The sequence below is a fragment of the Myripristis murdjan genome, chromosome 11, assembly GCF_902150065.1.
Source record: "Myripristis murdjan chromosome 11, fMyrMur1.1, whole genome shotgun sequence".
NCBI lineage: Eukaryota > Metazoa > Chordata > Actinopteri > Holocentriformes > Holocentridae > Myripristis > Myripristis murdjan.
The window spans coordinates 29,494,699-29,602,143 of record NC_043990.1 but is presented as its reverse complement, the minus strand read 5'-3'; the positions used below and the strand labels follow the sequence as shown (position 1 = coordinate 29,602,143).

At 40.4% G+C, this 107,445-nt stretch overlaps 7 protein-coding genes across 11 annotated transcripts; 3 read left to right on the top strand and 4 right to left on the bottom strand.

Moving 5' to 3' along the window:
* Window positions 1-998: 998 nt before the first annotated feature.
* Window positions 999-12,599, bottom strand: c11h6orf136 (chromosome 11 C6orf136 homolog). 3 transcript variants are annotated; one of them, XM_030063029.1, is made up of 7 exons: window positions 12,519-12,599; window positions 9,639-9,881; window positions 8,317-9,009; window positions 3,743-3,831; window positions 2,643-2,843; window positions 1,923-1,992; window positions 999-1,487 (listed from the first exon to the last, which is right to left on the bottom strand). In XM_030063029.1, exons 2-7 carry the CDS (start codon window positions 9,732-9,734, stop codon window positions 1,344-1,346), a joined length of 1,293 nt encoding a protein of 430 aa, XP_029918889.1. In that variant the 5' UTR covers window positions 9,735-9,881; window positions 12,519-12,599; the 3' UTR covers window positions 999-1,343. The 3 variants fall into 3 exon arrangements, with proteins under 3 accessions (XP_029918889.1, XP_029918888.1, XP_029918890.1); XM_030063028.1 differs by having other exon boundaries at window positions 12,394-12,560; XM_030063030.1 differs by having other exon boundaries at window positions 9,639-9,768; window positions 12,519-12,543.
* Window positions 12,600-18,284: 5,685 nt separating this feature from the next.
* On the top strand, window positions 18,285-35,127 carry abcf1 (ATP-binding cassette, sub-family F (GCN20), member 1). Of its 2 annotated transcripts, XM_030064393.1 has the most exons (27): window positions 18,285-18,480; window positions 19,477-19,523; window positions 19,665-19,742; window positions 20,223-20,355; window positions 20,458-20,492; window positions 20,593-20,673; window positions 22,330-22,389; window positions 23,237-23,332; window positions 23,583-23,627; window positions 23,741-23,818; window positions 23,905-24,000; window positions 24,176-24,298; window positions 24,450-24,550; window positions 24,764-24,849; window positions 24,951-25,090; window positions 27,316-27,464; window positions 28,329-28,412; window positions 29,401-29,525; window positions 29,925-30,037; window positions 30,775-30,949; window positions 31,147-31,221; window positions 31,331-31,401; window positions 31,490-31,522; window positions 32,654-32,822; window positions 32,923-32,987; window positions 33,078-33,150; window positions 34,646-35,127. In XM_030064393.1, the coding sequence occupies exons 1-27, from the start codon at window positions 18,420-18,422 to the stop codon at window positions 34,810-34,812; spliced, it is 2,559 nt and encodes an 852-aa protein (XP_029920253.1). In that variant the 5' UTR covers window positions 18,285-18,419; the 3' UTR covers window positions 34,813-35,127. The 2 variants fall into 2 exon arrangements, with proteins under 2 accessions (XP_029920253.1, XP_029920254.1); XM_030064394.1 differs by lacking the exon at window positions 22,330-22,389.
* mrps18b (mitochondrial ribosomal protein S18B) lies at window positions 35,122-39,792 on the bottom strand. The gene is made up of 7 exons (XM_030064397.1): window positions 39,635-39,792; window positions 38,427-38,592; window positions 38,244-38,341; window positions 37,596-37,664; window positions 36,954-37,020; window positions 36,663-36,722; window positions 35,122-35,506 (listed from the first exon to the last, which is right to left on the bottom strand). Exons 1-7 carry the CDS (start codon window positions 39,713-39,715, stop codon window positions 35,310-35,312), a joined length of 738 nt encoding a protein of 245 aa, XP_029920257.1. The 5' UTR covers window positions 39,716-39,792; the 3' UTR covers window positions 35,122-35,309.
* Window positions 39,793-40,123: 331 nt separating this feature from the next.
* On the top strand, window positions 40,124-52,313 carry ppp1r10 (protein phosphatase 1, regulatory subunit 10). Of its 2 annotated transcripts, none has more exons than XM_030064396.1 (19): window positions 40,124-40,270; window positions 40,442-40,727; window positions 44,234-44,342; window positions 44,450-44,536; window positions 45,493-45,628; window positions 45,714-45,765; window positions 45,880-45,969; window positions 46,071-46,199; window positions 46,306-46,411; window positions 46,558-46,661; window positions 46,834-46,961; window positions 47,230-47,389; window positions 47,726-47,869; window positions 48,234-48,480; window positions 48,617-48,692; window positions 48,805-49,023; window positions 49,457-49,574; window positions 49,709-50,098; window positions 50,579-52,313. In XM_030064396.1, the coding sequence occupies exons 3-19, from the start codon at window positions 44,236-44,238 to the stop codon at window positions 50,746-50,748; spliced, it is 2,463 nt and encodes an 820-aa protein (XP_029920256.1). In that variant the 5' UTR covers window positions 40,124-40,270; window positions 40,442-40,727; window positions 44,234-44,235; the 3' UTR covers window positions 50,749-52,313. The 2 variants fall into 2 exon arrangements, with proteins under 2 accessions (XP_029920256.1, XP_029920255.1); XM_030064395.1 differs by having other exon boundaries at window positions 46,555-46,661.
* An 8,563-nt stretch (window positions 52,314-60,876) lies between these two features.
* Window positions 60,877-64,454, top strand: agr2 (anterior gradient 2). The gene is made up of 8 exons (XM_030063886.1): window positions 60,877-60,931; window positions 61,462-61,591; window positions 61,685-61,748; window positions 62,113-62,165; window positions 62,571-62,647; window positions 62,769-62,832; window positions 63,954-64,037; window positions 64,177-64,454. Exons 2-8 carry the CDS (start codon window positions 61,474-61,476, stop codon window positions 64,224-64,226), a joined length of 510 nt encoding a protein of 169 aa, XP_029919746.1. The 5' UTR covers window positions 60,877-60,931; window positions 61,462-61,473; the 3' UTR covers window positions 64,227-64,454.
* Window positions 64,455-68,423: 3,969 nt separating this feature from the next.
* On the bottom strand, window positions 68,424-79,057 carry tspan13b (tetraspanin 13b). Its single transcript, XM_030063222.1, has 6 exons — window positions 78,851-79,057; window positions 76,602-76,769; window positions 73,683-73,763; window positions 71,442-71,555; window positions 70,026-70,136; window positions 68,424-68,673 (listed from the first exon to the last, which is right to left on the bottom strand). Exons 1-6 carry the CDS (start codon window positions 78,911-78,913, stop codon window positions 68,599-68,601), a joined length of 612 nt encoding a protein of 203 aa, XP_029919082.1. The 5' UTR covers window positions 78,914-79,057; the 3' UTR covers window positions 68,424-68,598.
* Window positions 79,058-83,347: 4,290 nt separating this feature from the next.
* Window positions 83,348-107,227, bottom strand: bzw2 (basic leucine zipper and W2 domains 2). The gene is made up of 12 exons (XM_030063221.1): window positions 107,090-107,227; window positions 97,241-97,311; window positions 93,639-93,815; window positions 90,590-90,693; window positions 90,414-90,479; window positions 89,231-89,366; window positions 87,937-88,046; window positions 85,856-86,026; window positions 85,224-85,370; window positions 84,847-84,985; window positions 84,147-84,269; window positions 83,348-83,746 (listed from the first exon to the last, which is right to left on the bottom strand). Exons 2-12 carry the CDS (start codon window positions 97,302-97,304, stop codon window positions 83,718-83,720), a joined length of 1,266 nt encoding a protein of 421 aa, XP_029919081.1. The 5' UTR covers window positions 97,305-97,311; window positions 107,090-107,227; the 3' UTR covers window positions 83,348-83,717.
* Window positions 107,228-107,445: the final 218 nt, after the last annotated feature.

Genomic DNA, 107,445 nt, shown 5'->3' with positions numbered 1-107,445 from the left:
AAGGGATATTAGCATGTCGTCCTGATGGCTGCATGGCCTACGTTAGCAGCTGCTCTGCTTCTGAGTCACCAGTTTGCACTCCTAACAAGCAGTTTTGATCATTTGTTAGTAGTTGTTGGGCTCCCTGCAGTTTCGTACCTTTGGAAACCCTATTTATTTTCAAAGCAGGTATGTTGGAGAGTATGACGAGGATGCTTCAAGTGACGAGGGATTAAAGTGAATGCAGCTCTTCGGTGCTGATCTCATCAGGTGTTTCTGGCACAGTGCCTCTGGGCAATCCCTCTTTATCTTCCTGGGATTTTCTCTTTAATGCTCTTCACATAGGATCTTCTGATTCTGATCAGTCTGTGTAATGTTTATCAGTTTAATTATTTGAATGAAAGATCAAAAGCGGAAAATGGTTTTCAGTATCCTAAAAAGTTTGCTGCCCCTCAGTTAGATGCACAAGTGCAATTTTAGGCTTTTTTGTTCTTGACTACATTTCTTTTTAATTTTTCCCGTGTCACATGCTGACTGGCCAGGCAAGACCCATGTGATGGCTAGACTCAAAGGACCATACCAGTGATTTTCAATGTTTGGCCTATTTACTACAATTTATCTACATTTAACATTGCAACAAACCATTTTGCAAACCACATGGGGATACTAAAGATTTGACAACATAAAATCAAAATTCATTTCCAGATTTGTATATTTGGTTGAAACAGTCACCTTAATGTTCTGCTTCTGTGTCTAATAAAGTTGTCAATATTCATAAACCACAGAACTGATAATTGGCTGAGGAAAGCAAATGTTTCCCTCGGGACTATTTTCTGTGGTGGATGGACTGTGTCACTCCGCCCAGTTTCATGTCATCAAAACACAACAGTGATGCTGCTTTCAGGAAAACTAATGTGGACAACTTTACTAAGGTGATGGAACACTGGTGTGAAGAAAGTTTGAAGTCTCTGAAAGTTCATTTTCATATCGTAGTGGAATGAATGAAAACCAATGGCTGGAGAAAAGAGAGGAAAAATGATATTGCAACTGCTTGCTTTGGGGAAAGATTAGCAGAAATGTGAAGTTTATACATTTTGTAGATCTATCCATAAACATGCAAAATCACTGGTGTGGTCCTGTAATACCCTAGTTATGCATTCAAGACTACTATTCCAATTGCAATTTTTTTCAAATAATAAAACAAATTTAAAAAATGAAAGAGCAAGCAAAAAGTTCAGCTTTGGGAATACTGCACGACATTTTCCATTTTTTTCTGTTTTCCTATTTAGGGTTAGAAATTTAAACTGGTAAGCACTGCATAGACGTCCATCCCACCAGGCTGTATTCCTGTCAACCCCCTTCCCTCAGTTTCTGCCCTGTCGGAGGGAGGACAGGAGGAGGGGCAGCAGATTCAGAGCAGGTCGGTGTTCCTGCACCCCCAGCGCCACCAGAGCCCCCGCTAGCAGTGAGGTTACCCTGGGCAGGACGGGGGGCTGAGCCTGCATCACCTGCAAGACAGCAAGAGCAGGCAGCATGCAGGCTGCATCATGAAGGCTGTCATGACACACAGTCATAAATCCAATACAGGAACCAGCTAACTGTGATGCGTTGCTAGGGATGCAGGGATGACTATAAGGACATTCATGAGCTAGTTACACATAAGATTTTTGCTAAACAGTCATTAGTAATGTGGATATGATAAACAAGCAGGTAGAGATGAACAATAGAGCAACTGCAACAGTCTAAGAAGTTCAGAAAATTGCATCCCTTTACTGTGATGCAGCTTTTAAAACCAGGAAGAGACATCACTTATGCTATATCATGAAATTATGATAAACAAAAATCCCAGATAGTGTCTTGCCTCATATCATAAGGTTGATATAATACCGATATATCGCCCAGCCCTACTTTTGTGAATACAAAAAATGCAGCTGGCAGCTTACCTTTTCAACTTTATGACAGTGAATAAGTCCATCATGGCCGATGTAAAAAGTAGAGAATGCATCATATGACCTGTGACAATGGTTTGATTCAAATAAAAAAAAAATCTGTTAAAAATATTTCATACCATACACTGCGTATTTAATATATAGGAGTATAGTACATCAAGGGCTAGACACTAGCTTTATACAAGGACTGTGTGTGTGGTGGTGGATGTCCTAATCTAATGAAATAATTGAAAAAATTATTTAACCAAACAAAATGTGCTCTTTCAAAAGCATTCAGTGGCGTTATTTTGTTGAGCCACATTATTTGACATACTGATCCTGCATAATCTTGCACCTTTACTCACTGTAAATGCAATGGGCAGTTAGGACATACTGTACGTGGTAAACATGCGGGCTATGTTGGAGGAAACTGTTGCAGGATTGATTGTATAGGGTTGTCCTTGCATAAAAAGACATAGATGCACAAGGCCTGTATGTGTGCATCAAGGTGTTTACACCATCCACATTAACCATTTCACAGTGAACTCTGTAGGACTGCCTCCCAGATTTCCCATCTGGTCTGGGAATATGTATAAGAACCACTTAATTTGCAAGATCACAGCAGAGTTGTCAAATAATTCGGCATGGACTGTAATTAGCAGGTTCAGTCTAACAAACAACATAATGCTGGTAATAATGCCATCAGTATACCAGCCCAGTGTGTGTGAGTGTTACCTGTAGAGGTGAGATTTGTCCTTGCGGTAAAAGCGCAGCAGCAGAGTGTGGAAGGGAAGGCCCCTGATCCTCCAGCGAGCCTTAATGGTCCCGTCCTCCATGTGCTTGGTCAGCTTCAGAACCTCCAGGCGAGCCTCCACGTAGTAACAGAAGCACAGCAGCCGCCACAGGGACAGGGTCAGCTGGTATACTAGACGGCCCCTACAGCCAACACAGCACAGCAAAACAGTTGCAATTAGTCAAAAGAATTAAAGGGTGGAAACACTGTTTGTTGGTGCACTCCTAATACATTTGAGGGATTAATTCACCCAAAAATGATGACACTAAATTCCATGAAGAGCCTTTACAGGACCTATTCAAAAAGCCTGGAGGACTGGGCCTCACGCCAGAAGCACTCCTGCAAATGAATCAGGTCCTACATGGAACACAAGTGCTGTTTAAGGACCACAGCCGGGGCACTGGATTAGGACTGACATATAGGCCTACCTTATAATCTGAAATTTGTCCTGTGTGTTGTAGCAGCTGGACTTTGATGTCAGGTTTTCTGGTTCTTAAAGACCAAATTGGACACTTTGAAACCCAGGAGCCTGTGGGTGGGTCTTTATTTTTTATTAAACACTGAGTAAAAATTTAATTCATTTCTTCTTATTTTATAATTTTGAGATGCATTTTGGGTACATTTTCAGTTTATTTTCCCACTAAATTTGAATTCTCTTGGAATTTCTTTTAAAATTTTTGTGGTAATTTTGTGGTAGGTAGCCTAGATAGATTTTCTTTTTTTCTTTCTTTCTTTCTTTCTCTTTTGCTGATTTTCCAGACATTGCTTGCTAATTTCTTTCTAATTTCTTGTCATTTTTGGACAGTTTGTGTAATATCTCACAAATTTTCCAGCAGTTTTTTGCTAATCACCTTTTCCCATGTTTTGGGGGGAAAAAGAGTGAATTTGCTATGGTTTTAAAGGATTAACAAGTAAAGGTTTTGAGCATGGGGGGGATAAGTGGTCCTTGGTCTGAAAAAGTTTGAGAAACACTGCTCTAGGGATTTGAATGATCTGCCTTTGGCTAGTCATGATGCAGATTATAAAGAAAAAAGAGATTCACCTGGTCTTGGTGTTTATAAGCCCGTTGACGAATTCTACATCATTGGAGTACATGGTGTAATCATGGCTCTTCAAGAAGAAGCTGGGAAGCTGCAACACAGTCAAGATTTATTCACTGGTAATGAGAGACAGCCTCAGTACACAACACACAGTACATGAAGTTGATGTCATGTGCTTTCACCTTTATGGTCTTAAACCTGCACCAGGCAACATTTTTTAAAATAAAAATACATATGTCTTTTCTGCCAAAGTCATAAAATGAGGCTGCAACAGAGAAGAGACCTGAGACTGGAGGAAATCTCTGCCAACAAGAAAAAACAAACTTAATATGACCACCTTAATCCACTCAAACTGTTAAACAGTAAACTCAAACATTATTATTTCAAAAAATAATTAGTAACAGTAGAACTCTTTTCTTGTGTGGTCTCTGCTCTCTGTGCTGGTCCTCACTTACTATGGTGGCTGGCAGGAGCCTGAAAGGCTTGTGAAACATGTGATAGAGGGGAGTGGAGGAAAAGAAGAAGCTAGCCACAACATTACATGCCTGCCATCTTTTAGTGCTCTGGACAAAGCTGTTACTTTGTCCTCCAATATGTGTACATGTGTTCAATGCAGAAAAAAAACAATAGCAAACTCAAGCAATGTACTTGTGTCTTCATTGTGGCTGCTGCTGCTCTGGTGTGGGGTGGTACATGAGGAGCACAAGTTAGCAGATGTTTGTGGACGCTGATAACAGCAGCAGAACTAGGTCAAATCCTGCTATATGGCTGGACTGCGGCTTCATTTAGAAAGCAGCTGTTTTGACCTCTAACCCTAACCCAGCAGCTGTACTCAACAGCAAATTTCAAACCTGCTTATTTATGCAGTTAAACAGGGCTGCTGTGTGTTCACATCACAACAGAATCCAACACTGTTTTGATCATACAGTTCTGCTGCTTCAGCAGTTTGCCTACTTTCTTGTTCTGACGGTAAGATTTTTGTTGAACATCTGTAGAGCCATTTATGTTTACTGTTGGCATGTAATATTATTTAATTTAGATATACCTTAGGATTATTCTTTTGAACACTTGGGGGCAGTCACTAGTAGGGCTGTAGTCTGTTAGTCGACTGGTCGATTTATTGGTCGATACGTTCTTGGTCGACCAAAATCTGATTGGTCGATTATTTGCCATGTTAATTTTATCAGGAGTAAAGCACTAAGTGTTTTCAGAACAAACGGTTTCACAGGTAACAGTCTGTCTTCGGAACACCCCCCTTGTTTTCACAATTTTGGATTAGCCCAACCCACTGGCGGAGACAGATAGGTTGGCCCATAGATTTCTATATCTATGGGTTGGCCCATAGACATAATATACGTATATTATGTCTATGGGTTGGCCGGTATGTTCTGAAATGAAGAAAAAATTAGGTCTGGTTTTCCGACTATTTGCTTAATTAAGAACGTTTAATGAACATTTAGTCCTCTACCATGTCAAAGACGTCATCAGTCTGGCAGCATTTTACCCATATAGATGGAAAAAAAAGTCGAATGCAAACTTTGCAAACAACAGTTTGCGTATCACAGCTCAACAACCAACATGGCATATCACCTAAAAACGGTAAGCTAACATGTCTGCTTTAGGTTGCTGCATCAGTTTTGAGTATAAACATATTAGAATTGGCATATTTCAAAGTTTTAGTCTAATCGTTTTATAACTGCAGGCGCACACACCCGCGACGACGGCAACTTGACATAAACGGAAATCATAGGCTATGATATATATTGAGTACGTGATGCAACGCTGTCAGAGCCGACCGACTCCAGTGTGTCATTCACATACCTGCCAACATTTGAGTAGTAAAATCCGGGAGATTTTTGTGGTGTGGAGCAGCAAAAGATATGCGGGGATGTTAGTGCCTGCCGAGCCGGTTAAGATTTAGAACACATCCAGGTTTTTAATAATTAGTCAGTAAACTCGGCATTGTATGACAGGCTGGAAAATGCGCACTTTTATTTACAGTTAAATATTTCGCCGTGTGTTACAGCTTCTGTTAAACTAACGGAGCTGCAGCGGCTTTCGGTCTCAGCTTTCAAAATAAAACCTTTGTTATTGCGCGTTTCTCATTATTATTAGCAAACAAAGTTGTGGCTTGTAAATTACGGGAGATTCCCGGGAGAAAAGACAAAACGGGAGGGCGGCAGGAGATGAGAAATTACTGACCGGGAGCATTGCAGGAGATAGGGTTAAAAATCGGGAGTCTCCCGCGTGAATCGGGAGAGTTGGCAAGTATGATCATTCAGTGCAAAAATAATTAGGTCAAAAACGATTTAATATACTGCAAATACTTGTTGTTTATGTTTATTTATAATTCATTTAGGCGGAGAAGGCTAACAGGCAGGCTACTGTCCAGTTAATTGATCTAAAAATAGTATATATATATATATTTTTTTGTATTCCCGCTGCCCCCCGATTAGTCGACTTTTGGTCGAAATTTCAGGACTTTAGTCGACCAAGATTTTCTCTGGTTGACTACAGCCCTAGTCACTAGAGGCACATAGTATTGTAGGCACAGGTGACAGGAACTGAGGGCACAGGTGTGAGGGCACAGGTGTGGGGAGCACACAGCTCTCACCAGACCAGCAACAGATCAACACACTACCACAGCAGTGGAAACAAACGGGTATGTTCATCCTTTTACATCTGCCTTCTAACTCAATAAATCATAAACTAAAAGACAAGTCATGACCGGAAATTCAATTATTTTGGGTCTGTGTGGAATTCATTCCCCATCTGTGACGTAACAACAAAAATGGAAATGATTTGAAATTGCCGTTACAACATCTTTACCTCGTCTTGCCCCCTTGGTCCACTGATGAATGTGTACCATGTGTTACTGAATGTGTAACATTATTAACTGTCATGTAGCTCTGATGTTATTGTTGATTTAGAGCAAAATTAAATTGCTGCTCTTTATGCTGCTGCCTTTTATGAACCGTTACATAAAATGTTTATTAATGAGAAGTAGTTTAAATGCTTTTGAACATTTTTAATATACTTTATTTACCCTTATCTCTGGAGCCAGATGTTCTCTGGGTAGACATTCTGACTACATGCACACGCACACCATGCCATGGTCACCACTGAAAAGATGTTAAAACAGGTTCAAAAGTGAATGTTTTTGACCTACTACTTGTATATGTTGATTGAACATTCACATTTAGACTATTTTTCAGTGGGATTTCATTTTTCAGTTGTTCATAAACACAATGAGTATTTAAAAGCTGTATACATTCAATGAGTCGAGAAAAACAAAAACAGAATGTTCCAGATTTTGCCATGGATTTTACTCGCCTGAGGGGGGAATCGAAAGTGGTCGTCTTTTGGACTAAAGTGCTCAAGAAAAACTGCTACGCTACTGTTACAACTACATACTGATCACATTTCATCTGGTTGAGAAGAGGGCAAAAAGAAGTCTTACATGTTCAGATGTTCATCATACCATTTTCAACTATAAATTAATGCTGAAATTCATGAGGATGCTCATAAGGATGATTTATGAATTAGAAGTAGCACCTTATTGCTTATTATCCTGCAACAGGTTGTGTCATCGTGTTTCATCTATTGTCTTCATCATCACCAACTCTTAAAAAATTCTGTTATTGTTATGTTATTGCCACATTCACAAAGTTTAAAACAGCCATTTGATTTGTATCACTCGAAATCAGGAGATTTGAATTGAACTGAACTGAATTGAATTGAAATATGAAAATTATTTTTTACCAGCGAATCTGTAAGTTACATTAATATTGTTCATAGTTGGTCAAGTTGGTCTTGTAGCAGATGCGTCGCCAAGTGTAAAATCATGGACATGCGGGAGTTTGGCTGTTCACATCGGAGGCATATATCTCAGTCACTCGGCTTTCTCACTCTCTTACACACTCACTCACTGACAGACACAATGGTCTGTTATGCTGTGCCGATTATCAGCCCAGCCAAAAATACAGTTGTAAACAGTAATTCCAGCAAAACTAGCAACTTGCAAAACTTGCACTTGTCTGCCATATGTGCATTTCAGTTTAGGAAAGTGACACTGGTAAAGTGATGTCAAACCTTCTTTGAGTGGATTAAGGAGATTATTTTTCAGAATGTTAGCTGGGTGGAAGTCCAGCTCAGTGGCAGGAGGCTAACAGTTAGCATTTGGAGCATCCAGCCAGTATCCAGCACTCAGTAACAATGAGAGGAGGATAGAGCCACTACTGCCCTACACAACAGCTGGGGAGGAAGTAACATCATATATTTTTTTCCAAATGGGTGAACTATCCCTTTTAAAAAATGACTTTCCTGATAAAAATGACGCCTAATAAACATGCTGAATGCATCTCCCAGCTCAAAACACATTTGCGATATCTTATTTTGGACTGTTTGGAAAGTTGCATTGTTTTCATTGTTGTGTGTAATATGCCGATCCCATGCTCAACAACATGATGCACATGTAATGGAAACAAATCAGGGACCTGGTCTTCCTAGTGTGTAGTGCCACTAGTGCTCACAAACTACACTGGATAAAGAAGTCAGACAAACTCTCCATTCTTACCTCTATCCTTAGCCTTTCATATATCAAGGCCAGTTTCTCCTCTCCTTCGCTTTCCCCTCCATTATGATCCCCCTCTGCTCTCTCTGCAGGGCTGCACAGAGAGACGGGCAGCAGAAGAGACATCTCCAACGGCTTGTTCTCAAGTCCAATACCATGCCTATCTTTAACTCCAAAACCAGACACGGGCTCTGTACCCGGGCAGTGAAAACAATAAAAACGAGATCCGTACATGAACGGTGCCGGACATCCTTCTGCCTCGAATAGGCTTCGGAAACACCCATGTTCTCTCTTTCCAGCATCAGCACTGTTTCCCTTCAAACTGTGGGGTTTCATCTCAACGCTAATGTCGTCCTCTCTGCTGCCATCTACTGTAGTCAAGGGGAAGAGAAACTCCATGGACTTGTTGACCCCTGGAGCAAGGTGCTCTCCTGTTTTAGTCTGGCCAAACAGAGGGATCTCCACCAGGGTATGCTGGCCACAGGACTCCCCCGGTCGCACCAGCACACACACAGAGACCGAGTCCTCCCATTCCTCTTCAAAGCAACCAGCTCTTTGCGGCTGACTGGCATGGTGAAATGGGTGAGAGAGCACTGGCTGTTTCACATTTTGATATCTCAGGCTGTTGGGAGGTGCGAGGGCCCACGATGCACTGCTAAGAGGTCGAGTGTGACCAATGCACTGCCAGTCAGCTGTCTGAAGGAGCAAGAAGGACAGGGTAGGATTATTTTTAAATATACAATACGGTTTAACCACCATGTTGTTTTGCTGGACCATACTGGACCAATATTAGCCTTTTATTAAAACTTAGATCTGTTCAGTCAGTGTCATCCACTGCTGATATGATGGATATGATACAATTTGACTGACTACATATTTTCCGCAGAACTTATCAAAACTACACTGGTTATCTAGGGGAAGCCCTTAAAATTTTGAAATGTGAGCAAATTCACTTGATTTCTTTCAAGAATACAGGGAACAAGGGGATTAGGAAAGAAGCAAAGAACTATAGAAAAAAAAACAGGTTAAAAAAATACCAGAACATATGTGCGTTTAACTGCATTTGTTAACTGCATGTGCGTTATAACTATGGCTGGATAACAACCACAGAAACTGTCAAGTTTGACGATCTCACAATCCTCCACAATTCAAATTAACCACCTGTTTTCTACCTGGAAGTGATTGTCATTTTCACAACGTCATAGCGATTCAAACTATTGGCACCCTCCAAAAATATTGGCATTTTTCTTCAAAAACCCAGACTGATAGAACCCTTACAAGTAACACTGAAATGGGACCCCAGTCCTGTGAGCGAGCAGCCTCACCTGGCTGACAGTCCAGTGTTGTTTGATGGGTTGCCTTCTGCCATGGCTCCTGACACATCCCACCCAGAAGGCAATGCCCCCTCTGCTCACAGCCATTCACCACAGGGGCAGGGGCAACCCCAGTCACCGGCTAACCATCACCCACAGCTGAGGAGGAGACGACAAACCCAGAGAAGCCGCCTGCTTCTGATTGTAGAACTCCAGAAAATTTCCACGTATAATGCTGGACTCTACTCCGAAAACCTGGGAGAAGGCAGAGCAAAATATATTGAGTGCACAGACAACACTGGACTGGAGAAACAAAATTTAAATTGAAAAATAAAATCAAGCAGGTCAGGGTTTACAACTGCAAAGCAAGTGTGACACATTTCAAAATAATATATCTTGTGCACATATTTATCTCTCAATGAATTTAGTTTTTATCTTCATAATGGAGAGTGAAGTGCTGATTATCTGATGAGCTTGTTGAAAAATCTGTCACAGTGGTAAAACAATATCTGTCAGCCAATGTGCCTCATAATTGGTCACATAAACAGTCATTCACTAATCTGAATGTCCCGAAAAATGTTGCTGCCAAAAGTGAAAGTAATTACATTTACTATAACTGAGTAGCTTTTTGTGCACTTGAGTATTTTTATAAGTAATTTTACATTTACTTAAGTGCATTTCTACTTAAAGGACCATACCATACCAGTGAATTTGAATGTTTAACTTTTAAATTTACAATTTAGTAAATTTTACACTGTAACAAACCATTCTGCATATTATGTGGGGTTACTAAAGACTTCACACCATATAATCAAAATGTATCAATTTTCAAAACAAATTTTCAAAACAAAAAAACCCACCTTGTAATGTTCTGCTTCTGCAACTAATTTCCCATTCATAAACCACAGAACTGATAATTGGCTGTATAAATTGGCCAAGGACTATTTTCCCTGGCCGTTTCACAGAAGATTAGCAGAAAATTGAAGTATACAGTTTGTAGATATTATACTAAACATGCAAAATCATGGTATGTCATGGTGATCATGGTGAATCCATGGTATCTATGTCTATTGTCTATTGTACTAAACCACATTTTAAATCACAAATGTTGTACACTCCATAAGCATCAAAAACAGGACCATCACAGACTGACAAACTGGGGAAGCTTTCACAACCATCAACCAGTCAACTAAGATGAGAGGAGGAATCCAGTTTTACTTTGCGTGTGCACTTTTATCCATATCCAAATTTCACAATAAAAGCTGCAAGATGAAAAACTGCAGGGGGCCCATGGAAACGAGGACCATTTAGACTCAACTGACAAAAAAAAAAGTGAGTCAGCCCAATGATGAGCCATGCAGACTCAACCATCATATTTTGTGCGCATTACACTTTTTTGGGCTAGTTGAATCTACAGGGTCCTCACTTCAATCAACCTTTAGCAATATTGCACAACACATCTTTAAAAATAATGTTTGAGCCTTGTATCTAATCATTTTATAACTGCATGGGCAAGATCAAAATTAATTAAGTTATTGTTTTGAAAATGTATCTTTTACTCCAAGTATATTTTAAAAGAGCTTCTTTTTTTACTTTTACTTAAATGGATTTTTTTGCACCAGTATTTCTACTTCCACTTAATTAAAACATCAGCAAAGTAACAGCACTTCTTGAGTAGCAATTTCTAGAACACTTTCCACTACTGGTAGCGGATACAAGCAATTAGTTGTGGATTTTGTCACAATTTGCGATTTTTATTACTTTCCTTTTTCTACATGCTTACAGTAAGCACATTTTGAACCACCAAGTTCCTCTCTCTTGGGCCTTGCAATGAACTTGCATTCAATTTTTTAGAGTAGCAGAGAGGATGCCAGCGGCACATGACATGCGGCAGACCTCAGGCTCACAATCAAAGGCTAAGACATTTGAGAGATCACATCGAGCAGACATTAACCTAGCAAAGATCTGCTGCAACATAAAAGCATGCTTTATACTCTCCAAATTGTTAAAAGTAATGTCCAAAGTGATCATATTAAAAAAAAAAAATAAAAAAAAAAAAAACTTCACTCTCCTCAGTTGTTGTATTGGATTTCTTTTTCTTGCACTTTGCTCTTACATGGTCGTTCTGCGGTCATTGTAAGGCTTGTAAATGTCAGTGATCTGAGGACTGAAGCTTCTTCATACCAACGGAGAAAAATGCACCATCCAAATGGCTTCAATGTAATGTAGCTGGAACCACACTGACAGGCGACACTTCACATAACCGTTGTTAATATAGTAGTCCTAGTGCAGGCTATGTCCAGCCAGGTTCATGCTACATTACATGCTTATAGTGGGATCAATGCTTTGGTGACAAGGAAGACAGATGTTCCGTGACTCATACTGCCATTATTGTATTTTTACATAGCTGCCATGCCCTAACGTTACGTTAGTTATTATACATGCAAAGATTCCCACTACTAACTCTTCATCATGTTAGCTTATTAAGAATAAGTACTCCTCGTCAATTGAAAACTCGTCGCTTCACTTTAGCAGTTACTGCCGAGACTCTTTGTAAATAGAAGTCGTTTCTTGACGAGTGACAGCTGACTTTCCACAAATAGCTAAACGGCTGGGCAACAGCCCTTCATTTACATTAGCTTACACGACGAGTCGCTAATTGACTTCTGTGCCAGCTAACGCTAGCTGCTAGCTTGTAAGGATAACTACCAGTTAGTATGAACCTCACAGTTAGCCACCGGCTTAGCAAACATGCCTGTTACGTTACCTTTCAGAAACGGAAACCATCGAAGTCGATGGAGATGTAATGATTCTACCGGCCAGGTGTTATAGAGAAATTACAGCATTGTCCACGGTTGTAACAACCTAGCAAGCATTAGTTAGCTAACTTACACAAATGTCATTCCAGCCCACTGTGTCCTTGTCAGGCCAGCACGCTTCAGGCAGGGAGAACGTAATGCTGCCTTCCGGTGCTGTCGGAAATATTCCCGCAAACAGAAATGCCCAAAGAACGCGCTGCATAAGATTGATCTGCGAGAGTCGGGAAAATGTACTTGTCTTTGTATTGAACGTGACATTTAAGAATAACAAGTAGGAATCAGTGGTTGAATACACTGACGCCACACGAAAGAAGCAACACACTAACTACACAAAAGGTCGTACGAGTGGTATTTGAAGGCAGCACTAGAATGTTTCCAGAGAAAAGAGAAACTCCCAGCTACATCCCGCCATGTTTAAAAATGAATTATTTCAGCAGTTTTTCGAAAACGCAAAAACACTCATGATTCTGACTCTATAAATGACTTTTTAATTCGTATATAAACTTCGGTCACGCATTAGAGAATACAACTGTTTAACTGTAAGCTATGCTCATTAAAGGGCAGTTCACCGATTTTCAACCTTATCTCTGTTTGTGCACCATAAATGGGTATAGAAGGTGTACCATGCTGTTGCCTCGGTCTCTGGGAACCCACCTCCTGGGTTGGAAAGTGATGCCAAGGCAGATGTGCCTTCAACCTGCCTTCTTTCTAATGGCCAGCAGGTGTCAAACCTGTGTATCTGTGAAGGTTTCAGAAACGAGCCTAAATGAATGCAAGTCTACAGGAATACAGCCTACTTCTGTCTTGATGCATTAGCTCAGGAAATATCTACTCAACACGTTTATGTTAGCAGTTGCTAGTTTAAGGTGATCTTACATGTAGCATAATGTTCATTTAGGAAATTATGATCCCCTTTAAATTTATTTGTTTCTCTCTTAGTTAGCGCTTCACTTGGTGTGTGTGATTTTGAACCATGGGCAGTGGAGCATCTTGGGCTGCACTTGGAAGGTTTTGAACATGGAAAGAAGACTTCAAGAAAAAAAATGCATTCACAGGGTTCATGATCAATTTAAGCCTAGCCTTTTATTTACAATCATTTAGGCACCATTCATACAGCTTCATTCTATCAGCTACTCAAACTGCCAGTAGTTTGCAGAGCGTAACAGTCCCAGTCTCCAGTAGTGCCACCTAGTGGACAAACACAGACCTAGAGTTCATGATGCAGCATTATAAATAACAGGTCCAGATGACAGTGCAGCTGAAGGGCTGCCCTCTGTGTGATTCCTTTAATGAAGCTCACAACGCTCAAATTGTTCTCACAACTTTTCAGCTGTTGTTTAATGAGAATGTTTCATATAATGACAACTAGTATGTGAGTTTAAGCAGATAATAATGTCTTTGCTGGCCTGGTCTGAGGGTGTGAACCCCCGTGTGTATCATTCACTAGAGAAAACAAAATACTGAAAATAATATATGTCTATATTTTATAGAAAAGGGTACAAAACACAAGGAGAGAACTAGAACTACAGATTGTAGTCATTTTATTTTTTGACAAAACGTTATCATTTCACCTCTCCCTGGTTGATCAGCGACTGAAAAAATGATGGCCAGTGAAAATGTGGACTGATATTGGGCCATCTTTCAGAGTAAAACAACATGTTTGATCACCCATTGTGAGAGTAATGTTTGACACACATTGAACACTCTGAGACCTGAGCAAATTCACCTGATGTCTCTCAAAAACATGGGAAAAAGGAACTTTGCAAATTGGCAAAAACAATTGCTGGGAGCATTATTAGAAAAAAGGAATTAGGGAAAAAAAAGACAAAAAAAAAAAAAAAAAAACCTCATGGGGGGTTAAAATTAGGTTTTTATCAAAAGAAAACTGTTCAAATAATTATTAAAATGATATAAAGTCAGGTCTGTGGATCAATGTCAGATTTTTATTTTATTCGTCTCAACTTTAACAGGCATTGAAATTGTTTGGAGGTGATGTTTGAACACTGACAGTGAAAGGTATTGTCTGCTTTGCAAAACACTCAGAAGATGTGTTAAGAATATGTTCAAAGGAAAACATGGGCTAAAACATAGAAGTGGAGGTGTTCTTGACAGTTGACGCCTGTGACATGAAGAATATTTCTATCTCCTGCTTTATTTCATAAACATCCTCTGTATCATAAGTTCAAACTAAGAGTTTGACACCAAGACAAAGCCATATTTTTATATTAATTGTTAGTCAAAAATTAAGAGTCAAGTATAATGGCAAAATTGAAAGTAAACAATTAATTTGTTTTAACAAATTTTATTTGGATTTAGTGGCACGTTGGACTTGAAAGTTGCTTGCAGGACATTTCCTGGTCCTCCTCTTCCTTGCTGGAGAAACAGCAGCAGAGAGACTTCACGATCCCCTCTCAAGAAGCTCTGGTCTGTCTTCCTCTTTGCTGTGACCTCTGAAAAGAACAGTCATTTGTTTTCACACTTCAGTTCAAAGCTACAAACACAAAGAAGCTGTAAGCCTTTAGACGAGTGGCTGACCAGGCTGGATGTCTGCTGCTGCGGTGACCTGATCCTCTTCTGCTGGGCAGCAGCCATTTCTACAGCAGGGGTTGTGTTTGGGGAAGTAGCTCTGCAAAGTCCAAAGCTCAAATAATGGCTTCAAACAGTTTTGGCCAATTTTGGTGAGATATAGGCGAAATTTGCTCTTGACAGATGTAAGTGAGCATACCTGATTCTCCTCTTCTTACACTTTGGGCTCTGGACATCTGAGCTCCTGCTGACATCAAAAGTTATTTGAATATCCTGCCTTTCCAGTAGAGTGAAATGATACAGCACAATACATCACCTACAGCATCGACAAACAGTCTCTTCCTTGTCTGGGCCTGCTGATTCAGTGAAGGCTCCATGAAGAGAAATGGATGCTGCAGCATCTCAGCTGGTGTCATATGCTGGTCAGTGTCCAGCGGCAGAATTTTTTTCACGAGCTCCACAAAGCGATGGCGCTCTTCTACATTGGCCATATTGTCTGTTGTCTTCAGATGACAGGATATGTTCAACCACAAGCAGAACAACTAAACATCGCACAAAAAGTAAGGAAATTTGTGTTTGGTAGATTATTTCTTTGTTGTCCCTTTGTTGGGACATACTGAGGATACAAAATCAGTTGAGTTTTTTTCTCTTGCAATTTGTCCTAGGTTTTTTCATAAAATGACTGGACTACCAGTCAACATTCACACACTAGCATCAAACATTACAGAAACAAGGCGTGGACACTGGTTGGCCAAGTCCAACCTCTGTACGGGGCAGGCCCAGCCCAAGAAGATAAATGTGCATCATTTCCTAATGTCGGTGCTCATTTTCTGACAGAGATCCTGCGACAGCTCTGTCACCCTGAGCCCAGCGCTGCCTTACTTTATATGTGACCATAATAAATATTTCATCTGAAAATTGAAGACTGACTCTAGCTTGGTCTTCTTTCAACAAAAGAATCGGGTGCTAACAGAACCTTCCTCCTACTCGGCCCTCTCAGTGGAGACACGGCAGTTGAGAGGGCCGAGTGGGAGGACGTTCCTGTAGTAGTTCCTGCCCCCCAAATACTACCAGGAACCTTTTGGTGGAAATGGGCCTCATGTGCACAAGGTACCTTCCTTCCTTCCTTTGGAAAACTAGACTGCACAATGTAAGCCTGGCACCCTCCAGAAAGATCTTTATTGGCTCTTTGGGGTGCATCATTTCATCAGTTGATTTCTCTAATTTCCCACAAAAATGAAGTTCCACGACAATGCATTTCTTGAATGGAGACCCTGAAGATTAAAAAACAAACAAAAAAAAAAAAAACATAGTTGTGTTTTGCTTTAACTTTGATGCAAATCTGAGTGAGCATTATGAAATAATGGTCTTTTTTGTCACCCCTATGTGGACTGGCCTACTTTGACTCTTTTTCAGATATTACGGTAGGTTTAAAGAATAGCCCAAAAAACTGATTTCCCACAAAAATAAAGTTCCACAACTTTAGTTTTGACAATCTAATCATTTACTCACACATTCACCTGGTCCATAAAATAATCCATAATGCTGCCCCCTCTCTGTTGAAAAATTATGTGGTAACCTGTTCTGAGCAGAGAACAAGGGCCTTAAGATCGGTAACGAACGGGGACTGCAAAGTTCCACAAAGGAGCTCTGCTTTTAGCCAATCCGCCTTTTCCATCAAGGCTATCAGAGAATGGAACAGGCTCCCTAGTGACATGAAAACTAACACAGATTATAATAACTTCTGCCACACCACCAAAAAATGGCTCCTGAACAATCAGAGTTGCCAACACTAGGTGCTACCTGACTTCCTGCCAGTGTTTTTTTTGTTTGTTTGTTTGTTTGTTTTTCTAACTGTTATATGTGTTGCTTTACAAGAACCATCTTGTATTTGTCAATTACCATTGTTGGTATTTCCTCATTGTAACTGTAGTTCTGAACTACCATGGTTGGTATTTAAAATATCTGCAATCATATCTGATGATATCAATAACTTATGACTTTAATATTCTGCAACGGCACTTTACATTATAATGCTAATAGGTTTACAAGCATTCTACATTGACACTTTAAGTATGCAATAATAATTTCTACTACCTAACTGGCATTTTTACATCGCACTTTACATTAGGAATGTTTAGGTTGTTTATTTATGTATGTATGGCATCGTGTGGTTTGTGATATAGGCCATATGGCATGCAGAACACACACGTGCCTGCTTGTAGTGTTTATACTGTATGTACTGGTATCTAATAGGTGCAGGTCTGTTTGTTTTAATGTTTGTTTTACTGTGTTGATTGTTTTAAGGACTGCACATGGAAATTAGCTTCCTTGCTAAATCTGGTGCACTCATCTTTTTATTCTTGTGAATAGCTTATGAAAGTGCACACTGTCCTTTATAAATTGAATAAATAAACAAACCATCCATTTCATTAATGGGGCACATATGGGATATGAAAAAACATGGTTGTGTTTTGTTATAACTCGGTATAGGGGCAGCTCAAAATCTGAAGGCCCCTCCATGTATTATCATGGTCTTAATTTCCTGTAAACAGGTTGGATGTATTGGTGTATAAACATGACACATCTCAAGTGACCACACCAACTGGGATTTTTTAATAATGATACAAATAAATAAAACGTAATGCGCTAATGACATGTGGCATAAAGTGACAATGGTGATTTATCAGCAGTAAGCCACCCGCACAGGCTACATTATAGATTTTGCGAGTGCATCTGAAGGTGGACAGTGGAGTGCAAATGTGTTGTTTATTCTATTTGGAGAATTTCTCTAAATTCAGTCTGTTTACATTTTCATTTAGAGAGGAAAGCTACAAGACACGAAAATGGATTGTTCTCTCTCTCTCTCTCTCTCTCTCTCTCTCTCTCTCTCTGTCGCTCTTTCTTTCTTTCAGTTCAAATCAATGAATCAATGAGGTTTTCTGAGGCTGATGTTTCTTGTCAAATTGGGTAAAACTGATCTCATTTAAACACCTATGGGTACCAAATGTGAACAGGACGTTGAAAACATATTAGCATTTCAATTTCATGTTTACTCGCTTGTCCCCATTAATGTAGAAAATGCATGATACATACATACATACATACATACATACAGAGAGAGAGAGAGAGAGAGAGAGAGAGAGAGAGAGAGAGAGAGAGAGAGAGAGAGAGAGAGAGAGAGAGAGAGAGAGAGAGCGAGAGGTGAAACACTGAAAGGGGTCTAACTTGAATGTATGCATACATCGGGACGTGTCCAATGTGAGTGACAGGTGGGCTGGTCTCTCCCTGACAGGCTGACTAAGCGACCAATGAAACTCGGTGCTGCCGCATCGTCATCATCAAAGTGGGAAACAGGCCGCATGACATGTGTACTGCTGATACCCGTCTAAGAACAGTAATAGTTTAAAGTTGTTTTAATAAAGTCACAGCTCGTCAAAGTAAGAAAATGCCCAAGAAACTGAAAGAAGAAGAAGAGTGGGAGGGCGATGAAGTCGACCCTGTGGCGGGTAAGCTAATGCTATCAATACAACAGAAGGCTGCTGTTTAGCTTAGCAGCCGGTAAGCTAGCTAGCTAGCTATTTTGGCCGTAGCCCCGCTGCGACGGCTTGCCGCATTTTAAAAATGAATCACTGTCAGGCCTCGTCGCTTATTGTTGAGTATAAATACCTCATAGAAAGCGTAGTAAGGTCTTCTGAATCGTTAGCCTCTTCTTGTCGCTTCGGTGTATCGATGATCCAGTTGTCAGCGCTTAATTTTATTAAAATGCCAGGTTTCAGAATTGCTTCACATTGCTCGCCACCGCCGTTCATGGTGCGTTTTTGTGGAAGAATGAACGTAGAAATGAGACGCAAAACCTAGTAAAATATGAAATTCTGGCGGAACAAGGTGTGCTTGCAGTATTGGATATCTGCCGAAACGAAGTGTGGATCCTACAATTAGAGTGGCGGTTTTAATTCCTGTTGTAACATGCACATACTTTTGAACAACACATACGGTTACATTTAGTTGGCCGATTTTTGAATGGCGTTTGGCCGTCATGTCGAGAGCTGCGCGTACTGCGGCCGGTCAAGTGCTGCTCACGTTAGCTGTCATTGCGTGTGTTAGCTAGATAAGCTTAACGACTCATATGGTATGACATTAAAGTCAGCCTTCTTCAATACACAGACAAGCTAGCGACATTACGCTTAGACTGTGTCATTATTGTCAAAGTTGATTTCAGCTAGCCTTGACGCATCTGTCCATACATGCGAGAGTGATGCAATACCAGTGTATTCATTGAAATTACTGCCTGGCAGTTACATCTGAACATGATGGTGAAAAATGTTAAAAACTCATTTATCCACCTATAGGCTCTGTTAGCAATAGCCATGCTATTTAGTTTTGCTTAAGTTTCTGTTCATGGTGGTTGCGTCCTAGTGGTTTTAGACCTGAGCTAACCAATACTGACAGCTAACACTGAAATGTTTTTCTGCTCAGACTAACAGTATCTTCTCCTCCAACAGAAAAAACAGTGAAGAAAGGAAAGAAAGATAAAAAGGGGAAGAAGAGTGTAAGTTTATTCTGCTAAGCTGTATGGTACTCAAATTATAAATGTCAATCTGGTTGATGTGGAGCTCACTCCTTGTCTTCTGAGTTGGATCCCAGACATGCCTCTCATCTGTAATCCTGCTTGTGTGAATGTTTCCTCCAGTTCTTCGAGGAACTTGCCACAGAGAGCAAAGCAGAAAAGATAGATGAGGCGACTGTGAAGGACACAAAGGCAAAGCAGGTACACTTCTTCACTCTGAGAGTGGGCTTATAACATGTTATATTATTGACTAGTGATGGACCGCTGTATTAATGTGCCAGGGGTCAGCCTGATGTACCACTTTGCTGTTACATTAGATATGCAGCTGATTTTGGCTCTATATTAAGAATAAGACAAAGTCTAGTCAGGGTTGTCAAACTGTGACCTGATGTCATTTGGTTGCTTTCATATTTATTGTATGATTTATCAATATAACAGTGGTTGTCTATGGGAAGCCCTTAACCGAAAAACATTTTTGGAGGACATGTTTTTAATACATTCGTTATTTTAACGATTATTATTGGTGTTGTTTATTAGTGGAGAGTTTTAGTGTCCCCCTGATGGTTTATGTGCTGTTACAGAGTTGCTTTCACCTGATGTAAATAAAATCTTTGGATAATCATTACAGATTCTCTAATTTAAGTAAATTTAGACATAGACATTTAAATTGTCCTTGCACAGCCTCAGAAAAAGAAGAAAGATCGCCGAAAAGGAAGAGGTGCAGATGGAAATGAGGATGATGAAGATGAGGAGGTCATGCAGAGGCTGAAAAAGCTGTCAGTGCAGCCCAGTGATGAAGAGGAAGAAGAGCCTGGTGAGTCGACTACCTCGGACTCTTTTCCTCCATTTCCTCTAAGACTGCTGTTACTCGTGTGTTTTGCACAGTCTTCATCAAGTTGTTTTTTTTTCTCCACAGTCATCGTCCCCAGTAAAGGAGGCAAGAAGGGCAAGGTCAGTCATTTATTTTCCTTGTTAAGGTTTGGCAAGTTGTGCTTTGTGTCCCGCTATCCTCACTGTGTTTTGCACTTTAAATACCTTTGGTTTGTCTTAGGGTGGAAACATCTTTGCTGCTCTCAGCCAGGGCCAGAGTAATGATGATGAGGATGAGGATGAGGACGAGCCCTCAAACAAGGTACTTTGTCATTTTTCTGCATAACAAATCGAATTAATCAACACATGCCTTTTTTTTTTTTTAAGCTGCACTCGGTAAGCTTTTTAATGTAAAATCCAGCTGTCTCATCAGTCTAGATCAAACCATGGAGCTTAGACAGGGCGGCAACCCAACCCTGCTAATTATGTGTCTCCACAACAGCAGTGTGTGAGCTCTCTGTCCACACAGTGTTAGATATTTGACCTCTTTTGTCCTTTTGGTATAAAGCATCACAGACTGCTCAGGTTGGCAACACGATGGTGTGTTCAGGTTGTCCAGTCACCTCTTGCTGCTAGTTGGAGTGGCCAGCGCGCAAAGTTGCCTTTTTTTTTTTTTTTAGCTTTAAAGAGATAGTCCACTCAATCTGAAAAATGTATTATTCCCCCTCCCCCTCCTATCTTGCTCTCATTGTTACTGAGTGCTGGATACTGGCTGGATACTCTAAATGCTACCTGCTAGCCTCCTGACATTCAGGTGGACTTCCCCCCTAGCTAACAAAGGAGTCATATTTAACAGCAGATATTTCAGGCATGGTAGTGGAAACACTGAGGCACAACATAATGTGTTGTCTGGCTATTGTCTGACTACAGCTGTGGTACTAGTGCAGAATGAGCAGTTTTCAGTTTTGGCTGTTGGTGTGTTAGCATTTTTGTTGTTCTCTGAACTGTCTAATGTACACACTGTTCACAGTTTGTCTGAAGATATTTTCTGTTTTTCATATGTAACAAATACACTGCATTGCTTTCCACTGCACTGACATGTTCCCTTTGTGAACCCTGCTCCCTCTGCCTTTCAGCCCTCTTCTTGGTATTTTCTGGTCTCTGCAGCTATACTTACTACATGTGTTATGCCATGTGCATGTCATATTGGGAAAAGAAAAATTGTACACTCTAGGGTTGTCAGAGGTATTGATACCTAAGTAAATATCAATACCACAATCTGAAATGGTACCAGTACTGCTTTCCAACAGTACTTATATCAGCATCGTTTCAGTTAAACAACATTTAACATTTAATAATGTTTTTAAGCCCAGTTTAACCAGATAATAAATATGTTTGAGCCTGAAAAGTGTTTTATTTCTCCTCCAGTTCCAGATGAAATCCATTTTTATGCCCCCCCTTTTTTTTCTATGTGGTATTGAAAATGGTAGAGAATATCGATATTTTCCTGGATATTGTATCAAAGTTAGAAATTCTAGTATTGTCACAACCCACACTACTAGTATCTCCCACTTGGAGCCACAAATTGAAGAAGCAGATCTTTAATAGTGCACTTCCATGAAGTCTTTCAAAAGAAAATCTTGGTTGATTGTAATATATTTTATATGCTGGAACAGTTGACTTAAAAGAGGATGTTCCAACAACATTGATGTGAATGTTTCTAAGTTTTAGAGATTTCATACCATCCCTCTGCTTTTTCAATATGACATGAACACAGCATTACACAAAATATTTCTGGTATTTGGGACTTGTAAAGACTAAAGAATATGGCGCAATAAATTGGTGGGGGAAGCAGCTCAGGTTGTTGTCCTTTCAATGTGGTGCTTGAAGCGTTTCTCCTCTTTAAAGGCCGCATGATTATTTTTCTTCTAAAAGTGCTGGGTGTATCTCTGTACATGTCTGTGCGTCTTTGATACAGGAGGTTGAGAAGCTTTCTAAAAGCAAGAAAAAAGATAAATCTAAGCTCAAGAAGGTGAAGGTGGGTGCTGGAATGTCCCTCTCTCTAAATGATCTATACCGTGCCATCTTTCTTGGTTCCTTATTTACCTGCTGCAATCTCCTCCATCCGCTCATTTGTCCATGGAACATGTTTTGATTATGGAGTGCAATTTGGTCTTTCACAAAGCATTTTCTTGTCCATCTGTTTTCTGTTCACCTCTTCAGGGTGTTGGCAAAGATATGGAGTAGCCAGTCAATGGGAAGATGTTTCTTGGTCTCACTTTATGCATTTTAGTTTATTGCAATCCCAAAGTCTTATGACTTTCAACATGTTTTCTCAGCCATGTTTCAAAAAGAGCACAAATAATAGAATAAAAATTCAGAGTGCCCACAAAAGGCCTCTCTCCCTCATGCACACACACACACACACACACACACACTAAAGACTTGTGAAGATAAGGCAAATAGTCTGCGGAGACATTTTACGGTAATGTCTGTTTTACTCATCACTTTTTACAGTCCTGAAGCATCAGGCTATGTAACTCATTTTAACCCCTGTGCTTACACTTTTGAGAGAGTTTTTGTCCCAGTGTGTCTGTTCATTGTTCTGTTGACTTCCTCGTCAGCATTGTGTAAACTCACCCAAAAAATGCAATGCACGTCTGGGATTTTTTCACTCGCGACCACAGAGAACATGGCCACAGTAGGATGAAAAAAACAAGCAAGCGTGACAATCATTGTAGAGACAGAGTGGTATATTATAATGATATTTTGCAAAGGTTTTGAGTCACCACAACCCGAGAGTTTACAGCTCATTTGTGGCTTTAGCCTAAGTCTCATAGTAACAGCCTCTGCTTACACTGACCTTTATGTGTGGAAAATGTCAGGCTGCATCTGATGAAGAGGATGAGGAAGAGAAGATGGATGAGGATGAAAAGAAACCTGCAAAGAAGACCAAGAAGGCAGATGCCAAAGACTCCAAAGTGAGAGCAGTGTCTGTATTGTGTTTTGGGACAAAATGTTGTCTCTGCGTAGCACTGTTGACTTCCCAGACTGTAAGACTGACATTATACTCAAGTTTGGTCACTTGACTTTATGTTAGCAGTCAGAGTTGTAACAGTGGCATGCAGGCAGGAGTCATGCCAGCACCTGAAACAACAAAAAAAAAAACATTTTGCTTGGTCTGAGTGCAGTGTCAGATATTGTTGTTTTTGTCTCCTGTCGGCCTCACAGGAGGATGAGGAGAAACCGAAGAAAGGCAAGAAAGAGCAGCCAAAGGCAAGTAAACCACTCTGATGTAGGCAGCATAAACTGGAGCTCTATGCACTCACATACACTGTTACTTCTTGTTGAAGCATCCTAAAGGTGATTTTATTTTTTCTTTGTAAAAGGGAAAACCTACTGAGCGGTCACACAGTGATGATGAAGATGAAGAGGAAGATGATAGCGATGGAGCCGACACAATGATGGTACGTCTGTCTTTTGCAAAGCTGGGACTTTGTTTTTGATTTCAAGCCGTGTGCTCACGTTGTCACTTTGCTTTCACTTTCAACAGTGTGCTGAGGATGTTATTGCAGCGCAGGACAAGCAGCAGGATGATGACCCATTTGCTAATCTTTCCAAAAAAGAGAAGAAGAAAAAAAAGAAACAGGTAATTATTTTATATGCTTTACTATGGGGTTGCCCTCTGAAAGTTGACTGAGGTTCTTTGAGACAAGCAGTCACCTTGTCATTTATTGATGTATGTAATGAAGACAGTAAACTGTAATATCACAGTAGACAATGACTAGCTGCTGAGACACACCTTTTATGGTTTATAATTGCAGATGGAGTATGAACGTCAGGTCGCCAGTGTTCGGGCTCAGAACGCCATAGAGGGAGATTTCTCGGTTTCTCAAGCTGAGTTGTCTTCTAGACAGGCCATGCTGGAGAACGCCTCAGACATCAAGGTGAGCTGCTGTCTTCAGTCAATAGTCAAACTGCATTTTACAGTTGGACAGTATTATTTATGAAAAACTTCATGTGAAACCTGATTGGACTCTGGTGAGAACATCAGGTTCATGTTGTAGTTTTTAAGGATGTGTAATGTCTTTCCTGCAGCTGGAGAGGTTTAGCATATCTGCTCATGGAAAGGAACTCTTTGTCAACGCTGACCTTCTGATTGTGGCAGGAAGAAGATATGGTTTGGTCGGACCAAATGGGTAAATCTTTTTTTTTTTTGTCTGGACCTCTTATCATGAGCTACATTTCCATGCATGTAGACCTTAGTTCTCAATTTGATTACTCGGGTAAGAGGGTTTTAAGTTAAAGTGTTCAACAGTTAACTCATAATCATGTATGTAAACATAGATGCTCATATTGACAACTGTAAGAAATGACCTAATCCTCCTCCTTTTCTCTTTCTCCTCTGTCAGCAAAGGAAAGACCACTTTACTAAAACATATTGCCAACAGAGCCCTCAGTATTCCCCCCAACATTGACGTGTTGCTCTGTGAGCAAGGTAAGGGAACTCTCAAACTGAGCTCAGTTGTTTGATGTACTGCATGTTTCTCTTCATTTTTGTCATCCTTCATCATCTCTGCTGTGTTTGTGGCTGCTCAGAGGTGGTAGCAGACGACACACCAGCGGTGCAGGCGGTGCTGAAGGCGGACACCCGGCGTCTGAAGCTTCTTGACGAGGAGAAACGGCTCCAGGCTCTCCTGGAGAAAGGAGAGGACAGTGTAGCGGAGAGGTTGGAGAAGGTAAACTGTGGACGGTGGTGTTTACCATGGTGCGTCTATATTCAAAAGGCCAAATTCCTTCAAGTCAGGTGGCAGGCTGAAAAACAAAAGGCTTCCCAAGAAAATTGTTTGACTATATGACTCTGTGAAAACCTGAACTGTCACTTTAAAATTAGTTTATGTGCTTCATTTTTGGATGGAGTGCACGGGTCCTGTAGAAGAGTCATGGAATTTAAAAAAATTGCCTTAAATCAGTTGTAATAATGTTAAAAAATCTTCAGTTTGAAGAGTTCTTCAGTTCAATTCAAAAACCCCAGTGAGTGGAGCTTGAACCATCCCACTAAACCAGTTAGCAGTGTGTTTTAGGGCTGTGACAACGAACTTCGAAATTCGATATTAATTCGAACTGGAGGGAGGGATATAACGTTCGATTGCTGAAATTCACGTTCGAATGTGTGTGTGTGTGTGTGTGTGTGTGTGTGTGTGTGTGTGTGTGTGTGTGTCTTTGTTTACGTTGCGTAACGACGCAAATCAACGTTACGCGTGATCGTGCGCGGGATAAAAAAGTGTGGGCATGCATCAGTGCAGCGCGCACCTGTAGGAAGTTTACAGCATGGCTGAAAACAATGCAGCAGCAGAACCGAGGGCTGTACTACGAAGGAGGCTCAATATAGCCAGGCTTTGTGTTCACTATCAGGCTGAACAAAACCTAAAGCTCCAGTCAAAGTTAAGTGGTATCACGACGGCGGTTCTCATCAAGGTTTGTTAAGTCCGGCTGTCAGCTTTGTGCTCTGTGCGCGTTCACAGAAAAGGGGGCGTTTTGGCGTCATATGATTCTACTTCCGCGAAAAACGGACCGTTCACGGGCTGCAGATTTCACGCAAGAGGAGCAGCTTGTCCTCATGGAAAGCTATGAAAATTTCAAAAATAAAATTAATGCTAAGAGCAACACTGTGGCCGCAAATAAGACGAGAGAGGAGAGCTGGCGATTAATTTCAAAGGAAGCACAAAGGGGGATTCTGTCACTGTTATAGCCATTTTAAATAATTGCTGCAATATTCATTCAGTATTATGAATTTTAGTTTAGAAATATGTAACTTCAGTAGCTTTATGGGAGTGTTGCCTAGGAATTGGAGGTAAAGCCTGAGGTTAAGTCAGGTGACTGAAGGTGTGTGTGGGTGAGTCTAGCAGTGTCGGACGGAGCAGGCGGTGGTTACCATGGTTACATGACAATTTTGACCACTATTTACGCTGCTTAGAGCCACTTGTCAGTAGTTTCAGATAATTGTTCGTTACATTTGAAGTTTAACTTGAATTATGGAGCCATTTCAGTTGATGTTTGTTGGCTCCTTTTTTGTTAAATCTTTTTTTCTAAATAGGAATAAGTGGCGTTTGGAGTGCGTTTGAATCACCACGGGCTGCTCCCGTCCAATCATCATGCCGTGACAGTCACCGTTATAATATAAGGGGTTTCCTTTAAAAAAAAAAAAAAAGTAGCCTACTATAACAAAGTCTGTGATACAACGGACTATTTCTAACAAACGTGAAGTCTGTGCACCACTAATAGTATACCTGCATTGTGCATATGTGTTACCAAACACCGGACAAAAATTACTTTTCGTGATTTCACCTGGGTGAGATAGCGCCGCTTTTATATCCGGGGTTAAACTTAACTCATAACCTGGTCGGGACCAGGTTATGAGTTAAGCATAAGTTACCATGGTGATCTAGCCGGGTTAAAAGAGAGCCACCTTCGTGATACAGGAAAGCCTGGCTTTAGACTCAACATACCTCGCTAACCCACTGAACCTGCTTCGTAGTACACCCCTCCGGTCCCGGAGACTGAAATCACAGCTAAGTAACACAGCTAACCCTAACCCTATTCTAGACATTCCTAAGAAATTTCATATTGAGTGAGAGTTGAAGTGCATTAGTTATCTTGCGTGCTTATTAAAATACGATCGTAAATACATCCAGATTATCATTATTAATGTTGTGCCTTTCAGAAGGAAAGCGCTTGTTAATATGGTTGAAACGCCCTCTGGCGGACAGACCGTAAATGACACCCATATTGTACATATCAATAGGCTAAACAATAGACTAAAATTGACCCTAAAAATTCGAACATAATTCGATATTTGACATTATAGGGCAATCGAAATTCGAAATTTATTTTGGAGGAAAGTCACAGCCCTAGTGTGTTTGTACTTCTAATGCAGTGTTACAGCTGATGGTTGTCTCTCCAGATCTATGAAGAGCTCAGGGTGATCGGAGCTGCAGCTGCTGAGGCTAAAGCCCGAAGGATCCTGGCTGGTCTGTCTTTCACCCCTGAGATGCAGAACAGACCCACCAAGAAGTTTTCAGGAGGCTGGAGAATGAGAGTCTCTCTGGCCAGGTACACCATCACACATATAGACCCTGTTATAGTTTGTATACAAGGATGATGAAGCAAGTCGTGTGTGTGTGTTTTGGAAATGGAAATAGCAGAAATCACACAGTGACTACGCATAACAGACAGTTTTCTTTTGCTTCTGTGACAAAGACGAGATCCTGATGGAATCCATTAGAATTTCACTTACCGTATTTCACCAATTAATCGCCCGGCCGCAAATAGCCGCCTGGTTCTTATAAACCCCTGGGGTCTGCACCCATTTTGTGTATTAAACGCTCACCCGAATAACCGCCGGGGCGATTATTTGCATTATATTGAGGTAAACCCAAGATAAGGCTATTCACCTTATTTTTGCAGAAGTAAACAGTTAGCTGCACAATAACTGTGCAGCACTTCTGTTTCTGTCAAAATAAGAGAGCTAGCTAACGTTAGAAAAAAGGGTGCACCGTAATCTTAAATTGACCGACTGAAAATATGTTGGACAGTAACTGTCATCACGATAATGGCCTGGTGCAGGTCTGTGTAAAAATAAATAAAGGCCTGCAGCGAATAGCCGCCTGGTTCTTTTTCGCCTGGGATCCAAGTTGATTTTGCGTATTAAATGCCCGGGTTATTAATTGGGGAAATACGGTATTTATGGATTCAATACCGATTCTGGTATACACTCAACAACCAGACATTTTATCTAAAAGTTTGATGTAATAACACAACCAGAATTCCATTGCCAATAAGCACATAGATTTTTATAAAGACACTGGCCTTGATTTCATTTATTGCATTGTACAGAAAGGTTGTGTGCAAATATGTGTTTACAGAGTTTACTAAGTCAAAGTCTTGTTCCCGGTCACCTGTACCTTTGCTTTGCAGAGCTCTCTTCATGGAGCCCACTCTGCTGATGCTGGACGAGCCCACCAACCATCTGGACCTGAACGCTGTCATCTGGCTCAACAAGTATGATGTGGCTTTTTAATCTGGACTCTTCCCTATGACACAGATCAAACATCATCAATTCATCTGTTTCTCTGTAATGTTTAAAAGTTCATTAATGGTGTTTCTTAAATCTACATGAGGGATATATTTAATTTCACTGATTTGCATAGTTTCAGTGAGAAATATGCTGTGTTCATACGGCTTTTTTGATTTACATCATACTTGAGAGTGGGAAACCCTAGCTTACGAGATGGTGAGGGTGGTGTGCCACCACAGCTAGGACTATTACCATCACTGCAAGAGAAAATGTGAAATCAAAATAAACATTGTAATTTAGCCTAAATGTTATCTAAAACTTAATCATAGTCCACGTGCTTTAGGCGTAATGATTAAATTATAAAAAAAATATTTTTATCACTAGAACAACAACTTTAAACATAACAGATATGGGAGAACAACTTGAATTATTGCCAAACGCACCACACACACACACACACACACACACACACACACACTCTTTCATTAAGCCCGTTTTCTCAGGACCCCCTTGATGCCATTAAAGGTCCTCTGGGGGCCTCTGGACCCCACTTTGAAAACCATTGGCTTTGATTACTTTAACTCACATAGTTCAGTGTAACTGGTTTGGTGAAACACATTAACAATATGAAGTAGTCAAATAATGCTATTGTCATGGACCATGCTGATTTGAAGAGGAGTATGTTTGTTAGCTGACTACTAACATTAGCTAATGCCAAAAAAACATCAGTTACTGAAGTCTCTGATTTAGACCATCTCCAGTTCTGCTCATCTTTCCATGGTATCCAAGGATAATTTGGTGTTTATTGCAAAAACAAAACAAAAAAAGTGTACAGACCTGTGATTTGCTTAGTTGTCACCTGAGTATGGTTTCCCACTCTGAATCTAATTCATCAGAGAGCTGACAGTTAAAGAGCTTGTGTGTTCTAAGTCTGTGTGTTAGAAATCAGTTGTTCCTCTCTTCTGCTCAAAGCTACCTTCAAGGCTGGAAGAAGACTCTCCTCATAGTTTCCCACGACCAGAGTTTCCTTGATGACGTTTGCACGGATATCATCCATCTGGATAACCAGAAACTCTACTATTACAGGGGCAATTACCGTATGTATCTACTTAGAACAGCAACATCTGCACGTTGTGTGTGTGAGTGTATGGTACCTCTATGTAAGGACCTCATCGCTACCAGTTATATACGTTAGGGTAGACAATGGTTGCAACAATACAATATTTTTTTTTTTTCAGCCTGAGCATCAGGAGCTAAGTGTCCTGAGAGGTTATGCTGTCATTGAGATGGACAATTCAAAGCTCCTCATGTTGAAATGTGCAAAAGAGCATGTATTTGGCTGGAGATTCCAAGGACTGTAATTAACTGAATATTTTGTCCACTCTGTGAAATGGTGAATAAATAGGAGGACTGAGTTCACAGGAGTTAGCGATGGCAGCACTGCAAAAGATGTCACTTCTACAATCCATGACATTTCTTCTTTGCTTTTCTCAAAGTGACCTTCAAGAAGATGTATGTGCAGAAGCAGAAGGAGCTCCAGAAACAGTATGATAAGCAGGAGAAGAAACTCAAAGACTTAAAGGCTGGTGGCAAGTCGACCAAGCAGGCTGTGAGTATTGTTGCATTTCACTCAACTTTAAGTGTTTGGTCCCAGCAGGATTGGTCAAGCAAAATCTACTCGCAGGCTAAAACCAGACATGAGGCAGTGTATTGTATAATGCGTGTGTTTAACTATGGAAGAAGGATTGGCTTTCATTCTTTGCTAACTAGCCATGTTGAACTTAAGACATGGTAAGAAAGTTATGGCAGTCAGATGCTGACAAAAACTGTGGTAACCCAGCAGTGCTACAGTGAGAACCTCCACTCTGTTGTCAGAAGGTGTCAGTCCCACCCAGTCTGTTTTTTTTTATTGATGCAGTGTCAGTGAAACAAATTTAGTTGAACAAATTGGAACTCTTTGAGATGTGAAAAGGAACGAAGAAGGAAAGTATCTTCGGAGCTGGAAGCCAACTGGAATTGCACATTGTTTCTTTTGAATTACACCTTTAGGAAACTTTGTGATGGTGTTACCAGTCCAGTAGCTACAGTAAAGTCCTGCATCTACTGTCATTTGTAATTAATACTCACAAGCCCACTTCAATTTCTGGGGACAAAGTTAAGAAATGACAGATAAGAGCTCATGATTTTGTCAGTGTGATGAATGAATGAATAGATAGATTTTTACCGACTTAGAGTGAACATCGGTCTTGAGTGTTCCTACACACTATACCTTTAATGCCTTCCCATAGCCATCTCCTATGTGTCTTGGTCTTGCTGCTCACACTGTTGTGTTGATTTTCCCTGCAGGAGAAGCAGACTAAGGAAGCCCTGACCAGAAAGCAACAGAAAGGCAAGAAGAAGGGAGGTATGGAGGAAGAGAGCCAGGAGACCCCAGAGCTGCTGAAGCGACCTAAAGAATACACCGTCAAGTTCACATTCCCCAACCCACCTCCACTCTCTCCACCCATCTTGGGATTACACAGTAAGACATTTTTTTGGAATCTTTAGCTTTTTGTAGCATCTTATGTTTAGTTTAAAGTAGTCCCAGGCAACACAGATGCACAGACCTGCTCTGCCCCGCCTATGTGATGTGTCATGTCCGTGCCTGGTGTATTTTAAGTGTTACATATGATTCAGTAGCTTTCTAAACCAGCTCTGCTCTGCTTAACCCTGAAACAGGTGTTGACTTTGGGTATGAGGGTCAGAAACCCCTGTTCAAGAATGTGGACTTTGGAATTGACATGGAGTCGAGGAGTAAGTAGCCTGCTTTAATTACTAAGGCATTTATTGCATGGCACCTTTTGGCATGCACTGGCGTCTTTTGCCCTCCAAGTGTTTTTGACATGCATGTTTCCTTCCTTAGTTTGCATAGTTGGACCCAACGGTGTGGGAAAGAGTACTCTGCTGCTGCTCCTCACTGGCAAATTAAACCCAGTAAGTGTGTATGCTGCATAATTGCCACAGGCTTTGGTTTGTTGATGTTGATGGACCTGTGGGAACTGAAATTATTTTCATCTTTCAGACCAAAGGAGAGATGAGGAAGAATCATCGGCTGGTGAGTAACTGTCCCTCACATTTGATGTTTCATTCCCAAATAGACGGCATGTGTTCACACTGTCAGCAACTTGATGCAGACTAATTGTACGCAGTGAAAGAGGCTCTGATTGCATCTATTTCATGATCTTATGCACATGCAGTTTTGAAATGGCAAAAATAGCAGTTTTCATGAGTGATCATAGCTGGCTACTAAACGCTAATTGCATGGAATTAATAAAAAATCAACTCAAAATAACTTCAGAGCTTTTGAACATCATTTTTGAGACATTAATTCTTGTAGTCTTTTTAACATAACTTATAAAGAACTGGAATGCCTTAAGTAGCTGTAGTACACTTCTCATAAATTTTGCACTTGACAGACTGAACTATTGGTCATGAAAAAACCTTACCACATTGGAGGGGAAAGAAGGAATCATGGAAATGTCTTTAGCTTTTGAAAGCCAATGACAAAACATTTCAACACTATTTTGGTTGATCAAATTATTTATTATGTGCATAAATATTGCCTCCAGAGAAATTCTTTCCTGTCTTTCAATACGGCATAACATTGGTCAGTTTTTGTCAAGTCCAGTTAGTAGGGGGATGGAGGTTGATTCAGCATAAGAGCAGTTATTTTTCTCACAACATTTATCAGTTTGCTGGTGTCAAAAATAAATCTTTTATTTACATTTTTGTCACTTCAATGACACAGCCATGCCACAACTTTATGCAGAAGTAAAAGTCAGAGTCTTGCAATCAATGAGCAGTCAGCAGAATTGCACATAGTGTATTGGGGGAAAAAAGGCTTATTCTATTTGCAGTGAACTGAGATACAAGCTATTGATGAGATTGTACTGCTGAAGAAACCACTTCAATTTGTCACTAAGTTTTCTTTTCAGTTAGGCTTAACACTACCTCAAAATGAAGTGTACAAGTAAAAAGAAGTGTACCTGAACTCATATGTTTCAGAACTTTTTGAATTATGGCTGGTGTTCTTGAAATTTTGGACTTTGACTGCAAACACAAGCATTACAAATTTCACTAAATATGGAATGCTAATTAATGAATGAATTGTGATTTAATTGAATCATGAGATCACTGGTGATTCCCCCTGCCCCTCTAACAGTGTTAATATGTTCTGACTCTGCAGAAAGTGGGCTTCTTCAATCAGCAGTATGCTGACCAGTTGAACATGGAGGAGGCAGCCACAGAGTACCTGATGAGGAACTTCAACCTCCCCTACCAGGACAGCAGGAAGTGCCTGGGACGTTTTGGCCTGGAGAGTCACGCACACACCATTCAGATAGCCAAACTATCAGGTACAGACTGTAAGAAGATGCACAACAATAGTGAGGCATTCAAACAAATCATGTGAGGGACATGTGTTTTCTAACATGCCACCAATTGCTCCTTCAACAGGAGGTCAGAAGGCCAGAGTAGTGTTTGCTGAACTTGCCTGCAGGCAACCTGATGTACTTATATTGGTAAGTACCAGAAGGCCTTTTGTCCATACTGTAAATGTGATACACAGATGAATTGTGTGATTCACTTAGTTTCTCTCTCTCCTCTATCAGGATGAACCCACTAACAATCTGGATATTGAGTCGATTGATGCCTTATCAGAGGCCATCAATGAGTACAAAGGAGGTAAGCCTATTTCTACAATAAGACTGCTCTTTAAATGGTGGTGGGAAGACAGCTTCTTTTAAAGACCCTGTCAAATTGTCCCTTTGCTGTCTCGATTTCATGCACTTCCTGTTTAAACAGGATGTTGGGGCAGGACATAATGTAAGGAGGAGTTGTTTAAAGTATAAACCACCAGGTTATCAATTAACGAGAGACTCAGTTTTATTTAATAGGATGAAAGATGGGGCATGATTGTTGAAAAATGTGTGACGTTGTATTTGTTGACACCTTTATTTATGCTTATTATTGCAACATGATGTCACCATAAAAGATGCACTATTTTTCAGGAAGTAAAAGTAATGGGAGTTAATTTCATCAGGACTTGAACTAGCATGATTGTTTTTGATACCCAATGACAGTGAATCGATTCACAAGCAGTTCATTTGATTCAGCTTTGAAAAGATACTTGCAATGTGACCTTTGACCAAAAGGTGGCAGTGCTGCTGCATTTTATGGCTGGCAACAGCTTGATGTCACCATGCAGTTGTACAACTTTGTGCATTGTTCAGCAACATAGTTCATTTCCCTTTGAAACCCAAGAGCCTGAGGGCTGGCTTTTATTTTGAGGGGCTTTATTTCACCTTCTCAACTACATTCACCTTTTTTTTTTTTTTTAAAGAAAGTGATAATTTCATGGTAAATTGTCAAATCTATTTTTTTTTTGCAATTACAAATTTTCTGGTAACATTTAATTTCTTGATTATTTGCTCATTGCCTTTGAAACCTGGGCAGAGTAATGTGATTGCTGTCAAAAACATGAAGTAAAAAGTGAACAGGCAAATAGCAAAAAAAAAAGAAAAAAGAAAATTTTAATTAGCAAAAAATTGCCTGAAAATTTGCGTAGTTTTGAAGCAAGACAGTTATATTATTAAAATTATATACTCAAACATCTGAGTGGTGATGATGGATTGATGTCAAAATTCTTTAATGTTTGTGAAAAGCTCAAAGGTTCATTATGTCTACTTTTTCACGAGAACTATTATGTGGAAGTTTTGGTGTCAAAGCCCTCCGCCGGCTAGAGAGACTCGAAAAAAAATAAGAGCAGGCTACAAGAACCATCTAAGGTTTAGTCTCTTTGTGAAAAGCATCTGAATGCAATCTGTACTAACAGCTGAGTGCAACTGGTGGATTAGACTATTTTTTTGGGAGTAGTCAGTGTGCAGGCAGGTCACATGTTCAGTGTTCTCCTGCATGCATTCCCCTATAGCAAGAGTCAGTTAAGTTTTGTGTTCAACGATCAGTCTGATCAGGTGGAACTATAAAGTGCTGTCTACAATCACCAGTTCCGTTAGAATACAGATTCACTGTGCCCATTTTCACAATACTTGAATCAACCCACCATGTGGAACATTTCTACATCATGTTGAGTATGAGTCAGTAGGCAAACACTCTAATGAAGACCAGTGGTTCTGTCTTAGCATGGTGACAGACTGTTTTTCTCTGTGCTCCTCTCCAGCGGTGATCATTGTGAGTCACGATGCCAGACTCATCACGGAGACTCAGTGCCAGCTCTGGGTGGTGGAGGACAGTACAGTCAACCAGATCGATGGAGACTTTGACGACTACAAACGGGAGGTGCTCGAGGCCCTGGGAGAGACCCTGGTTCACAAGTCCAAGGAGTGACAGCACAGCCAGCCACAGCAACATTAACAGCTCCAGCTCTAGCAGGGCTACACGATCCTCTGGGGTCATGTGCTACCTACACTTCTGTGGATGGGTTGCCATGTTTCACCAAGGTGTCATGGAGAATGGAATAGAACTGGGGAAGATACTGGAGTGTTACTCCCGCTATTGAAGACATGGCAATGCATCAACACTGAATTCATATATATATGTATAAATAAAGCTCTCTAACATGGACTACCCAACAATATCTTGAATAATGGTCTTTGTTAAACATCTGCAATAGCCAAACCAATAAAGCAATTTGTCTTCTTACAGTGACTTTATTACACAGCATTGTTTTAAAATGCAATTAAGGTATGCAAAATGATTCAGGGGAATTCACATGGTACAATGGACATCATTTATAACGTTAAACTGAAGTGGTAATGATACAGTATTGCTTTATAACTAACATATCACACTCCATATCATTTGTTGCTAAGCAAATATCCACATTATTTAAGATAAGCCTTGTATGTCTTCTTCACTTTAGCCACTTCTTTCTCGTCAGGCACCATGTTGCCATACCATTTATACCAGGGGTCACCGGAGGTCAGGGATGAGGGAGGTGGTGTGGACCCTACTGCATCATGGGAGTTTGAGTATTCTTCCCCTGAGAAGTCCACATAAGGAATCTGGAAGGGTAGTAAGCCTAAGAGAGACAACATGAAGTAGCAGGGTTCTAGTTATTCTGATCATATCAGACATAGTTCAGCCAGTGTGCACATGTGACAAAAGGTTCTTCACTGACTACAGGCGCTGACTTTGATTTCACATGTCTAACCAGAGGAGTCACTCCAGCTTGATGGAGGATTTTACTAAGTCTGTCTTTGGGAGCTGCTTGCTCACCTAAAAGAATTTAATCCTTGATGTTTTGAAGAAAGAAAATAGATCTGAAGATCTATTTTCTAAAATAGAAAATAGATCTGAAGATCTATTTTCTAGGGGTAAAAAAAAAAAAAAAAAATTGTTAGACCCCTCATTTGGCATGAGTGTCAGTGACAAACATCATACTTGGTTATCTTGCATGCTTGTGAAAGACAACACATTGGCAGAAATGTTGTATAGACCTAAAACACCAACAGTTTCGGTGTGTGTGTGTGTGTGGAGAAAAGTTCAACTTGTGTAATAAAAAGAAACACAAATTGTTTTTGGCTGTAGTGGAAAACCCGAAAAATTGGCCGTTGCCCCCAGAGACTGGGGACAGAGTGTCATCAGATGATAACCAATGGGTTCTGAGATTTGTCACTGTAAAATAAAGCAGAAATGCAAAAAACAACTCCTGAAATTGCCCACTTCAAAAAAAAAAAAAAAAAAAAAAAAGGGTTGCAGACTGAACTTTCTAACAAGTTCTGTTTTGCATTAATAATAATACATTCTTGTCTATCTTGTACATTTCTGATGTGCAACAACATGACACTTTATCAACTTCGGGTAAATGAAGGCTCGCTAGAACCTCTACATTTCCCCCACTGGAAATACATTTTCAAAAATAACATTACTGATTTTTTTTTTTTTTAATTCTGAAACGAGTGCCCTGCTGGATTGTAATGAAGGGTATCAACATTTTAATACCAAACCCATCCTTTAAAAAATCAGTCCTACATGAATGTGCAGCAAATAGTTTGGGTGACCTTGGCTTGGGGTGAATAAGCTTAACACACTCACAGCACATACTGCCACATTCTGCAAAGACAACAGGTCTTTACACAGCAGGTCATACTGGGGACAGATGACTATACTCTTACTATACTCTGTATTAATACACATTCAACTTGACTGCACATTTAGCATTTGATGCAACTTACCATGGTCTCGTGCTGTACTGATTGCCTCATTGAGCTGCTTCTGCTGTTTCATACACACACCTGCAGAGAAAAAAATGGACCTGTCTAACTATAATTTCAGAATTTGAGTTTTTTATCTCAATTCTTTCCTCATAAATTTACCACTTTAATCTCAGACTATCAGTTTTTTCTTTTTTTTTGCCCCCTACAATGGCACTAATATGCTGTCACAGAAGTTATGATGAATTGGAAGATAGTTTTGAATTCACCTGTGTGTTGACTTTACTCATATCGGAAACAGTGACAACCTACCTGTTCGAGTAGGATCATACACTATCCCAGTGTAGGGACTTATAAACTGCTGCAGCAATTTAACGTTCTGCAAGAGAAGTTACATTAGATAATGGTTAGCATCATATCTGAATGCAAAAAAAAAAAAAAAAAAAGAGGGAAAACAAAAGTCACTTGAGCTGCCTCATGTCTTGTCATAATAACCATGGTATAGTAAACATGATATCTGATGCTAATGACATCAGTCATTCATTAAGCTAATCAATGCATTAGGGCTCAAATCATTTGTCCTCATATGACATATATGTATTGAAAAAAATTAATTGATCTCTAACTTTAATTGAACCAGTTAATTGAGACCCTGATTGGTGCTAATGAGAGTAAAAACTAGCAAAATCTATCTTTAACTGTTTTTGCAAAAGTTAGGACGGTTTCGTGAGAATCACCCAAATGGGAATTATTAATATAAACTATCTTAAAGCACAAGAACAAAGTCAGTATTCAGTATATCCTTGTTAATATGCAAATGTATGCAGCAGAATACTTAAAAAAAACCAGTCTATTCTTTAGGGCAAACCTGTGGTAAAGTTTCATTTTATTAGTAATCAACCAATCACAGTGACACAACCATGTGATGAAGTCATCACAGTGATGTTAACTGACCTGGTAATGGATGATGACGTTTGGATCCCGACAAATTGGACAGGGGTTTCCAGAGATCTTGTCTCCCCTCTGAAATAACAAGACCAGCGTTTAAAGTGGTGACAGGACAATTCTGTTATTTTTCAACTTGGGCTCTATTTTAACACATTTTGGATTCCAAGTGACTGATAGTGAAAAAATCATTTTAAACCCGGTCCATGGCAAACGGCTTCTGTACACAGACCATGAGGTTTGTAAATGACTCTCACACACTGCCTACTCACTCACGTCACTCGAAATGTCAGAGCGAGACTTCCCCTCGTCTTAGAATTTTGTTCATGTGGTACACGTCTGTCTCTATGGGGATCCACTCCATAATGCTGTCAGACACTTAGAATAACAATCTGAAGCTGTCAGTGGCAAAACAAATACTTTTAGAGGACATAATTGGACAGGTGAACATGCCCTGTGCAATTACATGGCAGCCTGTTCTGAAGTGGCCTCGCTCAATACTTGACCAGTCCCAATATTTTTTTGTCTCCATCAGTCATAAACAGTGGAAAATAGGACCCATGTTGAAAAATGCCAGAATTATCCTTAAAATGACAAATGTATGCAAGGATGCACATTAATATGACATTATAGGTGTATCCACAATAGACACTTTACAATGCAAGTCTTGCGTGTCTTCTGCGGGGGTATTCCTCCCTTATGGTTCCTCCTGTAGCCTGCCCACACCGTGTTGGTCCCATAGCGCTCCATGTACTCTGGCGGAGGTACAAATCCAGATGAAACCCAGCAGCACATCTAGAAGCTGTGAATCAGGTTCAGTTTGCATTTTCATTTGCATACCTTCACTCTCCAAGTAGTCCCAAGGTCTGTCCTTGTAGCGGGCCAGAGCCTCAGCAGCATCTCCATCATGGTGCGGTGCTGCTGTGCAGAATGAGGAGCTCTGCAGCACAGCTGGAGAGCCGCACTGAGCCAGGCATGCTGTCACGGGTAGCCTCTGAAGACATGACTAGAAATGAAGTGTCAGTATCACCATGTTAGCATACCAACCAAAATAACCAAATAAGTCTCTGAAATATATTGCGGTCATTCCTGTAAGGATAGCTTCAGCAAAAAGAACTGGAATCAGAATCAGAAAAACTAAATTGACCACTGAGGGGAAATAAGATAAAGATAATGTCTTAGAAATTTGTGAAAACACTACACATTATAGATAAATGTGCATTAATTCTACTTGTGCATTAACTGTAGTTGTAAAAAGTATGTACATTATATCTAAAAATGTGCATTAATCCTACAAAAGATTACAACAATAAATTGAGCGTATGCAAAATGTCCATCTATGTTTACACAGAGATATGGCACTGCTGAATTGCTGTCAAGCCATACAGGTATAAACTACTGCAATTAAATGGTTAAACTGAGCATTATTACACTAGAGGGTGTGCTTGACCAAGCGCCTCTTTCCTGGCCGCATCACTGTCATGACAATAATGACGGTCAAGCACACCCTCTAGTGTAATAACGCTTAATTAAATAGTGTACAGTTAAAGAAGAAAGATACGAGAATATAGTCGTGTACAAAGTCATAAGACACGGCATTTGTATCCTGAGCTCCTGTTTTCAGACAGTGTTTTCCTCACCACAACAATTCTTTAGGTGTACTTCATCCATTTTGGAAAAATATGTTATAGTACTTTATCTCCTAGCTGTTATGTAGGTCGGTAGAGATGCTACAAGGTTAAATTTACAGGGAAATAAAGTTATTTAGTGCATGTAACACATGCCGAATTCAAAAGAACACCATAACCTCCCATAAACAGTCTTTAACCATGTTCTGTGGAGTCTGGTAGGTCCCCGGCAAGTAAAATAACCCAGAATACTGAACAATCTCTCGCACACTGTCTCACAAGATCATGTGATTCAGCTACACAGAATAGGTTGCGGCGCCCAGTATTTCCAGTATCTAATCCAACAATAACATGTTACATGTAAATAACGCACACAGATGCGCAGTATACGGTTCTGTGTATTGCATATAAACGTGATACCTTGTTATATCGTAGTGTCTGTAATATCGAAGGCGATACACGGCACAACACCTTTCCTAAGCCGTTCATGGGTGCCGCCATTTTGGCTGTCAGTGGTATGGGTTGAAGGTGAAAGGTGGAAGTTCAAATTAAATAGCTGTGTTGGTATGTATAATTTTTTAAACGTTAATTGAAATAATTGCGCGTGAATATAGCTACACATTATGCTGTTTTCGCTTTTATTAGATGGATTGGGGTGTTTTTTCAAATGTTGCGCATGTAGTTCCTGTCGCCCCCACACACACCGTCCAGTCGCCATTTTGTGTAATTTGTAACAACTAAATTTATAGATCAAATAATGCCTACAATCAAGTTAAAGCAGTATAATTCGCTGACATTCTTATGTATGCGTCTGGTTGTGAAAATATATGTGACTTTTCAGTTGAAATTTGGAGACATTATCCGACTGATGTTCAGAGGGTTTGATGTACGCCATTATGCCCTTGACAGGGCAAGGGGGGGATGGGTATGGTCACCGAGACGCCATTTTGTTTCAATGAAAATCAGCACGCCAACGCTGCCTATGACGCGAAAAACGTCACATCGTATAAAAACGGAGTCCCTCCTCCCCGCGGTCATTCCTGGATTCGGTAAGAGGTAAGTGAAGTCAGAGAAACAAGAAGTGGATGTTTACAATATTTTTTGCGTATATATCATGAAACTCTTATTAACATAAATCAAAACTGGATCAAGAACCTGAAATGGACGAAGGACGACGAATTTCGTGAGGGAATCGAAATTAAATGTGTTTTATTGTCTGTTTTTCAGGTCTGAATTTGCCTTGCTGAAGACTGAGCCGTCGAGGACTTCGAACAACACCTACTCAAATTCATATTTTTTTCTTCAAGTAATGGACATTTGATTACTATTTTTGCCTCCAGTTTGTTCCTGAAGGAAAAGCTAGCCTAAGCTACCACAACCCCGCCCATAAGCAGTTTTTCAATTGCTATAAAACCATCAAGGTTTACGATGTAAACTGATGAAATAAGAGATATAAGTGCATTCAAAGCACGTTATAATATACCAGAGACGCTGAGGATCTAAAATACCAATAGTAAGTTGATTTTGAAGTGACATTGAACCAAAATTCATCAAATGAAATTAGCCGTAAATGGTAGGCTAGCTAGCGCTAGCTGATTAGCAATCTACGTATTTAGCTTGACTAACTTAAATTTGGACTGTAGACAAATGCTAGATTATGAGCTCACACAGGAAAGTGGACGGAGGCACGAGGCTCCGTTTCTTCGTGTGTGAGACGGGCTTTACGAATGAAGTACAGAATTAAAGTAAATACATTTAATGAATTTGCAAAATAACCATAAGCAATCTGCTCATAAAGATTGCCGTAGGCATAGACAGGACCTATCTTCTTATGAAATCGGATTTTTGCCTGCCAAATTTTGCTCTGTATGGGCTGCTCTTTGGAACGACCACCCCACCGCAATCTATACATAAAGATTGCGTTAGTTTGAGGATTGTGGAGTAATTTTCTTTTAAAATGTGTTGAAATGTCGATAATGATAGGGGCATTCTGAAAATGTTCGCATCATGCACTCGGCAATCTGTGGATAAAGATTGCAGGATGACTCCAGAAGTGGTCTTTCGAAGCACAAACAGTCGGGATTGTCAAATATGGTGGACTGGTTGTGGTTTGCTTTTGTCCTTCTGACAACTCCGGGGGCAGCCGTGCTCTTGGAGCGACAGTCGGGAGTTTACAACCTTGAAACGCATAACAAGTATAGGCCGATACTCCTCGCAGTGTCTGGCTACCAGCTGTGTATGCTTTGCTAGTTATCTGATGCTGGGTGCCGTGTTTTGTATCGGCAGGTCTAGCGTACTGTTATGAGAGCCATTGTTCTTGTGTTGAGTGGTTTAGCGTCGTCGAAGAGGTTAACAGAGGGAGGGCTCAGATATTTGCAGCCATCCTCCTACTCCCTCCCCCTGTCAGGCAGCCTAGTTGTCGAGCAGGCCTAGTCACAGCGGTGACAGATGTCAAGTTCCCCGCAGACCTTTTATAGCCTGCGTGGATTACCCTTATATAACTCTTAATAACAACAACGAGGAATGTCACTTGATTCATTCACTGTTTCTCCTCTTTGATAAATGTTATATTGTATTACTCAAAGTCGGGAGTAGTTGAGAAATTTTAATTGTGTCTGTGAGACAATATAGGCCTAGCAAATTAACAGTAGAACAGATGATTGGCTATTGCAGAGTGTAATTATTGTCATTTTATGTTTAACCGGTTGTATATGTAATAACTTTAACGTTTGCCTCACTGTTGGCACTCATTTTTTTTCCTTAATGAAATAGCAGCCTGGGTCATGTTTAACATTGACTTTGTGTACATGTGTAACAATTGTGATATTTACAGGATTTGAGTTATTTGCAGTGTTGTGGAGGTCTGAGACTATATAAAACATCTACTACAACAGTTACACGGGTAAGACCAAACTGATTCCTCACATCATGACACTTCAATTAATTCATAGCCGCCAACGTCGCAGTTCCTCTCAATAAATTGATAAATTTGGTAGCAAAAAGAAGGCCAAATGGATATATAAAATGCATAGACATGCAGTAGTAGTGAGCACTACAAATAAATGCATGCAATTAAGACTCAGCCCAAGCATTTTTTTTTTTATTTGAGTGAGAAACATGAACCATATGGAGATAATTTATATACAAGACCTTGAGACATAATTGTAAGCTTATCAGAGTGGTAAAGGCATTTAGTCCATTGAGGTGAATGTACATAGTGTTGGCTTTGTTTGTTTGGATATTGTCAAACATCCAACATATTTCAGTCACTGACCTGCTTTACAGTAAGGGTTTTTAATATTTGAAAATTCAGGTCATTGTTATTGTGCACTAACAAATGAATGTATTCAATGAATGTATTCATTTGTAGCTCACTGCCCTATTGTGTAAATGCACAGATATGGAGGACACATTGTTTTGTGTAAACACCAACTAACCTGCAGGTGGCAGTAAATGTCCTGAGTTGTTTCTTAGACTGTGGCAGAACAGTTGTTACTGTTACCATAAACAACAGTAGATTCAGAAGAACTGGCATCTTGAGTCTCAAAATGGAAACAACTGGGAATTAATCATACTTTAAGATGTAATTTATCAAAATAGACTTGTAGTTGAACATTACATGCTATTGGTTTTCATGCATTTCACAGTAACCTGCAATCACATTTTAATTATTTGCATTTGGTGCATACAGTCTGAACTTTTAACATGAATATTTTCACCTGAAACTATATTGATCAGTGACAAAGCTACGGTTTTCACCAGGCATTAGGGGTTTTTGTCCATCAGTTTTCCATCTTCTTCTTCAGAACTATATTTTTCACAGCCTTACTTCATTTCTGTAGACGTCTGTTACTATATTAAAAGTCTGTCATAATTAATAAGCTTTCTTGAAAATATCACAGTCTTTGTTTATTTTTACTGACACATCTTTTGAGTTTGCTCTTCCTTTTGTGTGTGATATTTATATAATAGTAAAAGATAAATACCTGAGCAAAAAGAGCTCTGCTTGTATACTTTTTTAAAATATGTTTTACTTTTTGAATAAAATGTAGACATTTGATAATGGATGCATTATTTTTGGCACGTTAGTTTTCTAAGCAGAAGACTGGATGTCTTGCTCACTACATCTGCTGCCTCATTGATCAAGGCGTAAACTACAATAGATCATAATATCTCCCACACACAAATGAACATGATATGAGATTATATTGTTAAGCCTAGCAGAGGAAGAACGCTAGCAGTGAGAAAGAAGTTTCAGTGTTCTGCCCTTATCCCTGATAAGACAGGACAAATATTTTAAATACAAGGCGGAACACTGGAGTGATGCCACACCGTCAGTGTTTGTCGCCTATCCCCTCAGTCATTTCTTAATGTGACCTTGTTAGCAAGATCATTGTGCAGTTCTCTGGGATTTAAGTGTTATTGATCTGTTCTTGACCCTCATCTTCATGGGAGCGAAAATGGGCTGGATTTGTGACTCATATTTCATCAAGACGGTTAAAGTAGAATCTGGGTGGTGACAGTTGGATGCTGTTGTTCAAATCCCCAGTGATTTTTTTTTTTTTTTTTGTGTGTGTGTGTGTGACCCTGTTGGCCGAAGTATGATGTTGATGAAACTTACTTTATGGAAAAGGTTGGTGTGGTTGGCTCCTGACTGAGTTCCTGGTAAAAGTGGAATGTGGGAGGTAGTTTGTGGTGGGGTGAACATGCTGCTGCTCATAACCACACTTGGTGGTTTTGATGTGATTTTGTTGGTCAGATCGTGATACAGATCTCCCTCATGTTCATGGGATTTCCTCAATAAAATGGATTGCGGTGGTGGACGTGTCAGATATTAGCAAGATAGTGTAAAGTAAAATTTGGCAGGCAAATAATATTTTCCAGTGCGAGCACCACACATGAACACTTACTCCTTCAGATAAAAGGGCCTGTAAACACCAGAATGTACCCTGTATTCATCCTGTTGGAGTGTTTTAGTATTAAATGTCTAAGGTGTGTGTGTGTGTGTGTGTATTTCAGATATGGCAGGGGGGCCAGTAGACCCCAGAGAGATTTTGAAGGGAGTGGAGACGCTGCTGGGGAAAGATGGAGAGCTCCGCAGCCTGGAAGGAGTCCCTAAGGTGTTCAGGTGAGGGAAAAAGAGGATTATACATATACTGTACCACCAACTGATCTATATTTTCATTTATCTTAAAATTGGCAACTGTTTTATACCCTTTATTTGTTCCTGTCCAGCTTGATGAAAGCGTCTACCAAGATGGTCAGTAGATGCATGTACCTCAACATTCTACTGCAGACGAAATCCCATGACATTCTTAACAGGTACGCCCAACTATTGCTTTGTCTATACTAAAGTTCATGGTTGATAGTAATTAAAACACAGCAGTGGAAAAAGTACCAAAACATGTCTGCGTTAATAAATTCTGACTGAAGTAATTAAGCGAAAGGAGAAAGTCGAATCCCCTTTGCATTGAAATGCTGTTAAAGAGCTATTTGTTTTTTTATTAAAAGTAAATAAAACTTCACACAAAAAGTATAAAGTCAGTTTACTCCACTCCGGACTGACTGTTGGCCACTCATTATGATTGGCAGGTTTCTAATGCAAGGCCTAAAAAGTTCTGGGAAACCTACATGTGCACTCTGTAATGAATGCTAACTCATTGAAACTAAATTGCATTTATTTTAATGTCAGATAAACAAATCGCTTGATTTCTTTCAAAAACATAGCAAAAGTGTGATGAGCAAAATTATAAAACATGACTAGAAAATTAGAAAGAAATCAGAATGAGTTAAAAGTTAGAAGAAAATGACTTGAAAAATACTAGTTGAGTTTTTTGTTTACAAAAAGAAAATAGAGCTGACAAGAAACCTATCAGTAGTTACGAGTAATATCTACTTCTGTTTCTATCTACTATCTACTATTTCACCAGCAAACTACAAAAACAATTCCACCAAAAATTTAAAAATAAATAAATAAAGACAGAAACACAGTGAATTTTGTTCAGGGGGTGAAATAACACCTTTCAAAATAAAAGCCTACCCACAGGCTCCCGGGTTCAAAGGGTTAATATGTATCACAGTAGAAAAAAAATTCAAGTGAAAGTAAAATTGTTAACTTAAACAAACACAAAAGCACAGTTACATAAAAAACAACTGCTCAAATGTAATGTGTTAGTTCCACCCTTGATTTTATGTGATGTCTGTGGATGTACAAGTGCAATCCTTAAGTGCTCATTGCTGGCTTGCTTTGCGATAGAATATGTCCTTTCCCCAACCAGGTTTATCCGAGTCGGTGGCTACAAGCTGCTCAACTCTTGGCTGACCTACGCCAAAACCACCAACAACACGCCTCTGCTGCAGCTCATCCTGCTAACGCTGCAGAAGCTGCCTCTCAAAGTCGACCACCTCAAACAGGTACTGTCTCACTATATTCAGCATGACACACCTCTAGTACGTTACACACAGTATTTCACTTGTTTTTGTCTTTATCTAATCACAGAACAACACAGCCAAGCTGGTGAAGCAGCTGAGCAAGAGTGGAGAGACTGAGGGTGAGTTTACTCCCACATCAATAATAGAAACACTTTCACATATTTTTTACAGCCTTTGAATGTGGCATGTCTCCAATTGCAGCATTTCTCACTATTTCTGTCGTCTGGTTTCAGAACTGAGGAAGTTGGCAGCAGTGCTGGTAGATGGCTGGATGGCTATAATCCGCTCCCAGAGTGTCTCAAGCAGTGGAAACTCTCCTGCCGGTACTAACTCATCAATTCACTTCACTCAGCTGTCTGTCTTTAAAGATAACTCCTTGGATGCAACAGTTTAACCACAGCGTGTCACATTCTGTATCTTCTAGATAAGAAAAGGAAGAAAGAAGAGAGCAAAGTGCCGGTGCGAGATGTGAAGCAAAAGAGTGGCGATGATGAGAAGAAGAAGGAGAAACCCAAAGCTCATGCACCCAGCCATGCTAAGATCCGCTCCATAGGTAAACTCACCTTCCAAAAATAAAGTTCTAAGTAGGTCCTAAAGGTTAGATGTTGAAGTGTGTGGAAAGTCCATACCTAATGTTCCAAATGTGTTGTTTTCTGAAGGACTGGAGATGGACACGCCCAGTCCTGTCCCTGTTAAGAAGACCGCCAGTGCCCCACAGCTGGGTGACAAGTACAACATCAAGCCTGCTGTCCTCAAGAGGCCTAGGTACACTCCAAGTTCTCTCATGTATTCTGAGAGTGCAGTGCAGCTGTGTGGCTACATTGTGCATGCCACACTGTCTCATATGCCGCCCTCAGGTGGTGAAAGAGAGTACTGACATGTTCTCCTTTTGTGCTTATTTGCCCCAGCAGCTCTGGCCCATCAGACGCTCTGCCAGTTGAGAAAAAATACAAACCTTTAAATACCCCCTCCAACTCTGCCAAAGAGATCAAAGTGAAGATCATCCCAGCACAACGTAAGCCTTAAACACATACGTGCACATATTTGAAGATTTGAATTTTTTTTCATTTTTTGGCAGGCCATCTTATATTGTGTCTTCAGCCCTCTGGCCTCCACAGGTTAAGGCTGTTTAACAGTGGTAATTTAGTAGCCGTGGTGCTCACTCATCTCTTGTGTCCTCACTGCAGCAATGGAGTGCACAGGATTCTTAGATGCTCTGAACTCAGCCCCAGTGCCTGGAATCAAGATCAAGAAGAAGAAACCTGGTGCCACTGCCACTACAAACACTAAGGTTGTCTCCCCCACATCCAACAAGGTACTGACCACATTCCAGTCAGTCCTTCTAGCTTGAACTCAGCATGAAAGATTTTGATTTTGCTGATTTTTTTTTTGCTAATTTTTGAAAATTAGGCTATAATTTGCAATATATTTGGATGAAAACCCGACTGCTGTTTGCAATAAATTCCATTTTCTGTTGCTCATTCCAGTTAGGAAAAATAGTCTTATCCTTCACTAAGACTGAACCTTTACATGTGTTTGGGTGCCAAACCAGCTCTCTTTAAAAATATTTTTTTCCCCCCCAGCCAAGTCCATTTGACAGTAAGCCATCTGCTTACCCATCGTCATCCACCAAGCCATCATCTCCAGAACCCGCAGCTTCCACAACACCCCCCCACGAAACCCCGGAGCCAGAGCAGCCGGGAACTCCTGTTCCCTCTGAAGACCCCGAGGCCTCTGACAATGGTAGGCTCCTTATCAATCCTTAAAAAACACCTACAGGGTTCCGACTGTTTGTGGAGTATCTGTGGAGTGTCATGAAATTTGTGTGAGGTATACTGCAGAAAAGCAAAAGCAAATGAATTTTAAACAAGGAAGTCAGAGAATGTGAGGTAATTTGACAAATGAACCATGTATGGAAGATCTGAGTCATACAAAAAATGTAGGCTTATACATTAGGACCATTGGTGGCACCCCCTGCACCAAATCTGTTCAAGAGGAAATGATGATGATATACTTCTTGTGTGCTTTTCTTATCCTCTAAACCCCCACGTTTCTTGTTGTGTGTTGCTGTTTTTTCAGGTGAGAAGCCTAACGCCCTGTCAGAGCCACGTGGGGATGAGGAGAGCTTGACCAAGAAGGGCAAGAAGAAGAAGAGTGTTCGCTGGGCTGAGGAGGAGCAGCTCAAAGAATACTTCTACTTTGACCTGGATGAGACAGAGAGAGGTGAGGCATGAGTTTGAAATGTTAGTTGTGACAGGTTTCATTTTTTACATGTGGATTACTGTAGGACAGGGCTCATAGTACACTATGCTTAAGTAAACACAGTTCAACTTCAGAGCTCTCAGCAGTTAATTTCCTTTTCTTAACCTGTCCATTTATACATTTAGAATTTTGCTTAGTCATGTTTAATCAGATGTAGACTGGATGTGCTTTATTTTGGTTGTTAAAGTAGTCATAAAATTCAATTTCAGGTTGCACTGACAGGTCTTAAATGGGTTTGTCTGAAACCTGCACCACATTGTCTTATGTTTTTATTTTTTAATGATTTTTATGTTTGTTTGTTTTTTTTTGCTCCTTTTCTCAACAGTAAATGTCAACAAGATCAAAGACTTTGGTGAGGCTGCCAAACGAGAGCTGATGATGGACAGGCAGACATTTGAGATGGCCCGTCGGCTCTCCCATGACACCATGGAAGAGAGGGTCCCCTGGACACCCCCAAGGCCCTTGACACTGCCTGGCAGCCTAGTCAACCCCGGGGCCAACAGCACTGAGAAGCTCACCCAGAGGGACCGGGAGATGGGCATCCTGCAGGAGATATTCCTTAGCAAAGAGAGGTAACAAGGGCTAACTCAACAGATTTTATTGATCTGTTTTATTTAATGTCGTTTTGTTATTAGTGTTTTTTAAATTGCAGTTTGGTGCAATGTTGAGACAAAGATGAATTATTTTCCTACTCTGTCTGTCCTTCAGTGTGCCTGACAGTCCACATGAGCCAGACCCAGAGCCTTATGAACCAATGCCTCCACGTCTCATCCCTCTTGATGAAGTGAGTACAGCCGCCCACATACAAAACACCTCTGTTCGTGTCTGTGTGGACACATATGTATATGCCTCCATCACCCACTAACCTTAACCTTGTCCTATGGCCCTCTTTGCAGGACTCCACCATGCTGGATGAAGGCTATGTGGAGCCCATGGACACCACACCACAGCAAAGCTCCACCATGATGCAGAACGAGGGCTCCAAGTTGCCACCTGTCTTGGCCAACCTTATGGTCAACCTGGGCAACAGTGGCCGCAGCCCCCAAGCCACCAACACCGCCACAAACCCTGTGGCCCCCACTGTGAATGTACAAGAGCTGCTGTCATCTATCATGGTACAAGATCACTCTTTTAAATTTATTTAACCATCTGAAGAAAATACCCTTAAGTCAGTTTTTACCTTTTTTCCCCTAATTTTCATTTTTTTAAAAAATGAGTTTCTTGCTTATTATCAGGTCATTTCTTTGTCATTTTCTCATTGCCTTTTTCCCCATCTTTTTGAAAGAAATCAAGTGAATTTGCTTAGGTTACAACAGGTTAAATGCTTGTGAACAAACATTTTAACCCAAGGAAGCTGATGTCGATCCAGCGTCACTGATTTGACATGTAACACCTCCTACCAAAATGCCTGTGTATTTAAGTGGCAGAAAAGTTTTTATTGTTAGTTAGTTTTAACTGTGCTGAGGTGAAATAACATTTGCATAAAGTTTGTTTGGCACTTGCTCCTCTTTTGTACTGTGCAGTTAACAGTAGCTGTTTGTCCTTTAGGGTGCTCAGGGTAACCAGTCTACTGAAGAACTGATTAAGCAGCCCGACTTCTCAGACAAGATTAAACAGCTACTGGGTTCCCTGCAGCAGACTCAGAACCAGAATGGGCCTCCTCCAGGTGAGCTCAGCCCTTCATTAGCATATCAGTGTTTGTTTGTTTGTTTGTTTTTTATTATTAGGGCTTTGTCTACCTGCTTCAGTCTGTTTACACTTGAATGTGCGTAACATTATTGCGATGTTCTGTGTTTTTAGTCAACCAGGGTTTGCTGGGCCATGGACCAGGGATGAACAGCATGAACAGCATGAACAACATGAACAACATGAACAATATGAACATGAGTATGCAGATGCCCATGAACGGCTATCCACCCAACAACCTGCCAGGCGGCCCCCGCTTCAACCACCCACCACCACCCCACAACCACGGGCCACCTTTCAATGCCGGCGGAGGTCCTCGTATGATGGGCCCTCCTCCTGGCCAGGGCCGTGGAGACAATGGCAGTTACTGGGGAGACGAATCCATGAGAGGAGGACCCCACCGGGGAGGCCACTTCCACCGAGGAGGTCGGGGCCGAGGAGGAGACCAGGGCTTCAGAGGAAGAGGCCGAGGAGGTCCAAGAGGAGGACACAACAACATGAATGGTGTGTATTCTTCATGTCAGAAGTTGCTGTGGATATAGGAGAATGCACAGCAAGAGGGTTTTAGTCAGTTTGTGTAATCCCCCTGTAGTGATTTACAAAACAGTTTTACCATTTCAGAAGCCAGTGACTGCAAAATAGTCTACAGCCATTAAAATGACTTTTAAAAAATCCTTATCTGACTTATTACATGGCCGGTTTTAACATGAAATATTCATTTAAATTATTTTATTACAAGCTAAAGTCTGTCCTAGGGTTTCACGAGTAGAACTGCTAGCAGTAACCAAGCAGTGATTTCCACAGTGTTGCCAGTTAATTTGATCAGAAACCAGTCGTTTGAACTGGATTTCCTGACAGCTGACTGTGAAATTATGTCGAGCAGTAGTCTGCTAGCCTCTCGCTCTGTTGTTCTTGTAGCTGTTTTGACAGCAGGTGTGTTGTTATCTTTAGTAAATGTAATGCTTTTTTGTGCTTGTCTATCAGACATGTCCAAGAGGCCCGTGTGTCGGCACTTCATGATGAAGGGAAACTGCCGATACGAGAGCAACTGCGCGTTCTACCATCCTGGAGTAAACGGACCACCGCTGCCACCCAACCACCCTGCAAACAACCAACACAACCAGCACCCACAGCACCCTCAACATGGACACTAGGCACCTGCCAGTTTGGGAAAGACTACTTGAACTGTTCCCCTTGGCTGAGCCATTTTCTAATCGGAGACAACCACTTTTGTTCACCCGCAGGGTATTGGGACTTCTTTTTGGGACACAAGCGTAGGAAGAGTAGGATGTAGGCCTTCTTTTAGGTTCCTCCCTGTACAATCTGAAGCATTAAGCTCGCTGTATCTCCTTTGTTTAAGATAGAGGATCTTGCTTGCTAACACAGCTGTAAATGCTTAAATGCCGTAAGATGATCACTCATAGGTATTTTTATTGTGATCATTTTTAACAGTGCATTCATAAGACTGAAAACAACACAACACTTGACCACTATGTGTCTGTTGCTGCAACTTGATAATTGTCCTACATTTTGTCTTACTGATTGAGCCCAACACTCCCACACCATAATAGTAGACCAAATGAAGTAAATATATATGGTGCGATATGCCAGGAGCAGACTCAGCACTGAAACAGGGTAATGTTTCATGTCCCCTGTCCAAGCAGAATGCCTGTCAGATGACTCGAAATAACCACTAAATAACCCTAAGATTAAAAAAAAAATGTTCTTTACCTGGCTACATTCAGGATATTGCTTGCAAGTTTTCTGGCAGTTTTGCTTATACCCTAAACTTTCAGAGTGGATTTTTTTAGTGTTATGTTTTCCCTACTTCAATGATTTTTTTTTCCTTCTAAGGTGAGACAAATAATTAGGTAGCACTTTAGAAACATAAGGGTCAAATTGAAGCCACCTCCAGCCAGCCCTACAGAATGCAGCCACTTGCTGCTTTGGTGATAAAAGACTGGGCATCAGATTTTTCCCAGAACAAAACTGTAGTGTTGAGACTCCTTTATTTGACTCTGACAAAACTGCAAACTCTGAGTGTAATACTGTACTAATAAGGAAAGGTCCTGTGATTTTTTTTTTCTTCCTCATAGCAACTGATTACATATTGAGATTTTTCAGTTGCATTTTTATGAAAGCAGAAGAAGTAACTAAGAGGCGAAGTTTGCTTTATTCTCTGGAGTCTTTGTCAAAGAATAGCTTTCCCTCTCTGCATCCTGGCTTAATCAGCTGTCTGTGAATTTTGAAGCATATGTGGTGTGACAATCATAAACGTCAAAATGTGCCACCGTCCCGTCCGAAGTGCAGCTTCTCCCAGTTTGCAGCGCTGCTCCTGTCTTTGCTCACATCCATAGGATTCAGTGTAGCTCTGATTGTGCCGTCAGTGTTAAAGAAGTAGTCCAGTCCAAAGGAGATTCAGCTATTCTGTGGGTCAGCTATATTCAGTGTTTTCTGTGAAAACAAATGACCTTTGTGTCTCTTGTGGGACTGTAAAAAATGTCTTGTTTTTTGTTGCCCCTCCCATATTTTTATTTATTTATATTTTTTTGATACAATGCTGATAATATTGTCCTCTTTTAAGATGGGGTCACTTTTTTGTCAGTATCAAATGTTTGTATTGATGTGTTTGTGTGAAAACATGCACATTTATACACATTCATATTATCAGTATGAGTATTTTGTACACAGTGTATTGAATAAATGTCAAACAAATTTCTGTGTTGGCTGCGTATCAGTGAAATTACGTTGAAGTCCATCTTTTAATAGGAAAGTGGTATTCAGAGATGAATTAATACATTTCTATTGGGGAAAAACATTGCTATGATGAAGAAATAGAAGAATGTAGTGAAAACAAAACTTAACCCACGTCAATCCTGGAAAACTATGATAGAAGTTAAAGGTTATATATATGTCTTCCAGTATATGGGACCAATGCCAGCCTTCCTGACTACAGCTACCGAAAAGGAAAAAAGCTGACATGAATTTCTTTGCACATTTTATTAATATACTTGTCCAGCAATGCCTTTAAAAAAAATAATTAAAAATAAATAAATAAATAAAAATAATAATTTTGTGGCAATGTTTCCCATAGTTCCCCTGTAACTGAATACATGGCAGGGATCACCCCTGACAGCTTCCCTAAAAGCTATGCTCAGATTCAATGGTGAATTTTAGTGTCCTTTTGTCAGAGGCTTCTCAACCTGGTACAGATTGGTACTCTTCTCAAGATGTAGATTTTTTTTTTTTTTTTAATTGTCTAATTTAACAATCCTACCAGCACAAACTCTTAGCTACCAGTCGCTGCAGTGCAAAAATAGCAGGAATGGCATTAGCTTTCTAAAACTAATATCTGATGAACCCTAAAATATTGGAAGTAAAGCCTGTGCTGAGGCGTTTCCCGGGTACTTCAACTAATCTAAACCTCTCAACAGTGCTCATTTTGACTATGGTTTCATTTTTCCTCAAGGATTCGATTGGGTTTCTTTGTAATGTTTGAAAAGGTCAAGTAAACCAGTTTGTCACATCCTGTTCAAGCCACCATGCAACCAGTAAGCGGTGTGGGCTGGAGAGGATGCGTTAGATCCGTGTTATCAGGGCAGGGCCTGAGTGCAGATGTTGAATGTGTCGTGTGAACAGGAGTGGCTTTGTAACCCTGCCCCTTAGTTCAAATATTGACCCTGTGCTGAAAGCGGTGGGGGAAAGACTGAAGTCATGAAAGGCTTTGTATGGAGAGAACAGGGAGGTTAAGGACACCTCAGCTCTTAACTGCTCCTACGTCCTTTGTTACAGACCAACGTCAGCACAAGTGATCTCATTAGGGCTGAGAGAAAGTGAGACTGGATAAAGTCAGGTAAGCTCTGTGGATGAGATCAGTTGTGCTGAAGCAGGAGAAAATATAAAAATATAAACGCATTTCTAAAGTTGAAAAGGAAACAATAACACAAAAACAATGTCAAGAGGAGGTGGAGTTACAGAAATGAATCCTGATGGTCTCGCAGAGAATGGTTTTACTGGCCAGGTGTTGCACATGCAGGGATTCTGATTCGGTGCGCCACAGATTCTGGTCTGACTGAACATAACAGCATGAAATTAGAGAAGCAGTGTGTAAAGATTTTAGAGAGGATAGTTAGGGAATGTGTTTGTATGATGCTTATGATCAGAACTTGTTAAAATGTACAAAATGGGAAGGTTCACTGGCAAGTGTCCAAGCCATTAAGTGTCAATAAGGACTGTGCCTGTAGGAAAACCTCAGTTCCTGGTGGGTCTCACACACACCCTCACTCATCAGCTCGTCACCAGCTAGGGAGACCCATTTGAACAGGCAAAAATAAACTGACTGAAAAACTCATAAGGACAAAACAAACAATACAAAACAATTCATGATATAATTATCATGATGGATTAAGTCAAAAAAAATTACGATTTAATAATGCAATAATGCAGCAGTGTGTGTTTGGTTGGTTGTTAGAAATCATAGTGAGCCAGATTTGACAGTTACCAGCTCAGCAGCCTGAACAAACTCAACAGTCAGTCAAGTTTCACAGGAGGCTGGACTTGAGACATGGTTGGAAACGTGTACTTTTACAGGGTAAAACGTGTAAACGTGTAAACATGAACATATCATAAATATGTTGTGAGCCATCTGCATTGGGGGGCACATTGCAGAACATAGTATGATGCAAGTTTGAAATTATCCTGATTGTAATTGTGATAGTAGCAATCAGGACAATACCAGCTCTTACTATAGAACAACAATAGTAAAAGTAATAATTATAATAATAATAATTATAACGAAAGGTCTGATCATAGCCAGACTGATTAATGCTAATAATTGGATTAGTAATGATAGGACTAATAATAACTATTGGATATTATCTGCATAACAATAAAAACGTATGGAGTGTTTCTTGATAATATTGCCTAAAGGGAGCGCGTACGAGGTGAACAGTAAAGGTCCAAGCACAGAGCCTTGTGGAACTCATGGAGGATTCATTATTAACATGTACAAATTGAAAGCAATCTGATAGATAGGACTTAAACCAGTTTAGTGCAGTTCCTGTAATGCCAGTCTCTAATAAGATCAGATGGTCAGTGGTGTGGAATGCAGCACTAAGGTCTCGCAGGACAAGTACAGAGAGAGGTCCGAACTGTCACCAGTGCTGCCTCTGTGCCATGGCGTGCCCTGAATCCTCGTTCAAAGTCCTCACATAAACTATTGTGATGAAGACAGTCACATAACTGCTTAGCAACTGTTTCCTCAGGACCCTAGAGAGGGTACGTTAGATCCAGGTCTATAATGAACTAAATCTGATGTATGAGGGGGATGCAAAGTTGAATTATAAATGATTCAGTAATACATTTCGAAAGGTGTATTAGTGTTTTATTCATGGTTTGTTCATCATTAACTAATGTCTCATAAATGACTACTAATGATATATATATGATATATATCAACACATCATCGTTATCTTATGCTAATTTGCTCATGAATATCTCATAGCTGACTGATCACATGCAGATGGTTTATTTGTGATATGCTTACATATGTTAACATTCATGATTTGTTCATCATTAACTAATATGTTCTAATTATCATTATTAGAAAGTGTTACCCTGGTGGCAATACTCACCACGTACAGTTTTTTATGGCAGGCGCATGGACCCACGATGGTCAGACACACTCCTCGACACTGAGAAGCAGTTTTCACACATGGCAGGTGACACACCAATCATTCATTCAAGTCTCATAGCAGTCACTACACTTGGCTTCCAGTGTTTTGTGGTATGTTTAGAGGAGTTTTTGTATTGTCTCTCTCTCTTTTGTCCAGTCCTCCCCCCACAACAACCTGTCTTTCTTCTGATTCCAAGCTGGACATTAAGCCATTTTTGTGTGTCCATCATCACCACACATTCATGCTAATGCTAGCTCCCAAAATTCTTTGAGCGGTGAGTTTAACTTTTAACCTTGCAGCATGGGTCACTCTTAATCTTGCAGTTATGTGAAAGATTTGATGGCTGCCGGAATTCCTCTTAAATTTGGCTGCTACATCACCATTAAATTATGCACCAAAACAGGTTTTTGTTGGAGGTACAAATGCAAAACACACATTTTTTCTTCCTATTAAAAATTTTTTGAACCACTGGGGGGCACCATGGGGGGCATTGCATCCCGGCCCCCACCACCCCTTAGCAACGGGACTGACAGCTACATACCCTCTGGTCCCAGGATGCAGAAATAAACGTAAATGGTCTGATTCATTCGGTGGAGGGCTTTTTGTTGTCAGGAGGCCCTGTCTGGACTGGGGCTGGAACAAAGCTGTCATTGATGGCAGGCAGGTCACATTACCACTGCTCCGGCCATGCAGCGGGACAGGTGGGACACACTGTTGAGCTGGATCAAGACAAAGCCGAGGCTGGGTGGCTCAGAAGCAGTGAGCACAACTCAGAGTGCACTTGAAGTGAAGCAGTGTCCACGAGCAGAATTCATATTGACTTGATTCATTTTTGCAAAAAGGGTTTTGAGCTGCTCAGTATGTAATAAAATATCCAAAAAGTCAGAGAGTGAATAAAAACTGACTACTGAATGAAGGGAGTGCTGTTGGTGTATTTATTTATTTATTTATTTATAGCAGAGACTAGAACCATCAGTATCCATACCAATTAATCATAATTACCATAAAATACGTTAACAAAAACAAACAGGAGGACAGTTACCACAAAGTAACATAGTAATATTTCATGTTACTTAATATGAATTATTATAATATTAAATATTTGTTTGATTTTAATAGTTAATTTGAATAATAATATTTTTGAAAATATTATTATTTGTGAATATGTCATCAATGTTTTTCTTCTTTTCATTTGAATATGTAACTGGTCCAGCCACATGGAGGCAACCTACCCAACCTACAAAAAGCTCGTCCATCAGACAGCACCCACCTGATGCCCTGGAGGGCTTTGGGCAGAGCAGCTTCAGTGGCAGGCTGATTCCACCAAGACGCAAGACTACACGAACTACAGGAAGTCTTTCCTGCCAGCTGCCAACAAACTTTTTAATGTGCAATAACTGGTACTCCTGCACTCTACCACTCCATCACTTTTAGCATCTCAGCACTTTAGCGTAGTTTTATTTTAACAATTTGTATTTTTATTGATATTTTGTATAAGTCTGTGATAGATCTGTTTTTATTAGGGCCCGAGCGCTGGAACAGCGCGAAGCCCTATTGTAATTGCTTCGTTTTTTATTATTATTCTTACGTGTCATTCGGCCTTAATTTGACCCCCTAAACATGCTCCAAAACTCACCAAATTCGGCATGCAGGCCAGGTCTGGCGAAAAATTTGATAAAATGGACAAACGGACCCCCTAAGTGCAGAAATGGACTCCGTAGCGCCACCTAGGCACACAAAGACAGCCGCTGTGGCCCACAGGAATGCGCTAGAAAGACCAAACCACTGCCGAAATGTAGGTCTCATCAAGCCCTACAATTCACGCGCTGACACCCCCCACCTAAAACCAACAGGAAGTCCGCAATTTGCGTTTGAACATCACGTTCTCGCCCAAAATTCCGCTTTGAACAAAATCTATCTCCTCCCAGGCCGTAAGTGTCAGCGGCTTGAAAATTTAACAGATGACAGAGGACACAGTGCTGAACAAAAGTTGCTAAAAACTCCGTCATTACTTGATTCGTTTGGATTTTATAAGCCCTCAAAGTCGGAGTGGCCAAAACCAACACTTCGGTTTTTTCCATGGACTTTGGTGGGAAGAGACTGACTTTTGGCACTAATTAAGCCCCTGGAGTCTAAAGTAAAAGTCTGACGGCTTTGAAAACTATGCAGATGGAAAGAGGACAAAAATTCCTACAAAAATATGTAGTTTTGATGTGGATTGGACCAAGTTTGTGGGAGCTGTGAAGAGTTTTCAAACGTTTTTGACTCTGGTGTGCTCTGCTCTGCACTCTGCCTGGACATGTGACTCACTCTAGCTGCCTCAGGAATGCGCAATACACACCCATTGTAAGAGCTCAGAGGGAGCAGAAAACACTCTCAAACTAAAACTGCCATAATTCAAAAACGGTAAAAGATAGCAAAATCATGTAAATGGGAGATTTATAGATCTGAGTCTCGTGACTCGTTTAAACTTTGAAACAAGTCTGTAACTCAAACGGTGACCGAGCTGTGACACCTCAAACAGGGGTGGGTTTTCTGGATTTCTCCATTAGATTGAATGAGGATTTCTCTGTCTGCCTGCATTTTGGTGTGATCATGCAGCAGCTGCCAGTACTCAAGTCAGTCACACACTAGGACATGCTAAGGGCGCCATCTGCTGGAGGGGCGCTGCTAGTGGCCAGAGGGGCACCAGCAGCGAATGTACTACCAGTGGGTTTTTGTTGGCGTCGTGTGTGTGTGTGTGTGTGTGTGTGTGTGTGTGTGTGTGTGTGTGCACGTGCGTGTGTGTGTGTGTGTGTGTGTGTGTGTGTGTGTGTGTGTGTGTGTTTGTGTGAGTGACTGAGTGAGTAAGTGAGTGTGTGTGCCTGCATTTTGGTGTGATCATGCAGCAGCTGCCAGTAGTCCTGTCGGTCACACACTAGGACTTCTGCGGCCTTTCAAAATAAAAGCCCAAAACTCTTTCACAATAAAAGCACCGAAAAATACCCTTAAAACTGGTCTTCTTATTATTATTACGTCCAAGTAAACCTTAATTTGACCCCCTAAACATGCTCAAAAACTCACCAAATTCGGCACATACATCAGGTCTGGCGAAAAATTTGATAAAATGGACAAACGGACCCCCTAAGTGCAAAAACGGGCTCGGTAGCGCCACCTAGGGACACAAAGGCAGCTGCTGCGGCCCACAGGAATGTGCTAGAAACACCAAACCAACGCCGAAATGTAGCTCTCATCAAGCCCTACAATTCACGCGCTGACACCCCCCCTCTATAACCAACAGGAAGTCCGCAATTTGCGTTGGAATGTTCACGTTCTCGCCCAAAATTCCGCTTTGAACAAAATCTATCTCCTCCCAGGCCGTAAATGTCAGCGGCTTGAAAATTTAACAGATGACAGAGGACACAGTGCTGAACAAAAGTTGCTAAAGATTCCGTCATTACTCGATTCGTTTGGATTTTATAAGCCCTCAAAGTCAGAGTGGCCAAAACCAAAACCTCATTTTTTCCCATGGAGTTTGGTATGCAGAGGCTGACACTTGGCACTAATTAAGCCCCTGGAGTCTAAAGTAAAAGTCTGACTGCTTTGAAAACTATGCAGATGGAAAGAGGACAAAAATTCCTACAAAAATATGTAGTTTTGATGTGGATTGGACCAAGTTTGTGGGAGCTGTGAAGAGTTTTCAAACATTTTTGACTCTGGTGTGCTCTGCTCTGCACTCTGCCTGGACATGTGACTCACTCTAGCTGCCTCAGGAATGCGCAATACACACCCATTGTAAGAGCTCAGAGGGAGCAGAAAACACTCTCAAACTAAAACTGCCATAACTCAAAAACGGTAAAAGATAGCAAAATCATGTAAATGGGAGATTTATAGATCCGAGTCTCGTGACTCGTTTAAGCTTTGAATCAAGTCTGTAACTCAAACGGTGACCGAGCTGTGACACCTCAAACAGGGGTGGGTTTTCTGGATTTCTCCACTGGATTGAATGAGGATTTCTCTGTCTGCCTGCATTTTGGTGTGATCATGCCACAGCTGCCACTACTCAAGTCAGTCACACACTAGGACATGCTAAGGGCGCCATCTGCTGGAGGGGCGCTGCTAGTGGCCAGAGGGGCACCAGCAGCGAATGTACTACCAGTGGGTTTTTGTTGGCGTTGTGTGTGTGTGTGTGTGTGTGTGTGTGTGTGTGTGTGTGTGTGTGTGTGTGTGCGTGTGTGTGTGTGTGCACGTGCGTATGTGTGTGTGTGTGTGTGTGTGTGTGTGTGTGTGTGTGTGTTTGTGTGAGTGAGTGAGTGAGTGAGTGAGTGTGTGTGCCTGCATTTTGGTGTGATCATGCAGCAGCTGCCATTAGTCCTGTCGGTCACACACTAGTTCTTGTTGTTACCTGAGTGTGAGAAATGAATGAATGCACTGCTGCTGTGACAATTGCAATTTCCTGTGAAGGATAATTAAAGTATCTATCTATCTATCTATCTATCTATCTATCTATCTATCTATCTATCTATCTATCTAATGCCAGTTTCACTGAATTTTGCTTTATTTTGTTAATCTATATTTGAGGATGTATTTGTGTTAATTTACAATTTTAGGTCAATTTATCTAAGCAGTGAATACCATAGTAAGGCAAGGCAAGGCAAGGCAAGTTTATTTGTATAGCACATTTCAGCGACAAGGCAATTCAAAGTGCTTTACATAGAGCATAAAGGCATTAAAACAATATAAAAGAACACAAGAAAACATACATAAAAACAATTAATAAATAGAAGCTGAAAGGAAGTAACACTGTGCTGGCATCATGGTGAGGAAACTGATCCTAGTCATCATAAAGTACCATAACACACCATAACAGGAAAGCGGAGTGAATTTTGGCCAGGGGAATGTAGGACTCTGTGCTAAATCAGAGTGTTGACACATGCAGCTGCACCTATTTCACCTGAGCCAATCATACAAAGACTAGTCATTAAAGCCTCAGATCACATTCCTCAAGTGAATGCTGACTTGTCCTTGGACCCAGGCCAAACATCCTGCTATAATTCAGTACTTTTGTCATAGGGACAGAAAATCCCAAACTGCACATGATTTCAGTGTTGTGTAAAGTAATGTTTCCATCTTCAAAGGAAAATACATGACGTGAAACTGCCTGTACTTTTCTTTGTGTAGACACCAAACCAAACTCCACTCAAGATCCTGCTAGTTTTTTACTTGCCTGCTTGCTTGATGGCAAATACACATGGCTGACGTAATATAATAAAGACATCATTTAAAGGCATCATTTACTTTTTCCAGTAACTTCAGCATATGTACGACCTACCAGGAAGCGCTTGATTTCAATAAAATGACTTTTATAAGTGGTTTACTCACACACTTTGGCCCTTCACTGTGTGTCTTTTTGCATATTAAAAGGAATAATCCTCATGTCAATTCTAAATGTTGCATGTTTTTAGTGCTAAGCAGGGAAACCTCAAATTACAAGAATTTTGAATCGTGCTCTGCAGGGGGGAGTCAGCCTCTGGAGACATTCCAGCAGAGGAGGTGTTTGCGCTGAGGGAGGAGGGGCGGACTTGCAAGGTGCACAGGTGCATAAATAGGAAGCAGGAGAGTGTGGAGTTACAGCACATCTTTGAGCTGCGGTCCACGGAAACCCAACGGCCAGTCCCAACAGGTAAGTGACCCGGGGTCTCCTGACAGGCGAGCTTCCTCTCCACTTAGACCTGCTGTCACTGCAAGATCTGAACTGTACCTTGCATTTGCTGCATTCCTTTGAAAAGGCATTTTCTGTGCAGTCTTCAAATGCTGAGGATTGTCAGGGCTGGAGGGAGCAGGCTACCAAAATATCCTATTGGTGAAGTCAAATTATTTGAGTCAAATTGTAGAGTAAGTTTGTGATTTGAAAAAAAAAAAAACAAAAAACACAAAAGAGGACACTGATAAAAAGAACTAATTCTTTGCAATTCCATACTCATTACAACTCACTGAGTTATAATGGTAACTCTGGTTCTACCTGTTCTCATTCCTGTTCCAGGTAGGTCTATAATAATAGGGCTAAATGTCATATGGTTCTACCTGTTCTCATGCCTTTATGTAAAAAGACTCAAGGCCATGCGTTTTTCCCACCCTACTGATTTGACTCTGAATCAGTTCCTTCAGTTAGAATGGTAATTCTGGTTCTACCTGTTCTCATTCTTATTCCAGTCAACCGTAAGGATGATCAAAGCCTTGTTGTCGGTGCTCTTGGTCGTGATGGCCGTGGCCTCCTCCCTCGGCAAACCTGACAAAGCCATCCCGAAGAGAGGCAAGAGGATCCCCCAGACTCTGTCCAGAGGTGTGTAGGAGGGGCCCACACCTCTGTATGAGCCACTGGCTGGCAGTGAAGTGTCAGTCTGTCACTGATTTCTACCCGTGTTTGTTTCTCCAGGTTGGGGCGATCAGCTGATCTGGGCTCAGACCTACGAGGAGGCTCTCTTCTGGGCCAGGTCAAAGTACGTGAAAAAAACATTTATTGAGATGTCATGAATATGACATAGACACCATAGTCTTGCTTTAAAAGTGATATAAAATGTTGAAATCTTGGATTAAAGGTGACATAAAAAACTGAAATATTAAAAATCTTAAATGTTAAAATGTTGGCTTTAAAATGTGACTTAAGACAATGACGTCTTGGTTGAAGTGTGACATAAGACAAACATTTTGGTTTAAATGTGACACTGACACAGTCTTGGTGTTAATGTGACATTTGATACAAATGTATATTGGTATGAATATGATGCAGGCATAAATGGGTTGGCTGACAGTTGATTAACCAAGTATATGCAACAAAGTCATTTGTTTCTGTGTTCTACTTAGGAATAAGCCTCTGATGGTAATCTTTCACCTGGAGGACTGCCCACACAGCGCAGGTATGTTATGACCTCACTGTGCATGTCAAAGATCGTGAGATCAGCCGTTACATTTATTTATTGATCTATTTGTTTATATATTGTATTGTATATATATGTTATGTATTTAATTATTTTGCCTACATGTGTAAATTTCTGGTTTATGCATCCAAAGTTACTCTGGTGAACTAAGAACAAAAAAATGAGCTCTGACATGTTTGAATAGCACAAATAATCTCTAAATTAAATCTCTATTGACTTGCCATTTACCAGAGCAAACAGTCTTTTGTTTGCCAGTGTTGTAACATCACATACACATCCTTGTACTGCCTGGCACATTGGCGTGTGTGTTCATATCTATCTATCTATCTATCTATCTATCTATCTATCTATCTATCTATCTATCTATCTATTGTCTTCTTTTAGCAATGAAGAAGGTCGTTTCTGAGGACAAGGAGATCCAGAGAATCCTTGATGAGGACTTTGTCGTCCTCAATTTGGTGGTAGGTTACACGACTTTTCATAATCACACTTCTTTAAACCACCGAACTTCTGGGTTCATAACCACAGATATTCATTATGTAATTTTCCTCTCAAACTGTGTGTTTTTTTTCTCACCCACAGTATGAAACCACAGACAAACATCTCTCTCCTGATGGGCAGTATGTTCCCAGAATCATTTTTGTCGGTAAGATATGGTCATCCCCTTACAACTGTATAACTAGCAATAACTTTCTATTTACAATAATAGCATTTGCTATTATTGTAAATGAAATAGTGTAAATAAATAGTGTGGTAATGCTGCTCACATGATTTGCCTTTAACTTGACCAAAGTCACCTAAGTAACTTAAACATGGGGAGAATAGTGAATAGCAAAGTAACAAAACAATAGTAAAAAAGGAAAACTTACCTTAAAACTATATTTCCCTACTGTGGGACTAATAAAGGAATATCTTATCTTATCTTATCTTGATTATTATAATTACATATTTTATTTCATATTAAATCACAAAATTGTCTCAAAAATGAAAAAAAAAGAAAGAAAATTACATAAAAACTGTAAACAATTACCACAAAATCCCCCCAAAAAAGTAAAAATAAAAAGAATTTGGGGTTTTTATTGCAATTGCAAGGATGTTGAACTATTTAAAAAAGTAATAACTGTTATAATAACATCAATATAGATACATACTCATCCCTCTTTAAACACAGCATCATAGCTAATAATCAAATGTGTAAACGTGTGGAAGCTGTGAACTTACTTTTGATTCTTATGACAATGTCAGTTCATTTTTTGCCAAATTCTGATTTTTCAAAGAAAGTAACCGCTTGCTGCCATTTGGAGCACCAGTGTGCAACTTTTTCAATGTTTGCCATGTTTGCAGCATTTGCATGCAACATAAACTCACATGCAATGTAAACCCAGCATTTGAAAATGTTTTGCTATTTTGGCATATCCACATGATAAAGCCTATAAGAGAAGAGCTGAGGCCAAAATGCATGTATGAAATGCAGCATCCCCTCGTTTCTGAAAATGTGCTCCGGGGACAAAAACAACCTTCATTATGTCAGCTCAAACATGAAGGATGCATGAAAATGATTTGTGGGTTCCTGCCGTGCTCAGTGTTAGAGCTAAAATCACCATATACATTTTACTTTCAGTCCACTAGATCATAGAAAAATGTGATCCCTCTGGGTCAAACTTTCTGGCAGTTAGTGGTCAGTCAGACAGAGACAGGGGCCTGACATGTTTCAGCAAGGTTTTCTGAATTCATCGATGTGTTACCTTCATCACAATCTCTCTGCAGATCCCTCCATGACAGTGAGGGCCGACATCACCGGCCGCTACTCCAACCGCATGTACGCCTACGAGCCAACAGACGTCAAGCTCTGTAAGTGCTCAGAGTATCTGACATATCCAGCATATTCTACACATCACTGCCATCTGTCCTCAGAGCTCTTTTCTGTATCTGTAAAAAGACAGCGCAGATGAATTCCATCTAAATGTCACTGTCATCCCCCCCCCCTCAGTGCTGGCCAACATGGAAAAAGCGAAGAAGCTCCTGAAGACCGAGCTGTAGAGCGTCAGGCTGAGACACGTGCTTCACATGTGACCTCGGCCGTGTCATGAGAGGCGCTGACGCCGTGCTGTCGCCGCAGTTTACACCTGGAAAACGAAGCACTGGAAAGTCCTTCTCTTCTACTGTTCTCCTCTTTGAACCACCCACCCGCTTCTCCTCCCTTTTATTGTCCAGATAATGTATTGCTGTACATCCAGAATGCCTTTTTAATAAATGTTGATGCTGTTCACACACACACAAGATACCTGCCTTTTCATTTTGCCACACATACACTGACATTCGCGAAGTCTCCTCTTAACAGTTGTTCTAGAGATGGGTCTGCTGCTAGAACTCTGTGTGGCATTTATCTGGTCTCTGATCTGAGCTGAGATTTCTGAGGCTGGTGACTCGGATGAACTTGTCCTCAGAAGCAGAGGTGACTCTTGGTCTTCCTTTCCTGGGTCGGTCCTCATGAGTGCCAGTTTCGTTGTAGCGCTTGATGGTTTTTGCGACTCCACTTGGGGACACATTTAAAGTTTTTGCAATTTTCCGGACTGACTGACCTTCATTTCTTAAAGTAATGATGGCCACTCGTTTTTCTTTGGTTAGCTGATTGGTTCTTGCCATAATATGAATTTTAACAGTTGTCCAATAGGGCTGTCGGCTGTGCAGTAACCTGACTTCTGCACAACACAACTGATGGTCCCAACCCCATTGATAAAGCAAGAAATTCCACTAATTAACCCTGATAAGGCACACCTGTGAAGTGAAAACCATTTCAGGTGACTACCTCTTGAAGCTCATGGAGAGAATGCCAAGAGTGTGCAAAGCAGTAATCAGAGCAAAGGGTGGCTACTTTGAAGAAACTAGAATATAAAACATGTTTTCAGTTATTTCACCTTTTTTTGTTAAGTACATAACTCCACATGTGTTCATTCATAGTTTTGATTCCTTCAGTTAGAATCTACAATGTAAATAGTCATGAAAATAAAGAAAACACATTGAATGAGAAGGTGTGTCCAAGCTTTTGGCCTGTACTGTATATATATCATTAGTAGTCATTTATAAGACATTAGTTAATGATGAACAAACCATGAATAAAACACTAATACACCTTTCTAAATGTATTACTGAATCATTTATAATTCAACTTTGCATCCCCCTCATACATCAGATTTAGTTCATTATAGACCTGGATCTAACTTCCCCTCTCTAGGATCCTGAGGAAACAGTTGAAAATAAAGGCATAAACGCATTGAATGAGAAGGTGTGTCCAAACTTTTGGCCTGTACTGTATGTTGGAAAACAGAGGTTTGCTACTTGAACCATTACAGCCTCTGTTACTATTTACTGAAATAGTAAGGAGGTTTTGCATATTTAGCAACAGAAGTAAATGGGTGAAACATTCAAAATAGTACCAAAAGTACTCAGTACCAAAAGCTGTACAAAACAAAGTGCAGCCAGATTCCTCCTCCGCTCTCAGGTGACTGACTCCATGCCCACTGTTGGCCACGTTGCAGCTCATCAGCTCCCCATGCAGTGCACGGCTTACAAAATTCATGGATGCGGCTTGGAATGTATAATACCCAACTCAAAGCATACGTATGTTAAAGTGAAGCTTCTAACTTAAACCTTTCATGGAAGAGCTGCTCATTTGACAAGCAACATGCACACTTATTTCCATTCTGGAGTGCTCCGACTAATACTGCAAACTCATGCTCATCATGGCCGCCATTATTTCTGGTTTCTCTTACAAACACACCTATGATTCACTTGCTGTGCATACACACTTATCGTAGGCCTCTGTTCTAGCTGTTGCAGGACAGGGGCCCTCTGGAGTGTTCGCTCAAATGTAATGCATGCTGGGACACATGCCAGTAAGCTAACAATACGTTTCTTATTCAGCTGTTATATGATCGGATCAGTGAATGTTCAGCTAAATGTCCCCTCAGCTTATAAGAAATTCCCCGTTCTTGAAATCATGTTTGTAAGTTACAGAGCTGATACATGCAGGTTAAAATTTAACTATTAAAAACTCAGAAATGTGGTTAAGAGTCTATGCATGAAACCTGGTGTGAGTGTGTGTGTGTGCAGTGGTGTGTTACGCCTGCCCGGTGCAGCTCTGGTTCACATCCTGGATGGGCGGGGCCAGGCTGCAGGAAAGCTTGTTCCTCTTGCCTGGCTCCTGAGGCTCAGCTGCAGCCATTGTGCTGTGTGAGGAGTGTGAGCGGGCACAGAGAGCGTGGCAGGCACCGGTTGGTCAGGACACCAACCACCATTCCCCCCTTTTCTGTGGGAAGCTGTGGTAATGACACCTCCTGGAAGCCAATACATGCATTCATGTCCACAGGCAGCATGCTGGGATTCAGTCAGACAGGCCTGCAGTGTCCAGCACAGCCACTCCAAATCCCTGCCTTCCCTTAAGTGTCCCCTTAAGCAACTTCACACAAAAACCCTTTGTGTCCATATTGGAGGGCAGTGCCACACCCATTGAAGCTCCATCGCTCTGATACTGACATGCTGTTGGTTTATGGCTGCAGCATCACATCAAATAGAAAATATTTCCATGTAGTATCTTCTTTTAAATCTCTTCAATGGATCTTTTTATAGTGCACGCACTGGAATATTTCCTCTACTATGTTTAATTTTTATTTATTTATTATTTTTTTTTTTTTTACATTTTTAGACAACTTGTTGCTGTCTCTTGTGTTGTACTTCCTGCTCTGCTTTGTGGTATTTATTCAGTTTATTTAATTATTTAATCCATTTAACTTGTCTGTTTATCTTTGTATAAGCACTTTGAATCTTGGATTCAAAAAGTGCTGTAAAAAATTATTAGTCTTCTTCTTTCAATGAATTTCTTCTGTTGCTATGTTTGCTGCGCTTTTTTTTTTTTTTAAATATATACATTATTTATTTACTTATTAATTTATTGGTTTATTTTTCAGGGACTATACACAATAAAGACATTAGATATTGTTTGTAACCTTGTTGTTGTCTGTTTTTTTTTTTTTTTTTTTTTTTTAATTTCCTGCTCTGTTTTGTACATGGTATTTATCCATTCATTGTCATTCTTTATCCATTTAACTTCTTTTTTTATTTTAAATCTTTGTATAAGCACTTTGTGTCTTTGACTCAAAAAGTGCTATGAATAACATTTGCTATTATTATTGTTATTGCTATTGTTATTAAATGGGAATTATATACATGTATAAATGGGATCTTTGGAAAAGCTTCGGAATATATTTTATATATGAACATATTTTGTGAGGGGGGGACACAAATATGAACAAATTTCCATAACAATAATAAAATACTATAATTTCTGTAACGATGCTGGAAAAAAAGCACAGTCCTTTTCTTGATTTTTGGTGGATGGGAGACCAAAAAATAACATAACATAAAATAAAATCAAATCAAATCAAACAGCCAGAGAGTGGGCTGGTTTTCTTACATCGGTGTTTTAATGTGATTTACAGTACAAAGGCTCAGACAGGTACATGGTTAGTAGAGTTGTCACTGCAGTTGTCGTAGCTTATGTTAGGGAGACTCATGCAAAAGGCCAAACACACAGCACACCGCCAGAAGCAAGACAAACTGGTAGAGCTGTGACCATTAAAACATATGCAGATACATTTTCTCTCTCTCTCTCTCTCCCATGCTCTCTTGCTCTCTCGCTCACACACACACACACACACACACAGACACACATACTCCACCCAGGTTATAATATACAAAGGTACGTACTCACACAAGTGCATGGTGTACAGTCATACTTTCAAACACTGTTAAAATAATGATGCATGATGATTCATTATGCAGATGAGTGGTTTCAGACATTACTGCATTCAGTGGAGTTGAATGCAATAACGCATTCATGCAGAATTCCGTTTAGATTGAAAATAATGAGAGAAAAAAATCCCCTACAGCAGTTCAGGGTGGTACGGTTCAACATTAGCAAGCAGGCTGCATAAATACTTTTGGAATATACAGCAGACTGTTACAGACACTCCTTTTTTCACCCATAAGTGCACAATTTTACGAATTAACTGTATACATGTTTCAGTGTGTTACACATATCCTATGCAGTAGTCATTGTTACCTCAACACAGATGCATCAGATGCAGAAATGGAGATCCTGGAGAAGAGTTGTAGCTGTTGTGGCTTCATGTGCCCTGTTTAGACAACAGCTTTGTATCTTTTTTTTTTTTTTCCCCCTCCCAGAACACACCTCATTCTTGAAAATCAAGCACTTCACATTATAACACCATACAAGTTTGCTGCAGCAATCAGTGCAAACACATAAGTCACTTTTGTATTTACAGTTAAAGCCCATAGAATGTCCGTACAAGTGGTGAGGTGACAGTGCAAAGGGACGAGACCAGGCGGCGGCTCACAGGAAAGCACTGGGGTTTGCCCTGGGATCCTTCTGGTTCCTGTAGCGGTACGTGAGCCACACTCCCAGGATCTGAGACAAGGACACACAGCAGTCAGCTACTGGGAGCTCACACATATGGGAAGTCATTTATACACTATTACTATTACTGCTATTACAACTCTGTTATTGCTGTTTTTCCAAGTCCCAAGTGTGTCTCACGTCCTGGCATTTGAGTCCCAAGTTAAGTCATAAGTCCATGTCAAGTCCCAAGTCCTAAACTTTCAGGTTCAATTCCGAAACAAGTCATAATTCTCTCTTTACCAATCCTAAGAAGGTGAAGGTTGGATTTCATGGGCTGAAACTGCCCTGGAGCTGATAACAGCTGGAGAGAGACAGGGTGTGTGTCTGTGAAGTTATCTCGGGGTCGTGGCTGCCCTCCTGCCCTCCAAGTTGGGAGTTATCATTTATAATTAGATTTTACCTCTGCTTGCCGTGTGTATGTTATATACTGCACCTGGTCCAATAGCATTACCCATTTCCCCACTTTATGTTAACTGTTAATCAGTTTGGTTATAAAATAGTCCTGAAATGACAAGGCACCTCTGCATTTAGTTCATGCTGAGGAACGGCAGGCCCTGCTTCCTCTACAAGTGCATTTGTTTAACCGCTGTTTAGTTTTGCCAATATAAAGGGTTAGGGTTAGACCTACGTTATGTGTCAGTGGAACTAAATAACCATTAAACAAACCCAGGGGTCAACACAGGAGGACCAGGTGCTCAGGTCAGGACCCACACAATGATTTTGTGGCTTATGGCAAACAGGCTTGGGGCCCTCCAAATCCAGCACAGCAGATTAACAAAGAGAGCCACTATTTGCCCTGAATTTTTCACCATGTTGCTCCTGCAGGGGATGCAAATTTAGCGTCATATCCACTGAGAACTTGTATAAAACTGAACATAGCTGCAAAATCCCTAATGTCCATGTGAGCAGCACTACATCAACACCAGCTACTATTATTTGGAAGTACATGCTTATTTTGGGCTGATCAGCTGAACATGTCCAGGACATTAGGAAACCTGTTCTGTGGTGAAATCCCTGTGTAATGACAAGGAAACTGTCAGATAAACACCATAAACACAGTGAACTGTTTGTTCTACATGGCCAGTGAAGAACACTTAACTCTTCCATGTCAATGTTACCTCTGATGAGGTAATGTTGACATTATTTCTTGAGGCAAAACTGAAAAAAACCCCTCTTATTTATGACTTCATGAGGTGTTTTGGGGCGCTTGGTAGCCTGGGGCCTAAAGCAGTTGCCGACCTTTGTCTTCTGGTAAAGTCTGCCTCTGCCACCGTGTGGACTCACACCACGCCCAGCTAACTAGACAACCCAACTCTACCAACGTTACTTTCTGCTTTAAGTGCTGTGGCTTGATGGCTGACCTCTGTGAAGCTGAAGAAGAGTCCGATCCCACCCACGAAGCGGAGAATCTCACCGGCATGCTCCTGGATCTTATCTGCACATGGCGAACATGAATGGTTGGGGAAACAGGCCTGCAGGGGACCAGAGACAGAACAGGTCGACAAGGACAAAGCAAACAGAGCAAATCACGATTTTTTTCTGGCATTTCTGCTTTATGTGAGAGTGACAGGAAACACAGTAGACTGGGCTGTAACTTCAGAATCATGTAACCCTGTAGGCATTTTTGAGGAAAAGCACTTTATCTGTTGTATCTGTTGTTTCTGTATGATTTTTTAGTGCTGGCCTTTGATTATTATTATTACATTTGTATTAGTAATAATATCATTATATCTACAGTAAACAATTGGTGAGGTCAATTTTATGTAATGCTGGAGAATGAATGGAGGTGAATGGGCCTGAGTCAGTTAATGCTATTTTAAGGCTCACAATAACCTCTCACAAAGAAATAGTATGGGTATATCATACATTTCCTGAATCCTCAAAGTCCATTAGGTATTGTGGTTGTTGTCTTTTGGGTCCTTGATATCCCTTGATCCCACAGGGATAAAAGAAACTATATAGTTTAAGCGAAAAATGTGGGAAAATGTGTTTGATTTATGGTTTAAGGAGGTCATGTGACCTCTGTGTTTGTCAGAAAGAGACACCCATGGGCTTAAATGAAAGCTGAGAAGGTCCCCTTTACAATGATACCAGACATCATATATAGAATATTGGCAAATAGGAAACAGATAGCCATTTCTAACTTTGGGCGACTAATCAATAATCATGCTAATTAATCAATAATTATGACTAAGTTGTAACTTTTACAGCTTGGCATACGGCAGAAATGGATTCAGGTACTAAAAAATCATACAGAAACAGCAGATAAAGTGCTTTTCCTCAAAAATGCCTACCATGTTTTTTTCTAAGGGGCTTTTTCAATTTTCGGTCCTGACTACAGGGGAGAGAGAGAGCAAGAGGGGACAACCTGGGCCACCAGGATGCTCCAACAGATCAAACAGTCTTGATGGAAGAGTGTGAGCTGTATATCTGTTTGTCAGCATGGAGCAAAAACTGTCCTTCAGTTAAATATGGCTCATATGAAAGACCGCTTCACATATTAAAGACCGTTCCACAGACCGCTGTTGCAAACAATACAAGATTTTTTTTTCAACTAAACTGAAACATTGTCTTTATTTATCTTTATTAAAAACGCTTATCTTTAATGTGAACTTGAGAGCGCACACCTCAGCATGATGGATGTGATACAGTCTGACTGATCACGCATGGACAGTCACGCTGAGTGTTGCTATGGTGTTTCATATCAACAACTACGCACAGACACCAGATCAGTTCTGAGAGGCTGAAATGCAACATGAGGAAGATTCCACACATACAGCATCACAGGTCCCGTTGACCTCCACCTGCTTGAAGCCGCAGCAGTTGAGGCTTTTCTCCACGTCTTTCTGGGTGGTCTGAGAGTTATTCCACCCGACCTCCAACAGCTGATTCTGCAAAATGTGAGCAGAACAAACAAGCATTTCATCTCTGCAGCAAAGACACACCTCTCAGCACACACATCAGTTATTTTAAGAGGATTTACATCCAGCAGAGATCCTAGTGAAGTCACATTCCATTTAGGATTGAATGTGCTATGTGTATCATATTTAAGCATCAATACATGATTATTTATTTATTTATTTATTTATTTATTTTTGCACAATAAAAGCATCAGAACAAGAATGAAATAACAATAGATTGTGCAGGTGAGATACAGAAACTCCCTAGGGGCTTATAAGAGAATCCCACCTCAAAATTTGATTACATAAAAAAAAGAAAAAATGTCAACAAACCAACAAAAAAGAGCAAATATACATTAAATCAATGCAAATCAGATGAATTGTGATAAAACTGTATAATTAGCGCAAACAAATGAGAGCCTCCATCTCACAGCAAGGAGCATTCTTGGTGCAACTGGTTCTCAAACGTAGCACCACGTTCCCCCTTCCTGTTCCCTGAGGGAGATGATGGAGGTTTGTGTTTGTGCTGTTTTCTCACCCGCTTCTTCTGTTTTAATCCTCCTGTTATGTTTGGGGTCAATTTGACCCCATTCAGTGTTTAACATCTCTAAATAAATGACTAACATCGTTTTTTGTTTTTTTTTTTTTGCTTCATATTTAATGAGTTATCATAATTTAATGGGTACTACTGGGTAAACATGAAATTCACATGATGATGTGTACACACTTTGTATGCATAACTTATAAATAACAAAAATCTGTTCTTAGAAATAATATAAATCCATTATAACACAAAAAATAATATTTCTTTCCAATTTTAGGTCAATCAGTGAGACTTTACGGTGATTTGCATATTTTTCCATAGTCGCATAATAGGAATACTGGATGTATAAGTGGGGGTAGTTTGTTATTTTTTATTTAAAGGGCTATTTAGGTCAACAAAGAAACATAAAGTAGCTGACACATAAACTTTGGGAACAATTTGAATTATAATAATTTTGTGGAGGTTTAGACTGCTGGGGTCAAATTGAGCCCAAACATAAAAGATGTTGGTAAATTTGAACATAACAGGAGGGTTAAAGCAATCCATCAAATGTTTTTAGTGTAATTATGCAAAACTGTGCTATTAAATTATTATCTGCACCATGTGTAGCTGGGGGAGATTTTGTGTGTGTGTTTGTGTGTGTGTCTGTCCGTGGCTAATCTCAGAAACTACCCGGTCTATCAGCCTTTCCTCTCTCTCTGTTCTCATACTTCTCACTAAGCAGGTCATTCACTTCCCTCACTAGCTTTATTGCTTTTTTTTTTTTTTTTTTTTAAATCCTATCAAGAGAGAGACAGGCCAAGTCAGAGGATGACTTTCTGAAAGCATTCTCCACCCTGGAGGCAGAGGCAGCAGAGCGCAGCACAGAGCTCCTAAAAGCGATCAAGTGATAACTCCCCACGTCCTCAGAGATTTCAGAGATTTCTAGAGGGCCTGCAAATCACTTGCACTTCATTACAGACACCACAAACGCCTGCAAATTAACTTCCTGCAAAAAGAAAGCCCATAATCATCAGTGCTCATCGGCTCTCTTGTATTAGTGGTAATGGACAAACCTCTCAGCAGTGAACCGAGCTTTAAAGGGTAACTGCTGGCTAATATATGATTCATATGGCTGCTCTTACATCTTAAAAGGATAAATCCTCCTTTGGACACTCTGCTGTTAAATAATCAGTCTGTGATGTTAATAAAGTCCAGAAGTTGTTTTGCAATTTGTAATTTTTAAAAAAAAAAATCTGTAGCACTTATTGATTTCCTGTGTTTCACACAATGCCTTTAACCACCAGAGAAGGTGTGTGAAGTTATTGATCACAATCAAAGGTGAGTGAGTAAATATCTTGCGGTTACATTGCAAGTTTTAGATCTTTAAAACCTTTTCTGCTATCAAACTCCAGCTTTAGCTGCTGGAAACATCTCAATGTGATGCCACGCTAGAAAAACACCCCTGACCACAAAAGTGGAACCAGTAAAGAAAAGAGCGTCACTAACAGCTGTTTTCAGTGTTCAGGTTTTTAACGTGTATTGCTCCACTAAGACAACTGGATTAATAGAGAATCAGAGGGTTTGGATCCTACCTGCTGCTCTCTGTTGATGGCCAGGCAGGCGCTGGAAACAGAGAACTGTACAATGAACACCATGAAGAGGATGATCATGTACTGGACTTCACCGTCAAGGAACAACACCACATAGTGCATATAAAGAGTGCACAGAAAGTTGAATACCAAAGACAGATTGCTGTCCTCAGAGAGGAAATTCTTTTGCATGACGAGCATGAGCAACATTAAGGCAACATATCAGCAGCACAAACAGCAGCACAAAAACATTATATCACATACCACAGGCCATGTCCACTCTAAGCCAGGTACTTTGGAAAACACATCTTTTATTTTCTCTGTTGTAGCCTTCCTGCCACACTAAGCTGCCATTTTCTGCTGACAAAAACAGAGCTTTTCAAAAACAAAGTGTCTCCAAAGTGTGCACAGTCTTGTACACACTCTGGAGCTAGCAAACACTTCCACGTTCCTTGGCTGTAGAGTGGAAGTTTTTCTGTTCCAAGCATTTCAGAGTGGATAGCAGGCTTTTGGAATTTGGTCTGAAACACCAGTGGTGTAGTGTGGATGCCGTTTTTGTATTTACCCGGTGTAGAGTGGATAAAGCCAAAGGTGTTTTCACGTGTGGTTTGTTTCTGCCTCTCAAGTGGACCCTGACCTCACTTCAAAGGCTGGTCTCAGTTCGGTTCACTTTGAGGTTCATTTGATTTGTGCAGTGTGAATGCAAAGTGGCCCCAGCCCGCTTTGCATTTTGCTTCACCCACAAGTTCTCCACACAGAGTTGAATCGAGGTCAACTGGACTTGTTTAAAAGACATTTCACTTCTCATCCAAACGCTTCTTCAGTTCTGACAGACAGGTGGGGAGTCCCAGGTAGGTATTTAAGGTGTGTGGAGTCCTTATCCTTATCTAACCTGTGGTCTTTAACCACAGACAGCCACACAGGTTAAACAGCTGGGACTCAACACTAGTCTGTCAGGACTGAAGAAGCTTCTGGGATGAAAAGTAAAACGTCTGAGTGAGAAGTTGTGTTCATTCTCTTTCTTTCTGACAAATGTTCAAATGATCCATAAATCTGTGATGGTTACACTGGTGGGCTTAGAGCTCTAACGTGTTTAGTTGGAGTTCTAATAAAGCCATAACATGAGCAACAAGTGCTCTGAGATCTCACCTGTACTGTGATGTTATCATATGTAATCTTATATAACAGACTGCTTATAGTGTGAACACAAAGTTCACTGGCAGCTGGTTCACTTAAAGGGACAGTTCATCCATTCTGAAAAATTTGACATGATTTCACTATCTTCTTCTCATCACTAAAGGCCTCTACCTTCTCTCCATTCATGGTTGTGGCATTGGGGGTGTTGCTTGCTGTCGGGAATAATAAGCAGTTCTTTGATTTTTCATATGTTGAAGTGAGGACAGTTGTTTTCCCACCATGTACTGAAGTAGGATATGCAATGATGGTGGCAGACAGGGTGTCATTATTTTTTAGCACGGCAAACATGACTGTGTCGTTTGTATATTTGCAATAGTGGGTGGTGGGAGAGCAACTTTGACAGCTGTCGGTGTATGAAAGAGCACATATCATGCATCTCATAATTATGTAAATTTCCAGAGTAAAGGTGTGCTAGATAAAAGGCCTGTGACTCTGGTTCCTGCGGCTGGGCACAGAGCGCTGTCTGTGCACAGTTGGCTGCGTTGTGACATGTGATACTGCTCTCACATATCTCCTTGCACATGCACACATGAACGGAAAAGTTTTCCACAACACTACAGAGAGGAAGGTACAGTAGAACACAAGACAGCTGTCCCGTCAAAGACCTTGATGCGCAAGTTTGCATCCAAATATGTAATTACAAAAACAAAGACACATGTGGAATATAGTTTCTGAGTTTCTTGTTCCTGCAGTAAAATGTTCTTTTTCTCAACGGAATTCATAATCTATGAGACTTTTAGACAAAGTGTTTTTAGGTTTTGCCTAGTGATAGATATACTGAAAGTGTATGATTTGATTTGTAATATTGTGGAAGGTAAGGTAAAGGTAAGAAAAAATCTGGCCGAAACGTGTTGAATACCACTTATAAAATTAAGCTATAAAATAAAATATGTACATACAGAAAAGAGCTTGAAATGGCATTTTAACCCTGAGCAAATTCACTTGATTACTTTGCAAAAATTTACATATTTACATTACAACTACCATAAAATTACCAACAAATTTGAAAGAGGTTGTAAGAAAAATCCCATGAACTTCACATAAAATTACTGAAAAAACACAAAAAAGAAAGAAAGGAAAAGAAAATCACCCCCAAAAAGAACAGAAAATTACTCACGAGAAAATTGTAGAAATTGATTATAAAATGACCAGAAAATTAGCAAACAAAACAACACAAAAAAGAAAAAACCCTTAAGATAAGCTTTAAGAGCTTTAAAAAAATTACAAGACATGATATTTATTATTGCCATAACTATATTTAAAATAAAACTACAAGAAAATTACCATACAATTAATTAAAAAATGCCAAAAATAAAAAAAAATCTGAAAATAAAAAATCCATAATAAATAAATAAATAAATAGAGAGAAATGACGTGAATTCTGTCCAGAGAGTGAAACAGAACCTTTAAAAATAAAAGCTTGTGTAACAAAGAGTTAAATCTCTTTCAGTCAGTGTTTTATTCTGGTCAGATTTTCTTCTTTTTTAAAAACTTCCTTTTTAAAATCTTTTTTCATTTTTCTCTGCTTGTGCTCTTGCTGCACTAAATGGCTACAAAACATGTTCCTCTCGTGGATGCAGTTTCAGTTAATCATGCATAATACATAAGCCTGTATTATAATCACTCCATATCAGTTGAATTACAGTACAGGATCAGCAGAAGAGCTGCTGTAGCACAGTGACCTTCACAGCCCACACAGCACACTGCCAGCCGGCTCAAGGATACGAAGAAGAGGAGGACCTGGTGATGCTTCATGGCCCCGATGAGGCCTGCCAGGGCCACGAAGAAGAGGAAGACACCCACACCGATGACACCTCCCACCACCTGGAAACTGGAGACCAGCCCGAACCACTTTCCCCATGCTGCAATGCCAATCATCAGCAGGCTCACCATCTGTAAGAGAGAAATTTCAATTAAGAGCAATTAACAAAGCCTTTTTCTAAACCCGTCATTTGCTGTTTTACAGGGCTGGATCTAAAGAAATATTCATGGGGGGCTACAGAGTGACATGGAAATTTTACAGGGTGGCAGATAGATAATATCTTGAAAAAATAAATAAAAGTCACTGTGCTTGGTAACATATGATGTGCCTGTCTTCACTGTCCAATGAATGAGCTGCTGTTCATCAGTTGTCTCTACGCACTGCTGTTTCCTGGCTTGAGTGGAAATTTATTTCAAAAGCCATGTTTAAAAAAATGTCTGGAAAGAAATGTCCAAGTGGAGCTCAAAAATATGATATTACACAAACAAGATATTATGTGCGAGTGATTATTTTAACATTATGTTTTCATCTCATCCCTTTGAATTTAATGGAAAAATATGACACCTAGACAATTCCATAATTAACACAAAAACAAAACATCTTTCCATATCAGGGTTCTGAGGGCAAAATTCACATGGGGTCTGGAGTTTAATGACAGCCAACTTGATGGAAAACAAATCACCTACTGGGTCTATGTCTAGTGACATTAAGGAGGTTATCTCCTAGAGGAACTGTGACAGAAGTGTCCTGGGTTCAAAGAGCAAAATTACTATCTTGTGAGGTGTAGTTGTCTTGTGTTGTGTGGACATCGACCTCTGACTGGACTACTTTGTAATAAAGCACTGGGTGACACACAGCCAAGGAAATAACACTGAGAGCAGCAAGATGCCAACAGCTTTTTAATGGTATTAAAACACATGGTCTCAAAAACACATATATGTACTACTTCTTAATAAACTACTTCTTAAAAGGATAATTCATCTCTAGTGGCTCTATCTTCCTCTCATTGTTACTGAGTGCTGGATACTGGCTGCATGCTCCACATGCTAACTGTTAGCCTCCTGCCATTGACCTGGACTTCCCCCCAGCTAACACTCTGAAAAATAACTGCCTTAATCCACTTAAAGAATGTTTAACATCACTTTACATTTTTATGTTTTTAACGTAAAATTCACATACATTACCAAGTGCACGTAGATGATACTTTGGCCCATATTACGATTTGTAACTATGTTTTTCTATTATCAATCCACTCACTGTTAAATAAATGGCATAGAAAATGCTGAAAGGTTTCACACACACACACACACACACACACACACACACACACACACACACACACACAAAACAATCAGTCAATGGTTGAAGTATTTCCTCTGTGCAGTCTGAGCTCTCTATGCTAGTCGCTGGCAGGTGCTTGAGGGTGCATAAATTAAAGCAGTTGTTTTTCAGACTGTTAGCTGGGGGGAAGTCCAGTTCAATGGCAGGAGGCTAACAGTTAGCATTTGGAGCATCCAGCCAGTATCCAGCACTCAGTAACAATGAGAGGAAGATAGAGCCACTACTGTCCTACACAACAGCTGGGGGGAAGTGAAATACTATCACATTTTCAAAATGGGTGGACTTCCCCTTTAATATCTGATCTCAAGATGAGAATCATCATTATGGAAATCTACGTGAACATCAATTTCACTTTCAGAAGAGCAATAATTAAAGCCCCCCAACAGAAATAGAAATCAGGCTCCAGTGGGGGAGGCACCGTGTCACAGTTAGTGTGCTGAGCAGTCAGCAGCGATAAGACATGGCAGAGGGAAGGCCAGTGTGCCCACACAGGACGTCCTCTCTGCCGCTACAGCACGGCTGCAGCCCGGCAGCCGGCTGGGGGGTCGCCGGGTCTCCACCGGGGAATGTTGCTGACGTTTAGCACGGGTGACGAGAGGACATGACATTCTGAAAGCCTATTTTCTGCCCACACGACACATTTAATTTGGTTTGTTTGATCCTATGATGCACCGTGCATCTGGCTCCAAAACAAGCCACCGCTGTGAATAATTTACAGCAGCAGGGACAGAGCTGGCCCCCGCCTGCTTTACAGCCTCATGTGTCCCGCACTGGATTCTCCCAGTCCCAGGAGGAGAAAACACCTGCATCCACTGGGAGAGGGCTCTATAATAATCCATATGGTAGGCTTCATGCCGGAATGAATACTCACAACATAGAGGATGTTGAGCGCACACAGGGAGTGTTTGGAGCAGCTGAAACCGGCGCAACCCATCTTGATAAAATAATGGATCCAATAATCCGCAAGAGCAGAAAGTGTTTAAATAATCCGGAGGAAATCTACAAGAGCAGCACTCCGCTCCAGCACCAATTATTCTGTCCGACTGGAATAGATGGTCGCTCAGTGGCAGCTCTAATTGGGAAGGACACAGGCTGGAGAGGCAAGGTGGACAGAGACAGACGCGAGTATACAGGAAGTTACGAGGCTGGCCTTCAAAATAACATACACCTTATTTAAAAAAAGCAGAAACAAATAGGGAGTTTTCATTTATAGCAAATAAAGCATCATCAGGCAGTTCCGCAAGCAGGGATTCAGCCAAGTTGCAGAATAAAATGTCGCTTTAAACTGGAATAACTAGTTCACCTCCTTGATCACAGGTTGAAATTGTCCTCAAAAACACTGGGCGAGAAGACGGTGGGAAAATAAGCAGACAAGCATACTGACAAAATCCTAAACTGAGCAAGAAATTTGTAAAAAAAAAAAAAAAAAAAAAAAAAAAAAATCACAAGAAAATACCATAAAAAGGCCAAGCCCCAAAGGTGGTGCCCAGACCAAGAAAAACATGAATCTGGTGGATTATCACTTTAAATTGAAGACTCCAGAGTTCAGAAGTAACTCATCTGGAGTTAAGATGTGTTTTGCAAAGTCACGTTTAGGCCATGATTAGGATTAAGGCCTGGTCGTGTCCTAATTTAATCTCAGCCCAGGAAACTGCCCCTTTAAAGAAAATATCATCAGTCAAACAGCTGATTAAGGTGCAGGAAAAAAAATCAAAAGAGAAAAAGAAATCATTATATTCTTTTCTCTTTTTCCATCTGTCTACAATGTTTCTGGTCCCACAGGCATCCTGCCACCAAGACACACTATAGGCTACACCATAATCCAACAGTGTATTCTTTGTTTTTCAGTATCTAATGTGTAGATGAAGGTCAACTGCTTCATTTAATCCAATAAATGAAACTTTCACTGTTTTTGTTTGTGCTGTTGTTTCATTTGTTCGGTATGTGGCAATAAACCTATATTGCACATTTCATACATTGTTCACTTACTGTGTAGACCTGAATAGCGTATTTGTGACTGTATTTCACACTGTACATATGTACGTTAACCATTTTGCTACAGCTCACAAATAACAGGAAATTTGTCAACTTTTGCTGATACCCAATTCATTTATGTTTCCATATTTATTGCATCAGAATGTAGATCTGTGTTTCTAGCAACCATACCAAGTAAGATTGGTATGGTATGAAATGGTATGGTATGGTATGACAGAACAAATTTGTGGTATTCTTCATCATCAGGTACTATAAAACAGTGATCAGCACTCACCATATCCATCATATTCATATTGGTGCTTTGCCTGTTTGTTTTTGTATGATCCTTACTGATTTTAAGGCTTTTCAAAATTCGTCAATGAGCTGTAGGCTGTGTTCTGCAGTCATTGTGGCTCATTCAGTTGGTCTCCTTTGCATCATTTCAGATTTTACAAAAAATGTAAAAATGTGTGTGATACAAGGTGGCGTCCACAGCATGAAACCAGGGGCTTCGCTCTGGCTCAAAGTTTAGTGAGCCCTCACCTTTTCACTGGTGATACTCATAGTCTTATTTTATTTTGAAGGGAAGACTGCATGCCTGCTGGTGCGATTGTTGTCACCTTTTTTACCTTGACGTCAGCTCGGCATGTGACTCAGTCAAGACACCGTTCTCGGGAGCATACAGCCCCCTGATTGGCTGGAGGTTCAGGAAATTGGGCTCTGTTATTTCCTGTGGAGAGCTGGGAAACAACCAGGAGCAGCGGGCCTTTGTGTCTGTGTTTCCCAGGAAGCCGACTGCAGCCTCAGTGACCCACTTCACTTCAGCCTCATTATTAGAAGGAGCAGTGACACTGGAGAGATGTGGGGATTAGCAGGAGGTGTTGCTTTATCACTGTGACAGCAGAATCCCTGAAAATAGCATTCATTAAACCCTAATCCAGTGGCTTCCAAAGTGGGGTCCTGGGACCTCCAGGGGTCCTTGAGCTCCAGGAGGACTAGTTTAGATGATGTCTTGTGATCAGATGATTTCTGAGAAAGAGAGAGGCTTGTGAAAGGCCAGCGGCTGCGTTCAGATGCCTTTCACAAGCATTTGAAAACAAGAAATATGATTCAGCATCGTGGATTTGACCTTTAAATATAGCATTTTAATCATTGTAAGTTCAGTTTTCTTGCCAATTTTAAAATAATTTAATTGCTTTTTTGGGTCATAGTAAATTTGTATTGATTTCTTGTTACTTTTCAGGTCATTTCTTGCAGTTTACTCATTGCCTTTTTGCCATCTGAAAGAAATCAAGGGAATTTGCTGGGGGAAAGGTGAACTCAGCTAATGGGCAAAACTTGACTTGATTATTAGTGAATAGTTGGAAAAAAAGAGGGAAAAATATTGTGAATTAATCTGGGGCGGCTTATTAAAAGTCAACTTGGTGATATAGACAATGAAAGTCTGAGAAGCCCTGTCTTAATCTACCTCTGAAAACATGCCAAACATCTTAATCTAATTCAAATAGGAATATAAACTAAATTCTATAAAATAAAAAAATTATATATATATCAGTTAGTCCATTCATTGTGTTCTCAAAAACCTCAATTACCTGCTTATTAATGTGACATGAATGGATTATTAAGGTAAAATATGATTTTTGATTTCCCTTCATTGAAAAATGAGGGTCCCTTTAAGGCCTATATCAAAAGGTTATGATAACTGGCGACTTTAGATGAGCTTGAAAAAAAGCAACTGAAACCATGCAAAAAATACATTAAAAATATCCTAAAATATGAATCAATCCATGGAAATGAGTAGAAACATGAATGGATTGTGAGGCTGTGTTTTGGTGAGCCATGTGATTCCTTTCTCATGTTTCTCAGTCATTTCATTTATGATTCATTGGTGTATTTGGGTTGAACGGAACACAAGCCTCTCTGGGTCACATAAGCCTCTCGTGTGCGTGTGTGAACACACACACAAGCACACAAGAAACTGAACACACACACAGTCGTGCACGCAGGAAAACTGAAACCAAGAAGCTGCTGCTGTCCAGCCCGGCTCCCTCCTGTGTGACACAGTGACAATAATATGGCAGGTCCATGCCACAGTGATAATATAACCTACATATAATATGGCAAGAGTTATACGAAACTTGGTCAAGTTCCACTTTTGGGGTTTCTCCATCCAATGTTAATATAGCTGATGTATTTATTGTATCTTTGAAATATGGAGAGGTCAGTTTACACATATGTTTTGTTAGCTTGTTTATGTGAACACCAGCATCAGAATCATCCTCAGGTCAGCCTATGGATGGTAACCAGGGCTGATCTGAGCCATGAAGCCAACAGAACACCTGCTGAGGGCCACCAACAGCACTTGCAATGGGCCACAAGAGCTTGATTTTTTTGTTTGTTTTATTATTTATTTATTTATAATTATTATTATTTGCAGTAGTTGTGCAAATGATCAAATATTGACAAATGTCAATAGTATTGGTGATGCTGAGGTGGTGATGGGGCCCCAAATCAAATTCTTCTTCGGGCCCTACAAAGGCTTGGACTGGCCCTGATTGTATCTGTATCCTAAATATGGATTTCCATGTCAGACAGATTTTCTCTATTTTCAAATAATCATTCCTGTCCCAGGCTGTGATTTCACATGGTGTTTAAAATTTGGATCTTTTCTTTTCTACACATTTGTCTCTTTAAGCCGTAGAAAGGGCACCTTGTCAGCAGCCTGTGTCTGTATCTGGGACGGGAATCAACCAACGTGCAATGGCCTATTTGAATGTGAATATCACTAAATTTGTACATATTATTCCATGATGATAATGAACTGAACTTGAAATACTGTTTGTCATGGCTGGAGTGAGTGTGTCCTGCACAGCTAAAGGTGGAAAATGTCAGTGTGACAGCAGCGCTCACTGATTTTTGTTGGACACAGATTAAGAGTCATCCTGCAATACTTTTCAGTGAAGTATAAAGCAATTTCTGCTGCTCATCAATATTTTATAACTAACTTTATAACTTAGGACAGAGATACATTTATTTCTGTCATATACATATTTACATATATGAGTGTGTGTGTGTATGGGTGTATATGTGTATATATATGTATACATATATGAGTGTGTGTGTATGGGTGTGTATATATATGTGTATATATGTGTATGTGTACTTTTCTACTAGTAAGAATGTAATAAGTGTAATGACAATGAGTGAAAATTAAATAATGAAATAATAATGTAATTAGTAAAGTAATATAACTTCAATTTGTAGACAATGATGCGTAACTTAATTAATTACTTTTTGAAGTAATTCAACCCAACACTGGTCATTAGTGACGAAAACATCCCTCACATCCAACCATCACAGGTTTTGTACTGTTGGTAGGAATAAGGCCTTTGTGCATACATATAAAAACATTTTATTCATAAAAACATTGGAGCATTGTCAAGTTACATACCCAAGTGAGTTTCACAAAACTCACTTGCATACTAAAAAGAGTGACAATCTACTGCAGACGATGAGGTCAGGTTGCTATTCCTGGACAGCTTTAGAGAAGGGAGTCCGTGCTGAAGAGGTCTGACCTCACACCAGAGGCTGGCTACACGTCCGGGGTCGTGGCTATTTCACTAGGTTTGCTCGTGTCGGGGCAGGAGGTCGGTATAGGTGGTGGTGGTGCAGGTGCAGCGCCCGTCCAGGAGGGACACTGCAAACTAACTGCTGCACTGACATTCAGGCCACAGGAGGCAGACTCTAGAAAGACCGACTCTCCTCTAGCCCTCCTCCCTGTCAGACTCCGACTCTGTAGACCAAGAGAGCAGAAAAGATGAACTCACAGCTACATCTGCTGGTCACACTTAACAGTTACAACTGAGCACTTTAAAAAAGGACCATGTGCATCATTAAATCTATAAACTGTATATGCCTCACTTTTTCTGCTAGCAGAAAAACTCTGATATCGTTTTTCCTCCCTTTTATCAGCCTTTGGTTTCCATTCATTCCACTATGATATGAAAATGAACTTTGAGAGACTTCAAACTTTATTCACACCAGTATTCCATCACCGTAATAAAGTCCTCCATATTAGTTTTCCAATTTTTTAAAAATGATGTCGCAGCATTAAAGCGTTTTTGGTAATTAAAAAAAAAAATCTACCAAAACTTTGCAAAATTCTGGACAAAAAGTAAGGAAAAAAGTCTTGCCTTCTTCAGCATTCTGCAGCCACTCGACAAACTTCTTCATCTGTTCCAAGAAAACACTCTTCCCTTTGGCAGCGTGGGAGTCTTTGTACCACTTCAGTATGGCCTCCTCACTCAGGACATCAGCTGGGAACACAGAGACAATTGAGCACTGTGAACCTCCAACCTCAAATCATGCAAACGGAAGCCAAGAACTGGAAAAAAACAAACAAAAAAACAAAACAAAACCAAAAAAAAAAAACTATATTATGATTCTAAATAAGGACGGGATTCAAGAACAGCGGACACTCACAAATGGAAGAAGAAAAAACAAAAACTTCAACTCATGCTTTGAAGGTTATTATAGTTTTACATTTGTCATTAGTTTTTTTTTATTTTTATTTCATTTTGACTTTTAGTTTTTAAAGCAGTTTTGCTAGTTTAGTATTTATTTTTTGAAAATGCTTAGTTTAGTTTTTATTAGTTTCAGTGTTAGTTTTAGTCTTTTCTGTAGTATAGGGTATGTGTCAGGGTGAGAGTCAAAACAGTCAGAAAAAGTGTTTTGTGTTATAAAGACTAAATAAAACATCAAACCATTTAAAAAAAAAAAAAAAACTTTGTATGTTTTAGTTAGTTTTTACTTTTATTTCAGTGAACAAAGCTGTTTTTGTTGTTTCATTTGAGCGTGTGTGCTGGTGACAGCATGGAAACGTGACAGTACAACCTTTATAGAAGAGCACCACGATCTTGGAGAAGGACTTCATGAAGTGGATGTTGTCGTAGCAGTACTCCTGGATCTTCAGCAGCAGCACGAGCTCCGACTGGCCCTGTGTGCTGAACACTGCCAACAGTGGAGCATAATGCTGCAGAGAGAGCACACACACACACACACACACACACACACACGTTTACCTCATTATTTGAAAATTTGGCCACATTTACTATGAACATCCACCACTGTAACATTATACATATGACAGGAAATAAGGAAAAGCATGACAGGTCTCCTTTAAGAGGGGCACTTGAAGGCAGCACGTGGACGTGCAGTGGTTGTACTCTGCAGTGCTTTGACATTGACATCACAGTGTTTGCGTGACCCACTTTGAGGTGTTTGAGTGCCTGTTCAGTGACCAGCTCCTCCTTCTTGTTCCACTCCACAGCGTTCATCAGGCACGTCCACAGCAGGCCAATCACAGCCTGCTCCTGCAGCTCGTTCCTCTTCATCTCCTCCTTCACATACACCACCATCTGAAGCAGCAATGACACACAGGCCATGAGGATCGGGCCCAAAAGCGGCCTGACATGAGGAGGAACGGCTTCTCATACATTTGAAGCACCATGACACCTACAACATTGACATGACTCAGTTTTCAGTAAGATTCAGCAGGTATGGCTTTTAGAAGGCTGATATTTTGGGGGTCAAGTACAGAGAGTTGTTGACAGTATCTCGAAAAGACTGAATAACTCTCCACTGAAAATAATTATAAGAATGATGATGACGATGATGATGATGCTAAGCCTTCAGTGTTTTCCTTATCAGAGTGGAAAAGCCTCTGAAACAGCATTTCGACAATGACATGTTTTTACTGAAATCATGATAAGTTCAGGTTAAGGGCTTTACATAGACAATAAGTGATCAATTTGATGTGGTCCACACTGACAGGACCAGATCTGATTTTTAATTGCGGGCCAGTCTCGGCCTCAGACGTGGGTGTAAACCTTGTGTCCGGTACCTCTCTTATGGGGCACTCCTGCGACAGGCGCTCCTGCAGTTCTTTCTGCAGCTCCTTGCGGGTTCCCAGGGTTTGCTGCGTGCGCAGGAAGTCCGACAGCTCCTTCAGCCCAGCCTCGTTGAAGTACTTGGAGAAATGCTCCACGTTCTGCTTGTTGGCAGGGAACAGCTCCTGAAATTATTTAGTAGATAACAAGTCACACTATGGAACAAAAGCAATTTCCCAGAGTACAGACGGTGATAACAACACTGCACGCCTCTTCCACTGGAAAGCAGATCAAACAAGTGATTAAATGGTTTAAAAGGAAAATTGGACTTTGGTAGTGTCTGGTTTTATAATTACCTGGGTGTTATGCTATTTCACTTTCATGTAGATTCATATGAGTTGTTGCTTTGGTCTCTCCTGGCCTACTTAACCACATTACTAGATTAGTATCTCTCTATTCACTTCCATAGCAAAACAGCTCCCAAAATAACACTTTTAACCCATAAACCAAAACCAACAAAGAGGATTATGCCAATACTAAAAAAAACAAGTCCCGGTACCCATTTTGTGAGGAAATTAATCTGGTTACTCTCATCTCATCTGAACTATTTGAATTCGAAAGTATTTGAATTTGAAAGTAGATCTGGCAGGTAGCATCTGTCAGAACAATCTCGTATGGGTCGCAGGGGGTGCTGGAGCCTATCCCAGCGCTCACTGGGCAGAGGGCAGGGGAACACCCTGGACCGGTTAAAACACACACATTCATGAACAAATGATCATGATCAAGCCTAGGGCAAGTTACTATCTCCAATTCACCTGTTTTGCATGTCTTTGGACTGTGGGAGGAAAGCAGAGCCCCCAGCAGAAAGCCACGCAGACACACAGAGAACATGCAAACACCACACAGAGAGGACCCTGACTGGCCGGCCGGGAATCAAAGCCAGGACCTTCTTGCTGTAAGGCGACAGTGTTAACCACTGCACAGTGGTTACACAAAAGGGTACAGGGACTTGTTTGGGACTGTGTTTGTTTATGTGCTTAAAGTGTTATTTACAGTCTACCAAAGTTCAATTTTGCTACAAGAATAAAAATAGCCTGCTTACTTAAACTGAGCATCTATCCAATAAACGTAACCACACCATTCTGTCTTGTGCCTGCAAAGGTCTAAACCCCACACACGAGTAGAATAATAATCTGCACAGCTGTCATAGAAATAAATGTTTGTTTCTTCACCTATTAACACTGATTCTGACAACACAGTTGTGACTCAGCTTGTATCCAGTTCATTCAAAGTGGTGGCTGTTGCAGTATGCAGTATCTTGGTAAGTCTGTCCTGAGTTCAAGTTCAAGTTGAACTTGAGGTTGAACTCTCTCCTGGGAGAATCCTCTGGAAATGTAAAACACATCACTTCCCATGCAGCAGTTTGTTTGGAATTAAAAAAGGAATCAAGTAAATAGCACAAACCATGGTAGTTCATGCTATTTACTGGATTCCTTTTTTCTTTGTCTTTGTCTGTGGTGGTGGCTGCACAGACAAAGACAAAGACAAAGAAAAGAGCACAGCCCACAGAAACCAAACCAACAGCGAGGATAAAGATGTCACAGTCCCGTCCACACTGTTTGATTGACAGGTGATCTCTGGGAGGTACGGTGCAGGAACACCACAGCAATGAGAGATTAGCAGAACAAATGGAGACAAAATAAAACAACGTGGATTACCCCTTGAAGCACTTCTGGTTAACCAGCCGTTATCAGAACACATCTTGTTGAAAAGCTTAAATGAAGCACCATTATTCATCAGCTGAACAGGGATTTCACATGGAAGGGCTGGAAGGACCCCCTCTTGTTCATAATTCTACATCATGTTGAGCAGCATGGTGAATATTTAGAAACATCAAGCACGAGGGTTGACAGGGTTGACACCATCACCATGGAAACTCTCTCCTGATACTAATACTCTGCATTCAGCCCAATACCAATACTCTCCATAGTTACATAGATTCTCCAGGAGCTTCTTTCTAGAGCGAGAGAGAAAAAGGCACTTGTGGAGCTTCCTGGCCACACTGTTAGAGAGCAAGATTCTGATTCTTTCTTACCAGAAGTCTTTTATCCAGGTTTGCCTTCCTCAAGGCTGAAGTTACTGAATTGGCATCTTTCTCTGCTATCCATGCCTTGAACATCTTCACTGCAAACAATGCAGAGATACCTACAAAATGATATCCCAAAACAACACAAATTTGCATAAGCTAGAGCCAGACATATGGCATGTTGGTACAGAATTATGAGTGATGGAAAAGTTACAGTTGGAAGGCTGGAAATGGAAGTGTGACAAATTCCTCTCATACACATAATCTTACATTTGCATATTATGGACAGGTTCCATCTGGAGTGGAGTCCAAAAGTCTGAGTCCATTAACACAAAGCAATGCAATTTGAGTCAAATGATAAGTCAAACAAAAAAAGTTTGCTAGTCTTCAGTGAAAGTTAGAATTTCTCAATATTTGGTGTGTCCATTGTTTGCCTTCATCACAGCTTGCACTCAGGTTTATTGCAAAATTTGAGAAACTGCATTATTGCACTTTTCTTTGGACTGCAACCGTTTGTGTGTTCCTGTGACCCTGAGAACAGTTTGGCAGGTTCGGCACCCAGGACAATACTTTAGTATAAGTCAAATTTAAAGCACTAACAGTAGCAACAATAATTCACATCTGGGTATTAGTTGTTAAAAGACTGAGACAATTCATGTTGTGTGTGAGGAGCATACATGTGCTAAGATTTGAACTGACAACATGGTGTGAGAAAAGAAACTGTACTAGTGAAAATGAAAACCTTACCAGTGTTAATGTTTTCTCAACAAACACCTTGATGTAAAAACACCTTACCAATCATAGTGAGATACTATACAATTTTAAATGCAAGTATTTCTCAAAGATATTTGTATCAGTTCTAAAGAATGTCATTTTGAATTCAAAGTATCAGCAGAGTAGAAAAAAACTTTTAATCCTGGATAAATAATTACAATGAACCCTACTGTGTATTTCTGAGAAATGCCCTTTGGAATGTACATGTGCAGGTCACCAGAAGGACACACACATGTACAGGAAGTGTCTGGGTGTGTAGGTGTGCTTTCAAAAACAGAAAACAGTTTTCATACCCTCAAAACATTGAATAATCGTTTTTTTTTTTTTTTTTTTTACTTGGACTGTGTTTTCCCCACATTCTAACTACTAGTCATCCATACAAATATTCAGTGTTAAATAATCAAAATTCCTGTTTTTGCATCTGTCTAGCTTGACACAGCTGTTGTGTGCTATTTGTTCCAGTCATAATTATTACTTTACAATGCAGCAGGCTTTGATTTGTGCAGATTTTATTCGTACGGAGGCCTACCTTCCTTGACTATATTGTCACTGAAGAGGCTGGTGAGGATGGGGGGCGGCAGCGTCCCGCCGGCCAGCAGGATGCCGGTCAGCATGGCAAGCTTGGTCTGCTCCGACTCGGTGAAGGCCTTCAGGAAGAGCAGCAGCTGCACGACAAATGACAGCAGAGTGTGAAATGACGGGAGTGTCATGTCATAACAGAGGCAAAAGAATCGTGATAAATGGAACCAACTCCAATCAGTGATCATCATAAGTAGGGGTGTGACGGGGTCTTCAGTTTGTATTGTGATTTTTGTTTGGTTTCTTTTATACATCAGGGAGAAAAAAACACAACTATTTCCAATGTTCTCTGTATTTTGCCTTATTTGCAGAAATAACACAATAATTCTTTATTTAGAGATTTGGGATAACATGAAATCAACAAATTTCAAAGGCAAGAGTTTATTCAGTATATTCATGAAGTCATCAGCTCAGTGTGTGGTTGTGTAGTTATGTTTGTAACACTGCACTTTGCAGGGTGTAGTGTGCACTGACCAGCTTGTTTTTTTTACAGTTAGGTTTTGCACCCCAAATCATAAGGTAACCAACCACCAGAAGAAAAAACAGATAAGAATTTCATAAATGCATGAATTTGTATGCTTCTTGATAACTGTATACTGCTACTGATGATTATGATACCAATACTGACACTAGGATATCAAATTTTGGACATCAATCAGACATGTTTTTTCATATGGTCATGACTAGATTATTATGATACTTTTAAAATAAGTCTTTTTTAAAGATTATTTTTTGGGACATTTCTGCTTCATTTGTTTTAAATTAACAGTATTATCACAGATTCTATATATAAAATCGTGGTAAGGACTCAGCTTTGATAAGTGGCACACACTCTTCCAGGTGAGTAACCTGGGCAGCTGCTAAAATAAGTATGTTTATTACTTGCAAAAATAAACATCCATTTTTCACAGAAAAATATCACCCCTCCCATTTTTGATTTTGTATATGAAATCAGTGACAAGTAACTTACATACTGAGATTAAATTGGATAAACTGAGTTTAGCTGGTGCTTAATGCCCAGACTAATGGGAAAAAAACACTGCTCAGAATTCACAAACAGAGACGTTTGATATTGTTTCACTGAATGCACTGAATCCAACTGGGGACACTGTCACCTGTAATGAACACTATACCTTTTTGATTTCCTCCTCAAAGGCCTTCTCCAGATATTTGTATCTCCTAATCAGCTTACTGAAAACCTGCAATCACAAATTTGAACGACAACACAATTACTCCGGTGGCAGCCAGCATGGCCACGGATCAGGGGATTACCAACGTTCCTTCAGTAAAGAGGGGGACCGAGGCCTACCTGAGCATAAAGGCGGAGAGCGCTGTGGCTTTCCTCGGTGGTGAAGACGCAGTGGGCCGTCACCTTGGTCTTGTCGCCTTCGTCGATGCGCGTCCCACCAGGAGCTGAGGAAGTGAGCGCAGGGTTCAGAGATACAGCTTTTTAAACAAGTCAGAGCATGACACGTATCTGTGGACAGACAGGCGAGGAGGATTAGATATCACTGCTTTCTCTGTCAGTCCTTGTATTTCTATACTGGGCACAGCAACAAAGAATTACTAAATTGTATAGAAAAAATAATTATTTAAGAGATATCCTCATTAGTGCTCCTCTGGGCTGTTAATCTAATACTGAATACTGTATTTCTAACACTCCATTCCCTTGTATAGCATGGCAGCTGCCAAAATAACACCTTTAACACCGAAACAAAGGCGAACAGAGTGGATTAACCCAATATGAAACAACAACAAGTTCTGTTACCCATTTTTTGAGGCGATTAAATGGCTCTTTTCTTGTTATTTTTCTATTTGCACTGGGAAGTAGATCTGGCAGGTTGTGTCTGCAGGAAGTGTCTGTATATTAACCTTCTGCCAGGAGGAAACAACCTCATAGTTCTTTCACAAATAAGTGTAATTACACAAAAAAGGTACCAGGATATGTTGTTTGTTATATTCATATCACCTGCTTCGTTGCTGTTAGTTTCTGTACAAAAAGTGTTATTTTGGAAGCCGTTCTGCTGCACTTTGGAAGTGAATGGAGAGATAATATACAGTATTGTGGACTAGCAGCCCAGGGGAGCAAAGAGCAACTAATGAAGATATTTCACCACCATGTGGACTCACATCACATCCAGGTAAATATACAATCCAACACTCAACCAATGTTCAATATTCCAGTTCCACTTAAACAAGCCAAACTGCTGCCTGAATACTATGTAGCTGGATGTACAGCAACATTTGGAAATAATGTAAATGAATTGGGCCAACAATTTTTTAAGCACAGTTTTGTTCCTTAGAGCTCCCTGTAATCCACAGTAATTTTCTTCCTTTTTGAAATATCCCATCTGCTCAGGCAGACTGCTGTCTTCATCTCCTCTGTCTCTCTCTACTGTCTGCCATTCACATTAGAACCAGTGACTTGATACCAGGGTTCCTAAATGTGGCTTGGCTGTGAAATGACATAAACAAAATGCTTTGGCTTTCACAGCAACTCAGTTTATCATTCACCTAACATAAGCTTGAAATTGGCACCACACATAATATTTTATATCTAAACTACAAGCAAATTCAATCCAAGCATACATTTAATTCTACACCAAGTATTCCTTTACTGATTTATTTGCCTGAAACCATACTACTACTCTTGTAATGTGGCAAACCGTGATAAGTAGGTCTGCAGCTAATGCCGAGCCCCTCCCACAAGTTAAAAAACCACTTACTTTTTGTATTAAAATGGAGATAAAATACCCATTATTTTCAGTAATTCACCAGCTGCCACGTGTCCTCACTAAAACACACTTATACTAAGAGTGGTTTGATTTCCTAGTGGCTGGTGTCTCTTGTGTGCCCAATTCTTGGCGAGCATCGCTCTACGGACTCCTAATTTAGGTTGAGTGTAAATCGTTTAACTCTAATTGGTTTGATGGAGAGTGAGCCATCCTGGATCCAGTCCTGATAGCCGCAGAAAATGTACTAGTTCTTGACAGATTAAAAGGACAGGACGTCTATAAGTGTTTCTCTGTGTGTGTCCACAAATGCACGAGAGGTAGTACACACTGTAAGAACACAAACTGCACCATGTTTTTCTCACAGTGTGCAGGCATTTGGACAAACGGGAGACAAAAGGAGACTGATTCTGAAAATCATTCAGCATAAGGCCATAAGTCACCGAAGTTCAGCAGTTCACACTGTTAAAATGGAGCAAAGTTAAACCACATCACCATGAAAGGACAAATCTAGCTAGTTCCCTCCTCAAAACACTGTTACATAAAGCTTTTACTCATGTATTCATATAATGCTCTTGTTTCTAATGAGCGTGGGCAGAAGGCTATTTTTGATGCTTTCTGTTTCACTAGGACAGAAAACTGAGAGGGAAGGTAATGCATTTGCAGTATCAGCCTCTCACTTCACCAAGGATGTCCCCTAACGCCTCTTAAGCTTTTACTGTCCTCAGGCTCAGACACAGAGTAACTGACTTAAGACAGATAAGATATAAATTTCACTGGTTTATCTATTGATTTTCTGTCCAGCGAACATGGTACCTTCAGGCTTCTTTTTGAGGAATACAGTAAAAAGCAGCAAGGCAGAGAAGACATTGTCCTGAGAGGAGCGAGTAAAGGATCTCTTTGATTATGGGGAATTACTGAGTTAATCTGACAAAGCCAGCGGTGATCTCTTTGCCCTTGTCTGGGTGAACAACATGACCCTTGACTGAACTGGTTTGTCGTTCAGACTGAACACAGCAGAAGGCCTAGTTACCGATGCCTCACCAAAGAGCATGGGTGTTTCTATTTAAAATGGCCAACACTAGCTGTGCTCATCCCACCTGTACTTCATGAAGACAGGACAGTTTGGAACGTACCAGTTTTTGTTATGGATTTCTGAAGGCTGATGCATTTCTGACTAAATATCGTTCACTTTGACCATGTTTATTTTCACCCAAAATTTTAATCTTCTCAAAGTGGAAAAAACCCCGAAGCAGTGTTAAGACCATGACTTATTAAAAATCTTCACTGAAAACAGGATTATAATAGTGAAAGTTGGAATTAAATCGGAATGCAGTAGTAGAGTAGATTATCCCAAATAGGAGCAAAAACAAGTCCAGGAACCCATTTTTGAGGAAACTCAACAGCTCTTTTGTTGTTATTTTCCTGTTTGTACTGGAAAGTAGATCCAGCAGGTAGAGTCTGCAAGAAGCTTCTGCATAAAAGCCTTCCGTCAGGAGGAAAGTTAACCCGATACTTTAATTTTAACGTGGTACATGCAGTCATGCAGAGAGATGTTCTGATAAATCTAAGCAATTGTCACCAGTGATTAATTTAGCTGGTCCAGACAGTCATAAATACACTCACCAAGCATACTTCCTGCGATAAGGATGTCGAACAGAGTTTCGGCATAGCGTCGGTAGTCCAGCCGCGAGCCTGTGACATCTAGAAATTTGGCTACAGCGTCCAGGTCACTGCCTGCTTCATTGAGGCCCACGACGATTGTGTCTCGGAAAACTGTTGGCTCAAACTTCTCTTTTTCATCTAGAAGAGAGAACTTTTATTTTTATTTGGGATACGGAACAAAACAGTTCATGAACATTTGATCCCACAGCACTTTTTTTTTTCAGTGACAGGACAATGACCAGAAAATTAAATGACAAGAAAATTACCACAAAATTAGACCAAATAATCCCAAACTTCATCTTAAGACACGATCACCATTTGTGTTGCTGCAATGATCCAGATCAAAGTTTTGTCTCTTCTCACTTTACGAAACTGTACACTGGAAATAATTCACTATGCAGTGCTACACAGACAGAAATACAACAACAGGGGCTACAGGGAGCACTGACAACAAGCTACTGTTAGTTTGAGGCTGCTATGATAAACAAGTGTATATTTAGCAGGCCATAGACCCGTGTGTGGATTCTTTCCTGTAACCAGAACACTGTTTGCTTGGCAGAGGATTAAGCCTCTCTGCTTAATCCATTGAGGATTTTTCCCTCACAAGGCCTTCATTGGTAATTCCTTGTGATGGGCAATTGTGTTTGTATAATGATGTAAATGATATTATTTAGTAGGTCAGTGTCTATGTTTTCACATGAATTTTGTTGTTAAAATTAAGCTTGCTAACAGCAGGATAAAGGGATTTCACTCAACTACTGTAACAGCTCCTAGTTTGATATCAAATACAAGACCAATCAGTGGTAAAAGATTTCTAGCACTATTGAGCAAATTCTCAGTCTTCCACCATAATTTATCTATCAAAACCGTCTGTCACTTATTACACACAAACCTACTGAATGATTTTGTATCATTTACAACTTAGAATAAAGATATTCAGAATCATTTAGCTGTTTCTTAGGACCAGAGTCACAATGGCAATCTATACATTTTTCTGCTTGTGTTGCTTGTGTTTAACCCAAGTTTCTGCCTTAGTCTCTAAGTAATTTACACAAATCAGTGCCAATGGACACCCTGCAGATTCTTTATATTGATGGGTTTTGCTTCTTCTGCCAAACGTTGGAGTCTTTTCTTTCCGTCTTGAGGGAAACGCATGAGTGAGTAAAGCCCATGCAGACACCTGCTGCTGCACCAGTGTGACACACTTCCACCAGCACTCAGCCAATGTGCCTGTGACATTCTACCAAGATGACGATGTGTGCTGGCCGGTGGGGGTGTCTGACAGGGCTTGCGTAATTGCCAGTCTATTGGACAATAACAACCTGTTAACACCACAGAGGGCTGCAGAGCAGATGGGCTGATGGAAGAGAGTGTTAATGCTCTGAGAACATGGTGTTTGTGTGTTCACTGTCCCCTTCCTCTAAATAACAGACCCACCACAAAACAACTTTTACAAAACTTAGGAATACAAACGGCCCTTTAGTCTCTGAAAAATCCTTCAATGAAAAACTGTAACCACACAACTTCATGTTTATCTCGCCGTCTGTTATGGCAATTTGTGATTAAAAGTTTATACAATACAATTCTCATTAAAGTAAGTAAATGAGTAGGTAAAGCTTTATTTACATAGCACCTTTTAACACACACAGTTACAAAGTGCTTTGCATATGCAGAGAAAAACAAATGCATAGAGAAACAAATACACAAAAAAATATTTATAAAAAGGGCACGGACATACAAGATATATAGATCCTGAGTTGATCCGAAGATCTTAAGAGATCTGTGGAAAGGCTTGCCTATAAAAATGAGCCTTAAGAAGCTGCTTCAAGACAGTCCAGGTATTCAGATTGTGGAAGGTTATTCCAGAGAGTTTGGGCTCAGACTGCATAGGTGCAGTGATTAAAGTAATTAATAATGATTTCCCATTAAAGAAACCAATAAAATGTAGTGACCAGCAATGTAATAATGTTTGTTATATTGCTAATAAGGTATTACATTGGCACTTGAAACATACTGTTTTGCAATAAGAAAATACAATGTGAACAGACTTGCCTTTGGTCAGTATTCAAATGCATGTAAATCGATGCTTTTATAGGCACATTCTTGGAGTGCTACTTGTACTTAGGTTACAAAACACAGTGGGTAAAATGACAGGCAGGTTCCAGTCACCACTGGTAAATGGTCTAAATTTGTTTAGGCAGCCTATGTGGTTAAGACACAGAGACACAGAGATGCTTTGTGCCAACATCCACTTTTCCAGATTCTTTACATTTTACAGTTTCACCAAAAAAAATCCAAGTGCTCAGGGTTTTGTTTAGCTCTGGTCCAGGGTGTTAGTTTGTGGCCTGCCAGGGACAATGTCAACCGCCACTGAAGAAATTCTCACTGTCTGTTAGTGATGCACACATCAGCTCTGACGTCATCTGAATCCACCTGCCAACCAAACCTGAATGAAGTATTTTCTCTGAATGACACACCCGCCCATACCTGTCCCCGCAGGCTATATTGCTTTTTAAATTATGTCAAGCAGTGCCAGCTTTCCTGGTAATTTCAATATTCTGTTCATATTTTAGAGAAAGTGATTAATATTTTCCTTATCAATGATGTTCTATTTCACATAGCTGCAACCCATCTGCTATTAATCAAAATGCTAATTTTTATAACCCAGCCCACCTGATCCGTGGATTAACTGCAGTGCCTACAGATATAATCTACGCGTCACTACTGTCTGTACTTTAGCGCTGGCTTTAATAAAGTTAAGTTACTGCAGTAAAGACTGTTTTGGAATGATGAAAGACTTTTCTTTATACTGCCCATGGTCTCCATTCTCAAAGTTTGTTTTAAAAGCAGTTTAATATGAAATGTGGAGTTAGCCGTTCCAGAGTTGACATGGCTCATTAACATATGACACTGTTCTTCATTCTTGAGACTTTACACTTCAGTCTCTACTGCTCGCTATGCCAGCGATGATAAGGGCAATCTTTGTGGAAAAAATATTGGACAATATTTTGAGATCTTTTTCCTTAAAAACATAGCAAGAAAGAGTCCATGGGAAAAAGTAGGTTTGTCCTGTTACCAGCTGGAAGAAACTCTGTCAACTCAGAGTGACAACATATCTTTTTGTGTTAAACTGATTTTTTAAGAAAAAGTTTGAGAATGCAGACCATAGCCAGTGTGAAGAAAAGTGTTTCATGATTCCAAAACAGTCTTTGCTTTGTGAGAATTTGGTCCTTGACATTTGCCGTTGTCCGTGGGAGGGCGTTAATGGGGCTCGGCTGACAATATGGACAGAGCTTGGATTTGCTCACCATTTTATTCTTGTTGGGGTGACAAACATAACGGAGACACTGAAACTAACAGCTTCTTAAGACACCACACTTAATCAGCTGTAGGGAAACTGGCTTTGCAGATTGTTTATATGCAACTGTGATCAGGGAGTGGCCTTGATCATATCAGAAATGCACAACACTGACTGGCCAGGTATTCAATACTTAATAGAAGACAAATACTCACCAGCTGATTCACTGGGGTAACCTCAGTGAGCTGGTATCTGTGGTACTCACCCCTTTTCCTGGTCTTGAACCTCTGGCCTGTAAGCACTGGCTTCTGCTGCTTACCGGTATTCATACAAGTTCTGAAAGTAAGCAACACACACACACACACACACACACACACATGTATATGAAATATTATTTGGAATTTGCTTTTCAAGTGATGTTAACCATTAAACACACTGTATATGGAGACGACGGTTTGTCAGAGACGCCAGGTCTTTCTGACAAACCCTGATCTGAACTTGGGGATGAGCAGAGCAGTTTTGGTTCTGCCAACATTTGTCCAAGGTCGAGCTGCCCTTGAGATGGGCTTTAGTGAGTGGAGCCAAACAACAGAACATGACGTCGCTTGCTAATTGGCACATCTGAGTAGCACGCAAGGAACTCTCGACCAATTATCAGCACAAAAATAGAAATGGCAAAGACGTTTTCCTCCTTCGTGAACATGGCTTTCATTATTTTGGTAGGTCAGCAGGCTAACAAGCCATCTTACCTGGACAGCTATGGGCTGGTATAAGCTAGTTTGAGCTTCAGGTCTGCCAGGCTGTGGATATGGATGAGGGGACTGTTTTTTTTTTTTTTTTTGGAATATGCTTCCAAACACTTTCTATTTCAGAAAATAACATTTTTGGTCGCTGAAAGCAACTTTTTCCTGAGTGTAATTTTTTTTGAAAAGAGTGGTCCTTTTGTCAGGTGGTTCATGAAAAAACAACAACAACAACAACAACAAAAAACATCCTCCTCTGTCCATATAAACCACTCAACCTTGTTCTTAATATCCCCTTCCTTTTCCTATCAGTTTTGGACCTTGTTTATTTGTTTTCACGCCCTCATGTGTCCTCAATGCTACCATGTGGACACTTTTTTTTTTTTTTTTTAATGGGTAAAGTTGCTTTTTAAAAAAGACAATCCGTCTCTGTGCAGACGTAGCCTAGTTCTCTTGCCTTGTCTCACAGGGGTTCAGTCTAATGTTGCCTGGCCAGAAAACTCAACCAGTGAAAGTGTTTCTGCCTGCATGAGGCAACTCTGCCTCAGAATGCTGCTTTTCAAATGCAGCCTGCAAACCCAATACAATACCCAAAAGTCCAGTCGCCACATTAAAATCTCACTCGTTGTGTGACCAGTGAGTTCCAGTGAGCTGACTGGTAAGTGTGTGAGCGCTGTCCTGCCTGCTAACCTTGTGCTCTGATCTATATATAGTGGGCTCATCCCGGCTGTGCAGACCTGCCTCTTACTCTCAGGCCTGGAACGCGTGTCATATTACTGAAAGGCAGTGCTGGAAAGAGTACTACAAATTGCTGCTCAGGTACAAGTACAGACACTTTGCTGAAATTTTACGGCAGTAGAAACAAAACAGTCACAGGTGTGATCTTTTCCATGCAGTGAGAAGAGAACACGCTTCAAACTACATTTTTTTTTTAAAGGTGCATTGTGCAAAATTGCTGAGGGTTTATTGAAGCGAGGACCCTCTAAACTACATGGTTCATGCAATAGTCCCTGTTAAACGCAGCCATTTTGACATGCAACAGCAGGGTAAACCCAGGTGTTACCAATGACATTTAAGGTTCTGTTCCATTTCAGTTTAGCAGTGCCTTTCCAGTGAAGCGGAAACACAGTTCAGGACCTGTGGCTCTGTTAGACCGAAATGAAATGGAACCCTCATTTATGTCATTAGTAACACCTGTGATTACCCTGCTATTTCAGGTCAAAACCTGCTTCCTTTTCACTTGAGTTTAGAAAAAGATGACATGGCACTAGCTAATTTGTTGTTCCTTCTGACAAGAGGGTGAATAGGAAACTCTTCAAATTTGGGTGAACTATTCCTTTAAATTACCGCATGAATGTCACTATAAATCTATACGGTGTCACCTGTTATGTAGCTTGCCCACTCAAACTGACATTGTGCCCACATCAAACAAAAGACCAGAGCACACCCTTACAGCTCCATTTGCATACTTCCTCCTAGACAAATGAGCTGAAATTTGAATTGTAGTTATTCACTTTGTCTGCTAGAACCTGCACAACATTTCACCAGGTCATTGTACTATTCTATCCAGTACTATATGATGCAACATGACAGTAAAGCTAAATAACACAAAGGCACATTTTAACTGTTTCTACGGTTTTTTTTTTTTTTTTTTTTTTTTTTTTGTAAATGCAAGGTTTTCTCTGTGGTGAAGTATTTACTTTGGTTACAGATTATGCTTCCTTAGATGCAGGGTTCACAAGAGCTGTTTAAGGTATGGTGTACATGTTCACTGTATTGTATTGTACTGCATAATATGTCATTCACCGTCCCTTGCAAGCCTATAGGGAGCATTATACTGTAGCTTTTGTTCTTCTTGTGTTAAACTGTTTAAACCTGAGAAAATTCCTTTGATTTCTTTCAAAAAATATGGGGAAAAGCAATGAGGAAATAGTGAAAAATGTCTAGAGAATTAGCATAAAAAAATTACAATGACCAAAAAGAAAAACATATTTTAAAAAATGACAAATAAAAAAAAAGCGAAAAATGACAAGAAATGACCTGAAAATCTGCACACAAAAAAGGGAAACAAAATACAAGAGAATGATCAGTAAAAAATAGGAAATAGCTACACAAACACATGCACATGTATGCACAATCCGCCTAACTGTCAGGTGTCAATTTTTTTTTCAGCAGCTGCTTTGGAGCAATCTGAGAAAGTGTAGTTTGTGCAGCAGAGCTTTGAGCAACATGTTTATTTGGCCTGGGCAGGCAGGGTTCGCTGCTCTTGGCTGGGTCAGGGATTACAGCACTTTCTAATCCACAACATCAATCCCAGTTGTCTGGATCTCGGTCAGCTCAGGAGCAGCTCTGGGGCTGCCATCAGTCAGTCCAACACAAAACAGCTTAAGAAACAGCCCCGACTCAAATACTGGCTGCAGTGGTCGAGCCCATATTATTAAGACAGAAAATATATGATGCATGTAAGACATTCAGAAAGAGAATGAAATCTGAATAACAATCATTTTTTAAATTCCTTTATTTACTCAGGATAGGTTTGCTGGGCATGGATGTTGTTTTTCAGAAGTTAATCACTAAATCTAAAAGTGCACGAAGTGTCTGAAGCAGGTGCCATTCTTTTCATAATCCACATAACACAGTAATGACCATGCAAATGCAACTATCAAGACCAAATGACAAGAACTCTTTGGACACTACACTGGGCAAACATTTCCTCAAAGACAGATTTGAGTAGTATATCATAATGTAACCTCAGGAATCCCAAAGCCTCAGAAACACAAGGACATCAAATTAACAGCACTGCTGACCCACATTTCTTCATGTCCCACAAGTCCCTCTGCTTCTGCTTGCCGTCTGTCAGCACTTGTGCACACTCTGCACCACAGACATCAAGTGAACACTTCTATTCCACTTTTCCCAGGGAGAGCACATAGCAGTCTTACGATGTTGGCTGGATTTTACTCATCTGAATGTGTGTAAGTGAATGTATGAGAAAAAGAGTGAAGCACATGACTATGAAAAGAATGGTGGACAACATTAGTGTCAGCTAAAGAGAAAGTCCACCTCTTCAGGTACTCTGCACAAATGTGTGAAAATGTACTTTCTAGACCAGAGGTTTTCAACATGGGGGGTTCAAGGTATCCAGAGGTTCTATTTTCATACATGTCAGTGTTTCCCCTATCATTCTATTGGTGGGGTGCAGCGCCTCGCCAACGGAGCCTCCTGCCTCGCCTGAAAGTCACACTAAATTAATTTAATTAATTTTCAAATGAAAAAAAAAAAAAAAATAAATAAAATAAAATCACAACAGAAATAATTTAACGTCACGTTTCTATAGAATATGTCTAGACCGCGTTTTTATCAAATAAACTACATACATTCAGGTTGGTTATTAACCTAATGTATATAATGGTATTCCCTTGACTATTCCTTGTATTTTATTCCTGTTCTCTTAATGCACTTTTGCAAAATTGCACTTTTTTACTAGAGTCATTGTCTTTTGTTTGTTTTTGCTGTTTTTTACCCATGCCTGTGCATTTGTTCTATAATGTGAAGCACTTTGGTTCAGCCAAGCTATTGTAAATGTGCTATAGAAATAAACATGACTTGACTTGACTTGAATGTCAGTATAGGGTCTATCGGGTGGCAAAGCGCTCTGCTGTCTTGTGAGAAGGAGGGCGGGGCTCTGCCTTAATCACACAGTCACACGTGCACACCCATCCACACGTAGACCAGGAGAATCACACTTGTACCCCTGTAAGTGAAATAAATAATTCATGTCACGTTGGCTCCAGCCGCCCGAAAAACAGGCAAAAATATCAGTTTTTTAAGCGCACGGTATGACAGCCTGAGTCGACCACCAGTGGCGAGGATGAGTGTGTTTGCACTCCTCTGGTCCCCGGTCCAAGTCAAATGGACACCCACACGGGCATTCTAAGCACTACAGCCGCGGGTTGACTCCTTAGTTTGTTAAATTTTCTATTAATATAGATGAGTCAATGAGTACAAATCTGAAGAATATTGAGCAACTTATTAAGATTGTCCCCACCCTCCAAAATGTTTGTGTACCCCCCAAATTTTTTGGGTGCACGCTTTGCTCTTTGCACGCCCGCAAAATTGTGCACGAAGCGCACGTGCGCACGAAGCACACATCCCCCCCCGACCAAAGCCAGAATCCTAGGAGAAACACTGGATGTAGTGTTAGCTGTTACAAAGGCGCTAAACCCCAGTGATGCTGTGGAGCAGGCTTCTCTTAGCAATTTCCATAACTGGCTTTATTCTGGCAATAAGTGTTATCCCGCTGTTATCTGGGAAAAGGAGGTTGGAGCAGGTGAAGGGCACATCCCTTTAAAACTTATGTTCTTGGGAACTTGTTTCCTAATTTGCTAATCCTTCATATATCAAGTAAATTTGTGCAGATGTCAGGGGCTGAATAGGAGCTTCAGATTGGTTCAGAGAAAATGTGAATGCAGAGTTGGTGAAATTAGACTGAAAACCTGTGAAAAATGTCAGAAGGCAGCCAAGCTAATATCATGAAGTCTAGTAATCTAGTAGGGGAGAGTGGGGTAATCTGTGCCAAGGGGCAAGTAGTGCCACCCCTGTTATCTAGAAAACCATAGAAGAAATTGGTCATGTGACCACATATTTTTGAAGAGGCATCCATTTAACTCATCCTGCAAAGAAGGGAGACATATGGCTTGAGAGGTAAGAACATTTAAGTTCAAAAAACATTTTTTTGCCCTCCAAAGTAAAATTTCTCTGACCAAGGTTTTTTGATTGCTGTGTTTGAACAATTATAGAAAACTTTGAAAACAGTTCACACAGGTTTTAGTACTTTAGTAAGCTACACCATGAGTCTATACAGTTAGCATGATGTTAGCTCAAAACAGCTGGGGGATGCATTTTTTTCAAAATGGTGGGCTTGGGGTAATTTGTGCCAAAGGGCCTGGGGTAAATTGCGCCAGTGGCACAACTTGTGATTATATACTATATATTACTTTATTGTATTTTATTGTTATTGTACATTGTTTTCTTACCTTTTGATCACTACAACTATTCAGATTCAGATGAAGATGATTTGCAGGTGCTCATTTTGGAATTTTTATTTTGTTCTGGGTATGTGTTCATGTGGCACTAGGCCTTGTTATAGAAAAGTGGCCTGTGATCTTGTTAAAATAATAAATAAATGTTAAATAAATAATTTTGTATTGAATTTGCTTTGCTTTTATATAGAATTATCATTTGTGAGATTAAAATTAATTCTTTTACTTCAATTATCAATGGCACAATTTACCTCAGTGTATTCTCTCTAATGGCACAATTTACCCCACACCGGGGGCAAGTTGTGCCACAAAACCACTTTTTTTTCGAAAGCCATATTTCTCAAACAATTTATATAAGATCCAAAGTGATTGTTCCCAGGGATGCACAACATCCTAAACTATATGTGCATATTTTAGTTGGAGGCATTACTGTAATCCCCTCACTTTAAAGGCACTTTAAGTAAAAATTGGCACTATTTACCCCACTCTCCCCTACTACCTGAAAAAATGCAGCCTCACCATATTAGGGTTTACCTAGCCGGCCTGGCAAACTATCCCCGTTCAAACTGGCCCTGGAGCCACAGCCTACAGCAATCTCACTAAGGGCTATCGCGGATAAGAGTCTGGCTATAGAGCTTAAGCCTATAGTTATCTAGCTAGCTTAGTCTGCTGATCTTCTGAGATCATCAATAAAATGGACATAGGTTATACTAAAAATAAGTCAGTCAGTGACTTTATATTGTTTAATTTTGGCATTATTTTTAACAGAGCTTCTTCTTTGCCATTCAAGTTTGCCTGTTAGCTGACTTGTGCCTCAAAAAGTGTGGCTCTTTGTCTTCGCTCAACCAGTGAAACAGACCTCTTTCCACAGCAGCCATTGTTACATGCAACAGCAGGGTAAACACAGGTGTTACCAAAAACATTCATTCAAGCTCTGTTCCATGTTAGCTCTGTTAAGTCAGAAACATGCAGGCAGCACAACGTTAACGGTTGCACTTGCACTGCTGATTTCTGACCTGCAGTGATCCCAGCAGGGCTTTTAATTGTCTTGAGCCACTGACTTTTCCCCAGAGAGCCCTGTGTTTTCATGCCTGAGGCTTCACTGTAGACAACATCTATTAAAAGGGCTGTGCATTACAGTTTTCATTTTAAGTCAGTTTATTGTGTATTTTCTGGTGTGTGGGAGTGTTTTTATGCGTCTCTTCGCAGGAGGATGGTAGAAAAAAATAGACTCGAGTTTTGCGTCTGCAACCGCCAGTGCTGTCCACAGAATGTCTGACAGGCACGTCCATTAACATTAAATCTAACTAAAATTGTCCGCTCCACTTCAGCTCCTCTTGCTGTGTCTTCTTGCTGTCTCCTGTTGCTCTGTAATGACCTTTACATCTAAATGTAACGAAACCTTAATGTCATCGGTAACACCTGTGTTTACTTTCATTTCAAAATGGCTGCTGTGAAAAAGGTTGTTTCTGCCTTCCTCCATGCACGTTTCACTAAAAAAAAACAAAAAAAACAAGACTTAAAACAAGGTGTTCTCAGAATTTTGGTTAAGTATTGCTGTTTAATGACTTTGTAAAACTGTTTTACTGACATAGATTCCTACATGTTGTGTGTCATTTCTGGTGCACAACATGTTGGTGTATCAGTGTCATGATGAGTCCTCATCACTCCTTCTACACATGCACATACTATAGTAAGCCATGCCTCAGCCATGTGCCGTGTCAGATTCCAGCAACACCGTGCCTCCTGCTCCCCAGTATGTCTCCAGCCCTCGCTCAAAATAACACTCCCATTATTAAATTCTAGGAAGTAAATCCAGTCAATCAGCTGCGGAGTCATTCAAAGCAGTACAGTTTGTGCTTCCTCAAGTGGATTATAAGCATAAGGTGTCACTGAAACTCAAACCAAGTTATAGAGCTTCAATAGATCTAACTTTTACTTTTATATGGGGGGAAAACAGTAATAAATTGTAAAGTTGTCAACTCTTTAGGAGGGGAGAGTGATTACATTAGTTACTCTCTAATTGGGATAATATCTGGTGAATTTATTCATGTGTTTTTTTCTGTTTTTTTTTTTTTCTTCTCATAGGGTCATAAGGGGCTGCAGCCTATCCCAGCATGCACCGAGACACCCAAGACTGGCCTTCAACACGCACAGACAGACACTCCCACTGAGACGTATGGGCAGATTAGAGACTTCAATCCACCTAAAGGAGCAGACACACTTGTCTTTGTCGTTCCATTATTTTCAGTTCAAACACAATGCCAGGACAAAGGGATTTGTATTCATCTGCAGACTAATTTCGTTCCATTGCTACAAAGAAAAGTTCAACCCTGATGAACTTTAACCTACTTGGCTTAATAAGCAGAATTCTTCAATGCCATGTCTTGACTGGAATGAAAGGAGTAATTACTCAACCTCCATAGTGCCCACTGTACGAGCTGCAACTAGTCATTAATCTGTCATTAATCTGTCACTTTCTTGATTAATTGATTGTTTGGCCCAAAAATGTCAGAAAATGGTGAAAAATGTTGATCATAATTTCCCACAGTGACAAGATGATGTCCTCAAATGTCTTATTTTGTCCCAACCAACAGTCCACAACCCAAAAATATTTACTTTACTGTTATAGAGATTAAAGAAAACAGAAAACATTCACATTTGAGAAGCTGGAATAAGAGAATTTAGAAATTACACTCTTAAAAATGATAAAACGATGAACTGATTATCAAAATAATTGGTAATTAATTTAATTGTTGGCAACTAATTGATGATTCAACTAATTGCTGCAGCTCAAGTCATTATGAACAGGGGTGCTGCTAGAAATTCTCCCCCCGACAAGATGTCACACTGCCGTCCACACAAATAACAAATGCAGCTAATATGTCCAGCTAGCCATATGACATGTTCATGTCATATGGAAGAACAAGCTGACATCTCAGTTGCTACAAATTGGAAGCATTCGCTTTTAAAGCACAATTTTGTATAGTGTTGGGTTCTATAGTTCCCTGGATGTGATGTCAGTCCACATGGTGGTGAAATCTCCTCATTAGCTGCTCCGTGCTCCCCTGGGCTGCTAATCCACAATACTGGATTTGCATCTCTCAAGTCACTTACATAGCAAAACGGCTCCCAAAATAACACTTTTAGTGCAAAAATTAATGCGGATTATGCCCCCCCCCCCCCCCCAAAAAAAAAGAAGAAAAAAAAAGCATGCTTTAAGGCGGATGAATACATCTGGTCACCTGCTGAACTGACACTTTAAGTTGTTCTTAGATGTGACTGTAGCATGCAAAAGGAAAGGCAGCCCTTTCCTAACCCTGGTACTCTGCTTGTACCTGGATCAGTGCACCGTCTGCTCTGAGGCTGCTCAGACGGGCTCCTCTCAGCCTCTGTATTGTTCTGACCTCAGCCACTTCAATGATATGAATTCCATGTGGAACCTTCCCTGTTTCCGCCTGTCTTGAATGCTGCACTGATACAGGCTCACCTGTCCTCTCTGAAGGGCTCCTCCAGCTCATTTAGGGCACAATGAAAATTAATGGCCTCTCTTTTCCAATTACTAGCACCCTTAACAACAGCTAAATCAGGCCAGGCGAGCCTGAGGGGAGGCAGAGCGCACCACACTCACACAGCAGCTAGGCAGGCTGCATCAAACTGAGGTCCAGAGATCCCCAAGGGGTTCTTGAGGGTCATTTTTCGCGTCATTTCTTGCTAATTTACTTATGACCTTACCATGTTGAAAGAAAACAAGTCAATTTGCTGAAAAAAAGTTTAATGAAACCTACTGGAACATTGACAAAACAAAAAAAGGAAATCGAAGTTTTGCCAAATAAATAAACAAACAAACTGAATTTAGCCTAACCCTTAATAATGACATATTTAACCATGACACCAAATTGAAATGTCTCAAACTACTCACGACCTCGAAAGGTTTCAGTTTTAATCCCAAAGCCAGAGAGTCCCCGTGCCTTTGCCGGATTTGCTGTAATCTGTTTTGAGCGCTCCGCTCCGCGTCTCCAAATGGAAAGCGCGCATTCCGAGCCGCGGCGCGCCTCCGCTCCACATCCACCTGTGGCGCGAGGTGGCTCCCGGTCCGCAGCCCGGGGTTTCCACACACCAACACACACACACACACACACACACACACACATCACACTCCACCAGGCAGGTCTCTGCTCTGAACGTTAAATTGGTCTGACACTGAAGTAAAGCGTGGCGCACAGACATTTGGTGATGAATCCCGTGCGGAGCAGAGCTGTGTCTCCATTGTTTCACCAGTTACATTCTGTGAGCTCACGGCCGACCAAAGCCTGCAGCATGTCTTACCTGACTGTGGCTGACTCTGTGGTAAGTTACTGCCGGCGGAGCGTACTATTCTCTGTCAACTCTAGCAGGCAGATGAGCGTCAGCCTGCTAAAGAGCAGCCGGGACAAGCCGCAGCACCTCAATGTAGGGGAGTGTGGCCGGGCTGAAAACTGAAAACACTGTGTCCACGATGTGGGTTTATAGTCGGACTTCTCCAAGTCTTAACAAGCAAGTGCCAAAATGTAATCAGCGGATGTTCCCTACGATTATACGACAATTCACGCTTTTCTAACTCAAGAAACTCACTCAATATCCCCCCTTTATTTTCCATAGTGGTATGTTCCAAGGATGGCTCATCTCCCTTTAGTGGCAGCTGT

Coding starts and splice junctions, on each gene's coding strand:
- mrps18b (XM_030064397.1), bottom strand. CDS start 39,715: ATGGCGGCACCCATGAACGGCTTAGGAAAGGTGTTGTGCCGTGTATCG. Junction 38,342..38,426: donor GGACTACTTGGAGAGTGAAG/GTATGCAAATGA, acceptor TACCTCCGCCAG/AGTACATGGAGCGCTATGGG. Junction 37,665..38,243: donor AGACACGCAAGACTTGCATT/GTAAAGTGTCTA, acceptor TTGTTATTTCAG/AGGGGAGACAAGATCTCTGG.
- abcf1 (XM_030064393.1), top strand. CDS start 18,420: ATGCCCAAGAAACTGAAAGAAGAAGAAGAGTGGGAGGGCGATGAAGTC. Junction 24,850..24,950: donor CGTGTTGCTCTGTGAGCAAG/GTAAGGGAACTC, acceptor GTGGCTGCTCAG/AGGTGGTAGCAGACGACACA. Junction 27,465..28,328: donor ATGAGAGTCTCTCTGGCCAG/GTACACCATCAC, acceptor TTTGCTTTGCAG/AGCTCTCTTCATGGAGCCCA.
- agr2 (XM_030063886.1), top strand. CDS start 61,474: ATGATCAAAGCCTTGTTGTCGGTGCTCTTGGTCGTGATGGCCGTGGCC. Junction 61,592..61,684: donor CCCCCAGACTCTGTCCAGAG/GTGTGTAGGAGG, acceptor TTGTTTCTCCAG/GTTGGGGCGATCAGCTGATC. Junction 62,833..63,953: donor TCCCAGAATCATTTTTGTCG/GTAAGATATGGT, acceptor ATCTCTCTGCAG/ATCCCTCCATGACAGTGAGG.
- c11h6orf136 (XM_030063029.1), bottom strand. CDS start 9,734: ATGGCTGTGAGCAGAGGGGGCATTGCCTTCTGGGTGGGATGTGTCAGG. Junction 3,832..8,316: donor ATGAAAGGCTAAGGATAGAG/GTAAGAATGGAG, acceptor ACTGTGTTGCAG/CTTCCCAGCTTCTTCTTGAA. Junction 1,488..1,922: donor ACTGTCATAAAGTTGAAAAG/GTAAGCTGCCAG, acceptor GCTGTCTTGCAG/GTGATGCAGGCTCAGCCCCC.
- ppp1r10 (XM_030064395.1), top strand. CDS start 44,236: ATGGCAGGGGGGCCAGTAGACCCCAGAGAGATTTTGAAGGGAGTGGAG. Junction 47,870..48,233: donor CCTGGATGAGACAGAGAGAG/GTGAGGCATGAG, acceptor TTTTCTCAACAG/TAAATGTCAACAAGATCAAA. Junction 49,575..49,708: donor CCAGAATGGGCCTCCTCCAG/GTGAGCTCAGCC, acceptor CTGTGTTTTTAG/TCAACCAGGGTTTGCTGGGC.
- tspan13b (XM_030063222.1), bottom strand. CDS start 78,913: ATGGGTTGCGCCGGTTTCAGCTGCTCCAAACACTCCCTGTGTGCGCTC. Junction 73,764..76,601: donor ACCAGGTCCTCCTCTTCTTC/GTATCCTTGAGC, acceptor GGTGAAGTCCAG/TACATGATCATCCTCTTCAT. Junction 71,556..73,682: donor CCATCAACAGAGAGCAGCAG/GTAGGATCCAAA, acceptor CACATTTTGCAG/AATCAGCTGTTGGAGGTCGG.
- bzw2 (XM_030063221.1), bottom strand. CDS start 97,304: ATGAATACCGGTAAGCAGCAGAAGCCAGTGCTTACAGGCCAGAGGTTC. Junction 89,367..90,413: donor TTGAGGAGGAAATCAAAAAG/GTATAGTGTTCA, acceptor TTTGTCGTGCAG/CTGCTGCTCTTCCTGAAGGC. Junction 88,047..89,230: donor TGACAATATAGTCAAGGAAG/GTAGGCCTCCGT, acceptor ATCATTTTGTAG/GTATCTCTGCATTGTTTGCA.